At 43.1% G+C, this 139,030-nt stretch overlaps 1 protein-coding gene across 8 annotated transcripts; it reads right to left on the reverse strand.

The window, feature by feature from the left end:
* Window positions 1–40,642: 40,642 nt before the first annotated feature.
* SAP130 (Sin3A associated protein 130) lies at window positions 40,643–121,178 on the reverse strand. Of its 8 annotated transcripts, none has more exons than XM_077488402.1 (22): window positions 120,990–121,178; window positions 117,860–117,990; window positions 106,868–106,970; window positions 106,517–106,737; window positions 106,013–106,168; window positions 105,068–105,182; window positions 86,378–86,505; window positions 86,047–86,171; window positions 85,802–85,949; window positions 82,528–82,618; window positions 80,856–80,960; window positions 78,097–78,238; window positions 57,301–57,422; window positions 56,372–56,695; window positions 50,716–50,890; window positions 49,545–49,649; window positions 47,654–47,964; window positions 46,338–46,589; window positions 46,133–46,258; window positions 43,364–43,467; window positions 43,174–43,287; window positions 40,643–41,210 (listed from the first exon to the last, which is right to left on the reverse strand). In XM_077488402.1, the coding sequence occupies exons 2-22, from the start codon at window positions 117,914–117,916 to the stop codon at window positions 41,052–41,054; spliced, it is 3,183 nt and encodes a 1,060-aa protein (XP_077344528.1). In that variant the 5' UTR covers window positions 117,917–117,990; window positions 120,990–121,178; the 3' UTR covers window positions 40,643–41,051. The 8 variants fall into 8 exon arrangements, with proteins under 8 accessions (XP_077344528.1, XP_077344529.1, XP_077344530.1 ...); XM_077488403.1 differs by having other exon boundaries at window positions 82,528–82,615; window positions 106,013–106,171; XM_077488404.1 differs by having other exon boundaries at window positions 46,338–46,586; window positions 106,013–106,171.
* Between the last annotated feature and the right edge of the window lie 17,852 nt (window positions 121,179–139,030).

The raw sequence follows: 139,030 nt of genomic DNA on the forward strand, positions 1-139,030 counted from the left end.
GTCCTTTCTAAATGGACTAAAGATTAATAGATATACATTGATATGCATATATATCACCATTTTATGCAAGTGATTATTCAAAATTATGTTAAGCGTATTTTATATTATACTATCATTCCTGAACACTCAAGATATATTCGTTAGAACATATATAAACAACGAACGCATATTATAGAGATAAAAATAATAACTTAAAGAAATAAAACACCAAACACATGTGAGACACATGGTGGTTGAAGGTGCTATTACCCTAAAATCACGAGACTACTGGGAAAGGTGATCATTAAGTCTGCCTGCCAATAGGAAAGGGACACATACCCTCTGGGCAGAACTTAGTATAATTTTATGACCTTTTTGTTTAAGAAGATATTTAAGAAACTAAAAAGATGGTCAATGGAGAAAAAAAAAGCTGGAAGGGAGCTGGGGAAAAAGAGCTCAGGGGGAAGCTTAGGGACACCCCCTGAGAAGGGACACTGGAAGACTCCCAGACAACTGACACTCATACACCATGCATGAATACACATTTTTACATTCATGAAGATCCCTGCTCCTTGGAACTCGGAGGTCACACAAAGTAATTCCTCTGTAAGAGAATCTAGGCTGAAAGCCACGGCAGCCATCTCAAAATTCCTGGTAACCAACAATCCACACTAATAGCCTGTGAAATGGGTAAATATTTTTGTTTATTATATCTTCTATGTTGTTCTAAATATTGATGTTTTTGAATATTCTATTATTGAAAATCTTTCTCCCGAATCAATAACCGCCTTTTAGATTTTTTTCTTTAAATTCTATTTTTCATTATAAATTTCTTTTTGCATAGATGCCAATTTTATTGACAAACAAATGTCTAATTTATTTCACATTGTTAACCACTTACTTACCTGCAATATAGTAACGGTTGGACGTGTGAAATACAGACATTCTGTTTAATTGTCAATTATCAAAAGGTTATTGATTCTGCTGAGAAGTGATAATGGTGATAATTGTGTCCAAGGTACTACTACGCCCAGTTTGAGGGTGTTTCCATTAATTGTCAAAATGATCAAGTAATGCAATCTGTATTTTAATATTTCATGTAAATATTTGTCTTTTGTCAACCAATAAATGTAGCTATTTTGTATGATCACTCGTCTCCGTGAATACGTTTCACATGTATAGACTGTGTCATATAGATTGATTCTGTATCTTAAAAATATCTTTGTTAAAAATTACTTAGTAAATATTGTGCGGGAAAATGTCCTTAAAAAGCACAACAAGAATGTCATGAGAAGACAAAAATAGACATGTGTCTACGTAGCTAAAAGCAATAATACATTGTGGATTATATCCTGTTAAAATACGTTTAGAGTAGTCTCAGTCATATTAATCAATATTAGTATATTGTTACTTAATGTAAAGTTGCTAATATGTGTTCATATTATGTAAATGTTTGGTTATGCGACATTACATGATCAGCACATTACTTCAAGTATGGAGTGTTACATGTGAGCTTGTCAATCAAGCTCAATATGAATCTCTGAGTTAGTATTTACTTTTGTATAGCATATTGCTAAAATTAGCAGAAATGAATGTGTGCCATACAAGGTTCTAGGTTTGTGAGGTAATGACGTTCACATGTAACATATAAGCCAACTTTTCCAGATTGAACACACACAGACACACACACACACACACACTGGAGAGATGACTGACATATTCACATAGAGACTGATGAGTTGGGACAGCTGAATTCTGCCAGAAGTCTAATGCCCCGTACACACGAGCGGACTTAAGTCCGACAGACTTCCAAAGGAGTTCCGTCGGAGTTCTGCTGGAATTCCGACGGAGTTCTGACAGACTTTTCGGCCGAACGGACTTGGCCACACACAATCACACTAAACTCCGACGGATTCGAACGTGATGACGTACGACTGGACTCGAATAAGGAAGTTCATAGCCAGTAGCCAATAGCTGCCCTAGCGTCGGTTTTAGTCCGTCGGAGTAGCATACACACGAGCGGAGTTTTCGAAGGGGACCGGGTCCGGCGGAGTTCCGTCGGGAAAATTTGAAGCATGCTTCATTTCTAAAGTCCGTCAGACTTTGGCGAATCAAAAGTCCGTTGCAGCCCACACACGATCGGATAGTCTGACGGACTCGGTCCTTCGGACTTTGGATGTTGAAAAGTCCGCTCGTGTGTACGGGGCATAAGAACGTCATTTCCTGCTTCTTCTTGGAGGACACAAGACAGCATTGACAGAAGACAGCAGCTATGAAGCACACATGCTTTCATAAGCTTATTACAGCTTTATGACTATTACATTTTATATATTTTTACCCACACTGAACTGAACTATTATACTTTTTACATTGTATTTATGATGCCAATTGTGTGACAAATAAACTCACACTTTGTTTTAAGTCAGTTTGACTATCAATGCTATTCATCTGGAGATATAAGAATATTAGATATTAATAATATTCTTCACACTCCTCCTCCTTTCTCATTTAGAGTTCCTGCATCAGGTTCATTTTCTGCAAGCCACATCCAAAACTGCACAACCACCACATCTTCTTCCTCATCATCTTACTCTTCCTATGGTAATACAGTGGGAGTAGGAACTTGCGGGAGTACATATTCTTCCTCATCATCATCTTCTTCTTCTGGTAATACAGGAGGAATAGAAGTTTGTCGCTGTGAGTCCTGGGTGGAGTTGGATTTGGAGGAGGTGACAAAAGGTACTTGAGGCACCCTGACTGCATCAAGCAATGGAAGCAGATGGTTTTCATGCCACTTCTTCAAAGGCCCTTGTTCCCCTTCAGGTCCGATCTGGCAGACTGGTAGCCCGGGAAGCTGTTTACAAATAACATAAGGTTGCGGTCGCCATCGGTCAGCCAACTTATCTTTCCCTGGTACCCCCAAGTTTTTCAACACACGATCTCCTGGTTGCAAATCATGTATTCTCACTTTTAGATCAAAGTTCCTTTTTTTCCTTTACTCCCTAGCTGAGGTAGATTACATAGCTTTCTGATATGTTTGCCGCAGGTTCTTCCCTAGCATTTCAACATAACCTCTGTGAGAGGTCAAAGAAGTATTGTCAATGGAAGTGCCAAAAACTCTGTCAACAGGAAGGCGAGCTTCTCTCCCAAACATGAGGCAGTATGGAGAAAAAACAGTGGTGTCACTAACAGAACTGTTGTAAGCATGTACCACAGCAGCAATATGATTTCCCCAGTGCTGTTTCTTCCCCCGGGGGCAGAATCCCCAACATATTCAACAAAGTTTGATTAAACCTCTCAGGCTGAGGATCCCCTTGTGGGTGGTAAGGCGTGGTCCGATATTTCTTTATGCCTAGCAAGGTGCACAGCTGGTGGACTAACCGACTCTCAAAGTCTCTTCCTTGATCAGAGTGGATTCTGACAGGCAGCCCATAATGCACAAAAAACTTTTCAACAAGGACTTTAGCCACAGTGGTCGGCTTCTGATCTTTAGTGGGATAGGCCTGCACCATAGTGCGTGAAATGGTCAGTCACCACCAGGATGTTATTTTTTCCACCTGTATCAGGTTCTGGGCACAGGAAGTAAATGCAAACCAACTCTAAAGGCTCTTGGCTCTGCAAATGTCCCACAGGAGCAGCTCAAACTAGTAATGTCTTATGCTGAATACATGCTAAACAGGAATGACAATAGCTTTCTATCTCCCCTCTCATATTGGGCCAACGGAACCTATCTCTAATTAGGTGAAAAGTTCTTTCTGCTCCTTAATGCCCATGGTAATCGTGCAAAGAGGTCAGGATGGTTGAATGATGTTTCTCAGGAAGGAATAACTGCCATCTCCTCCCCATCTTCTGAAGGACCTCGCATATACAGTACTCTATCCCTTAAAGAGGAAGTAAACCCTGATGAGTTTACTTCCTCTTTCATTCCCTGCAAAGGCAAAGCATAATGGACTACTATGCATCGCATAGTAGTCCATTATGTGTCACTTACCTGACACAGGAGCCAGCGAAGTCGCCGCTGTCCCCTGTAGTCCGCCGCATCCATCTTCTTGGTGGGGTCTCGCAGCTCCGTCGCTGTCATTCGGCGAAGCCGCGATGACGTCACTCCCGCGCATGCGCACGGGAGCCGACACGCGTGGCAGCTCCGTCTCTGAGAATGCCACGCTCAGTGCGTCTGCGAGCTGCTGTCTACAGCGCATGCGCCGTAGACAGCGGTGCCTGTTTTCGGGCAAATATCTCCTAAACCATATAGGTTTAGGAGATATTTCTTGGCCTTAATCTAGGCTTACCTGTAGGTCAAAGTGGTTTGTAAGGGTTTACAACCACTTTAACTGCAATCAGTTCCATTCCCGATGTAGAACCTTCGCTCCAGTCAGAGGACTCTTCAACAGTAATCCAGGGTCCTGCTTGTTTAGGGCTTGAATAGCCAGATGACATTGAAGATCCTGATCCTGATCTCTTCTTGGACAACTGAGGAAGGCCCTTACCTCGGACTTGCGTCAGCCCACAATAGCGCCTGGTTATCCCAGAGGGGTGAACTCCAATAGATTCGGCAGCAACACCTCCCTTCATCTTCCAAGCCATGCCTTGACACAAGGCCTGCACACCCTATGCAGTCGCATAGGCCCAATCCCCCGACTCTTATTCCCTTCTATGAGGTCTGCACTATAAGGCATCTGCATCTCGATTTCCTGCCCCAGGTCAGTACTTTAAACTGAATTTGAATCCAACCAAGGCGGCCAGCCATCTGTGTAGGTAGGTTAAGGGATTATTATCCGTCTTTACTACAAACTCAGTTCCATACAAGTAATCCTTTAGTTTATCTACTACTGCCCATTTTAGAGCCAGGAACTCCAGCTTTTGAACAGGTGTAGTTTCTTTCAGACGGGGTAAGCCTACGACTCACGTATGCCATGTTCTTGATAGAGAACTCCTCCCAGACCATATCTACTGGCGTCCACATGAAGTTCATAAGGCTTGCCAGGGTCAGCATAAGCCAATACCGGGGCCTCGCTGAGACTCTTCTTTAAATGCCAAAATGCTTTTTCACACTCATTGATCTTGTACTGATTCTCCTTTCCTGCGACCACCAGACTTCTTTGCCGTGAATTCATCCTCTCCTTCTCCCATGGCTACTTGTAACAGTACATTGAGGGGCCGAGCAGTCTTGGCAAAGTTTGCCACAAACCACCGATAATAAAAGCAGAACCCCAAGAAAGATCTTAATTCAGTCACTGTCCTTGGGCTGGGCCATGTAACAGCCTCCAACTTGTTTGGGTCCGTGGCAACCCCTCCGACAGGGACAACATGACCCAAATACATAACAGAGGTTCTGTAGAACTGATACTTCTCCAGGGATAGCTTCAATCCTTCTTCATGGAGCCCTGAAAAAAAACCTTCTCTAACCAGGCTTCATGAGCTTCTAATGTCCTTCCAAACACAATGATGTCATCCAAATACAGCAACACTTCTACTAGGTTCATATCTCCCACCGTTCTTTCCATCAATCGCTGGAAGGTCACTGAAATCCCTGAGGTATTCAACTGAACTCATAAAATCCCAAAGGGCAGATGAATGCAGTTTTTTCTTGATCTTCGGGATGCATGGGGATCTGACAGTACCCACGCTTCAAGTCAAGTACACTATACCATTTCGTTCCAGTAAGACACTGGAGAGCATCCTCAATGGGAGGGGTTGTGTACTGATCAGAAATAGTGCAGCGATTTAAAGTCTGGTAGCCAATACACATGCGTAATGACTCATTCTTCTTCTGCACCACCACATTAGGGGATGCATATGGGTTTCTGGACTCCTGAATGACCCCTGACTTTTTAAATTCAGCCAACTGCTCTTGAAGGTCTTCTAGATCACTGACGGGTATTCTCTTAGCTTTTTCTCAAAAAGGCTTATCCTCTTGCAACCAAATTTTGTGCTGAGTGCTCTTGGCACATCCTACATCAAAATCAGCCTTCGAAAAAATCTTCTCCTATCTCATCAGCTGTGACTTCATTCTTTGCTGTCACCCCACCAACATGCACGCCCCTAGCGTGATTGGATGATCTGTGACATTCCGAAGCCTAATTGGCACTTTTTTTCCAAGTTCGAAACAGGTCCTTGGTGGGGACCAATCTCTGATCCAACAGCTTTAACTTGTTCATCAGTTTCTAACACAACAAAAGGACCCGGTTGGTCCCAGGTCAGCTTGACTGTGGCTTTCAAACAAGCAACTTCTCTAGGCTGCAACACTGTCTCCCTGGTCTCCAACTTCCACAGGCGCCCTACCCCCCTCTACAGGGGCACTCCTCTCTCCTGCCACACAGGATTGGAGTAACTGAGGATGGATCTTGTTAGGAATGGAACCATCTTCTCCCAATACCGATGACAACAGTCTCCTCACCAAGTCAGTGTTTGTCCCAATCAATATTGAATTCCGTCTGGCTCTTGGTATCCTGGGGCACACAACCGCCAAGGTGTCAAATACTTCCACTTTCCCAACAGCTGCTAGTCCGAAGGATATCTAAATGGGGATGTACGCCTCATATGGGCACTTGGCAGTTCCAATTCCCCAGATCTCCTGTTCTTCAGGTTTGTGTAAAGGAATGTGGCTCAGGTACTTGTCATAGAAGTCTCAATATAAGAGCGTAACGTGGGCCCCAGTGTCAAGCAAGGCCCTAGTGTAAATAATAATAATAGTAATCTTTTCGATTAATTTATCCAAGTCATCTCCAAATAAGCATTCCCCTTTAAACAGGAATCCAGTCAAATATTTTTTACATGACAGCTCAGCTGCCCAATTTTTGAGCCACGGGGACCTTCGCATGTGTACCAACAGGAGAAACAAACGTGATGCTTGTTGGACGGAATCCAAAATTGCATTAATCGTAAAGCACAGAACCTGAGGAAGGTCTGCATAGTTCTCCACTTCCTCACTGGGAAGGAGGCTAAGTACTTGCTTAACTTGTTCCTTGAGGAACTGAAACAACCCCACAATTGCGACTGTAGGTTGTAATACAGCACCAGCCATGGAAAAGGAGGCTTTCAATAAAGTTTCCAGCTTCTTAACAGTTGGATCTTTAAACACCTGAGCATTATCCAAAGGACAGGTCAGGTTTTTATTCACACAAGAAACACGGATGGGACCTCCCACTTGTTGGTGAAATTTTCCTCCAGAGGATAAAGCATTGAAAACCTTTTAGGAGGAGAAAACTGTTTATGGGGATGCTCCCAATCCTCATACGGCAATTTATCCATTAAGGGATGAATTGAAAAGGAAAAAGCAGTCTGTGGTATTTTCCTGACACCCAGGGAAGAAACAGAGGATGTAGCGGCCTCAGCAGCGGGCATTCTGAAAGTGGTACGCACCAATTCAGTGTAATATTGGACCTGCTTTTTGAGTGCCTGAGAGGAGGAGACGCTTTCCTCTTCCTCTGATTCATCCGACTGCTCTTGATCCCTATCCCATAATAGGGATCTTTCCTCATTGTCAGAGGAATCATCTGAAAGAGGAATTGCAGCAGAGGGAGGGGATCTACCCCTTTTTCTGCGATCTTTTAAGCTCGTGGTGACGGTGGAGCTTTGAAAAAAAAAAATCTTATTTATTTTTATATTATTAAATTGTGTTTTAAAAAAAATAAAAAATGTGATCACTTTTATTGCCATCACAAGGAATGTAAACATCCCTTGTGACAGTAATAGGTGGTGACAGGTACTCTTTATGGAGGGATCGGGGGTCTAAAAGACCTCCAATTCCTCCTTTGCACTTCAAAGTATCCAGATCACCAAAAATGGTGTATCTGAATACTGTATATTTTTTAAAATCCAGCACCATTGGCAGCCGAGTAAACAGGAAGTGACTTGCTTCCGTGTTTACATCCAGGAGACTGACACAAAGCCATTTTCAGCTTTGTTCCAGTCTGTCATTAACCGCCGGAAGTGGCAGATGTTCGATCGGGCCTTCCGGTGGAACAGGAGGCCCGGGAAGAGCGGCGGGAGGTGGCAGGAGGGGAGGAGTTCCGAGCGGCTTTTGTTATCCCAGGAAAGCCGATCGCCCGCTCTAAACAACGGTACAGGGATGATGCCTACAGCTGCGGGCATCATCCTGGTATAACCCCCGAAAGCCGAGTACGCACATCTGCGTACGCTCGGTGGGAAGGGGATAATATATCTGCTATGAGTATAATACTGGCTGTTTACTGATGCACAGTTTATTATATTCGTTATATTTTGTTATTTATTATGATTTATTTCGCACAATATTATTTATAACGATTATGAAATATTGATCACTGGTATTTTACTGTAATTTACTATTAGTGCCCCCTTATTTTTATACACCCCCCACAAGCTCAACGCCTGCTCACAAGCACTTTGAGGGGAGCAGCTTTTTGTTATATTTTTTATGTCTCATTTATAGTGTGGAGTTCTTTCTTCTTTTTAGGTTTGCTGTTGTGCCATGTTCTTTCCATTTGGTTATGATAGATTTGATGGTGCTCCTAGGGCTCATCAAAGATTTGGATATTTTTTTATAACCTAACCCTGATTTGTACTGCTTAACAAAATTGTCCCTTACTTGTTTGGAGAGTTCCTTGGTCTTCATGGCAGTGTTTGGTTAGTGGTGCCCCTTGCTTGGTGTTGCAGCCTCTGGGGCCTTTCAAAAAGGTGTGTATATATAATGACAGATTATGTGACACTTAGATTGCACAAAGGTGGACATCATTTCACTAATTATGTGACTTCTGAAGGTAATTGATTGCACCAGAGCTTTTTATGGGCTTCATAACAAAGGGGTGAATACATACGCACATGCCAATTATGAGTTTTTTAATTCTGAAAAATAGTTTTATGCACTGTATATATTTTTCTAATTTTACTTCACCAATTTAGACTATTGTGCTCTGATCCATTACATATAATTCAGATTAAAAAAACACTGAACTAAATAAAGGCTGTAATGTAACAAAATAGGTAAAAATCCAAGGGGCTTAATACTTTTGCAAGGCACTAATATATATATATATATATATATATATATATATATATATATATATATATATATATATATATATATATATATATAAAATCAAATACACTTCAACCAACTAACCTGCCTGCCTAATCTAGCTCAATCTATCTTCGTCCACAGTCACACACTATACACGTCTGCTGTGTAAGCAGCCTTATATAGTGTCTGGCGTGGACTTGGTGCCCCTGAGCCATGATTGGCCAAAGGCACCCAATTATGGCTCTCTGCAGAGCGGCTGTGATTGGCAAAAGCATGCAGGTCAGGTGCATGCTTTGGCCAATCATCAGGCACTAATGCACTGCGATCTCTCAGTGCATTATAGGGCTACCTGCGGAGCTCGAATTTCCCACGAATGTCCCATATTTGTTCACTGTTCGGCAAACGCCCGATGTTTGAGTCGACCTTACATTCGACTCAAACATCGAGCTCATCCCTAATAATTAGTATTTAGAATTGATATGAAGAGATGTCCCCTGAAAACCATACAGAACTAAGACTTTTTATATAAGAATTATGCAGTTCAGCACCTTTACCAAGGTGCCCACACATGAGTAGTGGAAGAAGAACCATGTGATAGGGAAGCTTTTAGCAAAACAGCACAGCTGCCATTTAAAGTTACAGCCTTTTGTCCAGGCAAACTGTTTACAGTGCCTTGAAAAAGTATTCATACCCATTAAAATTTTCCACATTTTGTTATATTACAACCAAAAACTTAAATGGATTTTATGTGATAGACCAACACAAAGTAGCACATAATTGTGAAGTAGAAGGAAAATGATAAATGGTTTTCAATTTTTTTTTACAAATAAATATGTGAAAAGTGTGGCATACATTTGTATTCAGCCCCCCTGAATCAATACTTTGAACCACCTTCCTCTGCAAGTCTTTTTGGGGATGTCTGCACATCTACAGAATGGTGGTGGAGTGAGAGAGAGGTGGAGTGCAGTGGAGCTCGGGACGTTCGTTTAACCGCCGCGTAAAGGTCAACCATTGGGAACTTTTGACCTTTTGGAGAGGAGGCTTATTCCAGTGTGGGGATGTGGGGAGCTGGTGGGACCATGACTTTTCCCCCTTTCGGGGATCCCGTGTGTTGCCACATATAAGGGTCGCCATAGAGAGAATGTCAGGAAGATCCTGTTGACGTGAGTATCTATCCATCAGGCAATTGCCCAATGTGCGGTTTACCCAAGCTCCCAGAGTTATTTGAATATATCCTTATCCATTTTTTGGTGAAAGGTATTATATCTTGTATGGCAACAAGGAAATGTAGTGAATCTATCCCTCTCTATGGGTTTTCTGGCTGTGTGTATAACAGGATCTCTCGGGAACCTTTTCTGTACTGGATTTGACCCACATGCCCCCCCCCCCCCCCCCTTGTTGGAGTTATATACATCTAAAATGGATCATATTCTCTTGTGCATTCAGTAAAAGTAGTCTGTATCCCTTTCCTGAAGAAGCCAAAAAATGGGAACAGAATGGTTTATACATTAGAATGCTGTAACTTTTTGTTTGTATCTCTTTGCAAAAGGATATATGTATAGGCTTGTGTTAGTAGACATGATTGCAGGCATTTTCTTGTCTTTTCTTCTTTTTCAATATTGTGTAAATAAAAAATCTTTTTGATATCTTAATTGACTATTATGTGATATTTATACTATTTAGGTACCTGTATCGCCAAGCTTTGCTATTTATCTAGAGAGTGACATTTTTGCCCATTCTTTGCCAAATAGCTCAAGCTTTGTCAAATTGGATGGAGAGCATCTGTGAACAGCAATTTTCAAGTCTTGCCACACATTCTCAATTGGATTTAGGTCTGGACTTTGACTGGGCCAGTCTAACATATGAATATGCTTTAATCGATACCATTTCATTGTAGCTCTGGATGTATGTTTAGGGTCATTGTCCAGCTGGAAGGTAAACCTCCACCTTTTGCAGACTCTAATGCTGCCTACACAGGATCAGAATTTTGGTGCAGAAAAAGCTATGATGGTTTTTCCGACGGTATTCCACTCAAGCTGTCTTGCATACACACGGTCACACCAAATTCCGACCGTCCAGAACACGGTGACGTACAACACGTACCACGGGACTAGAAAACGTAAGTTCAATATCCAGTGCGCCACCCTTTGGGCTCCTTCTGCTAATCACATGTTTATCTCATATTAGTAGAAGTTTGGTGAGAGGCGATTTGCGCTTTTCAGACTTGTGCTTATTCTGATCGTTTTACTGCTGTTCAGTTTGTGCTTGCGGGTTTGTATCTGGTTTTCAGTGCTTGTAGTCAGTTCGTATCTGTTTTTCAGTGCGTTCTTGTCCGATCGTTACTGATTTTCAGCTCACTCTTCACAGGCCTTGCTGTTCTTCAGTGCGTTCTGTTAGTTCATTCTGACCAGCCAACCGTTTTGAAGCAATGTTGCGGTTACATACTCGTCGTAGATTTCGTGCTGTGCGGGGGCTTGGTGTTGGGGTTCTTACTTTGACCCAAGCCCAGTCCATGAACAGGGTGGGGAGGAGTTCATGGACCAAGAATTGGTTACTCCAGCGTGACCAATTCTCTCATATGCCTTTGCTACGGGAGACCCAGGAGAATAACCCTGATGATTTCAGGAATTTTCTCCGGATGATGGACCCCATTTTTCAATGTTTGTTGGCTTTGCTCACCCCTTATATTAGCAGGCAGGACACCTGCATGCGGCAAGCCATCACTCCGGAGCAGAGGCTAGTCGCCACCTTGCAGTACTTGGTGACGGGGAGAAGTCTACTGGATCTCAAGTTCTCTCCAGGCATCTCCCCCCAGGCTCTTGGAATCATTATTCCAGAGTAGGGATGAGCCGAACACCCCCCGGTTCGGTTCGCACCAGAACTTGCGAACGACCCCCGCGTTCGGTACGAACGTTAGAACCCCATTGAAGTCTATGGGACTCGAACGTTCGAATTGGAAAGTGCTAATTTTAATGGCTAATATGCAAGATAGTGTCCTAAAAAGGGTTTGGTGACCTGCCTCCTGCCTCAGGGGACATGGGTCACTGCAAAAAAAAGTTTTAAAAACTACCGTTTTGGCGGGAGCACTGATTTTAATGACGATTAAAGTGAAAAAAAAAAAGTGAAATATTCCTTTAAATATGGTGCCTGGTGGGTGTCTGTAGTATGCCTGTGAAGTGCCACGTGTTTCTCGTGTTTAGAACAGTCCCTGCACAAAATGACATTAAGCGGAAATAACACCATTTAAAACTGCTTGCGGTTTTAATGTTATATCTGGTTCCTGCAATATGGTTGAAAATCATTCAGAAAAATGGCATGGGTAGCCCTCCCTGCCCATTACCAGCCTATTTGGGTCTTGTACGCATATTAAGGGGAACCCTGTACCCATATTAAAAAAAGGAAATGCGTGTGGCCCCCAGGCCCTATATACTCAGAACAGAAGTATACAGGCGGTGCAAACAAGACAGGGACTGTGTAGGTTTGTTGTGTTAAGTTGAATCTGTTTGTCATTTTCAACCGGTACATTTTTAAAGTGTAGCTCCAGTCAAAAAAAATATTTTTAAGCTTTTTGGAAAACATAGGGAAGGGTTATCACCCCTGTATAATTTGTTTTGTCGTCCATCTTTTTTCATCTCACTTGCTGTTGTCTCCTTCCGTTTGCAAGTAGGAGATGTTTGTAAATTGGATGTTTGAAAGTAGGGGCCTGCCCTATATGCTCTGCAGAAATGGCAGAACAAGGTGTTGGTTTTGCAACAACATTGTAAGCCCTCAAAGTGACTCTTGGTGGGCGCTGGAGCGCCCTGCTGTGAACGATTATATCAAGAATTGTAATTACATGCCATTGTTGAACAGTGGTAGAAAAATTGACCTTTGGTGGTTGTGGTGCTGGTGCCACAACACTATAAGTCCTCACAGTTACTCTGGGTGGGCACAGGAAGGGGCCCTCCTGTGAAATATTATATCAAGAATTGTAATTACATGTCCCTGTTAAACAGGGGCAGAAAAATTGGGCCTTAGGCACTGGTGCCATCACACTGCAACCTCTGCCATACACTCTAGTTTTATTGCAGGAATTAGCCCTGCTGCAAAGCATTGCATCAAAAATTGTACTTAAACGCCCCTGTTAAACAGGGGCAGAAAAATTGGGCCTTAGGCACTGGTGCCATCACACTGCAACCTCTGCCATATACTCTAGTTTTATTGCAGGAATTAGCCCTGCTGCAAAGCATTGCATCAAAAATTGTACTTAAACGCCCCTGTTAAACCGGGGCAGAAAAATTGGGCCTTAGGCACTGGTGCCATCACACTGCAACCTCTGCCATATACTCTAGTTTTATTGCAGGAATTAGCCCTGCTGCAAAGCATTGCATCAAAAATTGTACTTAAACGCCAGGGGCAGAAAAATTGGGCCTTAGGCACTGGTGCCATCACACTGCAACCTCTGCCATATACTCTAGTTTTATTGCAGGAATTAGCCCTGCTGCAAAGCATTGCATCAAAAATTGTACTTAAACGCCCCTGTTAAACAGGGGCAGAAAAATTGGGCCTTAGGCACTGGTGCCATCACACTGCAACCTCTGCCATACACTCTAGTTTTATTGCAGGAATTAGCCCTGCTGCAAAGCATTGCATCAAAAATTGTACTTAAACGCCCCTGTTAAACAGGGGCAGAAAAATTGGGCCTTAGGCACTGGTGCCATCACACTGCAACCTCTGCCATATACTCTAGTTTTATTGCAGGAATTAGCCCTGCTGCAAAGCATTGCATCAAAAATTGTACTTAAACGCCCCTGTTAAACAGGGGCAGAAAAATTGGGCTGCTGGCATCACCCAGAACCAAAAATGTTCTTCCAACATATCAGCGGAGGAGGAAGAGGATAGACAATCAACATAACAGGACAGTCACTCAGCATCAGCATAGGCAGTCTTGAAGGGATGTGGTATTTCAAAAAAAATTATTCGGTTACATCAGCTTCAGGTGCTTGGTAGCTGTGGGTGATCCAAGACTGATTCATCTTGATGAAGGTCAGTCGATCAACTGATTCAGTGGACAGGCGCACCCTGTGATCGGTAACGAAGCCACCAGCAGCACTGAAGGTGCGTTCCGAAAGAACGCTGGATGCAGGACAGGCCAGTAGCTCAATTGCATACTGTGCAAGCTCTGGCCAGTGATCCATCCTCAAGACCCAGTAAGCCAGAGGATTTTCAGTGGGAAAGGTGTCCAAGTCTGACCTTGCCCCTAGGTATTCCTGCACCATGTAAATTAGACGCTGGCGATGGGTGCTGGAACCAATCATACCTTGGGGCTGTGGACTAAAAAATTGTCTGAAAGCATCAGTCAGACGGCCACCTTCTCCACCGCTCCTTCTGACTGATGCCTCAGCAACACGTTGTCCAGGACCAGGAGTTTGTGACCTCCCAGTCTCTGGGAACGCGTTGCACAGAGCTTTCTGCAAGGTCTCCCGGAGATGTCTCATCCTCTGCTCCCTCTGCGATGGCAAGATAAGGTCGGCAACCTTACCCTTGTACCGTGGATCAAGGAGAGTGGCCAGCCAGTAATGGTCCCTCTCCTTGATCCGAAGAATACGAGGATCCTTCCGCAGGCTTTGCAGGATCAGGGAGGCCATGCAGCGTAGGTTAGCTGAGGCATTCGGTCCGGAGTCCTCTGGGTCACTAAGGACAACATGATCCGCAGCTACCTCCTCCCAGCCACGTACAAGTCCACGTGTTTCTTGGGACTGTAAATCATCCCTATAAGACTGCTGCTGCTGATGCTGAGTGCCAGCCTCCACCTCCATGCTGACACAATCATCCTCCTCCTCCTCTTCCTCCTCCTCACCCTCTTCCTGTGTGATGGGTGGCACAGCAGGAACACTGTCTGGATAAAGGGGGCCTTGAGAGGCAAGGAAGTCCTCCTCTTCCTGCCTCTGTTCTGCCTCAAGTGCCCTGTCCATTATTCCACGCAGCGTATGCTCCAAGAGGTGGACAAGAGGTATAGTGTCACTGATGCATGCACTGTCACTGCTCACCATCCTTGTGGCCTCCTCAAACGGTGACAGGACAGTGCATGCATCCCTGATCATGCCCCACTGGCGTGGTGAGAAAAAACCAAGCTCCCCTGACCCTGTCCTGGTGCCGTAGTCGCACAGGTACTCATTGATGGCCCTCTGCTGCGTGTGCAGCCGCTGCAGCATGGCCAATGTTGAGTTCCATCTGGTGGGCATGTCACATATAAGGCGGTTCTTGGGCAGGTTCAACTCCTTTTGGAGCTCAGCCAGCCGAGCACAGGCATTAAATGATCGGCGGAAATGCACACAGACTCTCCTGGCCTGTTTCAGGACATCCTGTAAGCCGGGGTACCTGCCCAAGAACCGCTGCACCACCAGGTTAAGGACGTGAGCTACACAGGGCACATGGGTCAGTTGTCCCTGTCGGAGGGCGGAGAGGAGGTTGGTGCCATTGTCGCAAACCACCATTCCTGGCTTAAGCTGGCGTGGTGTCAACCACCTCTCGGCCTGCCCCTGCAGAGCTGACAAAACATCCGCCCCAGTGTGGCTCCTGTCCCCCAAACAAACCAGCGCAAGCACGGCATGGCATCGTTTTGCCTGCGTACTTGCGTAGCCCCTGCAACGCCTACGGAGCACCGCTGGTTCTGAGGACAGAGCACTGGAAGAGGCCATGGAGGAAGAAGAAGAGGAGGGGGTGGAGGAGAGAGGTGTGTCACAACCAATAGTAGCATTTTGGAGGCGTGGTGGCGGAACAACCTCCAACACTACTGCACCTTGTCCTGCATCCTTCCCAGCAGCCAGGAGAGTGACCCAATGGGCCGTGAAAGACAGGTAACGTCCCTGTCCATGCCTGCTGGACCATGAGTCAGCGGTAATATGCACCTTACCGCTGACCGCCCTGTCCAGCGAGGCAAGGACATTGCCTTCCACATGCCGGTAGAGAGCCGGAATCGCCTTCCGTGAGAAAAAGTGGCGTTTGGGGACCTGCCACTGAGGAACCGCACATTGTACAAACTCACGGAAGGGGGCCGAGTCTACCAACTGAAAAGGCAGCAGTTGAAGTGCTAGCAATTTAGCCAAGCTAGCATTCAACCGCTGGGCATGTGGATGGCTGGGAGTAAATTTCTTCCGCCGGTCCAGCAGCTGGGGCAGGGACATTTGTCTGCTATAATCGGACGTGGATGTACCACTAGCAGAGTTCCCGGAAGCACTTGGCTGTGACACACCTAATTCTACACCTTCATTCCTCTCAGAGCAGGTTTCAGAGAGGACTGAAGGTCTAGTGGGGTTGGAGATGCCAGCTGATGAGGAGCAAGGAGAGGTCCGCTTTGTTCTTTGGGTGCATACACACGGTCACACCAAATTCCGACCGTCCAGAACACGGTGACGTACAACACGTACCACGGGACTAGAAAACGTAAGTTCAATATCCAGTGCGCCACCCTTTGGGCTCCTTCTGCTAATCACATGTTTATCTCATATTAGTAGAAGTTTGGTGAGAGGCGATTTGCGCTTTTCAGACTTGTGCTTATTCTGATCGTTTTACTGCTGTTCAGTTTGTGCTTGCGGGTTTGTATCTGGTTTTCAGTGCTTGTAGTCAGTTCGTATCTGTTTTTCAGTGCGTTCTTGTCCGATCGTTACTGATTTTCAGCTCACTCTTCACAGGCCTTGCTGTTCTTCAGTGCGTTCTGTTAGTTCATTCTGACCAGCCAACCGTTTTGAAGCAATGTTGCGGTTACATACTCGTCGTAGATTTCGTGCTGTGCGGGGGCTTGGTGTTGGGGTTCTTACTTTGACCCAAGCCCAGTCCATGAACAGGGTGGGGAGGAGTTCATGGACCAAGAATTGGTTACTCCAGCGTGACCAATTCTCTCATATGCCTTTGCTACGGGAGACCCAGGAGAATAACCCTGATGATTTCAGGAATTTTCTCCGGATGATGGACCCCATTTTTCAATGTTTGTTGGCTTTGCTCACCCCTTATATTAGCAGGCAGGACACCTGCATGCGGCAAGCCATCACTCCGGAGCAGAGGCTAGTCGCCACCTTGCAGTACTTGGTGACGGGGAGAAGTCTACTGGATCTCAAGTTCTCTCCAGGCATCTCCCCCCAGGCTCTTGGAATCATTATTCCAGAGTAGGGATGAGCCGAACACCCCCCGGTTCGGTTCGCACCAGAACTTGCGAACGACCCCCGCGTTCGGTACGAACGTTAGAACCCCATTGAAGTCTATGGGACTCGAACGTTCGAATTGGAAAGTGCTAATTTTAATGGCTAATATGCAAGATAGTGTCCTAAAAAGGGTTTGGTGACCTGCCTCCTGCCTCAGGGGACATGGGTCACTGCAAAAAAAAGTTTTAAAAACTACCGTTTTGGCGGGAGCACTGATTTTAATGACGATTAAAGTGAAAAAAAAAAAGTGAAATATTCCTTTAAATATGGTGCCTGGTGGGTGTCTGTAGTATGCCTGTGATGTCCCCCAAACAAACCAGCGCAAGCACGGCATGGCATCGTTTTGCCTGCGTACTTGCGTAGCCCCTGCAACGCCTACGGAGCACCGCTGGTTCTGAGGACAGAGCACTGGAAGAGGCCATGGAGGAAGAAGAAGAGGAGGGGGTGGAGGAGAGAGGTGTGTCACAACCAATAGTAGCATTTTGGAGGCGTGGTGGCGGAACAACCTCCAACACTACTGCACCTTGTCCTGCATCCTTCCCAGCAGCCAGGAGAGTGACCCAATGGGCCGTGAAAGACAGGTAACGTCCCTGTCCATGCCTGCTGGACCATGAGTCAGCGGTAATATGCACCTTACCGCTGACCGCCCTGTCCAGCGAGGCAAGGACATTGCCTTCCACATGCCGGTAGAGAGCCGGAATCGCCTTCCGTGAGAAAAAGTGGCGTTTGGGGACCTGCCACTGAGGAACCGCACATTGTACAAACTCACGGAAGGGGGCCGAGTCTACCAACTGAAAAGGCAGCAGTTGAAGTGCTAGCAATTTAGCCAAGCTAGCATTCAACCGCTGGGCATGTGGATGGCTGGGAGTAAATTTCTTCCGCCGGTCCAGCAGCTGGGGCAGGGACATTTGTCTGCTATAATCGGACGTGGATGTACCACTAGCAGAGTTCCCGGAAGCACTTGGCTGTGACACACCTAATTCTACACCTTCATTCCTCTCAGAGCAGGTTTCAGAGAGGACTGAAGGTCTAGTGGGGTTGGAGATGCCAGCTGATGAGGAGCAAGGAGAGGTCCGCTTTGTTCTTTGGTGTGGGTCTTTGAGGTATGCTTGCCAACGAGCTGCATGGCAGGTCAACATATGTCTGGTCAAGCATGTGGTGCCCAAGCGGCTGATGTTTTGGCCACGTGAGATACGCTTGAGACATATGTTGCAAATAGCAGCGGTGCGATCTGATGCACTCGTCTCAAAAAAGGCCCACACCAAAGAACTTTTAGAATAACGCGCAGAGGAAGCGCTCTGCGCAGGCGGAGCTCTGCGGTGTGATTCAGTCGGTGTGCTGCCCCTAAGCTGGCTCCCGGAGGGCATCCTGCCTCGTTGGACATGTGCCTCTTCCTCCTCCTCCTCCCTCCTTCCAGGCACCCACGTGGAGTCAGTGCCCTCATCATCCCCTCCCTCTTCATCGCTGTAGCAAACCTGGCAGTATGCTGCAGCTTGTGGAACATGACTGCCAGATTGCTGTCCTTCTTGAGCATCCCCTCTCTCTGTGCTCACGCTACTGCCTTCCTCTAGCTGAGTGTCATCATCAGAGCCCACCAAACACTGGGCATCCTCCTGGAGCATGTACCCAACACTGTGCTCAAAGAGTTCAGGAGACTCCTCAGGAGGACGTGGTGGGTCTAGGGAAGGAGTCACTGATGATGACATTGAGAGGAGGGACGACGATGTGTTGGCAGCGGCTTTTCTACTACCCTGAGACTGGGTGAGAGAGGATGAGGAGGATGAAGAGGGCTTGGTCATCCACTCGACCAAGTCGTTGGCATGTTGCGGTTCAACATGTCCAGCTGCAGAAAAGAAGGACAAGCATGTCCCATGGCCACGTGCTGATGACAATGCACCGCGTCCACGACCAGCACTGTTGTCTCTAGACACAGAGCCTGCTTGCCCTCTTTTATCGGCTCGCGCCTGTCTGCCTCTCCTTGCTGGCCTTCCAGACATGGTAATGGCCTGAAGGGAGTTGGGTAAAACAGTAGTTGGGTAGTTTATATTGTGCTGGAGGCACACAACACCCACTAACTCCTGCAGATGCCTTTTTTATAGAACAGCAGAGTTAAAGGGGTATATACAGATGTATACTGTGCTGTGCTGGAGGCACACACAACTTCCAATAACTCCCGCAGATGCCAATCGGGCCCAAATAGAGAACAGCTATGTAGGTGGATAATAGCGGTATGTACTGGGTACAGAGCAGGCACACAGCACGCACTATCTCCTGAGTGACACTACTGACTGCAAGCTCTATTGTTAAAGATGGACCACTAGCTATATAGGTGAGGTGAATATCACGGTGTATACTGCGGTCAGGGCACGCAGACAATAACCAGAAAACAGCAGAGTTAAAGGGGTATATACAGATGTATACTGTGCTGTGCTGGAGGCACACACAACTTCCAATAACTCCCGCAGATGCCAATCGGGCCCAAATAGAGAACAGCTATGTAGGTGGATAATAGCGGTATGTACTGGGTACAGAGCAGGCACACAGCACGCACTATCTCCTGAGTGACACTACTGACTGCAAGCTCTATTGTTAAAGATGGACCACTAGCTATATAGGTGAGGTGAATATCACGGTGTATACTGCGGTTAGGGCACGCAGACAATAACCAGAAAACAGCAGAGTTAAAGGGGTATATACAGATGTATACTGTGCTGTGCTGGAGGCACACACAACTTCCAATAACTCCAGCAAATGACAATCGGGCTCAAATAGAGAACAGCTATGTAGGTGGATAATAGCGGTATGTACTGGGTACAGAGCACGCAGACAGCACGCACTAACACTACTGACTGCAAGCTCTATTATTAAAGCTAGATCACTAGCTATATAGGTGAGGTGAATATAGTGGTGTATACTGCGGTCAGGGCACAGACAGTAACCACTACACAAGAGCAAAATAGTAAATCAGCCAAAAACGATTGGTGTGTAACTGTGTTGAAGGTACACAGAACACCCACTGCTTCAGATGCTAACAAACACTACACGAGGCCGCCTGAAAGGCAGCTTTATATAGTGTGGGGCGTGCACTGCGATTGGCCAAGCATGCGGGGTCACAGTGCATGCTTGGCCAATCGTGAGACAGCAATGCATTGCGCCATCGCAATGCATTGTGGGCCACACGAATTTTGCCGCGAACGGCCCAAACGTTCGGAATTCGGCGAACGCACGAACGACCGATGTTCGAGTCGAACATGCGTTCGACTCGAACACGAAGCTCATCCCTATTCCAGAGACATGTTCTGCTATTATTCAGGTCCTGCAGAAGGAATATATTAGGGTAAGTTTTATCCTTTAACATCACATTCTATGTATTTAATGTTTGCTAATGTTTTGTATTTATTTCATCATTCCATAATTACCCTGATTGTAATATGCTGTGAATGTCCCCCTTTGTCCTCATGCTCAAATCTTTTAATGCTCCTTTTTTGGCCTACATGCATATTTGCCTTCACTAACCTCCCCGGCATGCTATCCTGGGCCCATACACACCTAGCCTAGTCACTTAACAAGGTATCAGCTCCGTTGTAGTGCTTTACCCTAAACACCCCCTATAATGTGTACAAATGTACAAATGTTATTGTTGTCCTTAAATTTAGGCAGAGTGTCAGAGGCTTTTTTTTTGGCTCACAAACTCATTTAGAACCCCCCCCTCAAATTTTGTCAATGGGCCATCAGAGGGGGGTGAGGAATCTGATAAGTGGACCTTAGATTTTTGTCTTTAAATGCTCATTAAAATAAATGTTATACTGATGTTGGCCAAGAATTTTTGTGCCTAATCTGCTTGCAATGTTTATGTGCAAAATTACATGTTTTTTTGGTTTTGACTCCACAGTTTCCTTCAATGCCACAGGAATGGCAGACTGTGGCATCCCACTCTGACCATCATTGGGACTTTCCCAACTGCGGAGGGGCAATAGGTGGAAAGCACGTCCACATCGTCCCACCACCCCATTCAGGGTCATACTATTTTAACTATAAGGAGTTTCATAGCATTGTGTTGATGGCGGTGGGGTCAGCGACATACGAGTTTCTCTAGGTGGACGTGGGAAAGAATGGCCGGATGTCAGAGTCTTTGCCCAGACCGAGTTCTACAGATGTTTCCAGAGTGGTGGATTGGGATTGCCACCTGCGGAAGAGATCATTGAAGGACTTCTGTTTGTTTTTTTGCTGATGAAGCATTTGGTCTGGCCAATTACGTGATAGGCCTCCCAGACTTTCAACTATATCACATATCAGAATACCTTTGGGATAATGGCCAGTCGGTTCCACTTAATTCTAATGGTAATCAACCTGGCGGAGTACAAACTGAGCCACCATTTCTTATGCTGCTGCATCCTGCACAACTTTTAAAAAAAAATGCTCCAAATTATATAGCCTCGTTGGGTCGGAGGCCGGACTTCGTGAACCAACACGGACGGCCCTGGAAGCTGTCCGTCCTGGCTTGCCCACCCAAAGCGCCCGTGAAGTGCGTGAAAAATATGTGGAATATTTTACGGGTAGGGGGGCCATTGCTATGCCAGCTAATTTTTTAATATTTTCAAAAAAAATAAAAAAAATTGATATGATAAAATCTTGATTTGGATTTACTGCTTGTGTTTCTGTTATCTGTCTCCTAGGTTCTCCTAGTGCACTTGTAGTGTCAAGTGGTTTTAACATTATTTAAATAACACCCATCGTCACTATAAACACCAACTTAATACAAAAAGTGTTACTGAGCATTGAAAGAATAAGCCACACATTGTTGAGTGGAAACCCTTTTACTCTGTAAATATGTCACTATGCAGAACGGGGAGATGCTTGTTTACATTGGCATCTCCCTGTGAGACGATTGCGGGTATCTCCGTGGTGATCGAGTCCACGGGACCTGCAATCCAACTTGCGGAGGTCCTGGCCGGCGCGCGCCACCGGCGGTGTGCACACGATGGTACGGCAGCAAATTTAAAAGGGACTACCTGTACGCCCATTTGCCCAGCTGTGCCATTCTGCCGACGTACATTGGCGTGCGCCGGTCCGGAACCGGTTAATCTGCATAAGGGATGGTACTGATGAGAAGTGTCCCTTGTGCTGGTGGCTGCTCTGTTCAATGAAAACTGCCCCTCCCACCGGATACCCCTGCTGCTGTGATCTTCCAGTGCTGTAGAGGTTAATGCGAGGCACTAGATCATAGGCACTCTCTGACTGTACCTGCCCTTTCCTGCCAAAAAAAACAAAACTAAAGATTCTATCACCCACACAAACAAGGTTGATGATCCAGCCTTCCCCCACTAGGACATTATATTCTGACAGCAGCTCCTGTCACCATCAGAATATACTAATCAGCAGCTGCAGACACTGTTCAAGAAAAAATATCCAGCATACCACTTCCACAGAAGTTGATTAAACGATCAACATCTGTCAAGCAGATGCAGCCACGCTGATCAAAATTCAGACAGTTACTGTTGAACCAGACCCATTTCTGGTACAATTGTTTTGAAAATAGCAACATAACAGAGTACAAGCTGAGCAAATAAATTCCATGCAGAGGATCAAAACAGAACTGGAGAAATTTTAATCAGTGTATTGCTAGCTATAGACGTGAAGGTCAAACAAAACAAAGGTAAGGGATAAATTGAATCCCCCAATTAGCCAGATGTACTACGATATCAAAGGCTACAGGGAAGCCAGCCAGTACCATGCCCTCTAAACAGTGGCGGCTGGGAAAGTTTTTGGATGGGGGGCGCCAGACCCCGCCCATAATTTTGGCCCCTCTCACTTCTCATAAACCACGCCCCTTATATAATCCACCCAATCCGTCCCGTATTCCACTTCCTTCCACCCATAGTTTAAAAAATTCTACAGGTTGCATCTTTTACGTTATAGAGGAGGTCTAGGGCTAGAATTATTGATCTCAGTCTACCGATCGCGGTGATACCTCACATGGGGTTTGACCACCGTTTTCATATGCGGCGGCTGTGTGCAGTACTCACGTATGCGTTCGCTTATGCACGCGAGATCGTCGGGACTGGGTGCTTTAAAAAACTTTTTTTTTCTTATTATATTTATTTTTTCACAGTTTAAAAAAAAAAAATGGTGTCACTTTTATTCCTTACAACTAATGTAAACATTCCTTGTAATAGAAAAAAGCATGACAGGTCCTCTTAAATATGAGATCTGGGTCAAAAAGTCCTCAGATCTCATATTTACACTAAAATACAAAAAGGTTTATAAAAATGTCTTTGCCAGCAAATTAACTGTGAGTAACAACAAGCAACAGAGCAGACCATTACTTTGCACTTTGCTGAATAAGAATACCGCATGGCATGATGTGATCCTCCTGCAAGAAGCATTAAATTATTTGTTTCTTTTACAAATTGCTTATTGCTCTAATAATAATTCTTACACAGCACACAACAGAGAGTGGTCTAGTAAAGGCTTAGGCCGGCCCGGGTGCTTTTGTTAATTATTATTTGTAAATTAATTATTACATTTTTTCACAGAGACAGCAATTATGCCACTCACCTCACTGTCTTGCAGCTCCGCTCGGGCTGAGGAACGGAGCTGCCGACGTCTCTAAAAAAAAATACATTGTAGGCACCAGTGGCAGCCTGTCCATTAGGGGTGCCGCTCCCCTAATCTACATGCAGCGTGCCGGACGCATGAATCCCAATGTTTTTTTTAAAATAGAAGCACATGATTAGAGCCGGAGGCTCTAATTGGCTTCAAAAAGCAGAGCACAGTGTCCCAACCCCACCCAGTTGTGTGACATTAGTGAATTCGCTAATGTCTTTGTATTTCTCCTTGCGGCCAATCGTGAATCCTAACTCCTGATTGGCCGGGAGGAGAAGCGACCACCAGGACTTGGGAGGAGACACAGGGGGAGAACATGGATGGGGTAAGTGAAAGGCGAGTGATTGATGAGGGTTTGCTCAGGTTATGTGGCTGGCTGGGCCCCCCCAAGAAAACTGAGCACCGTCAATGAGTCTAAGAATTGGTAAGCTGCAATATAATAAATGCTTGCTTTTGGTTTTAATACCGCTTTAACCAGGGGAGACTTTTGAAGTAAACTCTCCAACTACTATTTGACAGTGGTTTGTTACTCAGCCTGCATTGGGCTGGGCATAGGGAAAGAAGAAAGAAATGGCTGCACATCCAGAACTCTCCATGCAGACCGGGGAAGCCTGTTGCTTCTCCAATTCACGGAGCAACAATTTAGCCCATTAAGAGCCATGGCTAACACTGGCCGCAGTGCTGATCCCACCACGGTAAACATGGACCGGGGCAACCACCTCGGTTCTTCTGTCGGCAGGGTCCTTGAAAGCCAGAGTCCCTTCCACCGGAATCGTGGTTACCTTATTTAACCTGGGTACCAGGGGGTTAACAATCAGAGACATCCATTTCTTCAGGAGACTCTCCTCAAAGGGGTAACGCACCTCCATGCGTTTTGGGACTGAAAAGGCCAGCTGCGGTTTCCCCCATTCCTTGTAAATAAACTTACCAAAATAAGTTGGGTAAGGAAACACCTTAGCCGTGCGGGCTGGCTTGTGGGACCCGAAAGGGACCGACACCTCTGTAGATGCCCCCGCCTTATCCTCAATTTTTAGGGTTTCCTGCACCGCTGTAATAAGTGCTCCTACAAGCGCCTTCTCCTGCACTGACCCGGACACGGAGTCATCCTCACTGTCCGAATAGTCCTGGTCCGCATCCTCTGATATGTCAGAACAGGGGCTGCCTGTCACAGCGGGGCCGAGTCTGAATCAGAGGTTTCCCCAGAAGACAGTGGGGGGAAGGGGCGATTTTTTACCCCCCTTGCACCCGCATGCCACTTCCACCCTGGCAACAAAAGCCTCCAGGACCGCCGACAGAGCGTCCATAGGAACCGCAGATGCAGGAGAACCAGTTGCAATAACAGGGATGATTGGGGAAGAAGCACCAGCTTCTGACGCCATGCTGACCCACACTCGCCTGTCACCACTTAGGGACCTAAGGCAAGTCACACAAAAAGTCCACCCTCCTAGCTGCACAGACTGAGGGGCCCCCGCAGGACTCCCCACCCTGACCCAGGTACTGCGCTGTTCTGCTGCTGTCCGCTCTCCCCTGTGTCATCCACGAGGTGTCTGTGTGGAAAGCACACTGTTTTAGAGGGAAACAAGCACCCAGTGCTACAGGCAAAAACTACCTGAGGCTACTAGAAAATGGCCGCCTCAGCAGAAACGTCTGAGGGCGCTAAGAAAATGGCCACCAAACAACTAGAAAATAGCTGAAAGGCAAACAACTGGCTTTGGTAACAACCAAATAGCCACGGAGCGCGCGGCGGCCTTCCCACATGTCTCACATAGCACAGACACACCACCATGGCCCAGAAACAGGGAAGAGGACGAGCGGACCCCCAACACCCAGCGCAGCCACCTGCCAGGACCCAGAGCCCCCCGGGCAGGTACGTGCCCCACACCCCCATGTGCCTAGTCAAACAGCGGCCCATAAGCATGGGGAGGAGGGAAGGAACAGGGAGAGAAGGGAGAGTGAGAGACCCGCTAGTCAACCTCCCAGGGAATGCCCAGCTGCTCCATCCTGCCGAGACAGGTGGAACCATACTTACCCCTCCTGCAGCTCACCGGCCGCCTCTGGATTAGACGGGGCATGTCGTGGCCGACCCAGCGTGTAGCTAGGGCCTGCTCATGCTTGATGACCAGGCTGGGGAGACTACAAGGATCTATATTATCCAGCCTGTCACCCAGCCCAGCTGTTGATTGTAGATCACAGGAATCAGAAATGCAGGAAAAAATAAAAAATTCCCACAACCAATGGTCCCATCGGGAGCCAGGTCCTTCTCCTACACTAGGCAGAAAAAAACTGAGCTGCTGGATGCAGTGTGAGGGGTTATAGCCAGTAGGACCGCCCCCTGGGCGGTACTGTGCAAGTGTTGCTGTTTTAAATATTTTCTGCCTAGTCCTCTCCTAAAGGGACGATATATAACCCTAAGGTCAAGAAGAGCTGCCCTGTCTGTCAATGAACGATAGAGACAAGGGCGTGATCTGTACCAGCCCAAAACCGTTACTACTATAACTGCCTGTATACTTTTGGATGTTTACATTTTTTCATTAAAACACTTTTTTGTACAGCAATCCCTCTTGATTTTTTTATATATTTCACACACACACATTTTATATATATATGAGAGAGATTTAAATGCAAGTCTGTGAATTTAATCACAAGATTATATAATATATACTGTGTGGAGATTTTATATTATATATATATATATATATATATATATATATTATATATATATATATACACACACACACACACACACACACACACGTAAACAGTATCTCACAAAAGTGAATACACCCCTCACATTTTTGTAAATATTTTATTATATCTTTTCATATGACAACACTGAAGAAATTACACCTTGCTACAATGTAAAGTAGCGAGTGTACACCTTGTATAACAGTGTACATTTGCTGTCACCTCAAAATAACTCAACAACCATTAAAGCGGAGTTCCACCTGTTCTTTAGTTTATTAAAATTCAGCAGCTACAAAAAGCATAGCTGCTGACTTTTAACCACTTCAGCCCCAGAGGATAGAGAAAATAAGCATGACAACATTTACTCACAGAAGAAATCCATAGGTGGACTTCCTAGGATTCTTCACTTTCATGATCCCTGCCACAGTATTCTGCGTATATCAGACAGATCCAACCTTCACCCACCACGGCGGGCTGCGTTTAGTAAACCTTCAGGGACCGAGTCCCTTTTTATCGGGGTTCCACTCCCTTGGACCTGTATAGCACCCCACCAGGAATACTTTACAGTAACGTGAGCATGACCAAAGCACTGAGTCCCGGGGTCGAGCCCTCCAAAGAGAGGCGTTACAAGTAAAACCTTGTTCTTCTAATACTAGGCCTGGGTACCATCCACAGTGGCACTTTGGATGGATCCGGTCTGTAGAGGCTGTTTAAATCCAGCAAGTATCCCTCCAGAGGAGCTCTTCAGTGCACATCTTCACTCGTGACCAACACCTTAGACACTGGCGAAAAAACTGAGGTGCTCCCAGTATGGGAGGGGTTATATAGGGAGTGAACTTTCTGTCTTGAGTTTGCCAGCGTCCATCACCTGAAGGTGGCCTATAATCCATGTTGTAATTACTCTGCTGCTCTGTGTCCCGTGATGCAGTGGTCATCAACCCTGTCCTCAGGGCCCACTAACAGGCCAGGTTTGCAAGGTAACTGAAATACATCACAGGTGATATAATTTGCTGCTCAGTGATTGCAGTATTCTAGTCGGCATCTCTCCAAGATAATACATAAAAACCGGCCTGTTAGTGGGCCCTGAGGACAGGCTTGATAACCACTGCCGTGATGTACGATAAAGAAAGTGAGTACACCCTAGTGTTACAAGGTCTCATGTGTGAATGGGAAGCAGGTGTGTTAAATTTAGCGGTATTGCTCTCTCTTATATTGATCACTGGAAGTTCAACAGGGCCGCTCATGGCAAAGAACTCTGAGGATATGAAAAAAAATAAAAAATAAAAGAATTGTTCTACATCATGATGGCCTAGGCCAATGATGGCGAACCTTGGCACCCCTGATGTTTTGGAACTACATTTTCCATGATGCTTAAGCACTCTGCAGTGTAGTTGAGCATCATGGGAAATGTAGAGTGCTTAAGCATCATGGGAAATGTAGTTCCAAAACATCAGGGGTGCCAAGGTTCGCCATCACTGGCCTAGGCTATAAGAAGATTGCCAAGACTCTGAAACTGAGCTGCAGCAGTGGCCAAGACCATACAGCAGTTTAACAGGCCAGGTTCCACGCAGAACAGGAAGAAGTTGAGAGCACGTGCTCAGCATCATATACAGAGGTTGTCTTTTGGGAAATAGACGTATGAGTGCTGCCAGCATTGCTGCAGAGTTTGAAGGTGGCAGGGGTCAGCCTGTCAGTGCTCAGACTATACGCCACACACTGCATCAAATTAGTCTGCATGGCTGTTGTCCCAGAAGGAAGCCTCTTCTAAAGATAATGCAAAAGAAAGCCCACAGTTTGCTGAAGACAAGCAGACTAAGGACATGGATTACTGGAACCATGGCCTGTGGTCTGATGAGACCAAGATAAATTTATTGGGTTCAGATGGTGTCAAGCGTGTGTGGTGGCAACCAGGCGAGAAGTTCAAAGTGTGTCTTGTCTACAGTCAAGCATGGTAGTAGGAGTGTCATGCTCTGGGGCTGCATGAGTGCGGCCAGCACTGGGGAGCTACAGTTCATTGAAGGAACCATGAATTCTGAATGTACTGTGAGATACTGAAGCAGAACATGATCCCCTCTCTTCGGAGACTGGGCCACAGGGCAGTATTCCAACATAACCCCAAAAACACCTCCAAGACAACCACTGCCTTGCTAAAGAAGCTGAGGGTAAAGGTGATGGACTGGCCAAGCATGTCTCCAGACCTATTGAGCATCTGTAGGGCATCCTCAAATAGAAGGTGGAGTGCCAGGTCTCTAACATCCACCAGCTCCGTGATGTCGTCATGGAGGAGTGGAAGAGAACTCCAGTGTCAACCGGTGAAGATCTGGTGAACCAAGAGAGTTAAGGCAGTGCTGGAAAATAATGGTGGCCACACAAAATATTGACACTTTGGGCCCAATTTGGACATTTTCACTTAGGGGTGTACTCACGTTTGTTGCCAGCAGTTTAAAAATTAATGGCTGTGTGTTGAGTTATGAGGGGACAGAAAATTGACACTGTTATACAAGCTGTATAGAAGTGTCATTTATTTAGTGACGTCAAATGAAAAGATATAATAAAATATTTACAAAAATGCGAGGGGTGTACTCACTCATATCTCTATATCTCCACACACAGTATATATTATATAATCTTGTGATTGTCAGACTTACATTTAAATTTGTATCTATTAAACACATAATGGTACAATCACATTGAAAAAAAATTTGCAATAAAAAAAAAAAATGCAAAACTGGCATCTCTGGGAAAGTCATTGTGATCCTGCAAACATGATGCAGTATGGAAAAAAGCGCTTTTTTTATTGCATACTAAATCATGTTTGCAGGATCACAATGCTGTATGTCACGCATTGTTCGTCTTACTTACAGAGATGTCACATTTGCATTTTTTATTGCAAAAAAGTTTTTAAATGTGATTGTTTGTACCATTATGTGTTTAATAAACTATTACCGTATTTTTCGGACTATAAGGCGCACTTAAAAGCCCTAAATTTTCTCACAAAATCGACCGTGCGCCTTATAATGCGGTGCGCCTTACATATGACCTGTTGACATCGCTGGAGTTCTTTGGTTAATGCACCCGGAATGATGGCAAGCACCGAATTAGTTTTCTTCACTTGGGCTTTGACAGTATCTGTCAGATGGGCGCGCATGGAGTCACAGATCAATAGGGATGGAGATTTGTGGAAAAAGCCACCCGGTCTCTTACCGTAAACCGACGTACCGTAAACCTCTCTCAGGTTGTTCTACTGCGTGACTGATAGCGATGAGTTTGAAATCCGCTTTGTAAGCATGTCTCTTAACAGGAGCCATTTTTGGGGCAGCGGGTATACCGTAGAAAATGAACGAATGAATGCGCACACCTCCTGACTAAGATGGCCGTAATGCCCAATCCAAGCGGTGCAGCTTCGTGGGATTACCAAAGTTTTGAGTTCAGAGTTTTGTTTCATTAAATGCGCCTTATAATCCGGTGCGCCTTATATATGGAAATATCCCATTAGCAGCCGATCATTGCTAGTGCACCTTATAATCCGGTGCGCCTTATAGTCCGGAAAATACGGTATATAATTTGTTATAATTGGTGCATACAAAGTCCATTTTTTCTGCACTTTATCTTGATTTAAAAATTGACTTCTAGGACGTGGCACTGCTCTATCACTCAGCCCAGGTTCACATGTTGCGAATTGAAGCTCCAGTTTCACTGCGAAGATAAAAATCAGTTGTTCAGAGGTTCCTCTGCGTTTTAGCTGCAGATCAGTGAGCGGGGGCGGTGCAGTGAAGAGGAGAGAATTTGTGTTCAGAACAGAATGCATCTGCGAATCAGATGCGTTCCCATAGAAAATAATGGGTTGTAATTCGCAACGCAATGCCCAGAAAACGCACATGTTTTTTGTGCAAGGCGCAGTGCAAATGCAACGCACATATGTGAACCAGATGCATTCAAATTAATGCATTTTAAAATGTCCTGCGAATTGATTGCGGTTTAATCCGCATCTAATTCGCATAGGTGCAAACGGGGGCTAAAACTCCCACAGTGCCATCCTGTAATGGAGCCTTGGTAAACTTTTTGATACATAAATCTGTGTCTAGTCTAGGTTTCTTTGAGTGGACATTTCTCAAACAGATGGCACTGGAACATTTGCAAACTGTTCTCTCTGCTTCCATTGTTTTAGTTCTGGTCAAACATCGCTTTATAAATAATGGTTAACAATGGCATGACCTTTTGACACATACAACATATGGCATGTATGATATAATAGTGCCATGTAAAAGGTTGAATTGTAAAATATTTCAACCATAGAAAAGGAATGCAAAGGAAGTAAGACGAAAGGAGCCACCCCCATGTGGAAACGGTTAAACTTTCTAAATTAAAGGCCAGTAACATAGGTGAAAAGAGGGGCTCCAAAATGACAAAGATGATCTATGGCAGAGGGAATGTCACAGAACCAAAGAAACTTCACCTTAATGAGGATAACACCCAATTTCTTGCAAACTCTTCTAGAGTAAGCCTGAAGCCGTGGTTGCCTAGTGAGATCATTAAGCCACTATAACCTGAGCCAAGTCACTTTGTATATTGCTTTTGTATACAGACCATTGTTCATGCTCATTCACTAGGACGGTTATGTAGTGCGTGCATGCATATTGTATGTACAGAGTTCTTTGTAAGTAAAGCACATTAACACACTAGAGGTTTTTTTTGCTTCCTTGCTTTTATCACAAAGTGACCCTAAAATACAAAGCAAAGATCCAGAAATTGAGTGTATTGCACCTGCTGCACAGGAGGTAGGAGAGACCTCCAGTGAAAATTTTTCTGCCATGCAGGTGTACAAACTACTCCCAGTGCAGAGACGATCATCTGCGGACAGGCAGATATTAATGAATTGTCTTCAAGAAGACAGTACATTTGAAAAAAGTACCCTTGGCAGTCCAATGTAGGAACCAGGCCACTTGTACTGTTACAAGGAGGATTGTCATAGCTTCAAGTAGGTGAAAGTCCTACAACACCTAGGTTAGCTGTGCCCAACTTTTTGATGAGCGAGGGCCACTTGAGCAACTTAGTAACCAGTCACAGGCCACAATGAGCAGATGACAGTTCTGCATCCACTCTGCATATGTAAAGCGGTCACAGACACAGCCCACTCTACGGGTCCTCATCTGATCAAATAGAAGGGGTCGGATCTACTTTCTGTTTTTTTTTTTTTTGGCAGATCGGCTAGGAAGGAGGCAGGTGTAAACGGACACAATGCTGTTTACATCTGCTGCTCCGTAGAGGTGAATGGAGGGTCCGATTGGGTCAGACAGATCATGTTAAAGGGGCCTAAGGCTACTTTTACACTGATTGACTGTGGTCCACCTGCACCTGTGGCTTTTTTGCATGTTAACTGTACTTTGCCATAGAATTTATTTCTGAAAGTGCACCAAACCCACAGGTAAGACGAGAAGTCTATGGCTCAGTGCAGGTACACTGTGCTATACCTGCAAATCAGTTACCACTGCAGAACAGATATGTCCATATATACACTATGATTTTAGTAATAAACTTGCTGTCCCAGGCAGAGTGCATTTGGTATCACTCCACCTATGACAGAAGCCGGTGCTATAAAGGAAGCATTGGCTTATGCAGCTCTGCTCCACAGCTGCTTTGCTTCCTGTACTGCTGGGTTCATTCACAACACTGGTGCTCTGGCATGGCGGGTAGACAACCCGTAATCTGGGCTTGCCAACCCACCATCCCAGGGCAGGCGGTCGCGGGCCACTGGTTGGGCATCCCTGACCTAGGTGATGTCCAACAGCAGCCAACTCCCAGTGGGATCCCCCAAGGAACCATCTGTTCTAAAGAACCAGACTGAAGCGCCTCAGATGCAGGGAGTTTGGGGAAGACTATCCCATGTACTCAAAGCAACTGATGGGTCACACTAGCAATTGCTCCATAGAGACACCCTGAATGCATCACCCATGGCTCAGGCCCATAACAAAAGATGAAGGCAGAGAAGAGGAGACCAGGCTGCTAAAAGGTTGCCTCAGAAGGAAGTGGGAGTCCAGAGGGGGGTACACCAGAAGCCAAGTCTCCAGTTGGACAAGGAGGGTCCAAGGGTGCAGGAAACTCAGAAAGACTCAAGTATATAAAATGGTTTGTGCAGTAGCACAAGATAGATAACAGGGGGCAATTGAAGGAGGAGCCACACAAAGGGTTAGACTGTTGGCTAAAAGGAGTGTTCTTAGCACCCAAATGTTGGAAAGGCAAACTACTTAAGAAACCATCTAGGTGCACAAACAACCCCACTCTTATGCAGAAGGGTTTTACATGGGGTTTGCTTACCCTTGGTTTGAAGCCCTCAGGGCTGAGTGGGAGATGGACTTTGAAGGACTACAAGTACTTACTGCTAAAATAGATGAAGGAGAAGGGTATAGGGTTCCTCCTGCTAATGTTGGTGTCTATGATGTACCAGAACACTCAGGTCTTTCTCTACCATTGCCTCCCAGAGTTGTCATAGCATGTATGATGCATGTTTGTTTTTAGTCCCCCAAATGCAAAAGACAGGGTCAAAGAGACAAGGTCCCACAATATATTACCCAACAGACAGCATGGATTCATTAAAAACCAAAATTGTAATACAAATGCGATTTCTTTTTATGAGCAAATAAGCAAAAAAACTCAAACGAAGGAATGGAGCGATTGTGGCTATGGAACACTTTGATTTTGCCAAAGCATTTGACAGTTACCCACATGTTTAAAAAAAAAAGTCAGTTTGTAAACTGGTTAGACCATAGACTAGTTATTAAGGATGCGCACGCCAAATCATCTAAGGTTACCTAATGCTCAGTGTTTTTGTTCAGTTTTTAACATTTATATAGAGCGTGGGATTAAAACTACCACTTCCGTGTTTGAAGAGGACACCTCTATGTCTCTCAAGCTATGGAGTGAAATAAAGTCCGCACAGGACATCTCAAGCTTAAAAGCCAACCCCATGCAAAATTTAATTGGGCTTCTATATGGCAAATAAGGTTTCACGTTGATAAATGTAAAGTTATGCACTTGGGGATTAGAACATACATGCATCATACATTCTATGTGAACAACTGTAGGAGTCAATGGTAAAGAAAGAGCTGGGTGTTCCGATAGATCATGGATGTTTTTGCCTTCCTCTGGATCAGCTATAGGATTGTGTAGACTGTATAACTATGAAAGTTAATCAAGGCAGATACACCACGAATGCACCATCAGAGATTCTGAACCAGAGTGCTGAGTGTTCTGCACATAGTAATAATATCAGGCTCAAGGTTAGATGCTTGTAACAAGCCATTGCAGCTAAAGCACAAGGCTCTGCAAATTTACTCAGCAACTCTATAAAATATATAAACTACCCTATAAACTACCCAAGACTAACTTCCTGTAAGTGGAACCAATCTAGTGGTATTCCTGTTAAAATGTGTGCCAATAGTGCATCTACAGTGGGAACACACCACCAATTTCCTTTCAAAAACAAAAACGTTCTGACTCGCAGGTGGGGTTTAGGATTCAAGGTGTTCCCAGTCCTAAGAAGCCTGTCTCCAATAGTGGGTGAAATGAAACTGCCTTTGCTGCTGTAGAAACTCTAAAAGACCTAACTATTAGAACAGCAGGCCGATTCTCCAGATGCAGTTTAGTATGCACTACATCAAGAAGGTTCAAAACAACCCCTGAAAATCGGAGGCAACACAAAGACTGCAATACCTCAAAAACAAAATTCCTTCAGAGCCCTAGCCTGCTAGGGCTCAGGAAGGTAAGAGATAGACTCTGCAGGGGATGTTGCAGGAAAGCACTTACACAGCCCAAGCAGCTGAGCAAAAGCAGCCTCTATGTCCTGAGTGAACACTGAAGTGCCTTAGAACATGGGCAGGGACTGCTAAGGAAAACTCAAATAAGCATATAAAAACTGGGTTCCCAGATGGAAACTCACTTTTAAAACCTCTCCCAGAACCACCCTTGACAGCAGGACTGTCTTCTTTGCCTTAGCCAAGAAATGTTGCATCCACACAGCAGATACCTCTGCTACTCACAAACCTGGGCAGCTAGTACCGATGTGGGTTGTAGGTGGCTGGAGGCGACTACGGGCAGTGGAAACAGACCAAGAGATGCAGGTGGAGCTTCAAGGTCAGGAACAGCATTTGGATGACTTTCTCCAGGTTGACTGTCAGGGGCAAACACAAAGCACATGCATTGCTCAACCAGGCAGATAAAATTAGCATGCGGTCCCATTGGTGCAACGGCGAGTTCAATACTGGTACCTTAGCCCGAACGGGCTTACCCACAAGTGAGTCTTCAGAAATAGGGTCACATCTGGAACTAACAGTACGCTTATGTGTGAAAAGGACCGCAGAGCAGCCTAGCAACATGCGTAGTCTAGCATGCTCTGGGTACAGTCTGCAAAGCTAGGCTGAGTTACAGTGCATCAGCAAAGTATTCACAGTGCTTCACTTTTTCCACATGTTATGTTACAGAATTATTCCAAAATAGATTAAATTTATTATTTTCCTAAAAATTATAAACACAATATCCCAGAATGACAACGTGAAATTCATTTGTTTGAGATCTTTGTAAATTTAAAAAAAAAAAAATTGCATGTACATAAGTATTTATAGCCTTTGCCATGACACTCAAAATTGAGCTCAGGTGCATCCCGTTTTCCACGGATTATCCTTGAGATGTTTCTACAACTTGATTGGAGGCCACCTGTGGTGAATTCAGTTGATAGGACAGGATGTGGGAAGGTACACACACACACACACACACACACACACACACACACACGTACGTCTATATAAGGCCCCACAGTTAACAGTGCATATCAACACAAACCAAGTCATGAAGTCCAATGAATTGTCTGTAGACCTCAGAGACATGATTGTATCAAGGCACAGCTCTGGGGAAGGGTACAGAAAAATACTTGCAGCACTGAAGGCCCCAATGAGAACAGTGGCCTCCATCATCCATAAATGGAAGAAGTTCGGAACCAGCAGGACTCTTCCTAGAGAGGGCCGCCCGACCAAACTGAGCTATCAGGGGAGAAGGGCCTGAGCCAGCACTCTACCAATCAGGCCTGTATGGAAGAGTGGCCAAACAGATGCCACGCCTCAGTAAAAGACTGAGTTTGCCAAAAAGGCACCTGTAGGACTCTCAAACCATGATAAATAAAACTATCTGGTCTGATGAACTAAAGCTTGAACTCTTTGGCCTGAATGGCAAGCATCTCTGGAGGAAACCAGGCACCGCTCATCACCTGGCCAATACCATCCCTACAGCATGGTGGCAGTAAAAGGCTGTGGGAAGGTTTTTCAGCAGCAGCAACTGGGAGACTAGTCATGAGGAAGGGAAAGATGAATGCAGCAATGTACAGAGACATACCTGATGAAAACATGCTTCCGTGTGCTCTGGCCCCAAGACTGGGGCAAAGGATTATCTTACAACAGGACAACACCCTAAGCACACCCCATCAAGATATCAAAGGAGTGGCTATGGGACAATTCTTTGACAATCTCTGGAGAAATCTGAAAATGGCTATGCACCTACACTCCCCATCCAACCTGACGGAGCTTGAGAGGTCCTGCAAAGAAGAAATGGGAGAAACTGGCCAAAAAAAAAAAAAAAAAATAGGTTTGCCAAGCTTGTAGCATCATACTCAAAAAGACTTGAGGCTTTAATTGGTAAGAAAGGTGCTTCAAAGTATTAAGCAAAGGCTGTGAATACTTATGTACATGGGATTGTTTAATTTTATAAAATTGCAAATATTTCAAACAAACTTCTTTCACGTTGTCATTATGGGGTATGGTTTGTAGAATTTTGAAGAAAAAAAAAAAAGAATTTAATCCATTTTAGAATAAGGCTGTAACATAACAAAATGTGCAAAAAGTGAAGAGCTGTGAATGCTTTCCAGATGCACTAAATCCAAATCAGGATAGCTGCTATATAGAGACCAGCTTAAGAAGAAGTGCAAGTGAAAAATCTCAATTAAAGTTACAGATTAAAGAATTCGCATAGAAAAAAGGCCAACAAAAATAAATAAGTAGGACTTTCAGAAATATGAAGAAAAGGTTTTTAGCCTTTCAGGATATAGGCAAAAAATAAAAAACAAACAGAGAAACTGGCCAGACGAGGGGTTATGCAAGGCCTGGCGTAGTCTTACATACCAACCTTCTGAAACCCAGGGACCCTCACTAGACCAAAAAAAAATGTATTTAACAATAGCTGCCCTCCTGTCAATGCTAGTCAGTCCTAAATACTTTCACAGACCTGGAACAAGTATGCAAACTAGGAAAATAACACACCTGAAACAGGTTTAAGCAAAGGCAGCCTAAATCGTGTTTTCATTAAAAAAATACTGTTAGGTACGAACAAAACTGACTGCCTTGCTCAATTTGAGTGCATCTCCTCCCAGCATGGCCATTGTCCCTTCTGCTGAACACTGCAGATGCGTATGAAGTTTTGGGCAAAGTGTATAATACCTACATAAGGCTTTGCTGTGTTGTCTACCCACTTGTATGCATACGATTACAGCTATCATAATAAGAACTTTGACTTACCTGTAAACTCGCTATATTGGAGTACAGTACACAGACTGTGTATACATAAACTCTGGTATAGGCTAGTACCTTCAGGTGACTGGACACTGGAAAAGTACTTAAGGGCTTGGAGTGCCGCCCCTATAACTCTATCCCACTCTAAATAACCAATGACTAAAAGGCTGGGTTACCCTGTACTGTATTGCAAGATATGGAATTTTCAGGCAAGTAAAAAAAAAAAAAAAAAAAAAAATTCCTCTTATCATAATCATACAGTACAGAACACAAGCTGAGTATTCATAGACCCAGAGACATCCCAAGCATAATAGGAAGAATGGGCAACAACTTGGCAAACAGAACTTTGACAGCTTCAGAGTGCCACCGTAAGAACCTTGAAGCTCAACGCTGCAGCTACAGAAGACTGGACATCTACCTGTTAAAACGTTGAAAGTGTATGAACAGAGGATGAGGTGGCAGCCATATAAAACTGGGCCAGGGAGGCTTTGTGCCAAAATGCCCATAAAATCTCCACCAACCTGGTGGCGTGGGCACATAAAAGAGCAGGAGTTTTGTCCTTTGGAGTGTAAGCGCTAGCAATCAGTTGTGTTATCCTTCGATTGATGGTGGACTTGGGAGCAGGATGTCCCTTGTAAGGTTCCAGGCAATGAAGGGCAATTTCCTTTGGGTTCTTTGAAATGGGACACAGACGAAAAGGAACAGGTCTTCACTGAGGTGGAAAACTGATATCACCATAGGAAGAAAGGATTGTAATGGGCATAAGATTACCTTGTCATTGTGAAGAGTGAGGAACAGATCCTTACAAGAGAGCTAGGACAGGTCATGGAAGAGTACATTCCTAAATGAGTGAAAAGGGTGGTTTCTGCAGAGAACCAATTTGAAGGAAGCATAGGGTGCTGAAAGAGGTACGAGCAGACAGACAAGGAGGGGGGAGGACAGAGGAGACACAGTCACCGGATAGCAGAGCTGTGGATGATGAAATCACAAACAGACCACAGCTCGGCAGCCCCGATTATCATGGCTAGTTTACACGGGGGGATTGGGGGGGGGGGGGGGGTATAGCCAGGCAGGATCAGCCAGGGATTTCAGGTGATACAGGGGGCCAAATGACAGCACAAGCACTCTGCTGTTATGACATGCTTTTAAAGGTCCAGGATCTGTTTCTATTTTTTGGGGGTTAAAGGCTTTAAGCAAGGTAGGAACAAAAGACTCAGAGGACTCAGCAGCCATGCCATTAAGGCTAGTTAGTGACTAAATAGCGGGATGGAATAGAGGGCCCTTCGACAGCAGGCCTGGCCTGTTGGGAAGAGGCCAGGGGTGATCTACTAGTCAGAGTATGTCTGTGTACCAGGTTCTTGTAGACTAGCTTGGTGCAATAAGAAGCACCGGCTTCTTTTCTTGCTCTATTTTGTTGAGCAGATGTAAATTTTGCACTGGAGAAAAGACACAGATTTGCCTTGTACAAAGACAAGGTGATCAAGACATACACTGCCAGTGCTAAAGAGTTCTTTATCCTGGCCACAAGCAGAAGTAGTTTGTTGTTGAATCTGGATGGCCAGGAAACCCACATCTGGGGTCCCCCAGCTCTAACATATCACGCTGAAGGTCCCATTTCACTTGATCCAGAAGGTGGCATCTGGAATTCTTTGCTTGATTGGACAAGAGCAGGGGTAAATCAAGAGGAGCATGCTCACTCCCAGCCAACAAGATGTGGTGCTGGAGTGGTATTATTTGAAATTGTGCACTTGGAACAATCTCACACTATGGGATCATGAAGCTATAATATGGAGAATCTAACCTAGAGAGGTCTTTGACCTCAATTCCTAAATGTGGGATCTGAAAGAGCATTTTCTTCTCTAAAAGTAGACCTTTACTTTGGATGTGTATCGACTCAGACCCAAGTATTCCAGGTGAATATGAGTCTGGAGAGCAGATTTCTGGATGCTGCTCACCCAACAGAGCATCCGAATTGTCCTTTAGGAGTTGGCAGACAGCTGAAAGGAAGAAGGTTGTCTAGATAACCTGTGAACTGGATGTTCTTAGAAGGGCAAGCAGAGGTGCTAGGACCATTGTAGATACCTTTGGAGCACAGGACTGGCCAAAAGGCAGTGCAAAAACTGGAAATTGTCTTGAATTACACTGTAAAGCACAGAAACTGTTAATGAGGTGGATAAATTGGAATATGCCGATAGGCATCTAGACTCTGCAGATGCCAGATGAACACCTGGCATCTTACAAGCAGCTTCATATGTCCAGGCTTTAAGCCACAAGACTGAATAGAGCCACACTTGTGCATAGAGATTAGAGCCATTCTGGAAACTGGTTTCGTTAGTTGTTCTTGAGCATCCACACAAAAGAGCAAGGCAGAGAGTAACTGTTGTAATTGCTCAGTTAAGGCACAGTGCTAGAATATAGGGCCATGTTGGTTGTTCGTTTCCCTTTTCCAGTTAGCAGCAGTTTAACAGACAAAACTTATACAAAGAGCTGGGTCTGCAAAAGTAAAGAACCTTTAAGAGCATCTCAAAGTTTCTAGTGTCTCTTCAGATTTAGCAGGTCTCCTTGTACCCAAAAGGTGCATGGTACAATGGAGAAGGATCGAGTGCAACACCACCAAGGCTTTTGCACACAGAAGTGAGGATATCCACATCTGCACGCATACTGCATAAAGCTGCAACTTCAGGTATTTGGGAGGCTGAGGATAAGACATCTTCTTCAGCCTCCTCCGACCCAGCTTTTAGACAACCTCCTTATTCACGTCTATGTGGGGCATATCAGGATCCGACCCAAGTAGAGATTGAACAAACAACCTGGCATTTTGTAGGCTCGGACTGTATTAAAGACATTAGTTGTCAGAGAAATTGTGACAACCTTTGTCAGGTAGGCAGCTTGTAGCATGTTAAAATAGAGTCCAGCTCTGATGCAGGCAAAGCATTGTCATCCTGAAGCAGAGTGTTGTCCATGACTTTGGCAGAGCATATGTTCACTTGGTTTTTACCAAAGTAAATCTCTCCGTCATCTCTCTATATCTATTTAACCTATAGTTCTACCTTAATCACAGAGTGATTTCTCCATAATGGAAAACAGAGGTTCATCATCTTAGGACAATGGGGGGAAGATGCAGACTCAGAGTGGAGTAGAGTTATAGGGAAGGCACCCAGGGGGCATGTTTTAAAAAGCCTTGCCAGTGAACAATCACCGGAAAGTATGAACCTATAACACAGGGTCTAGAAATATTCAGCATGTGTTCTATAATCTACATTTGAGCTAAAAGCATTTCCTTTTATACCACAGGCTGTTTCGCATCATGGTGACACAGCAGAGGGCCAGCAAGATGAAACTTCCTCTACCGGAGTAACTGGGCAAAAACGTGACTAAGGCCTTCCTTCCTATAGCTAGTTTGTGGTTCTAAGACACAAACATAAATAATGCTTTTCTCAGCATTAGTAGAGATATACTATGAACTTGGGGAGTGGAAATAAAGAAACCCTTGTTTAACAATGATTTATAGAACACTAGAGAAAAGTAAAACAGGAAGGCAGAAAAGTAAAGGAAAGGTAAGCGCCAAAGAGTAACAAGCAACATTATGTACATATGGAAACTGACACATATAATTAGGGCACTACAATAACACTACAACAGATTCTGCATTGGCTTGTTTGGTGCTTTAAGAAGAAACTTCTTCAAAACACGGAACACAAGTAGGAGTTACTTTTATAGTGTACATGGGATAAACAGCACTATACACAAGCATGTATCACACACACTAATCTGTTCTCATACGCAGCACCAGGTAATAAATGAATAAGAAGAAAATAGGCTTCCTCGTTACAGAGAAAGTTCTTAAGTCCCGAATAGCAACTGGCAGAGCAGTCAGTCAGGCTGGGATTGATGAGTAGCTAGGTTTATTCCCATCCAAATAAAAAAAAAAAAATAATAATAAAAAAAAATTTACTATATACATGTGAATGGCTCGCGGTCACTGGGACAACAGCGAGCAAACAGCCAACTGTACGCGGTTATCAGTAAACAGAGCAGCAGTCCCACTCATCAAATCTTGTCTTTGTGTTTCACTTTGGAGAGCCTGCGGGTTGCACCACTTTTATTCAGCAATTTTAGGACACGATCCTTGTGATCTAAAACTTTAAGCATGCAGTCCCGGGACTCTGTGATTTGATCCATGACAAGCTTACAGCGCTGCATGTTGCCCTGTGAAAAAAAAGGAAGTACAGTTATATACTACACTGTTTTGGTGTTATGGTGTAAATTAAAATTTTTATTTTAGGCAATAAAATTTTGAAATCACTTCATGACCAGAGCTAATTCAAATTAGCAACACTGCATAAGTTCAACAATTGTTTTTATCCCATAAGATATCCATATAAATGCAAGAATACAGGGCAACAGTTTTTCTGTCAGTAGTATAAATTCCTGATTTGTTTGTTACTTTCATAAGCAAACCTAAGTAATAAGAAAATAAAAATAGAAAAATGTGCAAAATGTTGAAATTTTACAACGCTTGAACAAAATAAAGTTATTCATGTGCAGCACTTGTAATTGTAAACCAAGAAAATATGCATTAAAAAAGTATTTAAAAACCAGGTACCTTATAATTGACAAAAAAAATTAAATAAAACTGCAATAACCAAAACCTATGCCACAATTTTGCCAATTTTTTACCTATTATAACACTGGGTTTGTTGAATAATCCTATTTAAATAATAATATAAAATAATAAAACAGTGGTGGCTGGTTGCAAAACAGGCTTTGTAAGGAGGGAGTTATTTTGCTTTAAAGCGGGAGTCCACCGGGACTCCGCGTTTTTTTTTTTTTTTTTAAAAGCCAGCAGCTACAAATACTGCAGCTGCTGACTTTTAAAATAGTGACACTTACCTGTCCAGTGCGCCCGCGATGTCGGCACCCGAAGCCAATCTCTAGGTCGCCTGTCGGGTCCTGCCGCCGCCATTTTGGGTATGGGAATCAGGAAATGGAGCCTTTCGGCTTCATTTCCCGGTTCCCTACTGCGCATGCGCGAATCGCGCTGCGCAATAAGGACGATCCCCGCTGCCTCTGGGATCTGTGTGTTTCCCAGCAGGCGGCGGGGCACTTGGGGGAAGGGGCGGGCACTTGGGGGAAGGGGCGTAAGTTACGCCCCTTTCCGCAGAGAGCTATCCCGGAAGTGGGTGCAGTTACCTGGATTATCCAGGTAACTGCACCCCCCTCCCCCCTGAAAGGTGCCGATTGTGGCACCGGAGGGGGGGGAGGGTTCCGATGAGCGGAAGGTCCACTTTAGGGTGGACCTCCGCTTTAAGTTAATGATTGTCCCTGTTTTTTTGTGTTCAGTTCCCAAACAACTATATAAAGTTCAATTAAACCTGGGGTTAGGCTTTTAAAGCAATTTGTCCTTATACATCTGTTGGGTTTTGTGAACTTTTTGTAACTTCGTGCTGCTCATGGGAGTGGAAATGCAAGATTTTGCTGCATTTACTAAGTGAATTAGAAGAGATCTCTGGTATACTGCTGTGCAGGAGAAACGACTATGGCTTGTCTGACATTTTATAGTAAAGTGCTGAGCTATTTCCCTTATTCCAGTGTTCTATACCATTTGGACAGGAAGTTGAAAATGGTCTAGTGTTTATTTCAGTTATTAAACAAGAAGCCCTTATATTTAACCGAATAGAAGGCTATGATTTCATAATGAGATGCTCCCAACGTCACTACAAACTGTAAATATTAAATCCCTTTTCCTTATGAAAGGTGGGCAGAAAATATGCAGTCCAAATACCAAATCTTATAAAAAAAAAAAAAAAAGTAACAAACATAGCAATAGCATATTCACTGTCCCTGCTTTCTTTCTTTATAGCAAATATGACAAGACCAGACAATTTGTTGATTCATTCTTTTACCATAAGAACCAGTAACTGCCCAATATTAATTTGCAATTAACATTGCCTGTTAAGTTAAAATTCTACAAAAACTTACCGACTACAAAACACATCTAATTTCATATTCACAGAATTGTGTGTTATGTTCTACATTGTTTTTTTTTTTAAACTAGAATAATTGGAGGAGGAATCTTCTACAAGGGGAAAAAACAAAAACCTTTACATCAAGCCAGAAACACTACTTGAAATACTGTATTAAACATACAATTAGAGATTAAATGTAATACCTGTATTAATTCATTGATCCTGTGCAAATCATCATCTGTGGCAGTCTTCTTTTTGGGGATGAGCCCCTCCTGCAGAACAGTTAACCTATCAAACACATCTTGTTCCAGTTTAATCTGGAAGGAAGAGAATGGTTGTTAAAATAAATTAAAACAAAAAACAAAAACCACACAACTAAACTGAAAGGCTCACCAGCTGTAGCAACTGTGCGGCACAGAGATGTGTTTTCCAGCCCTGCACACGACAAGCAATCCCCTTCTGGTTGGCCATTTCCTGTAATGTCAACTTTTTCTCCTCTGTAAGAAAGCATTACAAAAAGAGTTCAAATTTGGACTGTTTGCTAGCTGAAATGTTGTCACACCAATAATTGCCTCATATCAGATGCCTCCAATACTGCAGTCGCTCTAGAAGCTTCTCTAGTGGGTTCATACAAAGCCCTACATAATACGCTTTTTAGAGGAGTTAAAGATCCACATCCCCTAACTAGACCTAGGAGCACGGTGATCAGAACATGGGGCAGCAGTTGTCTCCTATGCCAAGAATGACTTGGGACATTACTCTCCAAACACTCCTTTAAGGATGAATTCCTCTCTACTGGAATTCCAATCCATTGCAGATCCTGCTCTGTGGCTGGTCATGGCATCTGCAATCTATCCCAAATTTGTGAGGGTGGCGCATTACAAACATTTGACCAAATGAAAAATATATTTGATCTACCCAACTCCTATTTCTTTCGGATTCTCCAGCTCTGGCATGCTTTCGCTACACAAATTGGGACATCGCCTTTGCTTTTGTAACAGTCTGATATGGGGTTACTCCTGTGGATGACTCCCGTAAAAAAATAATAAACATTATCGTCCATGTACAGGGCATTACAGCCGACTGTACATCATGGACTGGAAGGCTTTTATTCCTTCTGGGTTGCGGAGCTGGATACAGAAGACTGGGAGGATGTGTGGGAGACTCCCTTCTCTTACCTCATTGCTGCTAGAGACTGTCTAATCAAGTTTAAAACTATACACAAGTTTCATTATACACCATGCGATTACATAATATCTAGCCAGATTGCCCACCATCCTGTTGGCATTGCCAAACTGACCTGCCAATTAAACATGATTCGGTACTGCCCCTTACTGCAGGTCTTTTGGACCAATGTTCTCACTTTTATCACTAGCTTAACTATTGTTCCTATACCCCAGATGGTGGATGTCTGTATTTTAGGGCTGGTAGATGCTCTGGCCCCATCCAGAGCGGTTCGCACGTTGCCAAGCTTGCTTCTGTTTTACGCTCAGAAGAACGCTGTACTTAAGTGGAGAGCATCTTCTCCCCCTACTCTCAATATGTTGAGTTGAAGTTACTGGTTAATTTGATCAACCCGCTTTATAAAGAAACATACACATAAAGGGGCTGCCTAAAATTTTTAATAACAAGGTGTTGGCTGTATGGTTAGACTCTGATACCATTGTGACTGAACAGCAAGCCTGACACTAATCTACCTTAACCACTTAAAGACCGAGACTCTTTCTGAGATTTGGTGTTTACAAGTTAAAAACAGGTTTATTGCTAGAAAATTAATTAAAACCCCAAAACATATATTTCTTTTAACACCCTAGAGAATAAAATGGCGACTGTTGCAATACTTTGTCACACCGTATTTGCGCCGCCTATCTTACAAATCGCAACTTTTTTTGGAAAAAAATACATCATTTTGAAATAAAAAAAAATATGACAACAGTAAAGTTAACCTAATATTTTTTTTTAGATTGTGAAAAATTACACCAAGGAAAATTGATACCCAACATGTCTTTCTTCAAAATTGCGTCCGCTCGTGGAATGGCGACAAAACTTTTACCCTTAAAAAATTCTACATGTTGCATCTTTTGAGTTACATAGGAGGTCTAGGGCTAGAATTATTGCTCTCACTATACCGATCGAGGCAATACCTCACATGTGTGGTTTGAACACATTTCATATGCGGGCGCTACTCACGTACACATTCGCTTCTGCAAACAAGCTCTGCGGGACGAGCGCATTTAAAAAAAAAATGTTTTTCTTATTTTACTTTAATTTTTACACTGTTCTTTTAAAAATAAAAAATTGTGTTAATTTTATTCCTATTACAAGGAACGTAAAAAAAAATCCCCTGTAATAGTAAGAAAAAAAAAAAGCATGATAGGACCGCTTAAATATGAGATCTGGGGTCAAAAAGACCTCAGATTTACATTAAAATGCAATAAAGAAAAAAAATGAAATGTAATTTATTAAAAATAAAATAAAATAAAGTGTTGCTTTAAGAGTTACAGGTGGAATTGATATTTTGACATAGCTTCCAGCCTGCAATGGTATGGAGACGGGTGAGGGCCCCATCTTCACCACGATCAACTCTGCTGCGACCAAAGGCTCCGGTAAGCGGCAGAGGGCACTGGAGAACGGCGGGGGGTGGCCTTTCCCACTGCCGATAAAAGTGATCTTGCAGCAAATGCACCACTGAGAACACTTATCTGAAACCGGACACCTAGGTAGCTAGCTGCTTCCATAACGATATCCCTTTTCAAAGTGCAGATGTGGTGCTGTCCTTACAAATCATGGAGGTCATACAAAATACTAGATGAAGAATTTTTTCTTATGGTGAGTAGTCATTTTTGTATCAATTTGAGTAAAACGCAAAGATTTTGTAATCTAAGTTATATAAATTAACCTTACTTTCATGTGATGACCTCAACAAATATTCTATAAAACTCAGTTATGCCCAAATTTTGGAAATTGTTCATGTATTCATTGAGATTCTGATTAAAAACCTACTTTTGCTGCTGAGGTGTGTGTGTGTGCGCGCGCGCGCGCGCGCGCGCGCGTGTGTGTGTGTGTGTTACACATATATACACACACACCGTCACTCCAGGACCAAACAAAAGCAAATGCTGCTTGATGATATCAATAATTTTGCCTTTTTAGGTTACTGACCTTTGACCCGTACATCACTATAACGTTGGAAATGATGGTAAGCGGCTTTCCAAGGATTACGATAATGGCGCAGCAGCGTAATAGGAGGTCGAGGCCTAACAGGAACATAACGTACACCTTCCTCATCTGCAATTAAACAGATTTTACAAACACAAGCCAATTAAAACATTGAATCTAAACAGATTAGGAGAGAAAGCTTCAATACCTATATACTCCTTAGGAGGAGACTTGCGCTTCTCTGGCCTTGAGGTTAAGGGCTTTACTGTGTGACATCTTTCCTCATCTGTGCTGTTGGTCTCCATCATATCTCCCTCTTCAGTTGATATAACATGCTGCTGTTTGCGAGGTTTCTTGCGGGGAGAGGCTCCTGGAGGCAATTCCCCAGCAGACACAGAGATATTATTGGCAAGAAGAACCAGTGGGGAGGAGACGGATCCCGGGGTCAGTGGATGAACTGCTGGATAAATGAAAGAAAGAAAAAAAATAAAAATTAGATAACGGCAGCAACAGCATATTGAAATTTCCTACCCTAGTTAAAGAAATTCCAAAACAGCAAGCATAATCCCAACTGTCAATGGGATTTTATGTTGGCGTGCGACAAGTTAAGTGGAAAAACTTAAGGTGGAAGTTGTACCTATAGGTACTGTAAATCTCTCCTAAACGTGTGCCCTTCATGAGATATTTACCGTTTACCATGCTGATGATGTCATGCGCTCTGAAGGTACAGCCACCTGTGCCGTTTCTTCAGGCAAATGCGTGTCGTGACCGGAGGCTCCGGCACACATGTGCGGGAGTGACGTCACGGGGTTCGGGGCAATCACAGAGCCGGAGTCCGCGGAAGGAAGATGGGCGAAAATGGAATGCGGCCTGCAGCAGGAACGAAGCAGGCTTTGTTTGCAGGCATACCATAATGTGCTTGTATGCGATGCAGGGAAGAAAGGAGGAAGAAAAACCCACCAGGGTTTGCTTCCTCGTTAGAGCGGAATACTACTCACATCAGTTCCAGTGATGCGGCATCCTCGAGATTGCTGCCCGGCTGATAACATCTTTGGGCAACCAGCTTACGAGTCTTAATCACCGGCCGATATTGTAGGCCAGGTGGGGATGACGTCACTGCCACGTATGCATGGGAACTCAGCCAGAGACACCATTGCCGAATTTGTACAGTGAGCTGTGCATGCGCGGTGGACAGGCAGATAAGTAGTTTTAGAACGGAAGAGACAAAGCATGCCTCTTTGGCATTAAAAATCCTGCCTGTTCACCCATTTTCATAACTTAGCCTAATGTTACAATTTAAGGGGAAAAGAGGCTAAAACAATCATGAATTATACAGATAAGGTTTATTGTGTGTAATACCCTGGACTTTATATATATATATATATATATATATATATATATATATATATATATATAATGACAAGACATAAAGGAGAACATTGTCACACAATTCCTTGCAGCAGATTAAACTAGCCAAACATTGATCTAGATAAAAACTAAGCAGGCCATCATTAAATTACCTACCTGAAACTGGCCTAGTTATATCCATTGGTTCTGCCTCCTCCTTCACTTTCGCCTCAGGGACTGCTGCTCCTGAAGGTGCACTGTTCAGGAGAGGTGGAGGTGCAGATAAGGCAGGAACAGCAACAGGAGGAATATGGATGCTGCTGGGAAGGGGTCCAGGCATAGGCTGAGATGGTGGGCTGGGCACAGCAGCTGCAGGATGATGAGAAGAGGGCAGAGATGCAGCTGCACTTGGCTGATCACCACCTGTGCCTGGATCCCCAGTCACGCATGGAGCCACGGAAATGTGAGGTTCGGCTTTTGGTTTTACACTAAGAAAAGAAAGGAAAGGAAAACATTGCATGTTTAAAACATAATGGCAGTAATCTTCAGTTTTTGGTAAGATGAAGTGTTTTTACTGCTGTCTGTATCACTACATGGCAACAAAACAGTCAGTTCCTGTTTTGTTGCCATGAGAGGAAGTAATCTTATGGCTGCAGCAGGGGTTAATAACGGGCTGTCAAAGGCTCTCAAGAGAGCCCTACTATGCTGGGTCATCTCCGCCATTCATGGAAACCATACTACAGCTTCTATGAATGAAATGTGATCTATGAATGAAAGACCCATCAATCACCAACCTTTCCTCCGTTCATAGATCATTTTCACTCACTGAAGCTGTAGTACAGCTTCTACGAATGCAGCAGCTGGAAGGAAAGGGCAGGCATAATTTGGCTGATGAAAGCCTGTGACAGCCATTAGTTATTAAACCCTGATGCACCGAAAAGGGGGAAGACTTCAACTAACAAATGAGGCATTTGTAACACATCCTATTGACTGAAAGTTATGTCCCTTGTGGCAATTTTATTTTATGTCTGAACTTCAGGCTACTTTCACACAGCCAGGGGCAGCTATCAGCAAGAATCTGTAGATTCCTGCCTGTGGTTCCAAATGCTGCCTGTACACACTGTGTGACACCAGCGGCTGTCAGATTTGTACTCCGTACAAGTCAATGGCAGGCGCAGCTGCAGTTTGGATGCAACTGCTCAGTTACACGTGAATAGAGCCTCCATTCGACTTTGGACAGTGGGTTTGATTTACTAAAACTGGAGAGTTGACAATCTGGTGCAGCTCTGCAATGAAACCAATCAGCTTCCACTTTTTTGTTTTGTCAAAGCTTAAAGCGGACTTCCACCTAAAGTGGAACTTCCACTTAAACGATTCGTTCACATTTGGCACCTTTCAGAGGTGGAGCACGTACCTGTTTTTTACAGGTACTCTGTCCCCTCTTTGGGGAGACTGGACCGCAGTGAAGTAGGTCAGCAGCTTGACTCTCCTCCTCTTCCCTTCTGCTGCGGTGCTGACATTGCTGGACTCCTGGACAGGTTAAGTGACCTAAGGTTAAAAGTCAGCAGCCACAGTATGTGTAGCTGCTGACTTATAATTGTTAAAGGGGTGTTTAGCTTGTTAAGTGAACAAGCTAAAATTTAGAACCCGACTGGCTACCATCCATAGACAAATCAGATTTTGCACTTTCACCAAATCAAATCCGGTGTGTGCCCAGGGTAGATGTTTCTGCAGAGTTCTGGGCCCACACAAACTGACCGAAGATAATTGGAGACTCTGTATACGGCCATAGCACAGAGTGTTGCCACTTCCGAATGTAGCAAACCATCTGCGCCCATGTGGTGGTGTGAATGTAGCCTAATAGGTCAATGAGATGCATAAGTGTGTGTGATTAAAGGTCACACTTAACTCTTCACTGACGGCATACTCCAGTAACTCACTGGAAAGATCAGCCAGAATTAGATGATAGCCCCAGAGTCTACATCTTAACAGTCAATAATAGAAGCTCTGGCATTTCCTTCATCACAGGTTCCCTTTTAGATCCCCATGAATTGTACATCTGAATTACCCAGCAGGCCGAGGTGAAGCAGACGTGCTTCGCATTGAGCTGTCATGGCGTGGGCTTACTGCATCTCCTGGATGTGGAGGAATAAGGCTTTTTCTAACAGACAGCCTGTTAAAGAAACATACAGTAGATGAGCAATAAAGTCTATAAAAAAACATGGCAAAGTACAGAGTGCAAAGTTATCCTTACAAAGCAAAAACTATTCATCTTTCACTAATTGCATTGTGCAACACTATAGAGCCACTGGATGACCAGTAAGAATTACAATACCATGCTATAAGCAGGCAGATATTTTACCTAGAATGACAGGCAAAAGAGCATATCAAACATCAGTAAAAGGCACACCAAAATTATTTTTATTCCAAAAAACAAGCAACACTTATTCCAAAAGGGAAAGATCCATGGCTAGAGTTAGGTGTATCCTTAAAATAATAATAATTAAAAAATAGTCAAAAATTACCTTTCAAAAATATCCAGGCATGCCTGGAGACATTAATTCCCACTTAGCCAAAAACAGGGGACAGGGGGGTTGGAAAGTCACCAAGAAATACTTCTTACTCATGAGTGGGTGTCAGAGGAATCTTAAATATTGCTAAAGCACGGTTGCAGGGAAAGTAAAAAATCCTAAAATTTGTTTGCATAGATACAGATTTGACATTAAAAAGCTAAACTGCAAATCTACACTGAAAGCCCAAGCTATACACTGTATACATATAGGTTGTAATAAAATGCTCAGCAGTGTTACCAATTCCAGAACTTTAGCTGTGGCTAGGAATGGGCTTGTCAAACTGCTGCATTTCACAAAGAGCAGCACAGAGACTGGTCTATTTCCACAGTGATTTCAATGGAAAAGAATACAATGCTAAAAAAAAAAATTGAGAATTTACAGTTTTGCTGCACCCTAGATAATGATATAAAGAATTTCAATTAACTGTGAGTAAGAGGTAACTCCAGGCAGCCAAAAACTGCCACTGCAAAAAAAAAAAAAAGATTTTATAAAATGAAAATTAAGTTTGCCTGACAGCAGGGGAGGACACTAGAAAGTGAACACAAAATACTGGAATTAAATGCACATGCAAATAAAACAAGTATAAACTTATGTTATAAGACTACTTCTACATGTACCAGCACCTTAATTATCAACTGCAATGTCTTAGAGAATAGACAAACATACCCATCAGTGGCAGGCTTCTTGCGCAAGATGCTGGGCCTGGGAGAAGATCCCTGAGCAGGAGAATTGCCCATACCTGGACTCTGATTGTGGCTCTGCATGACAGCTGCATTAGCTGAGGTTGTGGTGAAAGTGCTTAGAGGATTGGCAACAATTGTTGCCCCATCTGCAAGGACAACTGAAAATAAAAATAAAATCACAAACCCTCCGCTTTGTTTCTGGAAAGGATAAGTCACATGCATATCTAAATAGATCAAGTAATATAATAGGAAATTAAAAATTAAAAAACAAAACAAATAAAAAGCATGGCCCTAGAAAAGGATATATACAGTGTCTTGAAATTTTCCACATTTTGTCATGTTACAACAAAAATATATATTTTATTGGGATTTTATGTGACAGACCAACACAAAGAGGGCCATAATTGTGAAGTGGAAGGAAAATGATAGCTTTCAAATGTTTTACAAATATCTGAAAAGTGTGGTGTGCATTAGTATTCAGCCCCTTTTACTCCGATACCCCTAACTAAAATCTAGTGGAACCATTTGCCTTCAGAAGTCACCTAATTAGTAAATGGAGTCCACCTGGGTGTAATTTAATCTCAGTATAAATACAGCTGTTCCGTGAAGCCATCAGAGGTTTGTTAGAGAACCTTAGTGAACAAACAGCATCATGAAGGCCAAGCAGGGTTAGATTATAAAAAACAAAAACAAAAATATCCCAAGCTTTGAACATCTCACGGAGCACTGTTCAATTCATCATCTGAAAATGAGGAGAGTATGGCACAACTGAAACCTACCAAGCCATGGCTGTCCACCTAAACTGACAGGCTGGGCAAGGAAACAAAATATAATACACACACACACACACAGCTATCCAGATATTTATTAGCAGCCAGCACAGGTGGTGTAGATAAACGTATACCTGAAAGCAAGTGCAGCGCTAAAAAAAAATTACTTCAAAATATAAAGGGACCCAATAACTCAAATTAAATATACATATATAGTGACATATGCAAATTAACCACTTCCCGACCGGCGCACGCCGATGTACGTCGGGAGAATGGCACGGGCAGGCACATTGGTGTACAGGTACGTCCAATTTTAAATGCCGCCCTGCTATCAGGACCCCCGTGAGTTCGGAAGCGGGTCCCGCTGATTCGATGGCCGCAGGCATACTCGTGATAGTCTCACGGGGCGGCTTAACTGGGAGATGCCATTGTAAACAGCATCTCCCAGTTCTGCCTAGCAACAAGCGACGCTGATCTCTGCTCCATGTGATTGGAGCAGAGATCAGTGCTCACTAAAAGAAAGCCCAGCCCCCCACAGTTAGTAACACGCCCCTACACTGCCACCCACTGGTTAACCCCTTCACTGCCAGTGTCATTTACACAGAAAATCACTGCATTTGTATAGCAGTGATTGCTGTATAAATAACAATGGTCCCAAAAATGTGTCAAAAATGTCCGATGTGTGTCATAATGTCGCAGTCACAAAAAAAAAAAAAAAAAAAAAAACACTTAATAAAAATGCCATAAAACTATCAGCTATTTTGTAAATGCTATAACTTTTGCGCAAACCAATCGCTTATTGCGATTTTTTTTACCAAAAATATGTAGAAGAATATGTATCGGCCTAAACTGAGGGAAATTTTTTTTTTTTAAATAGTCGCTCTTTGTTTATAGCGCAAAAAAAAAAAAAAACGCAGGGGTGATCAAATACCACCAAAAGAAAGCTCTATTTGTGGGGGGGGGGGAAGGACGTCAATTTTGTTTGGGAGCCACGTCGCACGACCGCGCAATTGTCAGTTAAAGCGACGCAGTGCTAAATCGCAAAAAGTGGTCTGGTTTTTGGCCAGCAAAATGGTCCGGGGCTGAAGTGGTTAAACAGTCCAATTTGAACCCTGAAGAGGGATGGAAAAAATTCTGAATTTTTCAGAATGACAAAAAGTCCAAATAGTGACATCCAAGGATTGTGAGTGATTATCGAAAGTATATATTTCAGTGAGTGTCCAAATGGAGAAGTGACGAGAGGAATGGGCAAAGAAAGCATTAAATCAGATAAACGGTCAAGAGGCCCATGGTAACACTGGAGGAGCTGCAGAGATCCACAGTTCAGGTGGGAGAATCTGTCCACAGGACAATTAGACAGGCATTACACAAATCTGTGCTTTAAGAAGTCCCGTTAGCAGTTTGTGAGAAGCCATGTGGGGGACACAGCAATTATGTGGAAGAAGGTGCTCTGGTGAGCCGAGACCAAAGTTGAATGCTTTGGTCTAAAAACAAAAACGCCATGTGTGGTGGAAAACTAACACTACACATCACCCTGAACACACCATCCCCACCGTGAAACATGGTGGTGGCACATGTTTGGATGCTTTTCTTCAGCAGGGACAGGGAAGCTGGTCAGAGTTGATAAGAAGATGGATGGCACCAAATACAGGGATCACACCTATGCAAAACGTATGCGTATTTCTCCGCATTGGACAGCGGTGCTGTGCGATCTGCGGCCTGTTTAGGTGTGAACTGAACCTTAGAGTCTGCAAAAGACTTGACTGCAGCAGAGGTTCACCTTCCAGCAGGACAACGACCCCAAACATACAGCCAGAGCTACAATGGAATGGCTTAGCTCAAAGCATATTCTCGTCTTAGAATGGCCCAGTTAAAGTCCAGACCTAAATCCAATTGAGAATCTGTGGCAAGCCTGGACAATTGCTGTTCAGGGATGCTTGCTATCAAATCTGACAGAACTTAAGCAATGGTCTGGCAATTAACAGAGTTCCCCAAGGAGACTCAGGTGCAAGTCATCTGGTCCTGGTCACTTATTAATGTTAAGTTTTCCAAGTCTATCTCTAATTCTGACCTATGTTAGCCATGAGGGCGCTTCCTGTGATGTGTCATGAGGATAAACAATGCAGTTTTGGTTACTAAAGCTGCCCCCCCCCCCCCCCAATTGCTTTCCTTCGTGAAGACTGAGAAGACTAAAATTCAATACATTCACCATCTCCACATCCTTTGTAACCAGCTTTGCTCCCTCACTCTTTATGGAGCCAATATGGTCTGTGCTCCTTTTTTACCATTTACTTCTGCTGTTGATGATTCCTTAGCCTTGTATTTTTTGAAGGCCTTCTCCTTTGCTTTTATACGCATTTTTACATTGGAGTCAAGCCATCCAGGATTTTTGTTCACTCTTTTAAATTTATTTCCCAATGGGATGAACTGGCTCATGCCCTTATTTAATATGGTCTTAAAGCAAACCCATCTCTCCTCTGTGTTTTGTTCCTAAAATTCGATCCCAATTTTTATCTTCTAGCAAGGTTCATAGTTTAGGAAAGTTGGCTCTTTTGAAATTCAGTGTCTTTGTATTTCCCTTAGGTTTTCTATGCGTGTTATTTGTGTTATTTATACTGAAGCTAATTGACCTGTGATTGCCGTTTCCTAAATTACCCCTTATTTCCACATCTGTGATCAGGTCTGCATTGTTTGGTAATCAGTAGGTCTAGTAACGCTTTGTTTCTAGTTGGCAAGTCTACCATATGACCTATGAAATTGTCCTGCAAGACATATCGGAACTGGCCAGCCTTAGATGAAAGCGTAGTTCCTTCTACCCAGTCTGTCTAGAAAATTAAAATCCCCCATTACGATGACACTTCCCATCCTTGCTGCTAATCCAAATTGTGATAGGATTGTAAAATTATGATAGGTCCATCTCCCCCTTCTCCCTCAGTTTGGGGGGCCTATAGCATATTCATCCCTTTGGAGCTCTACCCATAAAGGATTCCACCTCAGCTCCCTTAGTGATGTCACCTCTCACATTCACTTGTACATTATTCTTGATATACAGGCATACCCCTCCTCCTTTTTTACCCTCTACCATGCAATAAAGGGAATATCCATGAATTGTTGCCAGCCAATCATGAGAGCTGTTGAACCAAGTCACTGAATTTCCCACAAAATCAAAATCCTCCTCGTACAACACTATCGCTAGTTGTCCCATCTTGTCTGCCAGGCTCCTGGCATTGGTGAACATGCCACGTAGTTTAGACTGGTCGCATACTGTCCTCTTATTGGGTGGTCAGAGATTGCAAATAGTACTTGTTACTATATACTTGCCTTGGGTTTGTGTGTAGTCAACCTACCCTAATACTACCCTCTACTTGCAGCTGTAATTGCAGTGAAAAATGATTCTACAAAGTACTGACTCAGGGGGGCTGAATATAAATGCAGGCCACACTTTTCAGATAATTTGTTAAATAATTTTGAAAAACATTTATTTTCCTGTAACTTCACAATTACCTGCCACTTTGTGTTGGTCTATCACATAAAATCCCAATAAAAACATTGACAATTTTGGTGGCAACATGACAAAATGTGGAATATTTCAAGGGGTGTGAATACTTTCCAGGCACTGTACATTACATTATTAAAATGTCACAAAATCCCATCCCATACTTCTATTTAGGGAGACATCTAGAACAAGGGAATGACAGGCAGCATTCCATTATTGCGTCAACAGTGGCAACTATGGAAGGGGCCAGGAAAGTGATGTGTTGGAAGTGAGCAGAGCTGCCCGTTAAGAGTGAGGCTCAGGCAACATCTTCTGATCCACAAATGGAAAATGGGTACTGGACGTGACTGACATTTGTACTGAATGTTTGGGATGCGTGGTTTGGACTGGCAATTCACACTACTAATGTGCACAGTTATATTTTGTTCTTCAGAAAATGGCACATCTCAGAACAAAAAAATTGCTACATGTTCAGTTCTGTGCAAAATGACATAAAATGGCAGCAGACTATGGTATGTACACTGTACAGCATGTAGGTAAGGGGTAGGAGTGAGTCCTGTTCCTCAAAAATGTACTTTTTGGCAATCCTTCACTTTACCGCCTGTCAGCAAAATATAAACTTTATGTACAAAGCACATAAAAGGTATTTTAATTACGCAACCGAAAAGTCTCAGTTTATTATGATACCGACAAAAGTCTATCCATTCTGGCTGTGCTGAATGCTATATTCTCTAAACTGTGCTGTAACTGACACACTCCTACAGTGTGCTGTATCCCAAACTGCCCACTGTGCCGAATGTGATGTGCTCAAGATGCTCCCCTTCCATATATTGCGTGGTATAGGACATACTCCAATTTGCCTCATTATACTGTGAAGTAAGATACGCAATAGTCCAGGCTAACCCATTTTGTACACTGCAAACATGGAATAAAAGCATTTCAGTCTGAAAGTCATTACATATTCCATAGCGCCAAGTCATTAGAGTATTAGCAATGCATTAACTCACAGCTTTCCAACACAACTGTGTTTCCTATTCCAAATGTCCTAATCCTCTGAAAAGGATATGCATTTGGGTGAGGATCACTAATCATAAGATAAGATTAATATAAAATAGATCTATATATCCCTATGTATATTTATATCTATCCTATATTTTCAAATAAACGTTTTTTCTTTAAGCTAAACAACTAGTGACTGTATATATATATATATATATATATATATATATATATATATATATATATATATATATATATATATATATATATATATATATATACATACATACATACACACACACATATACACACACACACATATACACACACATACACATACATATACATACATACACACACACACACTACATTACCAGGAGGTTTTGCATCACTTGAAGCATGCTGGGAGTTGACAGAGGACGTCTGGACACCCTGAGTGGTTATTGATCCTGCAGAGTGGATTCCCTGTGAACTAATTGGAGGTTGCTGGATTCCCTGGGTACCAATAGGTGAAGCCTGAATGCCTTGCGTACTGAAGGGTGTAGGCTGCATCCCCTGTGCATTGACTGGTGCAGGTTGGATCCCCTGAATGTGACGGGCATGTGATGTATCCACATTTATTAGTTGCATTGGGTTCAGGTGTACAGTAGAAGCCACTGATTGGGCTGTAATTGCAGAGTTTGGAGCTTGTGCTGAAACTAAAAAAGGGAAACCAGTAAAGTTAGATTTTCCACCCAAATGAACTAGAAAACAATATTAAATCAGTCATAAGCAAGTCTGACTTATTTTAAAAATGTGTTTTTAAGTTAAGTTCTTGAAATCACTGACAACCAGTTAATTTTACCTATTTCTATGCAACAGAGTATCTAGTATACAATGTGGGAGCTCTGTAGCATCTAATGCATTTACTAGCTCCAGTGTGTAGTTCAAAATGGCAACTGATACAACAGAGCAAGCTGCATTACATGTCTCTTATGTTATAAATGAGTTTGTCAACTTTCAGTAAATTTACAGATGTAAAAATCCGTAATTTTTTGCATCTGTCCATGAATGTCCATTATGGACATGCAGTCTGCATGTCCATAATAGAAATTCACGGACAGATGCAAAAAATTACGGATTTTACAAACTGTTCAAAAATGTACTGACAGCTGGCAGCCCTGGTGCTTGCGTAGACAGAAAACAAGGTTTCAAGGTCACAATGATGCCAATTTACAGTGCTCTAGCATTTCAAGGTGTATTGACACTTTAAATTAATGTACAGCATTCAAAGTAAGGAATATAAATTATTTTTTACACCAACCTGGATACTGACGTATAGTGGACATGGAACTGGTTATAGGGGTGTACGTGTGAGCAGCCAGAGGATAGGCAGATTGGGGATAAGTGGGCAGAAAATACTGTAGCTGTACTGGGACAGGCTGCCTGTGAAACAAATAAAAAACAGATGAAAAATCAAACTAGACAAAAATTATTTCAGACATCAAAACAAGGTGGGTGAAGGTTAATTTTGTTTATTAACATTATAAAGTCCTAATCTGTAAGATTTTAAAATTTATTAGCCAATGGAGGGACAGAAATTCAATACGGTTGAGTTACACTGCCACCTACAGGAGGACTGGACACTAGCAAACAGAAAAGCCTGCACCCCCCCCCCCCCCAGAGTTCCTACCTTACCCATGCTTTAGTTTTGTGGTAAAGCAGTACTAAGGGCATAAACAAAAAACCACAGAAAATCTGGATCAGTGTGCTTTAATGGATTTTTTATTTTCTTGTGCATCGAATGGCACATTCAGATACTGTTGGAATAGCCACAATACAGATGAGAGGTGGGAAACCCAGCAACAAATATTAACAGGCCTCACTAGGAGGATCAGGGACCACCTACAGCCTAGGAGCCGCCTGAAAGACCAAGGCCCAAATCTGTGTGCATGAAGTGGGGCCACCTTATGGACAGAGGAACATGCCAAGACAACTAAGGGGAGACAATGGGAGGACCATATGCTGATGCTTTAGTCAAAGAAAGAAAAGGTCACTGTTAGAAGGGAGTAAGTCCACATGGAACAGAAAACCGAACCTAAGCCAGCAAGAAGCCAATTAACCAAAACCCAATCATGCATTTGGATACAGGACGAAAGGACCTGTTTTTAACCAACTGAACAAAAAACACCGGTGATAACGCCAAGTAGGAACACATCCCAAAGGGAATCTAGCAAAAGTTCAGGCAGGAAAGCCCAATTGTGATCTACACAAGACGGCCCAAGGCCTAACCATCCACCAAACTTGGCATCACCAACGTAAAACTCCAAATAAAGCAGGTTGCCTAGCCAGATAACCAACCTTGCTAAGCCATGTACACCAGAGATTGCACAGTATTAGTACAAACAGGGTCAGGAAAGTGTTACAATGCAGAACACAGGTTAGCGCACATGCCCTGCCATTTCAATTTGGATAGCTGCTTTATAGAAGACCCAAGCAGCAATGAACCTTGTCTGAAGAATAAACGAAGAAGAAATAAAGCTAAAAGGGGGCCAGTGCAAAAACTGGTTAGAAGACTGAAAAGTCATCCATCCTAGCACACCAACAATAAAAAAAAAAAAAAAAAAAAAAAAAGAAGAAGAACCCCCCCCCCCCCACACACGGTTGGGTAAAGAAAGGGTTATGCTGGGGCCTGACTTATGATTTTTTTTTGCCACTGTTCAATCTTCCAGCAGGGTGCAATATAAACCAACTACATACAATGCCTTGCGAAAGTATTCGGCCACCTTGAACTTTTCAACCTTCAAAACAAAGATATAAAAATTTTTATTTTTTTGTGAAGAATTACCAACAAGTGGGACACAATTGTGAAGTGGAACGAAATCTATTGGATTTTTGAAACTTTTTTAACGAATAAAAAAATGAAAAGTGGGGCGTGCAAAATTATTCGGCCCCCTTGCGTTAATACTTTGTAGAGCCACCTTTTGCTGTGATTACAGCTGCAAGTTGCTTGGGGTATGTCTCTATAAGTTTTGCACATCGAGAGACTGAAATTCTTGCCCATTCTTCCTTGCAAAACAGCTCGAGCTCAGTGAGGTTGGATGGAGAGCGTTTGTGAACAGCAGTTTTCAGCTCTTTCCACTGATTCTCGATTGGATTCAGGTCTGAACTTTGACTTGGCCATTCTAACACCTGGATACGTTTATTTGTGAACCATTCCTTTGTAGATTTTGCTGTATGTTTGGGATCATTGTCTTGTTGGAAGATAAATCTCCGTCCCAGTTTCAGGTCTTTTGCAGACTCCAACAGGTTTTCATCCAGAATGGTCCTGTATTTGGTTGCATCCATCTTCCCCTCAATTTTAACCATTATCCCTGTCCCTGCTGAAGAAAAGCAGGCCCAAACCATGATGCTGCCACCACCATGTTTGACAGTGGGGATGGTGTGTTGAGGGTGATGAGCTGTGTTGCTTTTACGCCAAACATATCGTTCTGCATTGTGGGCAAAAAGTTCGATTTTGGTTTCATCCGACCAGAGCACCTTCTTCCACATGTTTGATGCGTCTCCCAGGTGGCTTGTGGCAAACTTTATACGAGACTTTTTATGGATATCTTTGAGAAATGGCTTTCTTCTTGCCACTCTTCCATAAAGGCCAGATTTGTGCAGTGTACTACTGATTGTTGTCCTATGGACAGACTCTCCTACCTCAGCTGTAGTTCTCTGCAGTTCATCCAGAGTGATCATGGGCCTCTTAGCTGCATCTCTGATCAGTCTTCTCCTTGTCTGAGCGGAAAGTTTAGAGGGACGGCCAGGTCTTGGTAGATTTGCAGTGGTCCGATACTCCTTCCATTTCAAAATGATCGCTTGCACGGTGCTCCTTGGGATGTTTAAAGCTTGGGAAATCTTTTTGTATTCAAATCCGGCTTTAAACTTCTCCACAACAGTATTTCGGACCTGCCTGGTGTGTTCCGTGGTCTTCATGATGCTCTCTGCGCTTTCAACAGAACCCTGAGACCATCACAGAGCAGGTGCATTTATACAGAGACTTGATTACACACAGGTGGATTCTATTTATCACCATCAGTCACTTAGGACAACATTGGATCATTCAGAGATCCTCGCTGAACTTCTGGAGTGAGTTCGCTGCACTGAAAGTAAAGGGGCCGAATAATTTTGAACGCACCACTTTTCAGTTTTTTATTTGCTAAAAAAGTTTAAAATATCCAATAGATTTCGTTCCACTTCACAATTGTGTCCCACTTGTTGGTGATTCTTCACAAAAAATTCTAATTTTATATCTTTATGTTCGAAGCCTGAAATGTGTGTGTACACACACACACGGCGGTCTGGAAGTGGTTACACACATTAGTAGCAAATAAACAGCAATTATGCATATTTAAAATTATGAAATATATTTAAGGAGGAGCTGGAAGGGAAAGAAAATCCTGTACAAGATGTTGTATAGTTAATAAGGCTCATTATTTAGCAGTTTGGTGCAAGCTTTCATATTAAAACTCTACAATGTCCAACACAGCACACTTTATGTTTGAAGCCTGAAATGTGGCAAAAGGCTGAAAAGTTCAAGGGGGCCGAATACTTTCACAAGGCACTGCACATTCCCGTGTCCCTCAACAGAAGATTAAGACATACAGCTTAGTTTGTTTTGTGGTTTAAAGCCCCACTTGGATCTAAAACTTTTTTTTTTTTTACCATCCCTACCTCCAACCCACCCTGTTACCCACCCTACTACAAAACAATCCTGGAGTGGGGCTTTTGGTATGATCCAGAGTTCCATCCCCATTCACAAGCTTGACAGTTACAAAGTTCCGGAAACCATATAAAAATGAAGGATTAAATTTCATCCCTGGCCTGAGGTTTTCAGTTTTAAATTTTTACATGGAGATCTCATTCCTATTAAAAAGACAAGTTCACATTTAAAAATAAATGCATATCTTTTTTGCAGGAAAAAAAATAGGATTTTTATAACAGCTTACCTGTAAAAATCCTTTTCTTGGAGTACATCATGGGACACAGAGCTTTAAGCAATAACAATGTGTATATAGGCACCTTCAGGTGATGACACTGGTATAACCAATCTAGGAAGCTCACTCCCTAAATAACCCCTTCTCCCATCAGTACCTCAGCTTTTGTAACAAAGCAACATACTTAAATCCCCAGAAGAGGGGAGGGACCTCTGTGACCCATGATTTACTCAGAGAAAAAGGATTTTTATAACAGCTTACCTGTGAAATCCATTTTCTTTATAGTATATCATGGGACACAGAGCCTTAAGTAATAACTCAATTGGATGTCCCGTAGCAATGTTAATTGATAGGAGAGAGGCATAACCCACAGGGTACCCCCAGACTGGAGGGGTTGTACAGCTGCCTGCAGTACACTGCGCCTAAAGGTGATATACTCATACCTCCTTATATCCACTTGATAAAACTTGTATGCACTACAGATCTGAGCCATGGAGGCCTGGTGACACACTGCCCAAAAAGCACTAACCATTAGAGTGCGCCTAACTTGAAACAGGGGAATCTTACCACTTAAAGCGGGAGTCCGCCGGGACTCCGCGTTTTTTTTTTTTTTTTTTTTTTTTTTTAAAGTCAGCAGCTACAAATACTGCAGCTGCTGACTTTTAAAATAGTGACACTTACCTGTCCAGTGCGCCCGCGATGTCGGCACCCGAAGCCGATCTCTAGATCGACACTCGGGTGCTGCCGCCGCCATCTTGGGTATGGGAATCAGGAAATGGAGCCTTTCGGCTTCATTTCCCAGTTCTCTACTGCGCATGCGCGAGGCGCGCGGCGCAATCAGGACGGTCCCCGCTGCCTCTGGGATCTGTGTGTTTCCCAGCAGGCAGCGGGGCACTTGCGCAAAGGGGCGGGCACTTGCGGAAAGGGGCGTAATCTACGCCCCTTTCCGCAGACAGCTATCCCGAAAGTGGGTGCAGTTACCTGGATTATCCAGGTAACTGCACCCCCCTCCCCCCTGAAAGGTGCCAATCGTGGCGCCGCGGGGGGGGGGGGGGGGGGGGGGGATTCCGATGAGCGGAGGTCCATTTTAGGGTGGACCTCCACTTTAAATCATAAGTTAGAATTATAACTTGTCGGATCCACTTAGCGACAGTGGGTTTCGACGCTGCCTGTCCTTTCCTAGGACCCTCTGGCAAAATAAGACATCAGTCTTACGAATCTGAGCAGTTGTCTTTAACTAGATTTCCACTGCTATCACCACATAAAGACAATGTAGTGACCTTTCTTCTCTGGAACATCCTTTTGGAAAAAACGATGGCAGGACATTATCTTGGTTCAGGTGAAAACCTGAAACCACTTTTGGCAAAAAGCCTGGATGAGGGCGTAACACCACTCTGTCCTCATGAATAATCAAATATGTCTCTTTACAAGAAAGAGCAGCCAATTCCGAAAATCTCCTTGCTGAAGATATAGCAACCAAAAATACCAACTTCCTTGGCAAAAGGACTAAGGGAATATGTTGTATCGGTTCAATCGTTTATCATGTGTATGCAATACAAATTTACGGCCATGGACAAAAGCCCACGGGAAAGTTTGTACAAAGTCCGATCTTGTGTATGAGGCTTAACACAGACAAAACTAAGTTCAAGGTTTGACACGCAGATTAAGCCACATCATCCCTTGCACAAAACCCCAGACTAAAGAATGTGTAGCAAGCGGTCTTTGAAATAAGACCGATAAAGCTGAGAGTTGACCTTTAATAGTACGCAAGGCCAACTTCATCTCTACCCCTAATTGTATTGTAGAAAGGCAACTCTCGGATTCACACCAGTAAACACAAGCCCTCCAGACCCTATAATATATAGTTCTGGAAGCTGGCTTCCTTGCATTAATCAGGGTAGAGATAACCGACACGGACGTGGGTCAGAACGTGGGTTTCAATAGATAAGCTGTTAAATTTAGAGACCGTAAGGTAGGATAGAATATCGGTCCCTGTGAGCAGATCAGGCTGTAGTTAGAGGGATCATGGACCATCCACTGCCATCTTTACGATTTCTGCATACCATGACCTGAGCCATGCTGGTGCTAACAGAATTACCGGCTTTCTTTCCAGCTTGATCCTGAAAAGAAGTCAAGGTAGCAAATTAATAGGGGGAAAATGCATAGATCAGTGAGAACTGATCCCACAGGGTAACCAACGCATCTGTTCCGCATGCAAGTGGATCCCTTGTCCTGGACACAAAGTTGACTAAATTCATGTTGAATCTGGTTGCTAGAAGATCTACGTACGGAGTCCCCAATCTTCTGCAAACAGCCGAAACATGTCGTGGTGAAGAGACCATTCCCCTGCAAATAACTGCTGGTGACTTAAGTAGTCCGCCTGCCAATTCTCTACTCCCAGAATGAAGGCTGCTGCCAAGCACGGAACATACCTTTCTGCCCAAGTAAGAATATGGTTCACCTCTCTCTGCACTGAGAGACTCTTTGTGCCCCCTTGGTGATTGATATAGGCTACAGCTGTGGCATTGTCAGATTGGATACTGACAGGACAATCCCGTAACCTGAAAGTCCAGACCTTAAGAGCCAGATTAGATCTAGAATGGGTCTGACATCTCCATTTGGTTTTGGTACCATAAAGAGTTTTGAATAAAACCCCAAACCTTGCTCTTTTGTGGGGGATCTGTATGATCACCCCCTGATATATTAATCAGTCTAGTGCCTGAAACAGAGATGGTCTTTTCTCTGGATCTTTGGGAACATTTGACCTCAGGAAACAAGATGATGAAAAGTCCAGAAATTCCAGTTTGTATCCCAGCGTTACTGTGGAGATGACCCATCTGTCCTGAATTTCCTCTCGCCAGACTTCTGAAAACCGCAAAGTCTTTCCCTCCACCCTGGTGAGGAGGGGTGCCTCTTCACGAGGAGGCTTTCGGATTCTGCTTTGCAGGACTTCTTTTGAGCCTGGGCCTGACACTAAGGTTTTCCTCTAGAGTCTGGCGGCAGAGACCATCACCACTGCCTAAAGGCGGAAGCCCCTGGCGCAGGAGAAAGGGCCCGTTTAAATGAAGAGTGTTTATACTTTTTTGACTTTTCCACTTGAAATAGTTTTGATACATTTGTCCAAATCATCCCAAAATAGCCGCTCCCCATGAAAAGGGAACCAAGTTAGGAGGTTCTTACATGGTGCTTCGGCTGACCAATTTTTTAACCACAAGATTCTACACATATGTACTAGCATAAGCGTAAGGCGGGACGCCTGGTGAATAGAATTTTTAATGGCATCTATGGCAAAGCATAATGCTTTTGGTAGTTCGGCCAATTACCAGGCTTGTCGCGCAGGGACCTCTTTAAAGGGCCTGTCTAAACTGGTCCTTTAGGGATTGACAGACGCCTATTGCAGCGACTGCAGGCTGAGTAACAGCACCTACCAAGGAAGAAGCAGATTCTAAACAGGAATTACAACCTTTTATCTGTTGGATCCTTAAGCATTTGTGCATGGTCTACTGGACAAGTTACTTTTATTCACACTGGAAATAGCAGCGTCAACTGCTGGTACCTTACATTTTTTGGTGAATTTTTCCTCCATGGGATAAAGAACTAAAAATTTAATTGGAGGCATTAAATGCTTATCCCATTCAGCATGAATAAGCTGTTCAAGTAATGCATGCACAGGAAACACTTGCAAAGGCTGTGAAGGTTTTAAAGTGGTTGTAAACCCTTACAAACCACTTTGACCTACAGGTAAGCCTAGATTAAGGCTTACCTGTAGGCCCAAGAAATATCTCCTAAACCTATACGGTTTAGGAGATAGTTACAAAAAGACAGGCACCGCTATCTACGGCGCAGTAGACAGCGGCCCGCAGGCGCACTGAGAACGCCGCAGATCGCGGCGATATGTCGCTCGTGTCAGCTCACAAGCGCATGCGCATGAGTGACGTCATCACGGCTCTGGCGAATCACAGCACCAGAGCAGCGAGACCCGGAAGTCTGGGATACATGGCAGCGGCGAAGATTAAGGAGGAGGACCGCTTCGGGGGCTTCGTCCTCAGGTAAGTTATTCATAATGAGCTAGTATGCTATGCATACTAGCTCATTATGCCTTTGCCTTGCAGGTTGCATAAAAAAAAAAAAAAAAAAAAGCCTTTACTTCCTCTTTAAAGAGCCCAAGGAAGAAACCAATCTTTACGGAGACCCCATTAGGAGTAGCATGAAAATAGAACGAACCATCTCCGTAAGAGTGTATCAGCAACTTCTCAGATTGCGAGGCTGAAAACTGTTCATCTACCGTTGTTTCCTCCACAGACGAATCATCGTCTTTGCCTTTCCCCCTGACCGACTGAGGGTAATACCTCAGCCTGTACCCACTGTTGCCCTTGCAAAGGGTCTGAAGTGGGGGGAGGGGGATCTAGCACACTTCCTATCCGTTTGAATGGAGGATGTGATTAAATCCACAAATCTTCCTTCCAGGCCCTGCAGGGTGGAGGAAAAGGACATCTCCAGTCACGTATACCATGGCTGAACTGTGATAAGCAGCTGCACAATTTGTTTCAATAGCTCCCTCTGGCTTGCCATAATTATTATTTCAGGCAAGGATGACCGTGTGGAAAAGAGACTGGAGATCCTAGCGCCTGGGGGTGAAACCTTTGGTACCTTTTTGGTGTCTTTTTTGGTACGCCATAGTGCCAAGCACAAAAGCAGAGGCGCTATTAAATTGCGTAATTAAAACTACGTGCTGAAAATAGTCATGACAGTAAATGCAGCTATTACGCTCAGCCTAGTGCTGAGCAAAAAAAAAAAAAAAAAGTCTTCCTGTATCAGGAATGCCACTTGCCACCCTTCCGTGCCCACAGCTCTTGCGCCCCCCGTGTGCACCCTGCTTGGTCCTCATTAGCTGAGGAGAGACTGCTACAGCTATATTTTTTATTTCCTGCTTGCCTACCGTGCGGCCTCGTGGACGTTGCTTGGCGCTGTGCCTAGGCCCGCCCCTCCATAAACCCGCCCCCCTCTTTCGTTTTTGAAAATGTTCCTACACGGGAGGCTTTCGGGTCTACAGATCCAATGCGAGGGAGGAGGGCAGAGCTCCTGACACCAGCCCGCATAGGAACAACACATGGAACAAAATTTGGGACCTCCACACCCCCTACTGGGGGGGGGGGGGGAAGCAGGTATTACAAGGGGGTACACCGTTGGCATTTCCCTAAACCTTTGTCCCTTCTGGGGGTGGGGGGGGGAGCATTTTGGCAGATCTCTTTACCTGAGAGGAATCCCCCTGCACAAGCTGCTGTGGCCACACAGCGACTGACGCTGAGTTTACAGTGAAGACAACAGATTAGGGTATGTGCATAGACTCACTAATGGAGATTTAAGCCATAACAACATTTTTTCCTTTAGAGAAGAAAGCATAGGTGGATGTTCGTTCCCGAGTTTCTTCCCTTACCTTATTCCCGCCGCAGGATTTACTTAATTAACAGACACTCCAACCTTCACCCATCACGGCGGGTTGCATTTGGAAAACCTTCAAGGACCGGGTGCCTTTATATCAGGGTTCCACTCCCTTGGACCTGTAAAAAGCACCCCACCAGGAAAGCTTTAGGTAATGTAGTATGACCAAAGCCCTGGGTCCAGCCCTACAAAGAGGCGTTACAGGCAAAACCTCCTGCTTCGGATACGAGGCCCAGGTACCATCCACTTTGGCCTCCTTTTGATGGATCTGGTGTCTGGAGGCTATTTAAATCCAGCATGGATCCCTCCTGGAGCTCCTCCGAGCACATCTTTACTTGTGACAAAACACATTAGACACTGGGGAACAAAACGGAGGTACTCCTGATAGGAGGAGGGGTTATATAGGCAGTGAACTTCCTGGATTTGGTATACCAGTGTCCATCACCTGAAGGTGCCTATATACCCATTAACCACTTCACGACCAGCACACGACGATGTACATCCCTTTTTTGAAGAGGGATATCTCGTCTGTACGTTGTACGGACCTGACAGTGGTGGGGTGGCGGGGGGAGTTCACACACACACACACACACACACATTTTCAGTGGCTGCAGTCAACAGTATTGTGCGTAAATCTGACAAGTAGACTCCTGCCTGTCAGGTGCAAGCATTCTGGAGGCTATACTTCTGTCTGATTGCTTACACATACCCCCTGTAATGGCCTTCAGGCAGGCAAGCCGTCCCTCCCAATAAAAAATGAAATAAAAAAAAAAAAAAAATATGAAGCCGTTGACATGGTATTAGGCCAATTGACCGCCTTAAACGCAATAGCCAAAGTGAACCAAGCGCTGTTTCTATACCAAATCTGAAAGTATAAAACAAACACTCAATATGCAGATGCTGCTCTACGACGCACATGCTGCACAACTCTGATTAGGATCATGAATGCACACCGATTTTCAAGGTCACATATTTCTTCAGGCTGCTTCTTCTTTGTGGTGAACCATATGTCATGAATACATTGTATTGCTAACAATCTGGTAAATCAGATGAGTGAGGTGCATATCCATTCAAATCACACTTGGACATTCACATGCCTACTTTATCTTTACAGTTGGTTAGTGAGAAGTACAGGCAGGGAGCATGGCACCCTGGATATTCACTTGAAGAACTCATCTTTTACACGCCGTTTGCACTTATGGATTTTAAGATTTTTTTCACTGGCACTTTAATATTTGTATACAATTTCTTTTAGATAATTACATATTGAGCGTTTGATACTTTAGGTTTTGTATAGAAGCAGCACTTGGTTCAATTCTGTTATCGAGAAAAACAGGATTTTTAAAACAGCTTACCTGTAAAATCCTTTTCTTTGACGTACATCAGGGGACACAGAGCCATAGTAGTTACTATGTGGGTTATAGGGACAGCGATAGGTGATGGACACTGGCACGCCCTAAGGCAAGAAGTGTATTCCCTATATAACCCCTCCCACTACTGAGAGTGCCTCAGTTTTTGTAGCAAAGCAATACAAGTGTATACGAAGAAGGGAGGGACCTCAAAGAAAAGCATTTTACAGGTAAGCCATTTTAAAAATCCTGTTTTCTTACATCAGGGGACATGGAGCCATAGTAGTTGCTATGTGGGATGTCCCATAGCAATGGCAACTGAAGGGAGGGAGACCACAAAAAACAGAAGGCCAGAGGGGACTCTTATTGCAGCCTGCAGTATACTGTGCCCAAAGGCAATATCCTCATGACCTTTAATATTGGATTTGATAAAATCTGATAAACGTATGAACCGAAGATCAAGACGTAGCCTTTCAGACCTGAGCTATAGAAGCCTGATGATGCACCACCCAAGAGGCACTAATCGGCCTGGATGAGAGTGCTCTAACATAAGGAGGAAGGGAGAATTTTCTTTTTTAAGCTGAAGGTTGAACAATCACTTGACAAATCCATTAGGAAAATAGTGGATTTTGATGCTGCCTGTCCACATCTTTGGACCTTCTGGCAGTACAAACGAAAACATCTGTTTTGCGAACCTGAGTGGTCGCCTTAAAATAGACTGATCGTTCTTACTACATCAAGGAAATGTAGTGCCTTCTCTTCCCTAGATTGAGGCTTTGGGAAAAAGAAGGAAGAACGATATATCTTGGTTTAAATGAAAAAAAAAAACAAAAAAACAAAAAACAAACAAACACGTGTTATAATTTTTGGTAGGAATTCAGGATGAGGACATAAAACCACCTCATCCTTATGCATGATCAAATGTGGCTCTTTACAAGACAGGGCCGCTAGTTCCAATATTCTTCTAGCAGAAGAAATGGCAACCAAAAAAATTATCTTTCTTGTCAAAAAGAACCAAGGGAATTTCTCGTAAAGGCTGAAACAGCTGATTTAGCAAAGACGATAAGACCAATTTTAAATCCCAAGAATTTAGTGGTGCCTTGATAGGGGTATTAATCCGTGTTACACCCTGAATAAGCTATGCACCAAGAGTGGGAAGCAAGAGGTCATTGAAAAAAAAAAAAAAAAAAAAAATAAAAAAAAAATAAAACCACACAAGGCCAGCTTCATTTTCAGATCCCATATGCAGGAAATCAGGGATCCTGCCTATGACATACTTCCTGGGGTGCCAACCCCTGGATCCACACCAAACAAACATATGCCTTCCAGACTAAAAATGATTCTGGAATCCGGCTTCCTGGCATTAATCAAAGTAGACCCTACCGAAGGAGATCACCCACAATCTTTTATGAAGTGGGATTCAACAGTTAAACCTGTTAAATTTTTTTGTCCGTAAGGTAGAATGAAATAACGGACCTTGTGCTCCTGCCATCTTTATGATCTCGGTAAATCAAGATCTTCTGGGACCCACTGGGGCCACCAGAATCACCTCCTTTCGTTCCTGCTTAATCCTGCAGAGAAGGCTTGGAAGTAACTGGAGGAAATGCATAGATCAATGAAAACTAATCCAATGGGAAGACTGTTCCGCCTGCTAGCAGATCCCTTGTTCCCGACACAAAGTTGTCGACTTTGTTGCTGAATCTGGACACAAATAGGTCCATGTCTGGAATACCCTATTTCTGACATATCGCTAGGAAGATTTCGGGGTGAAGAGATCATTCTCCCGGAAACAATTTTTGGCCACTCAAGTAGTCCGCCTGCCAATTCTCTATTCCTGAAATGAAAAATTGCCAATAGGCAAGGAATGTTGTGTTCTGCCCAAGCTAGAACATTATTCATCTCTTTTTGGGCTGCACGACCTCACGTGCCCCCCCTGGTGATTGATGTAAGCCACTGCCGTGGCCTTGTCAGACTGAATCCTGACAGGACAGTCCCGTAGTCTGATCGTCCCAGATTGTAGGGCCCGACGTACTGCCTGAATCTTCCAAAAAGTTGATAGGCAAAGTCCTCTAACCTGTACCATCTCCCCAGGACAGAATCTTCTTCCAAGGCAGCTCCCCAGCCTAGAAGGCTGGCATCTGTTAACACCTTCCAGGATACAGGTAGAAAATAAGGGTGCACCGAATGGGTTTTTTGGTGCCGAAACAGATACCGAAAATGAAAAATACACTAGGCCAAAAACCAAAAAAAAATTTTTTTTTAAATATTTTTTATACAGGAGATGGTCAGACACTGGGGACATGGTACAGGAGATCAATGCAGCCTCACCAGTGCCCGTCAGATGCAGCCAGCCAGTGTCCCCCATTGCAGACAGCCTGTGAAGGGAAGAGAGGAAAGCCACCTCCACTGCCTGTTTGATCACAGTGCCGGGAACATCACAGCTTTCATTTCAATAGTTGTGTGTTACCGGCCGCGCGCCATCACACACAGTCCCTCCCCCTTGTCAGGGCACTTTGATAGACATATCACCCGTCCAATCCTGCGGGTGATCTGTCTATCAAAGAGCCCGGACAAGGGGGAGGGGCTGTGTGTGACGGCACGCGGCCGGGAACACAGCTATTGAAAGGAAAGCTGCAATGTTCCCGGCGCTGTGATCAAACAGGCAGTGAAGGTGGCTCTCCTGCACTATAGGACACCTCCATGATGGGTGGCACCAGAGGCGGAGCCTCGCCCCCACCCAGGCCATGCCCCATATTTGGCTACATTATCAGCCCTTTTTCTCTTTTGGCAAATTGCCGATATGTTTTGGTGCATCCCTAGTAGAAAAGATTTACCCTTTTGCTGGATAACAACCACCAATTTAGGCTCTTACTTACGTCGGGAGCCAAGTGTATTGGAAACAAACAAGGCCTGAATCTTCTTATTGCAGACCAACAGGATGGTGTTTTGAAGCAGTTTGAGTAAAAACTGCACGTAAGGGACGGCCTCGAAGGAGGCCACTATTTCTCCTAACAATCTCATGCAGCGCCAACTGGAAGGATTTTTCTTTGTTTTGACAAGTTGAATTAGACCTACAATGGAACTGATTCTTGTCTGGGGTAAGAATACCTTCTTCTGTATGGTATCTATACAGTAGTTGGGGCTGGTTAATCTCCTTGATGGTTTTAGGGAGGATATTCCTAGGTTGAGTATCCAACCCAGAGATTTCAGGTAGTTACAGCTGTGATCAGACTCAGGTTTAGGCCAGAGACTGAATCATCTATTAAAAGTAGATCTTCTAAATAGGCTAGGACCGTTATGCCTTGAAGCCCTTAATCTGGCTAAAGAAGGTGCCAGAATCTTTCAGAACACCCGTGGTGCTGTGGCTAAACCGAATGGCAGGGCCACAAGTGAAAATGATGATTTCATATGTCAAAAAACGCAGAAATTTCTGGTGAGCAGGAATATTTGGCACATGGAGATATGCATTTTTGATATTGATTAAAGCCAAAAAACTCCCCTCCTTGCAGGATGGACACAACTGATCGGATTATGAAAGGATCAGATGTTTAAGTGCCAATTCAGATCTTTGAGATCTAGAATGGATCTGAACTCTCTATTTGGTTCTGGCACAAACCTTTTACGGTTCCAAACTCTGTGCCCTTTTCCACTAAGGGAAGCTCTGATATCACCGACTGTAGAAATGCATCCGTCTTGATATTGTTCCTGCCAGATCTTGAGAATTGCAAGACCTTTCCCCCCCACCTGAACGAGCGGGTGCCCCTTCATGAGAAGGCTTTAGCATTCTGCTTTGTGGACTTTCTGCCCCAAGATCTCTTCTGACCCTGATGCTGCCCTTGGGTACTTTCCCTAGAACCTGACAGTTGAGGCCGTCGAGACGGCCTAGAGGCAGATGCCCCTGGCCTAGGAGAGGCAGTACAATTAAAAAGGAGAAATGTTTGAACCTCTTCTTTACTGGTAAAAGAGCTTTTCCCATTAGAGGGTAATTATCCAGATCGTCTCTAAATAGCCATACACCATGAAGGAGAAAAACTGGCTAAGAGCTTTTTACACGGTGCTTCGGCTGATCAATTTTTCAGCCACAGAACTCTGCGAGAATGCACTAGTCCAAGCATAACCCATAAGGCTTAAATGATAGAGTCTTTCACAGCATCTACTGTGAGACACAGACCCATTGTCGGGCCTGTTGATCAGGCAGAATTTCAGGTATCTCCACAAACTGTTCCTTAGTGGACTGAGATACACCAAATGCAGCAAGAACTGGCTGTACTACTGAACTTGCTAAAGACATTGTTTTTAGAAAGAAGTTCCAACTTTATATCTGCTGGATCCTTTAACATCAGTGCATTATCCACCGGGCATGTGAGACTCTTGCTCACTGAGGCGATTGCAGCATCAATTGCTGGAAACCCCCCCATCATTTTCTTCATAGAAATCCTCTTCCATAGATGAAGTGTGGAGAATTTCTTGGGAGGATAATATTGTTTATGCGGATGTTCCTATTCAGAATACATAAGCTTTTTTAGCCATGCATGAATAGGAAAAAACATCCCCAGATGGGGGAGGTTCTAATGAACCCAATTAGAGGTAGGTTCCTCAAGAGCCTGTGCTGCAGGCAGCAAAAAAGGTTGAGTAAGGGAGTACACAAGCAACCTGTCTTGTGATGCTACTCCTTCCATATTAGGACCCTCAGAAAGATAAATAATTATCTTCCAAATACTTGGGAAGATCTACCTGATCCCCAGCCTCCTGCACCTCAATAAGAGGGTCCTGAGGACTAGATGGCAATCTACTATGTTTAACCCCACTATGGAGAAACATAGCATTAATCTTTCCAAATTACAAAATGGTAGAAGAAAAAACCTCTTATGATATATACATGGACTGAAGTGTTTTATTCAACAGTTTCCCCTGACAGCTCAATCTAACTAGCGCAATCCCTCTCAGAGGATGACATTCTTTTGGAAATGGATTCAGTTTACAGTGAAAACCATTGACCGCTTTAGAGAAGTTCCTGGTCCCATTACCATTCATAGCCTGAAGCATAAAAGCAGAGGCACTACCAGCAAAAGAAAAGTACATGGCTAGGCTATAGTTCAGCACCATTAGCTGCTAATAATCCTAGTAAGGATAATGTGTCAAAAGGGAAAAAGCCTGTGTCACTAACCTGAACAAGCCATCCTCCTGCTCTGTCCCACAGCCAGTGGCCACGGTCTGTCTTTTTTTTTAAAGAAACTAGTTTGGCATCCTAACGCCTGAAGGGCATAAAAACTATTTTTGGGGCACAGGAAGAGAAGCAGACCCCCCCCTTCTTACCGGAGGATCTGTTGTGGCCGGAGAGAAAATATGAAAGCTACTGTGCCGTTTCCAGCGTCAGGTCAGTGAGTGCTCACTACAGCCCCCAGTAGTGACACGTAGGCATGACAACATTATACACAAGAGGAGAAATTCCTGAGAAAATTTCCCTTTTTCCTCGCAGCAGGGTCCAAGATAAAAACCCAATCTTCACCCTTCACGGTGGGCTCCCTGAAGGTTTCTTAAAAGCTCTCGAACAGGGGAACCTCAGGTTACCCACAATCCTGGACCTGCGACAGCACCCTGCTAGTAAAAACTTTATGGCCTTACTAACAAAAAAGTACTGGATCCCAGGGTCCAGCTCTCTAAATAGAAGGGTTCGCAAGCAAAACCTTGTTTCTTTGGACACAAGGCCCGGGTACCATCCATTTAGCCCATTAAAAGACATCAGAACGGTTCCGGTCAGCATGGCTAGCCCGAGCAAGGAAGCTTCCAGTGGAGCTCAGCACAGCACATCTTTACTCGTGACCAACACCTTAGACACTGGCGAAAACAAAAAACCGAGGACTCCCAGTAGTGGGAGGGGTTATATAGGGAGTACACTTCTTGCCTTAGGGCGTGCCAGTGTCCATCACCTATCAGTGGCCCTATAACCCAGATAGTAACTACTATGGCTCCGTGTCCCTTAATGCAAGAAAAGGGGGTTTTACATAATCTTTAGGCCTGGAATTACTTTAAGCATGTGTGCAAAAATGAGAATGAAATTAGAAGCAAAATCTGGAAAATACTTCTAGAAGGTTAAAATAAGCAGATGAAGCTTTTTCCAACAGGCTCCACAAAGTGAACAAATGGAGTCCAATTGTTATGCCCCATACACACGATCTGACTTTGAAAACAAAATAGGGGTGTGGAATTTAATCGTTGCATCACGATTCGAGGGTCCCCAATTCAACATCGATGCATGCGACCCGAAAAATCGATGTTGGGTGACGTCATCCCGACTGGTCCCGCCCCTCCCGGAAGAGTGCTCCGAGAGTTTTTGTCAAAATGCATTTTGATAATACATGCAATGATCATCCATTAAGTGGCCACTGATGTATGTGTTTTTTTTTTTTTTTTAAATATATGCAGCTTTATAACTCGTTTTTAAGTATATATATATATATATATATATATATATATATATATATATATATATATATATATATATATATATATATATATATATATATATATATATATATATATATATATATAAACTGGATACACCGCTCATGTGACTGCTCAGTCTGGCCAGCCCCTCTCCTCTCAAGTCTCTCCTGACATTAGCCCCGCCCACCTCTTCTAATCTGATAGCTACAGTCGGTGGGCGGGGCTGAGAACCCCCACTGACCTGACGAGAGACGGGAGCTGGAGAGACGAGAGAGGCGGGCGAGAGCAGAGAGCAGTCACATGAAGGGTCTATACAGTGTGTATATATATATATATATATATATATATATATATATATATATATATATATATATATATATATATATATATATATATATAGAGGTCGACCGATATATCGGCCGATATTTGCCGTTTTTTAAATAATCGGCATCGGCCGATTTGAGCTGATAAAAAGCCGATTTAGAACTACAGCGGGACTTTTCTATTACAGAAGTCATTTCAGTCAGTGTAAGTTGCCTGAGTCGTCATAGCAACCCTTTCCTCCTCTCTGGGCAGGCTGCCAAGAAAAGAACTAAATGATACAATGTTTACACTTGAATGAAATCATCTCCATGTGTAGAAGTTCTCAGTTTAACCATTTAAAGACTAAATCTTTTCTGACACTTGTTGCTTACAAGTAAAAATCTTGTATTTTCTGCCAGAAAATCACTTAGACCCCCCAAAAATGATATATATTTTTTTAGCAGAGATCCTAGGGAATAAAATAGCGGTTGTTGCAATATTTTATGTCACACAACATTTGCACAGAGGTCTTTCAAATGCATTTTTTTAGGAAAAAAATACACTATTTAAAAAATAAAAATAAAATAAAAACAGTAAAGTTAGCCCATTTTTTTTTTTCGTACAAAAGTTTTGACTACCTGTTTTTATTTAATATATAGTTTTTTTTTTTTTTTTTTATCTAAATCATACATACAAGTAAACTGATTGGGGGTTTTGTTTTGTTTAATAAATGTTTAAATGTAAGAAATTTTCTGTATCACTTATGAAGGCCGCTTTCACACTGGAGCGGGCAGGCGTTGATGGTAAAACGCAAGTTTTAGCGGCTCTTTACCATCATTTTAGCGGTGCTATTTGGCTAGTGGGGCACATATAACCCAGCTAGCGGCCAAGGAAGAGGTTAAATGCGCCCATGAAGCACTGCTGCCAAATCGCATTGCATGCGCTTCGGCAGTGGTGCCCATTCATATCAATGGGCAGGAGTGGTGGAGGAGCGGTATACACCACTCCAAACGTGCTGCTTGCAGGACTTTTTTTTTAAGATCCTGCCAGCGCATTGCCTCAGTGTGAAAGCACTCTGTCTTTCACACAGACTGCAGGGGAGCCGTTTTACAGGCGCTATTTTTAGCCCAAAAGCGCCTGAAAAACGCCCCAGTGGGAAAGGTGTGTTAGATCAAGGGGGATTAAAAAATAAAATAAAAAATATATAAATAAAATAAAATCGGCCTAACACATCGGCCCAAAAAAAAAAATCGGCATCATATATCGGCCGCCATGATTTCTAAATATCGGCATCGGCCAGAGAAAAACCCATATCGGTCGACCTCTATATACACACACACACACACACACACACACTAAGAAATGAGGTATGAAAAGCTGCATATATTTAAAAAGGCACATACAGCGGTGGACATTTAATGGCTTATAAATTGCATTTATCACCAGTCTCACCACACTTTAGCAGCAGTATGAAGAGTACGAGTATGTTTGTACTCTACATAGACTGGCTCCTACATGTGCCCTGTGATGACATTTACCCGGCCCCCCCTCGTTTGCACATTCCACTGAGTCAACTCCTAGAGTGCTGGAAGGTACAAACGAGGGGGGGCAGGTAAATGTAATCACAGACAGTACAGGGCTGTTTGTCAGTTGTGGATTTGGATTCTAATCCCTCCTCAACTCCCAGCAGCCGGGTGTGTGTGAATTCCTGTACCCTGTAGTGCACTTAGTAAATCGGAGTTCCACCCGTTTTTTAGTTTATTAAAAGTCAGCAGCTACAAAAAGTGTAGCTGCTGACTTTTAATAATCAGACATTCACCTGTCCCAAGGTGCATCGATGTGGGCGCACAGAGCATCGCTCCTCTCCTCAGCGCCATCATATCTACTGTGGGCAGCGACACCCGCCTGTGACAGCTTACGGATTTACAGCCGGGCGCGCACTACCATTGGCCAGCCAATGGTCCCAGAAGATCGCTGGCAGTGAGGGGCCGCCTAGTAATTTTTGGGTTTATTAAAAGTCAGCCGCTACAAAAAGTGTATCTTCTGACTTTTAATAAAAAAAAAAAAAAAAAAAAAAAAAAGACACTCAACTGTCCCACAATCCAGCGATGTGGCCACACGAACCCTCCATTCTCTCCCCCGTCTGTCCACAGCACTGGCAATACCACTGTGGGCATCCAGGTGTGACATCTTGCAGCTTCACAGCCAGGTACTGATGTCTTACTGCGCTGTCCTGCACAGCCGGGCAATCTTCTGGGACCTGTGATGTGTCCCAGAAGATTGCAGAGAGGAAGGTGGCCCAAGCGGAAGTGGGAGCGTGTCAGTATTCGTGATGCATCGCGGAATCGAAACGTTGACCAGATTATCCTAATCAAATCGTGAGACCAGTGAAGATGCGCACCCCTACAACAAAAGCGTGGATTTTTGTTTGAAGGATGTTGACTCCTTAGGAGTCCTAGATGTGGGGAAAAAAAAGAAGAAAAAAAAAAAAAAAAAAAAAAAAAAACACACACACTTCCCATGGCATTAACGTTAACTACTTCAATACTGGGCCTATTCAGGTACTTCTCTCCTTCATGTAAAAATCATATTTTTTTTTGCTAGAAAATTACTCAGAACCCTGAAACATTATATATTTTTTTTAGCAGACACCCTAGGGAATAAAATGGCGGTCATTCCAACATTTTATCTCACACAGCATTTGGAAAAAAAACTGTTTAACGAATTTAAAACAAACAAAAACCAGTAGTTAGCGAGCAAATAGATGCCCAACATGTCACGCTTTAAAATTGCGCACAATCATGGAATGGCGCCAAACTACATTACTAAAAAATCTCCAAAGGCGAAACTAACATTTTTTACAGGTTAGCAGTTTAGATTTGCAGAGGAGGTCTAGTGCTAGAATTGTTGCACATGCTCTACGCACGCAGCGATACCTCCCATGTATGGTTTAATCGCCGTTTACATATGTTCCTGTCCCCGTGTGCGAGGTACCGGGGACAGGGGCGTTTAAAAAAAAAAAAAAATTCACTTTTTTTGATCACTTTTATTCCTATTACAAGGAAACATCTGTTGTGCTAGGAATCTATGCGACAGGTCCTCTTTATGGAGAGCTGTGGGGTCTCTGCTCCAGGCTGGAAAACATGAGATCGGGAAAAAATAAAAATAAAAAATTCACCGATGTCATGCTGACAGCCGCAATGGCAGCTCCGTTTATTTCCGGGTACCCAGGCGTGACCATTCTTTCTCCAGGGCCCCAATGGCATGGGAGAGCCCGTCGAAGCACCAGATGGATGGGAAAGGGGGTGGGGAGTGCCCTCCCGTCGCCTATAACAACGATCAAGCGGCAGAACTGCCACTATGATCATTCTTACCGTGCACAGAATCGGTGGCTGCAAAGAATGATATCTGAATGACATCTCTAGCTGCAGCCATCATTCAGATATCCCTCCTAAAAGTCAAGGTCGTCATTTTACTATGGCCGTGTATAGAAGTGGTTAAAAAAAGATGGCAGCTGCAAGAAGGTAGCTTTTCTTTCAACCAACATGCCATCAGGAAAGCTGATCATTCAGTACCATCAATTTCAATCAGTTTTACCTGTTTTCACTTCTGGCCTCCATTGTCATGGGATTGGGTGAAGCTCTGTGACCAGGTACAGGTATCAGGTTACCTCTCTCGGCTCCATATTCTGACTGTATTCGAGGTGAAGTATGTGTGATCTGCTGTGGGACAACTTTAGCTGAAACACACAATATTTCAGACACATGATCACAAAAATAAAAAGTAAAAGAATACAAGATCAATGTGTCAAGACTTTATACCCAATATAGATTACTGTCTTTTTTTACATTAGAATCTCATACAATCTTGACAGCTTTGTGTTGGTCATTCAGGTGCTTAGACACATCTTTGATATTACACAGCATAGAAAGACCTATTCAGTGCTAAAATGTGTTTGTTCCCATATTAAGATTACTATATAAAAGAGCGTGCATAGCAAGTTTTAGCAAGGAAACATGCAAAGCTTCCTGCCAGCTTCAAGCAGCCTTGCTTAACCACTTCAGCCCCTGGAAGAATTGGCCCCTTAAAGACCAGAGCACTTTTTAACGATTTGGCACTGTGCTGCTTAAAGTGGTAAGTGCGTGGTCATGAAATGCTGTACCCAAACAAAATTTGTGTCCTTTTTTTCCCCCCACAAATAGAGCTTTCTTCTGATGGTATTTGATTGCTTCTGATTTTTTTTCTTTTTTGCGATATAAAAAACGGAAAGACAGGATTTCTAAGGGTGGACATTTTTGATTTCACTCCCTACTGCCTTCACAGTTTCAGAGAAGTGCCAAGATAGCACAAAACCTCCCAAACAACCCCATGGAAAAAAGACACCCCAAGCTATTTGCCGAGAGGCATGCTGAGCTTTTTTATTTTATTTAGCAGATCTCGTCTACTTTCCAAAAAAAGGGGCCATGGGGGGGGGGGGGGGGGGGTGGGTGGGTTTAAACTGTCCTGGCATTTTACGCACATTAGAAGCTTATGTCACACATCACCCACTCTAACCACTTTAAGACAAAGCCCTTCTAACACTTTGTTTACATGAAAAACTTTTTTTGCTAGAAAATTACTTTGAACCCCCAAACATTATATATATATATATATATATATATATATATATATATATATATATATATATATATACATATACATACATACATACATACATACATACATATATTATTTTTATTTTTTTTTAAAGCAAAGGCCCCAAAGATTAAAAATGGTGGGTGTTGCTATTTTTTTTGCGAAGTGTTTATCCAAATGCAATATTTTTGGAAAAAAAACTTTAATTTTAATGCACTAAAACACACTATATTGCCCAAATGTTTGACAACATAAAAAAAGATGATCTTATGCCAAGTACATGAATACCAAACATGACATGCTTTAAAATTGCGCACAAAAGTGCAGCGGTGACAAACTACATTCATTTTTTTAAAGCCTAAAATGCTAAAATGACTGCCCTCAATCTGACGTTTGCAGCGATACCTTACATGCATGGTGAAATTGCTGTTTACATACGGCACAAGACCAACGCTCGCATCTGACCACACCAAGATCAGTGTGATAAAATACTTTCCCAATAGCGCCATTTATATCCGGCTCGTAGCTCCTTGTTTCTTAGGCCATAGAGATGACTGGAGCCCTTCTGGTCAACGATCAGTTCTATGATCAGCTGGCGGAACCACCGGCTGCATTCTTGGGTTCCCTGGTGGGACAGGAGAGCCTCAGAAAACTATGGAAGATGGTGTGGGGGATGTGGGGAGGGGGCGTTCCCTTCAACTGCTTGCAAAAACAGTCTAAAAGGCCAATTAGCCACTAGGATTGCTTTTATATGAAAGCCGACTGCTGGCTAAAAAAAAAAAGAACGAAACCAAGGTGACAGCTAAACCTGCAGGAATCATTCTGGTATAACCACTCAAAGTCCAACAACATACCAGTATGTTGCCGGTCCTTGTTGGACATATATTGTAATGTTCTTTTTTTCATGCAGCCTGTGGGTCGAATGAAAACAAGACTGATCGCCGAGTATGCCCACCACTAGAATACTGCCCTTCAGCCACCCATTTCTAATGATGGGAATACATGCACCATTGTTTTTTTTTTTTTTTTTTAACCGTAGTTGTGAAATCACCTCCGACAGCGCTGGAGTCACAGCTTTACGTATCGTGGGAGTAACGCTGTTGCTATTAGGATAAATAAACCTGTGCTGCAGCCGAATGGTGTACCTGCCAAGCAAATAATGGTCAACAATAAAACAAAGTAACATTATGGTATAACAGTAAGACATACCATACCTGCAAAGCAAATACAACAGTAAAAATAAAACACAACAGCGAGCGTCACACCTAAATCTGTGTTTTCTGCAGACAATAATTCTTCTTCTGGGGTGTTCTTTGGGCAGGGGTACCAGGGAGGACATAAGTAGTGTGAATATCTCATAAACAAGCACCATTTAGGAGATAGTGTACATGCAGGTAGAGACATCACTGGTGCATGCGCTCTGAAGGAAAGCACTGCCATGAACAGTGGTATCGTCACGGCTCCGGCCAGTCGGAGCCGATGTCCGCCAAAAAAAAAAAAAAAAAAAAAAAAAAAAAAAAAAAGCCCACAACAACCGCTTTAAAAATAGTTAAATAAAAAAATAGTATGGGCAACACAGGTTTACAAGCACTGTTCAACCACAATCGAGTTTCACAACTCACTGCATAAATAAATGTCCAATAAGTGCTCACTAGAAATGCATTATTCAAGCAATTCCAGCCTAACTAAATATTTTTCTGCCTCAGACAATGGTCACTTACCCACAGGAATGTTGGATGCAGTCACAGCTGTAGCATGGGAAGAGTGAGTTGGCATTGTCATAGTAACAATGGTGCTGGTGGGAACTTGTGTGTGAGGTGCAGAGCCTGCATTCAGTTAAGGGAAAAAGAGAGTATTAAGCTAACAAATACCAGATACCATACAAGTAAAAACATCCTCTCTAATGAAGAAAGATGTGCTTTTAAGATTTGATTGAAAATAATTTAAGGAAACAAATCTGATGGGGACCTGTAATATGACTAATGTGTGTAGCATACTCCCTAGTCTAACAAAATGTCTTAAATGCGGAACTTTACCCATAACAACAACTCGATAAATAATGTTCTTTAGCAAGGAACATACATTCCACATTAATAATTATGCTATCAAAATTATGGTGTGCTGTAAATTGATTTCAGCATTGCCCCCATTTTGTCTTGCTGGAGGCTGCCATTTTACTGAAGCCCAGAGCCCCTGAACAGCAGGGAGTATCACAAGGCTGTCAAAGTCTGGGGCCCTTTCTTTGCATATTGGACCAGTGATACACCCTTTGCACTTTTAGGTGCTCACTTTTTATATTACATGGTGTTTGTTTTGTGCACAGCAGGCCTCCAAAAATGTAAATAATATGTTGAGGCCTTGCAGGCCTATAAACATCTGTGATAGAGGCAAAACCCAGAGTTAAGACATACCTGTAACTCCATTTACACCAGTCTCTCAAGACAGTACATGAAATATAGGCTACTCCAACAGGAACAGAAAACATCAAACACACTTTAAACATTAAGTCCTTCTGCTGAACCGGTCAGTTTTTAACCGGAACCAAAAAAACCTTGCATGAACAAAACATATCCAAAACAGAAAAACACATAATCCTGCTGTCCTGGGTGAAACAGTCATTAAGGCACCAGCTGACCCTTCCCTTTCGACCAAAAGCAAAACTTAGTACCAGAGCCTTTGGTGCCTGAAAATGATGCCACCCTGCCTAGTATTAAAGCCTGCCACCATCCGGGCAAACAGGAACACAGCCAGGCTACATGCCCAATGCAGGAGCTGCACAAGCCCCCACCACACAGAGCATGCAACAAAGACACCCAGATTGAGATCTTGTACTGTTTGCATTGGTCAACAAGCAAGTGTGTTGCTTCCAAACAAAGCCTTTCACAGGCACAGAAGGAGAACAAAGCCAAGTCCTTACAGTATTGGAGGGGTCTCTTCCAGTTCCTCCCAGAGGACCCAGGTAGGGAAAAAAGCGTTTGGCAGAAAGACTTCATTTTAAAATGTCTTTGGTGATGCATTTAATGTTCCTGTTGGATAAGCCTATATCTCATATGCTGTCCTGGAAGACAACTTGTGAGAGTTTGTTTTTCTTAAACCTAGTCAGATTTCACTCATGGGTGAACTTTCATAGGTTTAAATACAGCAATGTTTAATTTTTAATAGACTGCCTATATAACTGTTGGGACAATGAATGAAACCACCAAGTCTATCTAGCCAGCACACATCTTGAGAATTATAGCAGATAATTCCCTATAGTACTTTCTCAACTAATCTTTGCATGGAATTCTCAACATTGGAGCAAAGAAAATTAATCGGAAAAAAATAAAAAAAAGTTCAACAGCCAAACCATTTTACCATATATGTTCCAAATGAAGCGATTATAAATATTTGTACCTGATGTTGTCACAGAGGGCATGGTGTTCGTTGCCAAAATTGGAGCCACTGTCGCTGCAGCTACTGGATTCCCAGGGCCAAAAAGAGTCTTCTATCAAAGAGAAAGTAAATAAGCCTTTTGTTACAAATTAATCCTCCTAGCTAAATAAATACTAAGGCCACATGTACACTGCTGCTGGTAAATGGATACATAGAAGCAGTTGGGCATTTTCAGCTGCCCTTGAACTCTCTATGTTAGTTCATTAGTACATGTAACAGGGTCGTTTATAGTACTTTCTAGGCAGTGCAGTTTAGAAGCATTTTCTGGAACGGGAAAAAAAAAAAAAAAAAAAATTATATATTATACACACGCATGTTCAGAGGCATTTCAAAACGCCAAATGCCTGTAACAGCTAGCAAAATTTGTGTAAACGTGTTAATTTGCATTTAGCTGTGTTCTGCTTACAGGTCTTTTTTTTTTTTTTTTTTTAAACACTTCTAAACACAAACACGGCAAAACGCCACTAAATGCAGCATATAAACGGGGCAAAACTAACATTTTAAGCATCGGTTACCATCTGTCAAGTTCAAATCATTCAGAAAGAGGTTCTAAAAACGTCCCTTATACATGAAGCCTAAGTTTAAATATACCCAATAAGCTTCTCATTTAAAAAAAAAAAAAAAATTATATCAGGTCTGCAAATTACTGAAGTTACTTAAACATTGTGAAGAGAATTCATGCAAGAGCAGGAGCCCGTAATAACTAATTTTTCTGATCTCATTGGTCCAGAAAGTTATTTGTTTTTGTTTCTTGGATTTTGCATGGTCTCCATGATGCCAACTTGCCAGACCAAGGAAATTCAAATGAAGCATATTGTAAAGGAAATTATAAATGTTGTATTACATTCTGTATGCTTCGCTTATGTATTGCACTTACTGTGCACACAACATTGTTTCGATTACATGTTTACATTCTTTGGAGCCCCGATTAGGAAATTAGTCTGCCTATGTTACACCCCACGTTACCATGAAAGAATATTTTTATCATTTTAAAAATTATTATTATTAATAGATACCTGCGTAAGCATGTGTGAAAAACAAAAAACTAACAAATGCTTAAGCAGATATTATCTACAGTGAAATCTGAATGTTAAAATCCTTAGTGCACATGCCAGGACAAAAGGAAATCATCTTCATTATGACAAAGATGTTCCAAAGCACTGAATATGGGAGAAGGGCAACATGCCCCAAACAACTAACCCAGAATAGGTTAGAGCCTTCCACAACAGCCTGCAAAACACGCCATGAAAATATAGCATCCTCTGCAGCTCTACCATCCACATGGTAAAACTTGATAAAAGCATGAACCAAAGCCCAGGTAGCAGCTTTACAACTTGAGCTACTGAAGCTTGATGGAGAGTAGCCGAGGAGGTAGACACTTCTAGTTGAATGAAGCATCACGCAAAATGGTGAAACGTTTCCTTTTAGACCATTAGCTTGAGAAAGAAGCTGACAGATCCATCAAGACATAGTAGATTTTGAAGCTGTGTGACTTTTCCTTGGGCCATCAGGCAACACTAGTGAATAAACTAGCTGCAAGGTGCAAATGCCCCGTCACCCAGCATCCGAGTCTTAAGACAGAAGGACTGCAATACGTCATGACTAAGGCGCAACAAAGAGACCACCTTAGGCAAAAAGGACATTGGAAACCATAAAACCACTTTGTCAGTGCAGCACCAGGAAAGATTGCTTACAGAAAAGCCGACAACTTCAGAAACCAATTGCTCACTCAGAAGTAAGTTGTTCAGGTACCCTAGAACAAGGAAACCCTGTGTACTCAAGAGCCCCAGAAGCAGAGCCAGGACCTTGGTGAACATACTGCAGGAGGTGGACATCCTTAAATACCAAGACCTCATCCACCGGCCAATTCAGGGTCTTGCTGTGATAAGAGACGGCAAAATCCACCAAAAGGTATACTCCATTTCCATGTAAGCTCTCCATGAGAGTATTGTTGAGCAAACTTTTTTGTAACTAACATCTTTTCAGTATGAGCCCAGCCTGTGTATGTATATATATATATATATATATATATATATATATATATATATATATATATATATAAATAAAAAAAATCCTTTATTTCACTAGAGAAAAGTTAAATGGAAGGGGTTTAGGAACTTGCCATTCCTGCCGCAGATCCCCCACCCCCCAAGGTCCCGTGCCAATATTACAGGGCTTCCCTGCATGTCCAATTCAGAGTCTGGAACCATTCCTCTAAGCACTGAAAAGCCATAGGAATTAAATCCAGAATATCCAGTCTCCTTACTCCAGATGGAAAAGTTGCAGATACTGCACAGACATTGCCATTACTTAAGACACTAGAGCAAAAAAAAACAACAAAAAAAAAAAAAACCCCGCCAACACACGCACACAAACTGAAGCCTTGTCTCAGGGCACAAAGGGTATGGCTAGAAGAAGACAATCTTTTGTGTCAGTGTCCATTTATCTGAAGGTGGTAACAAACCCATCTTAACGACAAAGAAGATTCTGTGTGTCCCGGGATGTACGATAAAGAAAAAGCTGATGCAGAGATATAATAGCTGAATTGAAATACAAATCTTTATATATGATGTGAGCGTGCTACCACCATAGAAGTCTTTTAAAGATACTTTGAATGAGCAAAGGGACAGCCTCTCTTCAAAGCTCACCGCCGACCCACTTATACTCACTTTTACTGCACTTTGACAGCACTCCATTGGACATGTAAAAGACTTAGTGCTTACAGATATGGGGGAGTTTGAGATCTCCACCTATGATACAGTGCTTGGGCCCAAGAAGCCAAACACCAGACCCAATCAGTATCACTTCAGGAGAATGTGACCTCATACACTCTGTGTAAGCTCGGACACCATCTGACGATATAACTAGTTATCATAAGTTATGGGCTCATAAAGGACAGGAGGGAGTTATGGCAATTCTAGCATCCCAAGCATGGCTCGATTCTAACAAGTGATGCAGATTTCACACTTGCATCATAAATCCCTGTTCAACTTAAAAATTCTTATGTTCTTCGTTATTGAGATGTGATGTCTTGATTGATATTATCCAGGGAATATCTAGTTACAGAATTACTTAACTTCAGCATACAGCTTCAGCTACCTATTCCGTACCTCCAGGTGGCCTTAATGGACTGCATTTTTGTTCATTCATATTAAAATTACCCAAATGTTCAAGACCTCAATGTCGTTCCTGTGTGTGTGATGTATGAACACCACAAATATGTGTTTTACATTACCTGAGCCATTGCATGCAGCTGCTGCTTCTGAGCTCCCAACGCTGGATGGGTAGGCAGTGTAATGCGAGTTCCAGTGTCCCGAGCCTGGGCAGATCTTTGGATGCTGATGGTTGCAGGAGGTGGATGCTGCTGGATTGACAGAGTGGGTCTGAAAAATAAATACATTAAAACGTTGTGTGTTATATTTTCTGTCATCTGGTTTAAATTTTTATTTTATTTTTTTAACCAAAGTCCTGTGCACTCACCGCAGTACTGGCTCTGCAGCATGGGCTGGAGTAGTGGTAATTACTGGCGACTGTGCACGAGTAGCAGACACTGTTGCTACTACAGCCGGTGTCACTGAAGTAGCTGTAGTTACTGGAGGACGAGACTGCAACAACAAGCAAAAGTAGGGTTAATGTTTTTCATGACGATTAAAAACCACGTTTCGAAAACAAGTATTTACAACCATTAAATGCGGAAAATAGCCATTTCAAATGGTTTCACAATCAAATAAAAAAAAAAAAAAAAAACAAAAACAAACATTCAGCTGAATTTCCTGTGCCAAATTGGTATATACATTAGCATATAACTGACCTGAATAGGTGGATGGATGATGTGCTGAGCTGCAGACTGGGCGGCAGCAGCAGAAGGCATCTGAGCAGATGCTGGTCTTAGGACAGTGGTGACCTTGGAACTAGACATTACAGCAGCAGCTGCAGCCCCTAGTAGTAAAGTAAATTAAGAATGGCAAGATAAGGGTCAGACACATGTTAAGTTTTCACAGATAATGAGAATAATGCGTTTTAAAAAATTTTGAAAAACGTTACATTAATTGAAAACTTTTTCAAGGTATGCACCTTGTGATTGTACACAACGCTCCTTGCAATTTTTTCCTTCTTCATGACATCCCTGGAAGTTCTCAAGTGGGATGGCATTCAGAGCCTGCGTATTGGCTCTTTGGACATAAGCCACAGTACCAAAATGGTGTCCTAACATCTAAAGAGCCACTACGCAGACTCTTAACACCATTCCAGGGATTCTATGAAGGTGGAAAAAAATAAAAATCGCTAAGAGTGTTGTGTACAATCACACGGTACATACCTTGAAAGAGACAATGTTTAATTGTAAAATTCTTACAAAAAAAAAAAAAAAAAAAGTAAAACATTTTTATAATCTCATTACTTTACACACACACACACACACACACACACACACACACACACACTTTCTAGACCCCACAAGTACAGAAAAAGACCTGTTTATTATCTGGAAATGCTGACAACACATTTTTGTGGACCAAGTGATGCCAGCCCTGCCCAGTTTTCTCTTGCCAAACTACTCTCCCATCTCCACAACATAAAAAGGCTAATCATTCAGTAATACCAAGTTTAAGGCTGGGAGGGCCAATAACTCTCCTTGAAGCAACACAGGAAGTGAATACTGGAAACCGGGCAGCTCTGAATTTCTGACAAGGTCAAGAGGTATTTTTGGCACTTATTGAACAGATAAAACAAAACAATTGTATATTAGGAAGACCATAAAAGGGATTTTTGTACTCACCGTAAAATCCTTTTCTCTGAAGTTCGATGACACAGCTCCTTTAATTCTTGACCTTAGGTTATCACGCCACCTTCAGGAGAGGACTAGGCAGAACATGCAACATGTAAAAAACAGCAAGACTGCAAAGCACCACCCAGGGTGCGGTCCCTCTGGCTAGAACCCCTCACCCTGCCTCCTGCAGCTCAGTTCGTGAAAAAGCAGTAAACACATAAATAGGAGGGGTGGGTGCTGTGTCAGTCAATGTACTTCAGAGAAAACGATTTTATGGTGGTGAGTACAAAAATCCAATTTTCTCTTTCGTTCATTGATGGACACAGCTCCTTTAATTCTTGACCTCAGGGACGTCCCCAAGCAGTGTCAAAAAACGAGGGGTGGAAACAGCAAAACATAACTTCACCCACAACAAAAGGAACACCTCAACCAAGGAGTTGCCATCTTAAAATGGCCACCAACAAAATCTGCAGCCAACTTATGCAAAGATGCGTTCACAGCAAACTTGTAACCAAATGTGTAAATTGCAAGCTTACACAGCCACCTGTAAAACCTTGCGGCCAACGCAAGCATGAGAAGATGCGCTTGCGTCAACTTTGTGAAAGTGTGAACGGACGACCAAGTCGCCACCTTACACACCTGGAAGACAGATGCTTGATGCTGAAAAGCCCTGGGAGGTTACATTTGCCCTCGTGGAATGAGCCTTTCACAGGAAAAAGGGGGCACCCGCCCTGTTAAGGCATAGGCCTGAACCATGATCTGTCTGATCCACTGAGAAATGGTGGACGACGAGACCGCCAGACCTTTTTTTGGACCAGCCATCGAGACAGAGTCTGACTTGGAAGGAAAGAGGGCTGCGGACATAGCACCACCTTTGTGGATGACCAGGCAGGGATACTTGAATGATAAGGCCGCCAACTCAGAAACCATCCTGGCAGATGCAATACCCACTAGAAAGACTACTTTCTGAGAAAGTTGACAAGGGAATCTCCCCATTTTCAAAACGGCGGTTTCTGAAGCGCTGATAGCACCAGATTCAGATCCCATGGAGGTAGTGGTGGTCGATCCAGAGGGACTACGTGTTGAACCCCTTGCACAACCAAGGAGTGAGTCTCCAAGGGACGTTGGGGGGGGGTAAAAGGACAGTCAAGGCTGATAGCTGTGCCTTAATGGTGCTTAAGGCAAGTTTCTGAGCCACTCCTCGCTGCAAAAACAGCAGGATCCTGGAAACAGAGTATGTGTGCAGACGCCATCTCCTCACACATGGAGATGTAAGCCTTCAACGTACAATGGTAAATCTTTTGAGGTAAAGACTTCCGTGCCCTCAGCATAGTGGAAATTAGCGAATCCAACAGACCTTGGTTCCTTAGTACCTGGTTTTCAACAGCCATGCTGTTAAAACCAGCGACAGTAAAGCAGGATGACGTATCAGACCTTGTGATAGGTCTTCTCGCATCGGCAGCCGCCAAGGAAAATCCACCACCAGTCGTACTAGGTCGGCGTACCAAGGACATCGAGGCCTATCTGGGGCAATCAGAATCACCAGAATTTCCTCGGCCTCCACTCTGCACAGCAGACGTGGTAGTAGTCTGAGTGGGGGGCATAAATCAGCCCCCATGGAGCCACCAACGCATCTGATGCATCCGCCCATGGGTCTCTTGAATTGGACACGAACCTCTGCACCTTCCGATTGAGCAGAGAGGCCAAGAAGTCCACATCTGGTGTGTCCCACCTTAGGCAAAGGAGCCAGAAAACATCTGGATGCAACAACCATTCCCCTGGGTCTGACGACTTGTAGTCTGCCTGCCAGTTTTCTACACACAGAATGTATATGGCCGGCATGTGACGCTCTGCCCACTGGAGGATGCGAGTGACCCCCCCCCACCCCGTGCTGCGGCCAGGCTCCTCGTTCCTCTTGCTGGTTGAGCTATGCCACCGCCATGGTATTGTCTGACTGGATCCTGAACAGACACCCCTGTAGACTCCTGGACCATGTGGAGAGGCACCGTCTGATCGCCCGTAGCTCGAGCACATTGATCAGCAGTTGGGATTATTCCCGTGACCAGATACCCTGGGCTGACTGTACGCTAAAAAAACTCCACCCCCAACCGGTCAGTCTGGTGTATGTTGTGATCATCGTCTAATGGAGAGAAAAGAACAAACAATCTACTGGACCGAAGGCCCGGAGACCTAAGCCACCAGAGGGAATCCCTGACTAACTGGCTCACCCGAATTTGACAATCCACGGATAATGGAGATTTGTAACATTTTCAGAAAATCTCCTTTGCAAGACTTGAGTGTGAAATTGAGTGTACGGTACCGCTCCAAAAGTGGTTACCATGAGGCCCAGAACTTGCATGCAGAAGAGCAGCAACGACCACCTGCTGCTCACCAACAACTTAACCACAGCTTGAAGAGTCTGCAGCTTGTCTGAAGGGAAAAAAGCTCTTGCTTCTGAGGAGTCCAACAGTAAGCCCAGGTACTCCAGGCGTTGAGTCGGCACTAACACCTTCTATTAACACAAACTTCTTTAGGTTCAGCACCCAAACAAACTCCCAGAGAGTCAGCATGGTGATCGCTACATCCTCCCTTAATTCTGAGGCAGAAGCTGCTCTCAGAAGAAGGTAGTCTCGGTAACTACCGATTGCAATCCCACGTTGCCTTAATAGCGCCAGAATTGGAGCCAAGACTCGGGGTGCTGACGCCAGGCCAAAAAGGGAGAGCCACAAAATGGTAGTGCTCCTCCCCGACTACACATTGCAGAAACTTCTGATGCCTGAGGCATATGGGTACATGTTAAACATGTCCAGGATATCCAGGGATGCCAGGAAGTCCCCCTGATGGAGTGCAGCGGCCACGGAGGGAACTGAACCTTTGCACTTTCACAAAGCTGTTGAGGGCCTTCAAGTCCAGGATAACCCTTAATTTTTGGGGACTACAGACAGATTGGCGTAGAATCCCTGAAACCTTTCCAGCGTCAGTACAGGTACTATCACCCAACGCAGCAGTTCCAATACTGCCCCGAACAGGGCTTCCTGACAAGCCGGATGTAGAGGTAGGTTGGAGTGAAAAAAAACTGTTTGGTGGACAAGAAACAAACTATCGTGTATCCCGATGAAACCAGGTCGCAGACCCATTGGTCGGACAGTAGGGAGGTACACCGAGCTGCAAACTCCCGAAGATGACCCCCCCCCCACCCCCACCCGAGAGTTGGGCGGGGGCAAACCTTCATACGGTAACACGGTAACATTTTTTGCTCGCAGACTTGTTTGGCTTGGGAAACCATGGACACCTCTGTCCTTCAGCAGGTGCCTTGTTGGACTGGGAACGCTTACCTGTCGACCCGGGTGGGGGAAAAAGACGTTTGAGCGGAAAAAGAGGGCCCTTACCTACGGCGTGGCTCCTTACCCTTCCTGACCTGTGGATTTAATAATGTCATCCAGCGAAGCTCCAAATAGCCTCACCTTGGCAGGGCAAATCCGCCATTTTTTTTTTTTTTTAGATGCCTGGTCCGCAGACCAGCATTTCAGCCAAATCAGGTGCCGTAGCACCACTGCTGATACTGATGCTAGAGAGCAGGGGGACCGTATCCAGGGCCGCATCACAGACATACTTAAGACCGGCGGAGACTGTTGCTTCTCCAATTCATGGTGCAACAACTTTACCCATTCAGTAAGCGTCTGTAACGTTGACCCCCACCACCGTAAACATGGACCAGGCCACTGCCTCAGCCGTCCTGTGGGCGGGGTCCTTGTAGGCAAGAGTCCCTTCTACCGGGCTCTCAAAGGGGTAACGCACCACCGTTCTTCTTGGGACTCAAAATGCTCATTGCGGACTTCTCCATTTCTTGTAGAAGAACTTATCAAAATAAGTCAAATGCGGAAAGACCTTAGACATGCAGGCCGGTTTGCGGGACCCAAAAGGGACCGCCAGCTCAGCAGAAATTCCTGCTGCATCCTGTTTCTTCAGGGGATCTCACACTGCAGTGATAATTGCTCCAACTATCGCTTTTTCCTGTGCTAACCCAGACACAGTCATTCTCACTGTCCGAATGGTCATGATCCCCATCCTCCGACACGTCAGGACCGGTGCCGCCAGTCTCCGTGGGGCCCAGAGTCTGAATCGGAGCTCTCCCCAGAAGATTGGTGGGGGGGGGGGGGGCAGAGGGCGTATACCCCATTTACGCCCGCACACACCGCTTCCCGCCTGGCAACAAAGGTCTCCAGGACCGCTGACCATAGGCGCTGCATTTTTAGCAGGTGAGCCGGTTGCAATAGCAGGGATGTCTCGGGAACAAGTGCCAGCTTCTGACGCCATGCTGACCCTCACTTGCCTGCCACAACTTAGGAACTTAAGGCAGAGTACACAAAATCCCACCCTTCTAGCTGCTCACAGACTGAGGGGCCCCCCTGCAGGACTCACCACCCTGAGTGCTGCGGTGTGCTTGCTGCTGACGCTCTGCCCTGTGTCTGTCACAAAGTGCCCAGAGTGAAAATTGCTCTGTTCTGAGGTACACAGACCCAGCACTAGAGGGTCTATAGACACGCAACATGTTGAGCCATCAACTTTGATATCACCGTGTTGCTGCCTTTCAACCACAGCCTTGGACTATTCTCAGATGTAAATTTTGTACATCAGCATCCTTAGTTCAATTGACAATTTTTGGTTGAATTTGGTAGCGGTAGCACTGTATTATACTTCTATTAAATTGTGGTAACCTTTTTTTGTAGAATATTTGTAATAATTTTATGTCTTTCATTTATTTAAAAAAAAAAAAAAAATGAAAAAATATTTTTTTGATACTCTTGTCAAATTGTGCCTAAAAAGTTCAAAGTTCCCTCAATTTTCAGTTTTTTTTCTAATATCTAGGATGTGGCACGTTTACTTATTTGTATAAACATTAACACTATGTGTGGATACAATAACACCAAACTTTCTAGGAAAAACCTGACAGCACATACACTGCATAGGACTACAGCAAAATGGCCACGGACTCAGCAAAATGGCCACACCCAGCAAAAGAGGAGGAGAGCGAGACCCCCTAGTCGACCTCCCAGGAAATGCCCAGCTGCTCCATCCTGCCGAGGCAGGGAGAGTCGTACTTAACCCTACTGTCAGGATTGATGGATGCATTCCACCACAGACCCATCACCCAAGCAGCACGTTGTGGCTGTTGGTCACCGCACACTGACACGGACAGCTGTAGCCTGGTCATATGTGTGCCCCGGAGCATATAGCTCACCTGCTGACCCAGCGCGTAGCTATGGACCTGCTCACACTCGATGGCCAGGCTGGGGAGACTACAAAGATCTAGATTATCCAGCCTGTCACCCAGCCCATCTGTTGATTGTAGATCACAGGATCAAAATTGCAGGGAAAAAAATGAAAAAAATTCCCAGGACCAATGGTCCCCTCAGGGAGCCAGGTCCTTCTACACTAGGCAGAAAAAAAAAAAAAACTGGAGCAGCAGGAAGCAGGGTGAGGGAGGGGTTATAGCCACAGCGACCACCTCCCGGGCGGTGCTGTGCAGTCTTGCTGTTTTTATATGCATTACATGTTCTGCCTAGTCCTCTCCTGAAGGTGGCGTGGTAACCTAAGGTCAAGAATTCAAGGAGCTGTGTCCATCAATGGACAGCAAAAACCCAGATTAGACTTACCGGTAATGGTATTTCCAGGAACCTTCCAGGACAGCGTCTATATTCCCACCCTATTCCGTTTTTCACTGGTCGACTTTGTTTACCTGGTGGTGGTGTTTTTTATATGAGGTGGAGGAAAGGGAGGGGCCTTTTTAAATTGTATCCGATTTGTAGCTGTGTCCATCAATGAACGAAAACAAAAACCCAGATTAGACTTACCGGTAACGGTATTTCCAGGAACCTTCCAGGACAGCTACTAGAGAGGTGATTTGCTCCTCCCTCTACAGCAAACACAAATCAGATACAATTTAAAAATGCCCCTCCCTTTCCTCCACCTCATAAAAAACACCACCACCAGGTAAACAAGGTTGACCAGTGAAAAACAGAATAGGGTGGGAATATAGACGCTGTCCTGGAAGGTTCCTGGAAATACAGTTACCGGTAAGTCTAATGGGGTCCCCCCCCCCTCACCTTCCAGGACATCTACTTGAGAGGATAAGCAAGATTCTATAACTTAAGTAGGGACCACAGCCTGAAACGCTTTTCTACCAAAAGGAAAAGGACCTGGCTGGAAAGCATCTGTACTCTAACGTTTGACAAATTCATGACAGGAGGACCAGATGGCAGTTTTAGAAATGTATTCCCATGAAGTGGCCATGGATCTTGTTGAATGGGCCCCAATTCTAGGAGGGGTGCGATCTGATGCTTTATATGCCTCACAAATGGCTCCCCTAATCCACCTAGCAATAGAACTTTTAGATGCTTTGGACCCCTTCTTGGGACCACTGAACAGCACCAACAGTTGGGAGAAACTCTAAAAACGACTGGACTTTTCTAGATAAAGCAGAAGACATCTCTTCACGTCTTAAAGACTAAACCTTTCCTCCTCCGCATTCTTGAAGGAGGTGCAGAAACTAGGAAGGACTACCAACTGGGACCTATGAAAGTTGGAAGAAATTTTGGGTAAATAGAAACAATTGGGCTTAATCCCTAACCCGTCCTCTAGAATCCTCAGGAAGGGGTCTTTACAGTAAAGACTCTAGATCAGAAATCCTTCTCCCTGACGTAATAAGGAAAAGGAAGGAAATCGTCAAAGAAATACATTTCAGGGAAGCCTCATGCAAAGGCTCATATGGAGCCTTTGTTAGTGCATTTAACACCAACAACAGATCCCAGGGAGGAATATGTTTGATGACATTGGGAGCATGTCTAGATCTGGCTAAAAGGATCCTTAGTCTTCTTTCTGTAAACAAAGATAGGGCAGCAATCTGAACCCTAAGGGTACTGACAGAGTCCCTTTTCCACTCCACTCTGCAAAAAATCCAGTAAAAGGGGAGTGGAAAGAATCTAAACCAGTTTTCCTTTGCCAGAAAATAAAAGTTTTTCAAACTTCCCCATAGAGTCTTCTCGTGACCAACTTATGGCTGTCCAGGATAGTTTGAATAACCCTCTCTGAACACCCACTTAACCGTAGAATTCGCCGCTCAGCCTCCAAGCCGTCAAATGGAAGGTCTGAGGGCTTGGATGCCACACTGGTCCCTGATGGAGCAGATCTTTCAAAACTGGTAGGGGCCAGGGAGGATCCACAGAGGAAAACCAAGTCCTCCAGGGCCACCAGGGAGCAATCAAAACAACATCTACAGAATCCTGAATAATTTACCGAACTACTAGAGGTAAAAGGGGAAAAGGAGGGAACGCAAGCCAGAGTGAAACCCCACGGGAAGGACAGAGTATCCGTCCAAGGACTCCGTCTCTCTCTCCAGAGAGAACGCCAGCAGTTTTCTGTTGAGACTGGAGGCCAAAAAGATCCACTGTGGGAAGACCCCATTTTAGCACCATCTCCCGGAACGTGTCTTGATGTAGCTCCCAACCACTGGAACTGATGCTCAGCCTGCTCAAATTAGTCCACCAGCACATTCTCTGATCCCCGATGTAGACTGCTGAAGTCACATTGATCTCCGCCGAGGACAGAATCTGCTGTGTTAACGAGAGAAGAGACTTTGAGCAAGTTGCCCTCTTGCTTGTTTAGGTACGCCACAGTTGTGGCATTGTTCTGAAAAAGTTAATAGGTCTTTTGAATAGACCCTCTCCTCCTGAGCCACAAGAGCTTTCCCCCACAGCAAGAAATTCTGACATTCGAGGAGCGGCCTGCCTCCACTGGTAACCAGGCCCCATGGGCCTGCCAGTCCTGTGAGTGAGCACCGCAACCCCACAGACTGGCGTCTATGGTCATTTTTAATCAGGGAATGCTGTGTCCAATCCTTCCCTCCCCGCAGACGTTTTCGTTGCTCCCACCAGGCAAGATCGAGAAAATACTCTCCTGGCAGCTGCACCAGCTGGCCTATAGAGTTCTTCCTGCGATCCCAATGAGTAAAAGAAACGCCTGAAGGTGTCTGGAGTGTAATTGGGCCCAAGGGACCCCTGGTATGGCAGCAGTAATCAATCCCAGCAACTGCATGATCCGCCAAAGGGAGGTCTGAGGGATTAACTTGAAAGCCTGCACAGAGAGAAGAATTTTTTAAAATCTTCTCAGGAAGAAAAAAATCTTTTGGACAACAGAGTCTTAGATAACCCAGGAAAAAAATGCTCTGGGAGGGTACCAGACAAGACTTTTGTTGGTTGACTTTCCATGGAAAGAAAGAAAGAAAGAAAGAAAGAAAGAAAGAAAGAAAGAAAGAAAGAAAGAAAGAAAGAAAGAAAGAAAGAAAGAAAGAAAGAAAGAAAGAAAGAAAGAAAGAAAGAAAGAAAGAAAGAAAGAAAGAAAGAAAGAAAGAAAGAAAGAAAGAAAGAAAGAAAGAAAGAAAGAAAGAAAGAAAGAAAGAAAGAAAGAAAGAAAGAAAGAAAGAAAGAAAGAAAGAAAGAAAAAGGAGCCCCCGCTTTTGCTTGTTAAAAAGACCATTTTTTCTTCAAAATTAAAATTAGCCTTGAAAAGGCCTCTTATTCTGGGGTTTACCCCTTTGAGAAGAAGGAAACCATTTACTCTTCTCAGAGAAACGAGCTAGAACCTCCTCTAAGGAGAAACCAAATAAGAGCTTGCCTTCTAATGGGATGGTGCAGAGTTTATTTTTGGAGGCAAGATCATCTTCCCAAGATTTAAGCTTAGCTGAATTAATGAGAGCAGAAGCCCTGGTTGCAGATTTCACTGAATCTGCTGCTGCATCAGCCAAAAAGGCAACTGACTTGCCAATGAGTGGGAGAGACTCCCTCATCTCTTCTTTGGGAGTGTCGAATGAAAGATCATCCAGATGCTGAACCCATACATATAAATTACTAGCCACACAGGTGGATGCTACCACCGGACCTAAAGAAAAAGCTGAAGCATCCCAGGCCTTACATAGCAAGGAGTCGGCTTTTCTATCCAATTGATCCTTAAGGAACCCAGAATCTTCAAAAGAAAGATCTAACCTCTTGGACACCTGTGACATAGGGGCATCAAATTCAGGCTGAAAAGGAAACCTTTTGTGTCCTCTGGAGTGGAACATTTTTTCAGGTTCTCTCCACTCAGAAAGAATCATGTCCCTAAGTGCTTGCTGCATTGGAAAGGCTCTCGATTCCTGCCCCTGTAAACCCCTATATATTTTATTCTGTACAGATTGGGCCTGCTGTGGCACCTACCTTGGGGGCAGTATGGGACCTGGATGCTGCCGCTGGTACAATAGAAGCAGACACGCCAGCCTCAGACCTGTCCTCAAGCGCCATGTAGCAAGCGGGTCGGGCCTTTTAAATTGTATCCGATTTGTGTTTCCTGTAGAGGGCAGAGCCAATCATCTCTCAAATAGCTGTCCTGGAAGGTGAGGGGGAAGGTGGGGGGATGTTTTCTGTAATGGCATACTCATTTACATTTAGGTGGCCATTTAACCACTTCAGCCCCGGAAGAATTTACCCCCTTCCTGACCAGAGCACTTTTTGCACTTCGGCACTGTCGCTTTAACTGACAATAGCACGGTCGTGCGACATGCCTCCCAAACAAAATTCACATTCTTTTTTCCCCCCACAAATATAGCTCTCTCTGTGGTATTTGATCACCTCTGTGGTTTTTATTTTTTGTGCTATAAAACAAAACAAAAAAAAAAAGTGACAAATTTTGAAAAAAAAAAAAAAAAAACCCACACGCTTTATTTTTTGCTACCCCCCCCCCCAAAAAACACTTTTTCCCTTCAATTTAGGCCGTATACGTATTTTCCTACATATTTTTGGAGAATAAAAAAAAAATCTGCAATAAGCGTTTGATTTGTTTGCAAAAAAGTTATAGCATTTACAAAATAGGGGATAGTTTTTTTTATGCATTATAACAAAAAAAAAAAAAGAATTTTTTACTAATAAATGGTGTCGATCAGCAATTTTTATCATGACTGCGACATTATGACAGCCACATCTGACACATTTTTGGGACCAGTCATTTATAAAGCAATCAGTGCTATATAAAATGCACCGATTCCTGTGTAAATGACACTGGCAGTGAGGGGGTTAGTGTATGGGTTAAGTGTGCCTTATGGAGTGTTAATAACTGTGGGGGGGGGGGCGTGGCTAAGTGTGACACGTCACTGATCTCTGCTTCTGATCACAGGGAGCAGAGATCAGAATGGGGAGATGCTTGTTTACATTAGAATCTCCCCGTTCTTCCTCCCCGTGAGGCGAGGCGGTCGGCAAGCGGGTTACGTTGTGGCAAGAGGAATGTGCAGACCATAAGCAGACGTTTAAATATTACCGTATATACTCGAGTATAAGCCGAGATTTTCAGCCTCTTTTTTGAGGCTGAAAGTGCCCCCCTCGGCTTATACTCGAGTCATCGCTGTCTGCCCGCTCGATCAGCGTGTCGAGCAGACAGACAGCGGCCATTCTGATTCAAAAGCCGCGCCTCCGGCTCCCCCTTCGCCTGTGATAGGCGGAACACTGAATTTCCCAGCAGCCTGTGTTCCGCCTATCACGGACTTCGTATCATCCTCGTACTACGGACGAGGATGATACGACGTCTGTGATAGGCGGAACACAGGCTGCTGGGAAATTCAGTGTTCCGCCTATCACAGGCGAAGGCGGCGGCGCAGCTTTTGAATTTTACAATGGCCGCCGACGAACGAAGAGGGCACGGGACGGAGGCAAGGCACAGGACGGCACGGCACGGGACGGGACGGGACGGGACCGGAGGCAAGGCATGGCGGCGAGGCACGGCGGCGAGGCACGGCGGCGAGGCACGGAGGCAAGGAGGCTCGGCACGGGACGGAGGCTCGGGACAAAGGCTCAGGACACAGGTAGGCTGGACACACACACACACACACACACACACACACACACACACACACACACACACACACGGATACACACACACACAGGGATGGATGGATGGATGGAGACACACACACACAGGGATGGATGGACGGACACACAGGGATGGACGGACACACAGGGATGGACGGACACACAGGGATGGACGGACACACAGGGATGGACGGACACACACACAGGGATGGACAGGCATGTCTTACCCTCGGCTTATACACGAGTCAATAAGTTTGCCAGTTTTTTTGGGGGTAAATTGGGGGCCTCGGCTTATATTCGGGTCGGCCTATACTCGAGTATATACGGTAATAAAAAATAAAATAAATTAGGAAAGGAAAAAAAAAAAGGAGGAAGGGAGATCACTACAAGTTAGTACTGCAGATGTAATCTTTTCAGACCATGCTAAACAAAACAAGCAACTGAGGAGGGTGCAGATCACCTGGGAGTAAAGATGGTCAAAAAGTTAGTGTTTTTTTTTTTCAGCCACTGCATATTTGGAACGGGTCAGAGACTTAAACGCAAAATTGTGCTTTTTTGGTTCAATATACTTCAATGGAGAAGCTGCAGAAAAGAATGAAATGCATTTTTGCAGCAATTTGTTTTTTAATTTGCCCAAAAAAAAAGCAAAAACCGAAAATTGCAGTAAAATCACGTGCGCAAAAATCAAAAACGCACAGCAAAAACAGATCAAAAGCAAAAACCGCATAGGTGTGTACCGAGCCTTATGCTGGCCTCACGGATCAATTTTCAGATGAAAAATCTTTGTACATTCGCTGAATGAAAGAATTTTGTTTGAAATTTTCACTTCATTTCTGAACAAAAAACACATACACTGTCTGAAAATTCCTTTGACCGAGAAGTTTTCTATTTCCAAATATTTCCTGTCACTGTGGTTGAAAATGAACGTCAATTTGACCCACTTTTTTTTTTTTTTTTTTTTTTTTTTTTTTTTTTTTAAGGTTATTAACCGATTAATCGAAAATGAAAATAATCGTTAGTTGCAGCCCTAGTAGTAACCATTCCTTCTCAGTGCAGTGGCTAAATAGAAAATTGATTAGAGAGCACCATTATTTAGACAATTAACCCCAAGAGTGACAGAACACTTTACATGATTGCAGCTTTACCAATGCCAGGCTCCTGGCAGACAATATCGGTGAACTAGAGCAAGAGGATTTGGATTTTGTGGTAATTTCAGAGACCTGGTTCAACAGCTCTCATGAATGGCTGTTAACCATTCAAAAGTATACCCTTTATCGCAGGGAAAGAGAGAATAAAAAGTGGGAGGGGTATGCCTATATCTCAAGAATAATGTATAAGTGAATGTGAGAGATGACATCACTAAGGGAGTTGGGGAGGAGGTGGAATCCTTACAGGTAGAGCTCCAAAAGGGATCAAACTAAGGGGAAAATAAATACTGGGAGTATGCTATAGGCCCCCTAACCTGAGGGAGGAGGGGGGGAGACAGATCTAGCACAAGTTGGATTAGCAGCAAGGATGGGAAGTGTTATAATGGAGGATTTTATTTATTCAGACATAGAATTGGTGGAGGAAACTAGGCATTCCTCTAAGGCTCGCCAGGTCCTAAATGTCTTGCAGAACAATTTCATGGTTCAGATGATAGACGCACCACCTAAAAATAAAGCGTTACTGGGTCTGATTACCAACAATGCAGAACTGATCATGGATGTGGAAATATAGGGCAATTTAGGAAACAGCGATCACAGGTCAATTGGCTTCAGTATAAAAAAATAAATAAATAAATAAAAATCACACCAATAGGAAACATAAGGGGAATACAAAGAAACTGAATTTTAAAAAGAGCCAACTTCCAACTACGAACCTTGCTAGAAGGCATGAATTGGATAAAATCTTAGGAAAAAAGAACACGGGAAGATCGGTTTGCTTTAAGAGCATATTAAATAAAAGGGCATTTAGTCAATGCATCCCATTGGGTAATAAATTTGAAAGAGCGAACAAAAGTCCTAAATAGCTTGACTCAAATGTAAAAATGCATACGAAAGCAAAGGAGAAGGCCTTCTAAAAATACTAGGTTGAGGGATCACCAGCATTCAGACTTTATAAAGAATACAACAGAAAATGTAAGGGTGCAATTAGGGTGGTCAAGAGAGAAAACAAGTGACACATAGCGGAGGAGAGCAAAAAACATTCCAATAAATTCTTTAAAGTATATAAACAGTAAAAAAAAAAAAAAAAAAAAAAAAAAATTATAATATATATATATATATATATATATATATATATATATATATATATATATATATATATATATATATATATATATATATATATATATATATAAAAAGGGGGAGGGAGGACATCTGGTTATAAAGGATGGGGAGATGATGAAGGTAATCATAAGGGAATTGGGGGGCTTCAGTAACCAAAACTGCAGTGTTTATCCTTATGACAAACATCACAGGAAGCACCTCCATGGTTAACAGAGGACAGAATTAAAATTAGATTTGGGAAACTTAAGATTAATAAATCACCGGCTTGCATCCGAGGGTACTTATGGAACTTAGTCAAGCAATTGCCAGATCATTGGGGGAATCTAGTATGGAAAAGGACCGGGGGGGGGTCATAGTAGATGATGGGCTCAGCAATGGCATGCAATACCAAGCTGCTGCTAACAAAGCAAACAGAATATTGCCATACATTAAAAAGGTGATTAACTCCAGAGATAAAACGATAATTCTCACACTCTACAAGACTCTGGTTCAGCCGCAGCTAGGGTATGTAGTCCAAAAGGCGGGAAACAAAGCTAACAAAGGGTCTGGTAGATATTAGTTAGTTATGAGGAAAGGTTGCGAGCACTGAACTTAGTCTCTCTGGAGAAGAGACGATTAAGAGGGGATATGATGTATGACGTAGCTCCGGTCCTCCAAGGGCACAGAGTTGAGGCCATCTTGCCCTCACTCGAATTTCTGCCCATCGCTCCAGGGCATGGGGTTGTTTCCCCTTATATATCGACGGCTAGCCGCTGCTATAATATATATATATATATATATATGCGCAACGAATGGGATTTTTGGTACCGATAACGAAAAGAAATCTTACTTGATCCCGAAAACCGATAACGAAATTTACTATTTTTAAAAAATATAGTTATACAGGAGCTGGTCAGAGAGTGCAGGCATGCTACAGGAGCTGGTCAGAGAGTGCAGGCATGCTACAGGAGATCAATGCAGCCTCACTGTGCCCAGCAGCCTACCAGTGTCTCACCAGTGCATATAAACATACAAAAACGCACGCACATATACACACATGCATGTCTTTTTTAAACTTGGCAGCTGCAGCTCTGTACATTAATCTCCATGCTGGGTACTGCACTCTAGGGGGAGGCAAAGAGCACAGCACACACTGCTAGATGCCTCCCCTTTGCTTTCACTTTCACAGTAAACAGCGTGCCCAGCTCCTGCACAGCCGATTTACACATCGGCTGAGGAGACATATGCAGCCACCCCTGTGGAAAGGGGGACTTTGGAGCGAAATCCCACAGACTGACTGCAGCATGGGTGAGGAGGGAGGGGAGGAGGAGAGCTAAAGACAGAATGTCACCCCTGTGATGAGCGGCACGGGGGTGGGGCCAAGCCCAGCAGGCCCCGCCCCATTTTCGGCAAAAATTCTTTTGGCGCAATATATATATATATATATATATATATATATATATATATATATATATATATATATATATATATATATAATCTATCCTTGCGAAAGTATTCGGCCCCCTTGAACTTTTCAACCTTTTGCCACATTTCAGGCTTCAAACTGTTGCCTTATGAGTTTATGTGAAATCTTCATTAATGTCTGTAAAATATTGTAATTAGAAATAGATCTCATTTGGCTTTCATCTATGAAAGCCAGGTAAAATGCCTCCCCCCAGGGGCTTGGTAAGAGCAGACAATGCGGGGCCGAGACTTGTATACACCATATGGAGAGCCACTCCCATTGTTCTACACCTACTCACTTCAAAGGACCCCATGCTGGGGTATGCAATGAAGGGAGGCAACCATAATCAATTGCTAAGTTCCTGGGGAAATCCAATTAAATCTTCTTCCTAGTCACAAGGATTTGCATGAAAGGGGGCCGACTTATGTAGTGAGCCCTCCAATCATGATCCAAGCTAAGGCAGCCAATGGGGAATCAGCATGAAGGCATTTACCCAAAGCCAAGGGGAGGGAACAGTCTCTTTCTTGGGAACCAGTGGTCAAGAGAGCAACACTGTAAGGATGGGTAATTATGGTTAAGGTGTTGCTTGTAACTAAATATGCTTGTGACTAAATATACTGTCTTAGAGAATATACTTTGTATTCCTGCATGTAAATATTATAGTTCAACCTAGTATTTTCTTCCTTGATGTAAGACCATAGATAGAGATTTGTGTGTTAGCTAGACTTTCAACTACTTTTAATAAATGGTGTTATGTTAAACCTTTCTTTCCCTTGTCAATAGAATTCTCTTTTAAACCCATATCATATCTTCTGATTAATAAGTCAAAAATATAGATTTTAAAGGTTAACAAAACAAAGATATACAATTTTAATTTTTTGTGAAGAATCACCAACAAGTGGGACACAATTGTGAAGTGGAACAAAATCTATTGGATATTTTAAACTTTTTTAGCAAATAAAAAACTGAAAAGTGCAAAATTATTCGGCCCCTTTACTTTCAGTGCAGCAAACTCACTCCAGAAGTTCAGCGAGGATCTCTGAATGATCCAATGTTGTCCTAACTGACTGATGGTGATAAATAGAATCCACCTGTGTGTAATCAAGTCTCTGTATAAATGCACCTGCTCTGTGATAGTCTCAGGGTTCTATTGAAAGCGCAGAGAGCATCATGAAGACCAAGGAACACACCAGGCAGGTCTGTAATACTGTTGTGGAGAAGTTTAAAGCCGGATTTGGATACAAAAAGATTTCCCAAGCTTTAAACATCCCAAGGAGCACTGTGCAAGCGATCATTTTGAAATGGAAGGAGTATCAGACCACTCCAAATCTACCAAGACCTGGCCGTCCCTCTAAACTTTCAGCTCAGACAAGGAGAAGACTGATCAGAGATGCAGCCAAGAGGCCCATGATCACTCTGGATGAACTGCAGAGAACTACAGCTGAGGTGGGAGAGTCTGTCCAAAGGACAACAATCAGTCGTACACTGCACAAATCTGGCCTTTATGGAAGAGTGGCAAGAAGAAAGCCATTTCTCAAAGATATCCATAAAAAGTCTCGTCTAAAGTTTGCCACAAGCCACCTGGGAGACACACCAAAAATGTGGAAGAAGGTGCTCTGGTCAGATGAAACCAAAATTGAACTTTTTGCCCACAATGCAGAACGATATGTTTGGCGTAAAAGCAACACAGCTCATCACCCTCAACACACCATCCCCACTGTCAAACATGGTGGTGGCAGCATCATGGTTTGGGCCTGCTTTTCTTCAGCAGGGACAGGGAAGATGGTTAAAATTGAGGGGAAGATGGATGCAACCAAATACAGGACCATTCTGGATGAAAACCTGTTGGAGTCTGCAAAAGACCTGAAACTGGGACGGAGATTTATCTTCCAACAAGACAATGATCCCAAACATACAGCAAAATCTACAAAGGAATGGTTCACAAATAAACGTATCCAGGTGTTAGAATGGCCAAGTCAAACTCCAGACCTGAATCCAATCGAGAATCTGTGGAAAGAGCTGAAAACTGCTGTTCACAAACGCTCTCCATCCAACCTCACTGAGCTCGAGCTGTTTTGCAAGGAAGAATGGGCAAGAATTTCAGTCTCTCGATGTGCAAAACTGATAGAGAGAGAGACATACCCCAAGCGACTTGCAGCTGTAATCGCAGCAAAAGGTGGCTCTACAAAGTATTAACGCAAGGGGGCCGAATAATTTTGCACGCCCCACTTTTCATTTTTTTTATTCGTTAAAAAAAGTTTCAAAAATCCAATAGATTTCGTTCCACTTCACAATTGTGTCCCACTTGTTGGTGATTCTTCACAAAAAATAAAAATTTTATATCTTTATGTTTGAAGCCTGAAATGTGGCAAAAGGTTAAAAAGTTCAAGGGGGCCGAATACTTTCACAAGGCAGTGTGTGTGTGTGTATATAATATAAATATATATACATACACTAATATATATATATATATATATACACATACACACACACACACACAGGGCGGTCTGGAAGTGGTTACACACATTAGTAGCGAATAAACAGTAAGTATGCATATTTAAAATGATGAATTATATTTAAGGAGGAGCTGGAAGGGAAAGAAAATCCTGTACAAGATGTTGTATAGTTAACAAGGCTCATTATTTAGCAGTTTGGTGCAAGCTTTCATATTAAAACTCTACAATGTTCAACACAGTATCGCTGCTAATTGCTGAATTAACGGCCAAAAAAGATGCCTTTACAGTTCACCGTTACCAACAACCCAGTTTCTTGAACGTTAACGGATGTGGATAAAAGTGAAAACTTCAGTCTGTCATCATCATCCCGATTTCCTGTTTAGTATGCCTGACCTGAGTCAAGCAGGCAGCAAGTGTAGTCTAATAATGCCATTGCCTGTTCTGTATAAGCGAACAGGATGACGGATATGGAGCCTAAACTTCAACTTCTATAAAGAAATAATCATATAAATTAGAATTCCAAGTGCTTAAAGTTATTTAGATTATATCTATAATAAATTTAAGCACATGGAAATCAAACCCATTTGTTTTAGGAAGGGCATCCTTTATTCCAAGTGAAATACTGGGACAGGACACACACACACACACACACACACGGTAAGAGATAATACCTCTGGGGAGATGAGAAGCTCCAATATGCAGAGGTGGCCCTGGAGCGCTGCTGCGGATGATGGACATCTGGACATTGGTGGCAGCCATGATATGATGCAAACTATTAGGGTGTCCCTAAAGAAAGAACATAGGTCAAATATGAAGAATAACCAACCTCTGAGCATTGGAATATAGCTGTGGTGATGGGATGGATCAGTGTAAGGGTCACCATACACATTACAATCTGACTGTACAATCTCCTTATAGTTAACCTTGGATCTACCCAATCAATGTGTATAATCAGGCAAGCCCTTGCACTACATACTAGTTGGCATTACCAAAGGAGATTGTACTGTTTTTGAGGAGCTTAATGCAGAGCTGCTGAATTCCATGCAGAACCAGCTATTCAGTGTCTCTACATCTTAGATCCAGCCCCTCATCTCTACTGGACACTTGCCGTATTTCAAATGGGCAGCAAGTTATGTTTTCATATAAAGGGTTTTTAATACAGGAACCTTTAGGTCATGAAGTTATACAAACCCAGAAGTCATGAAACCAAGTTCCATCCAGTGAAGAATCATGGCCGTGAAGTCCTGTTAAATTCATCAGTTAGCAAAGGTCTCTATACCCTAATAGCATCAGTATTGCTCAGTTTTGTCTAGTTTGTTTACTTTCTTATACAAGCAATTTGAGACAGCAAAATAACTGTATATTTAATAATACAGCTGTTTATTTCTTTATACTCAAACACAAAAGATTAACAATTGTGCTTAGCCTCAAGGTGGCTAAGAAAACACTGCTGAAGATAAAAATCAATAAGAATAAAATCAGCTAGTATCCCTAGGATAGCGTTTTCCGTATTTTTGATGACCACTAACAACCCTTTACCATGTCAGGAGTCAGACTCAGAATCCACAAATAAAGCATCAAGAAAACTATTTTTCTATTTAGTGTGTGGCACTGACCTGCTGTCCACTGATGGTGGCAACAGGAATAGCAGAAGCCTGAGGAAGACCACTCTCCATGGTGACTGTCACTGGCCCAGAGACTTTAGGTACAGCAGACAGGGCAGAGGGTGGTGCTGGTGCAATGGGGCGACTGGGTATAGTGGGCTTCAGAGGCTGCTGTGGGAAGACATTAAAAGTCTACTTATGCCTTAACAAAATATTCATATAATTGCCTTCAACAAGGATTTGAAAGACAAAACTAAAAGATTACGAAAAAAAAAAAAAAAATCTAGGAACGCACTTGTCTTGGAGCAATAGATGATAAAAATCTTAAAACGCGAAGAGACATTCCAAAATTATGGAATCTGATATTAAAAATAACATAAAAATGATACAAGAATTCTCTAAGGTGCAAGAATAAAATATCCAGCAAGAGAACGCTGATTTTTTTTTACAATACATCATTAGTAATTATTTGGATGACTAAATTTATGGGCCAGTTAAATAATTAAAAGCGCATACCTTCAGAATTCCCTCAGAGAAGGAAAGTGGAACAGCAGGAAGATGAGTGGACTGAGCAGTCATGGTGAGAGGGCTCGCTGTGTGGTGGGGAACCATCTGCAACTGGGGATAAGGTCTGACAACTACAGCTTCCTGCTTGTCATCTCGAGAAGGAAGAACTGAATTAGCATTAAGGGGATCACGGGACAGGCTTTCCATATCTCGGGATGTTTCCTCACCTCCTGGATTAAAAATATGGCAGTTACAGGATTTTAGATTAAGATGACATTTACAGAAGGACATTTCCTGTGTAGGAAAAGCATTTGAAGGTTTGCATGGAACAGAAGATGAAAATATATTGATAGACATTACCTGATCCAGGGATATTCTGCCCCACAGTGCCTCCACTACTAGCCATCTGTGGTGAGGGAATAGGGCCCCCTTGCCGGGGAAACTGTTGTGAACTCATGTCCTCCTGATAAAAAAAAAAAAAAAAAAAAAAAAACCACCATAGATACATTAAAATAACCCAATAATTGTGCACAAGTTGCAAGTTTACTATAGCTTCCATATACAATTGCAGTAAAACAGAGAAGCATCACCTAAATAAGGTTTGTACAAAAATGGCACGATTATTCACTCAACTAAACTATGTTTCATGCACTACCAACTGGTAACGTGTGGAATGATCATGGCTTTCTAGAACAGAGTTGGACAGCATCGACCTACTACTTTGGAGTTTTCAAGTATTGTAGTTTAAAGAGGTTATGCAACTTTCCCCAAAAATTAAGATACCCACTTCAATCCAAATTCATGCAAACAAGAGGGAGTCCTGGCCAGGCTGACGAACACTAAAATTCAGAGAGGCTGGCAATCGCCAGACAAAGCAGACAGCATCAGTTTCCTTAAACACTAATATTGCTGACAAAGTATACGATTCTAAAGCTTCTCTCTATAGCATCCTTCCGTCACTAAGCTTCAGTCTTACTATTGAATCATGAAAACAATCAGTTGAGCCCGTAAAGTGTAAAATCACAGGGGTTTCTGGGGGGGGGGGGCACAGATGTAGTGTGTACAGTAAAGCTGCACGATTAATCGTCAAAAATAGTTATCGCTTTATTTTCCCCGTTGAGATCTTGACAAAAAAAGTGTTTCATTCTTGCTATGCAAAGAACTCTCCCTGCCCTTCTGAAGCAACAGCCCTCAACAAAAAAAAAACAAAAAAAAACTGGGCAGTCTGCCAAGAATCACAACATTCTTTAGCAACAGTGTAACAATTTGTCAATGGAACAGATGTGTGTAATGCCTGGTACACACGATCCAATTATCGGACGAATGATCGTCTTTTTACATCCTAATCTCAGGTTGAATCTGAGAAGTTTACTAAAGTGACAAAAATAAATAAAAAATAAATAAAATCGGAATTGATGTCATGAGTTGTAATGCATTTTCGAATGAAAGCTATACTGATTAAATGAAAATCATATGGAAAAAATTTGATAGAATAATAAAATAGTACTAACTATCCTGATCGGCTCTCGAAAGCTCTGTACTAACGATCCGATTATCGTACGATTTTCAGATCGTGTGCGCAGGGCTTATGTGAGGAAAGTTTAACCACTTAAACCTTTTTCTGACATTTGTTGGTTTCAAGTTAAAATTGTTTTTTTTTTGCTAGAAAATTATGTAGAACCACACACACAAAAAAAAAAAAAAAAAAAAAAAAAAAAAAAAAATTTATATTTATATATATATATATATATATATATATATATATATATATATATATATATATATATATATATATATATATATATATATATATATATATATATATATATATATATATATATATATATATGCATGCATGCATGCATGTATATGAAACTAAAATGGTGGTTGTTGCAATTCTTTATGTCACACTGTATTTGCGCAGAGGTCTTTCAAATGAAATTTTTTTTTAATTACTTTAAATAAATAATAAGAATAAAAAAAAACAGTAAAGTTAGCCCAATTTTTTTTTTTGTATAATGTGAAAATTTTACGTCGTGAGAATCGTGATCTTTTTATGCCAAGCAAAAAAAAAAAATAATAATTGCGATTCTCATTTTGGCCAGAATCGTGCAGCTCTAGTATGCAGCCAGCTCAAAATTTGACAGGTTCTAATACTTGCCAGCTGTGTGCTGCTCAAAGCAGTCTCTGAAAGCATATGACCCCAATACAAGAGTACTGCTCAGAACGGCGTACAGTCAGATTTTGACAGGCTTTATACTACACCTGTGCCTCCCATACACCCAAAATTATCAAATTGGTCCCCCCCCCCCCTTCAACCAAATGGACTGAATACCCAGATAGTGCATGAGGACTTAAAGGCTAACTGTCTTTCTAGGAAAAAAAATGATCAAATGAATTGAGTCAGGGTGGGATATAAAATCAATGATTTTTTTTCTTTTTAAAGTCTACTTTAAAATCAGATTTTTTTTTGATTCGATTATCAAATTTTTGTAATAAAAAGCCTTTGGAGTAAAAAAAAATCTAAATATAGTTTTCTATTTAAAATATATTAATAATTTCATTGATTTAGCATAAAATGGAGCTTAGTTATGGAACAAAGCTGTACATTCTGCAATATTTACATTTTAGGTAAACTCTTCAATGAATCCAAGCTCTGCAAGCTGAGCTAGTATGCACTGCATTGATGCATTCACACAATTTCACAGTAACCATGAGATAAAACAAAGTTCAGGAATATTCCTTTATCCCATTGTTTTGCAAATCTAAGTACACCTCAAACTGTATGATTGAATCAGTTCAGATTTCGCTGTTTTTCTAAACTGACAGCTTATTCTAAATAGAAAACACCTTCATTTTGCTTGCATATATTAAAAATTCTAACTACCAGCAAAAATGAGTCCTTACATTTAAAGAGCACCTGTCATTTCAGTTCCATCATGGCAGCGCCTGTTAGTGGACATCCCTCACCTTGCCGTCCCATTAAAGTGAATATGACTGTCAGTGAGTCAGAGGAGGAGCTGCTGTTAGACAGCGATGACAGTGGCTCTTTAAAAATGATTTAAATCAAGCCTTTTTATTAGCAATTTAAAATCAACTTGATTTAAATCAAATCCATCCTGACTGGAGTAGAGGTTTAGTTTGCTTCTTGAGAAGCTAAAAAAAAGTTAAAGTTTTTTTGACAAACTTGAAACTGAACAGAAACTAAAACTGAAAAGAATTCCTTATTAGCTCCACTAGCAGGGGTAAGCAAACTACAGTCCACATCTAGCCCGCTACAAGATTTTGCAAACCCTGATGCCGTTCTTATGTGAAGAGGGGATTCTGGGGAAAAAAGGGGGAGGGACTTCAGAGGTGAAGTTATTGCTTGGAGCTTGTTCATTCGTTCTATTAAATGTTAATCATGTATTTATAAAACAAAATATGTTTTTAGACAACAAATATTTATAAAAATAAATGTGACCCTCACACTGCAGAGACTGGAGACCCCTGAGTTAGCGCTGACAGCGTTTTCATTTAAGCTGACAAAACTAATCAGAAAAGAAGAAGGTGGTGTTCTACAAACTACAAAAACATCTTGCATCCGTTACACAATTATAACTAATGGAAGCAGAAGAAGAATGCCACATTGAAGTTCAAAGAAACAGCACAAATATAATATAATTAGGGCTGCAACTAATGATTATTTTCATAAATCGATTAGTTGGCCTTTTATTGTTTTGATTAAATGTGTTAATAACCTTTAAAAAAAATAAAAAATAAAAATAAAAGTGGGTCAAATTGGCGTTCATTTTCAACCACAATGACAGGAAAATTTGAAAATAGAAAACTTCTTAGTCAAAGGAATTTTCAGACAGTGGATGTGGTTTATGTTCAGAAATTACATTCTATTTAAAAAGAGAATGTAAAAAACAAGTGAAAATTTCAAACAAAATTCTTTCATTCAGTGAATGTACAAAGATTTTTTTTCGTCTGAATCTTCTCATCTGAAAATCGATCCGTGATGCCAGCATAAAGCTCGGTACACACCTATAGTTTGCTTTTGATCTGTTTCTGCCGCGCGCTTTGATTTTTGCGCATGTGATTTTACTTCAATTGGCATTTTTTTGGGGCAGATTAAAAAACACAAATTGCTGCAAAAATGCATTACATTCTTTTCTGCAGCTTCTCCATTGAAGTATGTTGAACCAATAAAGCACCATTTTGCGTTAAAAGTCCCTGACCCTTTCAGATGTGAACGTGTCCCATAGGAAACCATGCAAATGAACTGTAGTGCATTTCTGCAAAAAGCACCAACACACACACAGATGTGAACCAGGTCTAAGGTTGGATTCACACCTATGCATTTTTAATGCTTTTTGCAGATTTGCACTACAGAACTTGTTCCATAGGAACCAATGTTAAATGGACTGTAGTGCAAATCTGCAAAATGCAAAAAGCACTAAAACTGTATAGGTGTGAATCCAATCTAAGACGTTTAGTAACATAATGGGATTAAAAAAAAAAAAAAAAAAAAAAAAAAAAAAAAAAAAGCAGATAACCACTATTGTAAGGGGTTAATTTTTTTACTGCAGAACACAAAGTAATATTTACAGTAACGATTATTTGCTCTTTGTACTATAAAGGGCTCATTTTAGTTTTTTAACCCCATTATGTTACTGGCCGATTGTGAAATTGATTACTATTTTCATAATCAATCGATTAGTTGTCGATCAATTAGTTGTTTCAGCCCTAAATATAATATTATACGCCTTGAGCTACTAGCCAGGCCCCAAGGGTTACTCGCCACCTAACTCCGACCCTGCCCCTAAACACGCCCTCATAAATTCTCATGAAATGACACTTAAAATGTTTTACTCAGAATTAAAGTTATAAAAAATATTAACAACTTTGTCCATGCCCAAAAATGCAGCCTACTTGTGCTCAACGTCACATACAGCCCCACCCTTTGACCTTTGATTGACAGATCGCCAGTCCCAGGACCAAGAGGAGGGGCTATACGTGAAAGCGAGCAACACAGCAATGTGAAATTAAAGCCGTCATCGCTCTGTTCCCTGTGCTTCGATCATCCAGGCGGCTGTCCGATCTTTCCCGCTGCAATCGCTGGAAGGAGGACTCCTATTCAATCCTGGCTGCCGGCGGTGCTGAACTGCTGCTATGATTGTTCTTACAGTGCACAAAATTGCCGGCTGTAAAATATGATATCTGAATGATGCCAGCAGCTGCAGGTATCATTCAGATATCCCCACTCAAAGTCAAAGACGTCATATGACGTCCTTGGTCTGGAAGTGGAAAAAAATAAAAGCATTTATAATTAATTTTTATATCTATACAAAGATATGTTTTGCCCTTCATTTCTATTTAAAACTGAATGGGTTGTTTTGCAAGGCATTGCATAGTAGCCCATTATGTGTCACTTACCTGACACAGGAGCCAGCGATGTTACTGCTGTCTCCTCTACCACGAAGCATCCATCTTCCTTCCAGGTATCGTGGCTCCGGCGCTGTGATTGGCTGGAGCCACGATGACGTCACTCCTTCGCATGCGTGTGGGAGTCGCCACTAACGGCATGATCGCTGTTAACAGCGGCACGCTTAGTGCACCGCTGTCCACGGCGCATGCGCTGTAGACAGAGGTGCCTGTCTTTTGCAAATATCTCCCAAACCATGTAGATTTAGGAGATATTTCTTGCACCTACAGGTAAGCCTTATCTGTAGGTAAATGTGTGGTCTGTAAGGGTTTACAAACACTTTAAGATTTTACTAAATCCCCAACAGTAAAATCAGTCTATATATGCTTGTTATACTCACTGTGGAACTTAAATGGTTAATCCTCTGCATTGTGTAAAAAGGCTATTTTATCCTGTATGCACAGATCCTCCCCTCCTGCACTGTCTGAGGAAGACCAGCTAACACAGGCAGAGTAGCCGACCTGAACATAATCAGTCGTGTCTTATGCTACCGTAGAGCAGGGCTCGACAAATCCCAGGCGCCAGGTCGCCATTGCGACCAGAAAATGTTCCCTGGTGCCTGGGTTTTTATCACCGACAGGTGCCTCTGTTGCTCTGTGTCTGGTGCCTCCCATTGCCACCTGCTAGTGAAATCCAGTGCCACCTGCCAGTTCCAAGCAGTGCAATCCAGTGCCACCTGCCAGTTAGTGCTGCCTGCCAATGCTGCCCATCAGTGACACCTGCCAGTGCTGCCCATCAGTTCCAACCTCAATGCCGCCCCATCAGTGCCCATTAGTGCAGCCCCTCAAAGCACATCAGCGAAGGAGGAAAAAAAAAACATATTTGCAAAATCTTATAACTAAACAAAAGTTTTTTTTTTTTTTAATTTTTAAATATTGTCTTTTTCTCTTGGGCATCGGACAATAAGAATTGCTCATGCCTGATGCCAAGACATGCCGTTCTGGGCGCTGGGCAGAGGATTTAAATAACTGGCTCCTAACTTTTACAGATGGCTCCTAGATTCTAAGCAAATTTGTCAAGCCCTGTGCTAGAGAGACTAGTTACTTGTTCTCAGATAGCCAGGTCACATATTGACATCACACACGTGGGTGTGTGTATAAAGGCTGAAGTGGAAATCTCCTCCTTCCCTGAGTGCCCGGCACTGGAGAAACTCTGCAGTTTATCATGTAACTGTGGTATACAGATCAGCCAAAAAAGTTATATAGTAGCAGTATTTTAAGATAAAAATACGATTTTTTTTTTTTATTATTTTTTTTTTTACGATGTGCGGATGAACCATTTTCATATTACTGGGTTTAGTAACATTAACTAAATGCAGACATTGCTTTGTGAGCATGGCAGCATAATATTTATACTCTGTTGTTTTCGGTTAGTGTACAGATGCTGCAGCATATAGCTTTGTACCAACCCAAAGTGAAGGCACTGCAGTCTTTCACCAAGATGGCTTTAGAACAAAATGAATGGAATAATCAGAAACTGAACCACAGTTTACAGTAAAAACTGAGTTAATAAGATCTTTTATATTAAATTCTTTATTCTTCAACGTGCAATTACATCCATCAATATCCCCAGAATTTGTGTCAGGAAAAACTGTTTGCTAAAATTGTAACTAAAATTATGAATTCTCTTACAACAGCAGAATGGTCTGTTCGTGATAAAACTCATTAGGGTACATGCAATCAATACTGCAGAAACAACATACAAAGATCAGCCATAACATTACGGCCACTGACAGGTGAAGAAAATAACTGATTATATCATGTCAATTTAAAGTGACTGGAATATATTATGCAGCAAGTGAACATGATGTCCCTGATTGAGATGTGTTGAGAACATTCCGGAAAAATAAGTACGATCCATGGAAGCCTTAACTCACAACTTACTAAAAACTTAAAGGATCCGCTGCTGTCAGCTTGGTGCCAGATACCACAGCATACCTTTAGAGGTTTAGAGTCCAACTAATGGGTTATAGCAGGTGGTCATAACATTATGGCTGATCTCTGTGTGTGTGATAGAGATATAGGATATTTTTTTTTTTTTTTTTTTATTATACACACACACGCATAGACACACTTTCTACAAGCAGATCTGTGTTCAGACACTTTACCAATAGATTTAGTACAGCTTTCATTTTATTTTATTTTTTTGCTGCACAAAACAGTCCCAACGCATAGACCAGGCAGTTTGGCTTATGTCTTACTGGTTTAATTTATAGTGGTGTGCCGTGAACAAAAAAAAATAAAAACACATTTCAATAAAGTTGAAAAAAACAAAAAGGTAAATAGTGTGATGCATCATTTACAACCCATCAGCATTGTTCCCTTCACAACATACACCAGCGGCCGCAGCATAATGAGCCCTTAACTTGCTGCACTGATTATATGATACAATTTCCTGTGTGAAATGACAGACAATAACAGACATGGAAAGGAAAAAATGCACATACAATAGAGCTGCACGATTCTGGCCAAAATGAGAATAACAATTTTTTTGCTTAGAATAAAAAAATAAATAAATAAAAATCTTTATTCTCTCATGATTCTCGTGGCATAAAATCTTTCACATTATACAAAAAAAAAAAAAAAAAAAAAAAGACAAAAGTTGGGCTAACTTTACTGGTCAGCTTTTTTTTTTTCTCTTCATTTAAGTATAATTTTTCCTAAAAAATTGTATTTGAACGACTGCTGCTTAAATACAGTGTGACATGAAATATTGCAACAACCACCATTTTATTCTCTAGATTCCCTACTAAAAAAAAATAAAATAAAAAAATTATCTGGAGCGATGGGCAGAAATTCGAGTGAGGGCAAGATGGCCCCCACTCAACTCCGTGCCCTTGGAGGACCAGAGCTATGTCATACATCATATCCCCTCTTAATCGACTCTTCTCCAGAGAGACCAAGTTCAGTGCTCGCAACCTTTCCTCATAACTAATATCTACCAGACCCTTTGTTAGCTTTGTTTCCCGTCTTTGGACTGGTGCCCAGAACTGGACAACATGCTCTAGCTGAGGCCGAACCAGAGTCTTGTAGAGTGGGAGAATTATCATTTTATCTCTAGAGTTAATCACCTTTTTAATGTATGACAATATTCTGTTTGCTTTGTTAGCAGCAGCTTGGCATTGCATGCCATTGCTGAGCCCATCATCTACTATGACCCCCAGGTCCTTTTCCATACTAGATTCCCCCAGAGGTTCTCTCCCCCCCCCAATACTAAGAAGAAAGTTTATATAGATATAGTTTGGGGGCTCCAAGTAATTTTCTAACAAAATAAAAATGATTTTAACTTGAAACCAGCAAATGTCAGAAAAAGGTGTTTAAGTGGTTAAACTTGCCTCATTTACACACTTAAGTGTATTCCTTTGATCTAAAGGACAAATCCTTACAATGTTTATACTCAAGTACCACTGCTAAAGAATGTTGTGATTCTTGGCAGACTGCCCGTTTTTAATTTTTCCCTTTCTTTTGACGGCTGTCAAATTCAGCAGAAATTGGGGAATACTGTGTGAAGATCACCAGGGGGAAAAAATAAAATAAAAAATAAGAATATTGTGATTTTCTTTAACGATTAATTGTGCAGCTCTAACATACAACGTTCCAAAGGAAATGCAAAACTGCAATCAAAAGATTGCAGTATTACATTCTGGTTCTTAGGTCTCATGCACACTGGGCAAGTAGAGAGCTGCTACAGATGGGCTCAGTGAGAGCTTAAGTGAGGACTCAAGCAAGTATAAGGCTGGGTTCACACTGCAGCGGTTTATGAGATCGGATGTGATTCACACTGCAGTGCAAATCACATCCGATCTCTGTGTGATGCGAGTTCAGCCATACAGATAGTATGGCTGAATTTGCATCGCATCCGGCCCAAACTCGCACAGGACCCTTTTTTTGGTCCGCAGCAGAATCGGATCGCATGGGTGTTCACACCATGCGATCCAATTCCTGTCCGAGTTTGCAGATCGCACTGCGATATGCGAACTGATCTGGGGGTGTCATTAACGTTTCACTGACACTCCCAGCAGTTCGCATAAGGCAGTGTGAACTGCCACCAGGAGGCATGCGATGCGGGAACCAGCAGCGGATTCGTAGCGTTCCCGCATCGCAGCAGTGCGAACCCAGCCTTAAGGAGTGAGGAGGGGATATTACTATCTAAACATTATTGCCTTAGCCTAGGAGGATCACATTGGTTCAATTTGTCAAATTGCATGCCAAATCGGCATCAATGGCACCGACTTTGCAGCTATGCACCGATTACCAAAAGTAGTTCCTGCACTACTTTTGGCGACTTCAGGGTGAAGATTTGCACAGACATGTGGGAATGAACATGCACAGATGTCTGTCAAATCACCCCTTAAGTCGGACTGCATAGCCGGGATGAAATTGTGCAAGTCCAGCTGAACTCGCACAATTTTCAACCTGCAGCAATGTGAACCTAGGCTTGCTGTAAAAATGTTTAGGCTTTAGAAACCCGTTAAATCCCCTGTTGGCCGCTGTCATCTTCCAGGTGCCAGATTTTTAGCCTCTTGATTGGAATTTACAACACAGCTGGGGTGTGCTGGGAACACATGTGGAGCTGTGCACGTGCAGCTCAGTGTGCATTCAATGGAAGACTGCAGGCAGGCTTTTTTTTTTTTTTTAAAACAAAACACAAAAAATAGATGAGCCAGCGCATGGAAGGAAGAGGGCAGCTTGCCACAAGGTCAACATACCTTTCTAGAATAATTAGTGTTACTAAACCCAGAACCCACAGAAATGCAATTATAGCAAGTATAAACTAGGGTTGTCCTGATATCACAAGACCGAGTAAAAGTACCGATACTTTCTCTCTCCCCCCCCCCCCCCCCAGTACTCTGATGCTCTTCTCGAGTCCCCTGTTGGCCCCTCCCTCCTGCTGAGTGCCCACAAAGCAAAAAAGCTTACTATGCTCTGTGTCTCACACACATTGCCTTGGCTCAGACCCGTCTATCCTCTAATTGGCTCCCTGGCTGTGATTGACAGCAGCGGGAGACAATGGCTACTGCCGCTGTCTCAGCCAACGAGGAAGGGAAATCCCTGGAGAGCTGGGGCTCGCAAGCACATCGCGGGGGGGAGAGTGCTGCACAAAATAGTTTTTTTACCTTCCTGCACAGAATGCATAAAAGGTAGAAAAACCTTGAGCCTTTACAACCACTTTAAGCTTCTCATAATTCTACACTGCTACAGACGCTGCACTTCATTCACTTAAAAGTGGTTGTAAAGGCTGAATTTTTTTTTTTACCATCATACATAGAATGCATGAAGGTAAAAAAAAAAAAAAAAAAAAAAAAAAAAAACACTTGTGTGTGCTGCTCCCCCCACCTTATACTCAACTGAGTGACCCTCTCAATACAGCAATGTGCACAGGAGCCTCAGCTGTCCAGGGTCTCTCCTTATTGGCTTAGACCATGGGTCTTCAAACTACGGCCCTCCAGTTGTTCAGGAACTACAATTCCCATCATGCCTTGTCATGTCTGTGAATGTCAGAGTTTTACAATGCCTCATGGGATGTGTAGTTTCACAACAGCTGGAGGGCTGTAGTTTGAGAATCCCTGGCTTAGACACAGCAGTGGGAACCACTGGCTCCCACTGCTGTCAATCACACCCAGTGAGCCAAAGAGGAGAGAGTAGGGGGAAGAGCAAAGCTATGGCTCTGTGCGTCTTATGGACACATAGAGCAGGACTTAGGTGCAAGCAAGCACCAGTGCCACCATAGCAGGCAGCCTGCTATTGGGGGCACTGGTCAAAGAGTAGGCGCTAGGAGCACTAGAGGGGGGGGGGGGACCCAAAAATAGGATTAGGGCTGCTCTGTGCAAAACCCTTACACAGGGCAGATAAGTAGAACATGTTTGTTAAACAAAAACAAACCTTTAGAATCAGTTTAAGGGGCCAGGTCTCACCACATGCAGTGCCTTTTTTCTGCATCAAAACCGCATGGAAAGTAGGTTATATAGGTTCCAATGACATAGTTCACATCAGTGCATTCCAGTGCTTTGCAGCTGCAGGAAAAAAAGAAAAGAAAAGTACAACATGCTGCTTTTTTCCTGCACAGAACTCTACTGCGGAAACGCATCCAGTTTTTGTGGTGTGAATGGGCACCAAGTGTTTGTTAATGCAAAAGAGGCATCGCATGTCTCCTCTGCAACAAAAAGCTGCCTGCTTGCAGTTTTTGTATAAGGCATTGTAAAACTTTAGACACAGCAACCATTCAGAACTCTGACTTAGGTTTGGCTCACACCGCCACCACACTAAAACACAGCGGCTGGTGTGAGCTGTAAGCAGGCACTGTATGTTCAGTGCATCAAACAGTTTACTACTTTTTTCTTTCAACTTTATTGAAACGTCATGTTGACAATGTACTTCATCCTTAAGCAATGCAGCACACTGCAAGGTGGTACAGTGCGTTTGAAACATGCCGCACGGGGAAAAAAATAAAATAAAAAATTTGTTGCATGTTGTACTTTTCTTCATCATGGTGATATCATTTAACTAAAGCGAGCCATACATGGATTGAAATTGGGCTGCTTTAGCAGGGACTGGCCAAATTTCAAGTCATGTATGGACAGGGAGTTGGTATAGAAGTTAATCTACCAGTTGACTGCTGTACAACCACCATCTGATTTTTTTCCCCGCTGGATCAACTGTGGGCTATAGCCTGCGAGTCAGTTTTTGCTTTTCAACCTGCTGATTGAAGATAAGAAGTTGTAAAGTCTCAGGGGTTTTCACCTTATGCATTAAAGCGGGGTTCCACCCTAAAGTGGAACTTCCGCTCATCGGAACCCTTCCCCCCCCCCAATGTCACAGTTGGCATCTTTCAGGGGGGTGCAGATACCTGTCCAAAACAGGTATTTGCACCCACTTCCGGGCATAGACTCCCATGGGAGTCTATGCCTCTTCCTGTCACAATGTGCTGTCTGCTGGGGCACACACGGGTCCCAGAAACAGCGCTGACCATTCCTATTGCGCTGTGCGACTCACGCATGTGCAGTAGGGAACCGGGAAGTTAAGCTGCAATGCTTCACTTCCTGATTCCCTCACCTAGAATGGCGGCAGCAGCAGCCGAGAGATCGATCGGCCTCGGCTACCGACATCGCTGGATCCTGGGACAGGCGAGTGTCCATTTTTAAAAGTCAGCAGCTGAAGTATTTGTATTTTTTTACAGTGAAATCCCTCTTTAAGGTGAAAAACATTCTGTGCTGCAGCTGCCCCCCCAGAACCCCCCCCCCCCTTTTCTCACCTAAACCTGATTGTTCCAGCAATGAGCACGAGCCCAGCAGCTCCAGCTGCTGTCTCTGGTCCTTATTGAATACATTGATAAGCAGCAGGAGCCAGTGACTCCTGCTGCTGTCAATCAAATCCAGAGACATGGAGCCGAGAGGTGCCAAGTCCTGCTGTCTGTGTCAATGGACACAGCTGCAGGACACAGGAGCGCACCCGCACATGTGAGCCCCCATGAAAAGTGGCTCTGCGTGGGGGCACTCACCAAATGGGAGGAGACAGAAGCGCCGCTGGGGGACCCTAGAAAAGGAGGATCAGGGCAGCTCCGTGCAAAAACCTTGCACAGAGCAAGTATAACATGTTTGTTATAAAAAAATCTTTACAATCACTTTAACCACTTGCCGACCGCACTATAACTGAATGACAGGTGCAGTGCAGACAAATATTTCTGGGAGGACGTCAAATGATAGTGCCCACAGCGACGGGGAGGACACTGATCACAGATTGTGATAAAGAGCCAGTGGCTCTTTACCATGTGATCAAATGGGTCCAATTGGCATTCCTTTCCTCAAGCTGATAGCATGAGGAAGGGAGACGAAAGACGACAAATGGTTATAAAAGGGACATGTACACTGTTAATTCAGGGCAAAGATTATCAGTATAGTCCTAACTGTGCCCAGCAATGGTGCCCACCAGTACCCATAAGCGAAGGAGAAAAATTAATGGTTTTCAACATTTTACACAATTTTAGCAAACAATAAAAAAGTTTTTTTTTGGTGGGGGGGGGGGGGGGGGGGGTGTTTTCAAAGTTCAGTGTTTTTCCATTTGTTTAGCAAAAAATTAAAATACCCAGTGGTGACTAAATACCACCAAAAGAAAGATCTATTTATGTGGAAAAAAATGACAAAGATGTCATATGGGTACAGTGTTGTATGACTGTGCGCTTGTCATTCTAAAGCCCAATACACACTATCATATTTTCAGCAGAGTTTTTCCATCAGATTTACCAAAACCATATAATATGAGGTCAAACCTTAGGAGTTTCAATGTGTATGCAATCAGGTGGGTCCTTGCAATACATGGTTATGGTAAATCTGAAGGGAAAAAAAAAAAAACACACAGCAGAAAATCTGATGTGTACGGGACTAAAGTGTGAGAGCGCTGAAAGCCAAAAATTAGCATGAAAGGAAAGGGGGTGAAAGTACCAAGCAGACAAGTGGTAAAAAACACCCCCCACACACTGCATCCAGTCTACAGGTTTCTTAAATAGGACAGAACGCAAACTGCCTGGTGCATGTAATATGAAAGACTTGCCCAGCACATCCGATGCAAATGTGGTCTGCAGTCAAAGTGCAAGACAGAATGTGATTGGTCAGTATGGGCTACTTTGTACAAAATCAACACACATAGGAGTGGGGTGCAGTAACCTATAGCAACCAATCAGAACGTGTCACCTATGTGACCTAGCAGAAGCGATGTGATTGGATGATCTGGGGGGAGACCTGACAGGATGGAAGGCTGCTTATACACACACATAGTCTACATACCGCACCCGTTGTGTGATAGGAAGTGTCTGTGCCGGTGGGCCAGCGCTCCGGTGTTCTCAGTACGCAGCCAGACACACCGCTCGCTGGGACTTGTAGTCCCTTAGAAGCTGCAGTGTGGAGCCCCAGGACTCGGTGCCGAGGCAGGCTGGGACTTGTAGCCCCCTCAGCAGGGCTGCGGCAGCGCCGTAGGGGGGATGTCCGCTGCCAGTTAGGCGCAGCAATAGAACACCTACATGCAAGGCGTCCCTTTCCTCTTCAGCTCACTAAGCACCGACCCCCACTGTCAGCGTCCCCAGATACGGTTCGGTCCTCTCTCAGACACTACTTCGGTTTCCGGTTCCGGTCTCCGTCTTTCTCTTCCCTCAGTCTGACTGTACCGCGCTCCGCCACCGGTCACGTGACGACCGACGGCCCGCCCACCTACCAAACAAGGGAAGCGGTAAGGGGCGGAGCCTGCGGGATGAGCAGAGTTCTCTCCTCCCACAAGCTGGAAAGGAAATAGACCGGAGCGGGGAGAGGAGTGTGCAGTGTGTGGATTACCGCAGTGGTGTCGGGAGAGGAGAGTACAGGGCTGTATGGCGGCCATACTCCATCATAGGGGTGGGGGGCAGATCTCTGGAGATGTCCCTGACCATAGAAGAAAGTAATATGTCACATGGGACCTTCCAGATCATCAGGAGCCCAGACACAGGGCAAGACGTGGAGTGGATCCCTGGGCATTACTTCCTCAAAGGACTGCATCTCCACTTATACATTTCATAGGGTCTGTGCCCCCCCCCTCCTTCCTGTCATTTCCGAACGCTTTCTATTTTATTAAACGAAGATATTTTCTAGATTTGCCCCTTGAAGTAGACTGGAATAATTAGTACATAGCAATCGATTTACTAAAGGCATATAGGTTGTTTGTGTACAAGAGAATTAGTGAATCCTCACTTTGTAAAGAATACCCAATCATATGCAAGGAAGGAAAAAAAAAACAGTATTTTGCTGCCAGGTGATTGGTTAATAGAAATCAGCAAAGCTTCACCTCGTTTACTGAGGCTAGTGTCTTGCCGAGAAAGTCCCCCCCCCCCCCGACGAATAAGGACCCCCCCTGTACTGCGCAGGCGCAGCACTTGCACAGTACGTAGCACAACTGAGTCTCTGAAAATAGCCGAAGCTGAACACAGTCAGTCAGCTGTACACAGCGCCTGCGCACTTCATTCTAACCTATACTATTCTAACTTATACCTGTATACGGAACCACATCTATAAGTCCTTAATTATCTATTTAGAAGTCCTTGACCATTCATTATAAATTTAATTTTGTCCTCATTTATGGGATGCATATCTATCATGTGCATACATCTGCGATGTCGGACATACTGTCATGGGCACTATTTTGCCACATTACTTAATTAATCTATGTATTACTGTTATGTATAACTACATGTGGATATTATATATTATGTCATATATTATGTTTTTATTGTATCGATATGTATATATATCATAAATTGGACTTATTTATAATGAGTAGTTCTTTTGAACATTCAACTAAATAAATTGATATGGTCCAATGATATATCTCTGTCTTTTACTATCCAAGTGCTTCATTTAAAGTCCCAAACTTCCCTTTTTTTATGTTCATTCTAACCTATGTCCAGGTTCGAGCCCTACCATCCAAGTGGACATAGAGTTAGAATAAAAATATGGCGAGCGCAACGAGGCCGTGCCCGAAGCGTGGCGCTGTATTACAGGCGCTGGGTGCAGTTGACTCACTGTGTTCAACTGTTTTCGGAGACTTCGTTGTGCTTAGTACTGCGCAAGCGCTGCGTCTACACAGTACAGGGGGGTCCTTATCCGCCAGGGGGAATTTTCTCGGCAGAACGCCGGCCATACATCGTTCAAATCCAGCTGAGATTCGGACCGTTGCAGGGATCTCAATCTGGTGGCCATTGCGACAAGCTGTCGGGGAACTACAAGTTCCATCATGCCTCTGCCTGAGGGAGTCATGCTTGTAACTGTCAGCCTTGCAATGCCTCATGGGACTTATAGTTTTGCAATAGCTGGAGGGCCACCAGTTAGAGACCCCGGCTTTAGTGGGAAGGCTGAATGTACCACGTTGATTGATCAACTTGGGTACATCCAGCATGCTGGATTCTCTTCTGTTTATCTCTTGCGGCTGCTATACAGTGCCTAGAAAAATATTCACACCCCTTGACGTTTTCCACATTTTGTCATGTTACAACCAAAAACGTAAATGTATTTTATTGGGATTTTATGTGATAGACCAACACAAAGTGGCACATAATTATGAATTGAATGGAAAGTGATAAATGGTTTTCAATTTGTTTTTGTTTTTTTTTTACAAAAAAATTATTGAAAACTGCAGTGTGCATTTGTATTCCGCTTCCTTTACTCGGATACCCCTAACTAAAATCTAGTGGAACCAATTGCCTTCAGAAGTCACCCAATTTGTAAAGAAACGTTTTGGCCACCGCCGTGGGAAAACGCAGTCAGGGTAGGCTAGTGTACATGTAGCCTTAGGGAAAATCCTCTTGTAAAGTCAATAACCTTCTTGCCCTTAGACAGAATCATGGGGGTTGATTTACTAACCACTTAAGCCCCGGACCATTTGGCTGTCCAAAGACCAGAGCATTTTTTCTTTGCAATTCGGCACTGCGTCAGTTTAACTGACAATTGCGCGGTCGTGTGACGTGCTCCCAAACAAAATTGGTGTCCTTTTTTTCCAACAAATAGAGCTTTCTTTTGGGGGTATTTGATCGCCTCTGCGGTTTTTATTTTTTTTAAAATAGCAACAATTCTGAAAAAAACACATTATTTTTTACTTTTTGCTATAATATATATCCCCAAAAATATATAAAATAAATATTTTTTTCCTCAATTTAGGCAGATGCGTATTCTTCTACATATTTTTGGTAAAAAAATCGCAATAAGCATTTATTGATTGGTTTGCGCAAAAGTTATAGCCTTTAGAAGATAGGGGATAGTTTCATGGCTTCATGAAACTTTCATAGTTATTATGAAACTTCATAGTTTAATAATATTTTTTCTTATTAGTAATGGTGGTGATCAGTGATTTTTTTTTTTTTTATTGTGACTGTGACATTATGGCAGACAGATCGGACACTTTTGGCACAATTTTGGGACCATTCACATTTATACAGTGATCAGTGCAATTAAAAATGCATTGGTTACTGTGTAAAAGTAACTCGCAGTGAACCACTAGGTGGCGCTGTGGGGGTTAAGTGTGTCCTAGGGAGTAACTCTAACTGTGGGGGGGAGCTGTGTGTGACACAACACTGGTCACCTCTCCCAATTACAGGGAGCGGTGATCAGTGTCATTAGGCAGAACAGGGAAATGCTTGTTTACATCAGCATTTCCCTGTTCTTCCTCTCCGTGAGGCGATCCCCGTGGACTTGATGTCCGCGACCCCGCAATCATGCTCACAAAGCTCCTGGTGGGCCTGTACACGCCCACAACCCGCCTCTTAAAGGGCAACATACAGGTACGTGATTCTGCCTGTACGTGCCCTTCTGCCGCAGTATATCTGCATGAGGTGTTCGGGAAGCTGTTAAGGTGACACTAAACTCTGGTTTAAAAAAAAAAAATACAGTTGCGCTCAAAAAGTTAACATAGCCTGGCAGAATTTTTGATTTCTTGTCCATTTTTCAGAGAATATGAATGATAACACAAAAACATTTCTCATTCGCTTTAATGCCAAAAGGCTGACTGAAAAGGTCAACTCAACAGACGTCTAGCAGGAAGAAAGAAGAAATGCATGGAGGACACAGCTCTCCGCTGCCTGACCGGCTGACTGCCCCACAGCTCGTCACCGTCACCCGCTGCCTGACCCACCACCAAGATAGGAAAAGTGCCGGTCAGACAGTGGGAGAGTGGAGGGTCACAGTGGCTACTATTGATGGGCACAGTGGCTGCTATTGATGGGCACAGTGGCTGCATTTGGTGGCACAGTGATGCTGCAATTGATGTTTTTTTTTTCAGTATTTTTCAGTTTGTTTTTGCCCCCCCCCCCAAAAAACTGTGAGCACCAGCACCCACTGATCCCTGCCCTCAAGGAGCCTACAATCTAAGGTAGTGGATTTGTATGGAATATCTTTGGAGAATAAGTATATTGTTTAGTGTCACAATAACCACTTGCCGACTGCCCCACGCAGATACAATACTGCTGCAAGGCGTCCACTCTACGCTGGTTCACATATCTGATACATGATGAGCGCTTCTGGGTAGGGGGCACCCCGGCTGTGCTGTTATTTGTTACTGCGCAAACTGATTAGCGTATCCAGGAGAAAGATTGGTTGCCAAGACCCACTGTTCGGCTCCGTCATTCAGGGAAGGGAACACAGAGCTCCGAATACAGTGACAGGCAACATCGCTGTTTTTTATTCTCTGCAAAGCAGAGACAATACAAGGTCGCTTAGTAAAAGCAGCACACGTTACACATAGGCACACATTTAAATCCTAGATGTTAACCCCTTCCCAGCCAGTGAAATTAGTACAGTGACAATGTATAATATTAACACTGATCACTGTATTAGCCACTTGCCAACCGCAATATATATACATGCAGTGCAGTTTGCATGTGGTTTACCGGTAATTTTTTCTTCAGCTGGCGACTGGCGACTCGTGAAAATGGTCCAAGAGGCTCATTTTAGCTGCTGGATCACTTTCAGAAGCGGTATATATATATATATATATATACACACATATATATATATATATATATATATATATATTTTTTTTTTTTTTAAACAAAAGATCTAAATGTATTTTTATTTTTTTGATCTTTTGCTTTTAGTTAAAGGTAAAGGAGAGATTAGAGCACCACTGTCCCTAAGTTGCACACGCATATGTAAATGGTGTTCGCACCACACATGTTAAGGTATCGCCACAAACATTAGAACAAGAGCAATCATTCTAGCACTATACCTTCTCTGTAACTAAACAGGTAACCTGTAAAAAAAAAAAATTAATGCATGGTCTATGGAGATTTTTAAATACCATTGTATGTTGCCATTTCACAAGCTTGCAGAATTTTAAAGCGTGACATGTTAGGTATCTATTTACTCAGTGTTATAGTACAAAGAAAAACTGCGCTGACCCACAGAAATAAAAAAATAAATAATACATTAATAAAAATAACTAAATAGGCTGCAGTAATGTGGGATAAACACAGTACAAATAATAACACAAAAAAACTGCATTACCGGAGAAAAACAAAAAGAAATAAATTGAATAAATCAATGAATGTGAAATACAGGCGTAATAATATTAATAAATGTCCAATATGGAATGGAGGGGAGAATCCTAAACAATCCAATGGAGATCTCAATAAATTATTTACGCTGAAATAAACAACAGCTAAGTTCATAGAGAGAGGGAATGATGGTCCTGGACAGGGTTGATGACCACTGCTCTATTGGATTGAGATCTGATTGCTGAGCTCAAGGGTCCATGTCTATTTGGAGGAGTCTGTGGTGTATGTTTATTCCCCATGTGTATGTGTGTGGCTGAGTTTATGAATGCCATCTAATTTCTATCATTTGGTAAGCGGCTTTTATATATGGGTGGTGGCACTTACTATAGATGTGGAGCACAGCAGTGATTGAATAAAGATTTTGGCATATTAAGTATCAATACGGTATCACGCTATGGTCCTCTTTTTTATTTATATGGTCCTTTTTGTCGCAAAACATACGGATTGCTGAGTCCAGGGGTCCATGTTTATCTGGAGGAAGCGGCTTTATATTAGTGGTGGCACCCACTATAGATGTGGAGCACAGCGGTGATTGAATGAAGATTCCGGCACATTAAGAGACTGTATATTTTCCTTTACCATCATTCCCACTCTCTATGAACTGAGCTAACTAGTTTAGCTGTTGTTTATTTCAGCGTAAATAATTTATTGAGATCTCCATTGGATTGTTTAGGATTCTCCCCTCCATTCCATATTGGACATTTATTAATATTATTACGTCTGTATTTCACATTCATTCATTTATTCAATTTATTTATTTATTTTTGTTTTTCTCCAGTGGCGCAGTTTTTTTGTGTTATTATTTACCCAGTGTAACATAATTTTTCATCTTTTACAAAAAAATTGGGGTATATTTTTGTGCAGTATGCTGCTGGAGGTGCTACCAACAGAGCTAGCAGAGTGAAATGGGGATCCTTATGTGCTCAGCATGACCAAATGGGCTCCTCCCAGCATCACGCTGGCACAGCAAAAAAAGGGTAAAATCTCTCCTGCCGGAGCAACCATAGCCACCCATGACAGTTAGACACATATCCCCATGTGCTGGTCATGATTGAAATACCACTTATGGCAGCAACAGGATGCCCAGAGAGGGCGCTGTGTGTATGGCAGGGAGAGGCGTGGTGCCGGTGTGCAGTGGTCTGGCCTGCCCGATCCCCCACATCAACCAAAGTAGGATGGGAGGGAGGGCCCCCAATGTGCCTTGCAGTTCCCGAGTAATGAACTCAGACCAGCCCACCAGAGAGGGATCAAGGTCAGACAAATATGACCATATATAAAAAGTCGCTACGTGCGATACGGGTATTACATCAGTGTAAGCATGGGTCTTGATAAAAACTGCATGATGGAAAGTTCGTCTTGAACTGCATAGGAAGGGAATATAAGATCGATTAATTTTCTTTTTGACCACTTTTTTCCTTTTCTCTGGGGATCATTGTGTGCGTATGGCTCCTTCCTCAGCTCCTAGGATGAACATTTCAAGCAGTCACCAGTTTTCATGTTCACATGGTCTAGACTTAATTGACATGTAAGTACTTAGTTGGATGAGTTCATTTCTCCCCAACTTTACATATATAGTCTCCCTTGCGTTTGGGTGTAACGTTGGACCATATCGTTTTATTTATGCTTTTACAGACATTGGTGCACTCGCTCCTGATGATGTGGTAGGAAACCAGAAAATGTGCGTCGGGCCAATTTTGATGGACCATTTTCTTTTTTAGATGGTTTTATTTCATCCACTCCCGAGCTACCCCACCATGCTGCTTTTCAAGCAATTCTTTACTATGGACAATTGTCCTGTCATCTCCAAGTTGATATGATTGTTTTTAAGAATATCTGGTCAATAATATGTGATTGTTATGCTTATTATGTATGTACTCATATTGCCATGTCATGTTTTTTAATAAATAAAACATGTCTTGTTAGATTGACAAAGCAGAATAGATCTTCACCTGAATTAGATTTTGTTACATTTTTTATTGGATATGTTTTATAGCAGAAAGTAAGAAATATTGTTTGTTTTTTTCAAAATTTTCACTTTTATTTTGTTTATATTGCAAAAAATAACAAACCCAGTGGTGATCAAATACCAACAAAAAAAAACTCTATTTGTGTGTGAAATTTAAAAAAAATGTCATTTGCGCACAGTGGTGCACAACCGCACAATTGTCAGTTAACCACTTCAGCCCCGGACCAATTGTCAACCTAAGGACCAGAGGTCTTTTTACAATTTCGCAATGCACTGCTTTAACTGGTAATTGCGCGGTCATGCAATGTTGTACCCTAACAGAATTTGCGTCCTTTTCTTCTCACAAATAGAGCTTTCTTTTGATGGTATTTGATTGCCTCTGCGATATTTATTTTTTATGATATAAAAGGAAAAAGACTGAAAATTAAAAAAAATAAGATATTTTCTACTTTTTGTTATAAGAAAAATCGAATGAACTACATTTTAGTCATACATTTAGGCCAAAATGTATTCAGCCACATGTCTTTAGTAAAAAAAATATGTCAATAAGCATATATTTATTGGTTTGCGCAAAAGTTATAGCGTCTACAAACTAGAGTACATTTTCTGGAATTTACACAGCTTTTAATTTATGACTGCCTATCTCATTTCTTGAGGTGCTAAAATGGCAGGGCAGTACAACCCCCCCCCCCAAATTACCCCATTTTGGAAAGTAGTCACCCCAAGGAAATTGCTGAGGGGCATGTTGAGCCCATTGAATATTTTTTTATTATTTTTTTTTGTCCCAAGTGATTGAATAATAACACAAAAAAAAAAAAAAGTTGGCACTAAATGATATATTGCTCACACATGCCATAGTTATATGTGAAATTGCACCCCAAAATATATTCTGCTGCTTCTCCTGAGTACGGGGATACCACATATGTGGGACTTTTTGGGAGTCTAGCTGCGTACGGGACCCTGAAAACCAATCACTGCCTCCAGGATTTCTAAGGGTGCAAATTTTTGATTTCACTCCTCACTACCTATCACAGTTTCGAAGGCCATAAAATGCCAAAATAGCACAAAACCCCCCCAAATTACCCCATTTTGGAAAGTAGACACCCCAAGCTATTTACTGAGAGGCATGTTGAGTCCATGAAATATTTTATATTTTGCCACAAGTTGCAGGAATATTACAATTTTTTTTTTTTTGCACAAAGTTGTCACTAAATGATATATTGCTCACACATGCTATGGGCATAAGTGAAATTACACGGGACCCCGAAAACCAAGCACCGCCTTCAGGATTTAAATATAAAACACTACCAAAAAAAACTGTTAGCGATCGCAGGGATCAGGCCTGACTCTGCGAACGCTGCAGTTATGTGTTTAGTGTTTTGTAAGTGACAGTGATCAATCGATACTGCACTTGGGTGGGCTGGGCGGAGGGGCAAAACGCAGGTGCTAGCAGGTATCTGGGCTGATCCCGCTAACAATTTGTTTTTTTGGAACCCTAAACTGCTGGGGACGCTAGTATAGATCTGATCAGATCAGATATTGATCTGTTCAGATTCTATACCACTACGGGAGGTTTATGCTTTGCGCGTGGGTGTTAGCGGTACTAGCACTAACCTAGCGCTGCCTGGGGCGACGCAGACCCTGACCCTAAAACCTAATTGATATCACCCGCCGGGTGATCAGGGGGTTAAACCTTTATTGGGTAATAAATGGTGGGTGCCCTGATGCTATAAAAAGCAAACTAACTAACCAGGGTCACCCGTAACACTTATACGGTGATCACTGGTGAAAGGGTTAACTAGGGGCAATAAGGGGGTTAAAATCCTTATTAGGTAGTATATGGGGGTCCCTGACGCTATATAAAAGCCTGACGGGGAACCTAAATAACTAACTGGTTAACCAGCGTCACCAGTGGCACTTATACGGTGATCGCTGGTGAAAGGGTTAACTCTAGGGGCAATCAGGGGGTTAAAATCTTTATTAGGTAGTATATGGGGGTACCTAACGCTATAAAAACCTGGCGGTGAACACAAAAAATAACTAGCTACCTAGCGGCACCAGTGACACTAATGCAGCGATCAGAAAAACTATTGCTTAGTGACATTGGCAAAAGGGGGTGAAAGGGTTAACTAGGGGCAATCAGGGGGTTAAAACCTTTATTGGGTAGTATATGGGGGTACCTAGCGCTATAAAAACCTGGCGGTGAACCTAAAAAAATAACTAGCTACCTAGCGGCACCAGTGACACTAATGCAGCGATCAGAAAAACTATTGCTTAGTGACATTGGCAAAAGGGGGTGAAAGGGTTAACTAGGGGCAATCAGGGGGTTAAAACCTTTATTGGGTAGTATATGGGGGTACCTAGCGCTATAAAAACCTGGCGGTGAACCTAAAAAAATAACTAGCTACCTAGTGGCACCAGTGACACTAATGCAGCGATCAGAAAAACGATCGCTTAGTGACACTGGCAAAAGGGGGTGAAAGGGTTAACGCTAGGGGCAATCAGGGGGTTAAACCTTTATTGGGGGGGTAGGGGGCTACCCTGGACCTAACACTAACTGCCCTGACAGTTTTTACTGTCACAACTGACACTAAATGCAGTGATCAGTAAATAAATGATCACTGCAATCAGTGACACTGTGACGGGGGGCGATCGGGGGGGGGGGGGGATTTGTGTGCCTATGTGTACCTACATGTCAGTGTAGTGTTGGTGCACTTACTATTGTGTTCTCCTCGCAGTCCAGTCAAAAAGACCGCCCCGCGGAGAATGACATCACTTCCTCCCTGCCTGTGTTTACACTACACAGGCGGGGGAAGCTTCTCATTCACCAGAAGCGATCGAGAGGGGATGGCCAGAAACCAACGGCCATCCCCTCATCCCGGATCGCTCCTGAAGCGAAACGGACCACCGCAGCCAGCGGGAGGGGGTTCGATCGGACCCCCCACCCGCTGGAAGGCAAGCACATACATGTACGTGCTTGTGCCTGTCGGTGCCAGTCTGCCGACGTACATTGCCATGCGGCGGTCCTTAAGTGGTTAAACTACAGTATCTCACAAAAGTGAGTACACCCCTCACATTTTTGTAAATATTTTGTTATATCTTTCCATGTGACAACTCAGAGAAAATAACACTTTGATACAATGTAAAGTAGTGTGCAGCTTGTATAACAGTGTAAATTTGCTGTCCCCTCAAAATAACTCAACACCCAGCCATGTCTAAACCGCTGGCAATAAAAGTGAGTACACGCCTAAGGGAAAATGTCCAAATGGGGCCCAATTACCATTTTCCCTCCCTGGTGTTATGTGACTCATTCGTGTTACAAGGTCTCAGGTGTGAATGGGGAACAGGTGTGTTAAATTTGGTGTTATAGCTCTCACGTTCTCATACTGGTCACTGGAAGTTCAGCATGGCACCTCATGGCAAAGAACTCTCTGGGGATCTGAAAAAAAGAATTGGGAAATAGACATATGAGTACTGCCAGCATTTCTGCAGAGGTTGAAGGGGTTGGGGGTCAGCCTGTCAGTGCTCAGACCATATGCCGCACAGTGCATCAAATTGGTCTGTATGGCTGTCTTCCCAGAAGGAAGCCTCTTATAAAAATGATGTACAAGAAAGCACGTAAACAGTTTGCTGAAGACAAGCAGACTAAGGACATGGATTACTAGACCCTTGTCCTGTGGTCTTATGAGACCAAGATAAATGTATTTAAATTAAGATGGTTTCAAGCGTGTGTGGCATCAACCAGGTGAGGAGTACAAAGACAAATGTGTCTTGCCTACAGTCAAGCATAGTGGTGGGAGTGTCATGGTCTGGGGCTGCATTAGTGCTGTCTGCACTGGGGAGCTACAGTTCCTTGAGGGAACCATGAATGGCAACATGTACTGTGACATACTGAAGCAGAGCACAATCCCCTCCCTTCAGAACTGGGCTGCATGGCAGTATTCCAACATGATAATGACCCCCAAACACATCTCCAAGATGACCAATGTCTTGCTAAAGAAGCTGAGGGTAAATCTAAACCTAAACCATATTGAGCATCTGTGGGGCATCCTCAAATGGAAAGTGGAGGAGCGCAAGGTCTGTAACATCCACCATCTCCGTTATGTCATCATGGAGGAGTGGCAGAGGACTCCAGTGGCAATCTGTGAAGCTCTGGTAAACTCCATGCCCAAGAGGGTTAAGGCAGTGCTGGAAAATAAGGGCGGCCACATTTTGGGCCCAATTTGCACATTGGGGCTGTACTTACTTTTGTTGCCAGCAGTTTAAACATTAATGGGTGTGTGTTGAGTTATTTTGAGGGGACAGCAAATTTACACTGGTATACAAGCTGTACACTCACTACTTTACATTGTAGCAAAGTGTAATTTCTTCAGCGTTGACACATGAAAAGCTATAATAAAATATTTACAAAAAAATGAAGGGTGTACTCACTTTTGTGAGATACGGTATCACATTGGCGAATAGCAATACATGTTCTGGTCATAAAGGGGGTAAAATCTTCTGGTGGAGAACAAGTGGTTAAAGCTGATATTAAAAAAAAATTGGTTTTTATGCATTCTAACCCTCCACCCCTGACCCCCCCCTCCCCCCCACCTTTTGAAAAAGGAGATTTCAATTTTTTCAATTTTTTTTTCTTCGCGTCCTGGACCCTACCTCTATTTTCACCTAGGTAAGAACGATGTTTCACTCTCCTCCTGCAGCATCCTAGAATTCAGACATCACACATACCAGGTAGCATTACTTTCCATTCATGCAAACAGAGTTGGCACCAGATCTGACACATGCACAGACAGAAATCTGGCACCATGTCTGTTTACACATTGTTCTATGAATGGTGAAAATCCTGGAATAGGGAATATCAGTATAATAGGATGCAATACTATCCTCCATTAATAAAACAATATGTAAATACACACAGCACCAGATCTCTGTGTACAAGTGAGCAATGGAACTGTGTCACACTGTGTGACATAAATGGGCAACGCTGGATCCGCTGAGCTGCTAAGTATGTTATTACAGCAAAAAAGAGCTGGTAAAAGGTAAGGCATGGTGGAGTTCTTCTTTCAAGTATAACTCCATTCAGTTTTTTGTTTCATTTTTAAGTCCCCCTGTAAAAAAAAAAAAAAAGTGTTGCCAATCTTTACTTGCCCTCTTCATACTCCAGGCAAGTCCCTGACTTCCTTCCTGGTTCAGTATTGATGGTCCTCCTGGAGGCAGAAGAACACTGCCCAGATCCAGTGACACAACCTGACATTTACATGTCATCCCACGGGCTGGGGTCACAGTGCTCCTGGACTGAACGGAGCTCACGTGTCACCGGATCTGCTAAAGGACTTGAAGAAAAGAGGTTTGTATTGGTGATTAAAAAAATAATAATAATATTTTATATATATATATATATATATATATATATATATATATATGCTTTAAAGCAACACTGTCACAAAACTAAAACTAGAAAAAAAGGGTTCCCTTTAAAAGCCCCTTATAGATGAAAGTCCACTTTAAAGAGGACGTAAAGGCAGTTGAAAAAATAAAATAAAAAAAGGAACCTGCAAGGCAAAGGCATAATGAACTAGTATGCATAGCATACTAGCTCATTATGAATAACTTACCTGAGAACGAAGCCCCCGAAGTGGTCCTCCATCTTCATGTCCGCCGCTGCCATTGTTACCGGAGTGACTTCCGGGTCTCGCTGCTCCGGCGCTGTGATTCGCCGGAGCAGCGATGACGTAACTCCCGCGCATGTGCACGGGAGCCCACACTCGCGGCATATTGCCACGATCTGCGGCCTGCCCAGTGCACCTGCGCGCCTGCGTGGCTGTCTTTTTGTAAATATCTCCTAAACCGTATAGGTTTAGGAGATATTTCTTGGACCTACAGGTAAGCCTTAATCTAGGCTTACCTGTAGGTCAAAGTGGTTTGTAAGGGTTTACAACCACTTTAAGCTCTTCGTGCCTAAGTGTGAAACAACTATATATGCCTTAGCACATTTTGTAACTTTGACATGAGTTAGTAAAACTGTACATATCATCACAATTACTTTGTGTATCCAGGTGGATTATACCTTGTTTTGTTTTCAAGACAAACTGGGCTTTTGTTTGGTACTAAATGGTAATGGATATCTCCTGATTTTTTTTTTGTTTTATTATGAAAGAAAAAGTGGCCCAAAATAGTAAAAAAATATAATTTATTTAAAATGTAGCTGTATATTTCTTGTTACTACCATTACCTACCACCAAAGAACAACCAAAGTAAATTCTCCTGCTCCTGACGATCGCAGCAATACCACATATGTGTATGTTAGCTGTTGTTTGTACCTGTAGTACAGCCCAGAAACAATAGTGTGCATTTTATTTAATTTTTGCCCTATCTAAAACACACTGATATTGACACTGACACTAGTACTAATAAAAAAGAAAATTTTAATTAAAAACCTGCCCAAAATATACTGACCTTGATCGTTACTTGACCCAAACACAAAACCCTGGCACTGACCTAGATCAAACCTTGATCTAGGTATTTTTCCTTTATTTAAAAAAATATATATTATTATTATTCATGTGGCACTCTGGTGTTTAGGTAGGGTTGCTAACAAATGTTGTTTGCCAGGTAGTAATTGTCCTCGCTAATTGTTAGAAGATCCACTGATTCCTCTCTAATTCTGGAATTGCTGCACCTTTTCTCTTCTGTCACTATGTGGCACTGTAGCTGGTGACATTAGATTGACAAGGGCATACCAAGGTCAGATTATAAATGGATGGGATGTCTCAGCCAATTGGCAGGGGTTTCTTTAGTCCCTTGGCCTGCTGGGAGAGCCTATTTATTTGTGTGAAGTCAGGTGATCGGAGTTCTGTGCCACCTGGACGGCTGTCAAGGTGCAGATGTGTTATGTTGCCCCGGGTTGCTAGGCCGAAAGCCAGAGGCCTATGCCGGGCTGCCTGAGGCCTATCCAGGAGCAGTAGAAGCAGCGTGGGGTTGGAAAAGCAGGATTGGAGTCCAACCGAGTTGCAAAGGTTCAGCCGGACTGGGAACCAGTTGTGGTTGGAGGTAAAGGGGAAGCAGTCACCTTATTACTGGAGACTACTGTGAGAAAGCTCGAGCAAGCATCAGAGCAGTCTTCACATCAGCCAGGGACCATGAAGAAGTTGGAAATCTTCAGAAAGTGCCAAGCCAGGGACCCAGCCGGTTAGTGGGGGTGACGCTTGAGGAGTATACAGCGGGTTGGCTGTAGAAAAGCTCCGGAGATCGGGTGACGACTGGGATCTGGAAGTCTAGTGAGAGACTGGGATCTCAGTGAGTGAAGACCTACAGTGGGATACTGTCAGAAACCATGAAATCAGACCGAGACAGAAGTACAGTTAAATCCCACTTGTTTAATAATAAAAGTAAAAATAACGAATGTATTTAAAACATAGCCAAAGTTACATAACCGGAACGGATAGTCAGCCAAGACAGAAGTCAGGGATCAATGTAGTGGAACAGCAAACAGGATCTGGAGCCAGTAGGGATGTCAGCAAAGCAAATCTTTAAACAGGAACGCAGGAGATTGTCTCTTGTGATGTTGACTAATGCGAAGGCAGAGATCCACTGGGCTGAACAGCTTAAATAGGCAAGACTGACGAGCAGGATATCAGGAAAAGCTGAGTAACTGTGGAGAGATAGGAGCTGGCAATTAACCGACAGCTGAGCGGCCAGCTCTGAGAAGGAAGGGCTGAACCCAGCCCTGACAGATACTGAGAGATAAGAGAAGAACTATTCTGTGTTACCAAGAGTTATGTTGACTACCTTTAGTGACTGTTACAAGTTCAGTTGCCATAGGAAACATGGCAACCGGCTGGAGGCCTTTCCCTGTAAAGTGGTCTACCTATAGTGTCTCGGAGTCTGATCAAACAGATGCTACCACAGCGATCAGGTGACCTGGGTCAAGGTCGTTAGCATGGGACCTGGGGCACTCTGTGTTGGGAGTGAGCTGTGTGGTGCATTCCCACCACAAAGACAAATACGCATACAGTATATGTAGGCCCATGGCATAAAGCCCAGTCCACTAAGGCCGCATATATGTTATGTTGGTGGGAAGGAGTTAAAGTGATCAACCCAAAACAATTTTTTTTATATTGCAGCCTATCAATTGTTAGTGTGGTGGTTGCTACATTATTTTTATTTTTTTCCAGACTCTCTTCCTTTATTTTCACCTTTTAGTCTGGCCACTAAGGGTTTGTTTTGCTAATAGATTTCCATGGCAGCATATGTTTGGATACCCCCAGCCCTCGCTTCTACCCCATAGGACCCCCCTCCCATAAATTTTCAGGCTGAGCCAGAGGCCACATTTCTTTTTTGTCCTCCTCATTTACAAGACCATTTTGTATGAAGATTTGCTACCTTCTGGAAGTATCAGCGGCTGGGTCTCTTACAGGACAGCCGTGCGGATGTCAGGAGCATCCTGTGGTGTCTTCCAGGATCTGTCCGGTGGATATGAGTCCCCAGCTATCAGTGCAGGTTTATATGGCACACGTGCGCAGAGGATCGATACCTGCAGAAAACGGGAGACCAGCCATTGATGGGTGTTTACACAGGTCGGATGCCCAGCTATCAGCAGATGACCAATAAGTGTGCCCAGCATGGTTTTTGCAATCACTCTTCCTGCCTCTAGGATCCAGGTCGCATGAGTTTCCTTACCTCTATGGAAGAGGTGCAAGATGCGTAAGTATGTTTGGCTTGAGGCCAGCAGAAGGAACCAGATGTCATGCGGGATGCTAGGGAGTAACTCCAATCATGTTAAAAAATAAATAGCCAAAATGAAACATATGGAGATGTCTATGAGGTGATGTGCATTGTAGCATTTTTATAAAAGTTTGGTGCACTTGCTTTCTGTCCTGAACAGATATCTGTTTGTTTTAGCAAGGTTTTTCTTTCTGTGTTGGAGGCTCTGTCTAATGCAGTGTTTCTCAAACTTTTTTGTCATGCGGTGCACCAAAAAGATCTAAAAATGTTCATGGCATACTTGCAAAGATTTAACAATTTTTGTGGTGAAGAACCTATTTATTTTTAAATACCGGTATATATTTAATTTTAAATTTAATGTGAATGTGCCTGCTTTTGAGAGCAAATCAGATTGAAGCGATTGTAATCTTCTTTGTACTTTTGCTTGCTTCCTTGCTTTTCATTTAACAGTTTTGCCGTGTACACACAGTCAGAATTTGCAACAACAAATGTTCGATGTCAGCCCTCTGTTGGAAATTCTGGCCGTGTGTAGGCTCCATTGGACATTTATTGTTGGAATTTCCGACAAACAAAATTTGAGAGCTGGTTCTCAAATTTTCCATTGTCCGTTATCATAAAGTGAGAGCGTTTGTAGACAATTCCGACGCACAAAATTCCACGCATGCTCTGAATCAAGTGCAAGATGGAAGCGCTCGGTCTGGTAAAACTAGCGTTCGTAATGGAGATTCTTCTTTAGAGTGCTAGAATAATGAAGTTGTTTTGCTGCTGATATTCACACAGAGTTCTGACAAACTGATTTCTTTATTATTTCTTGTGATCTCATGAATAATCTTTATTATTTTTTTTGCCAGATCTCCAGAATAATGTTTATATATATTTTTTTAATAGTGATCCTTTTATAGTGATTTTTTTTTTAAATCAAGATATATTAGATTTATTTATTTATTTATTTTAGTGATCTCCATAATATTTATTTTTCGTTTGGTGACCCTTGTTAACTTGACATTGTATTTTTTAAATGTACCTGCCTACTCACAAACAAACTGCCCTTTTTGAACTAAAACACATAGCCAATTATTTGTGATTAAAAAAATAGACATTTATTAGGGATCATAACAAAATAAAGAGGACGGCAACGCTGGATAAACTGGTGAAATTGGCAAAGCCTTTGTACCCCAGGGCACACATCAATTATTTGACAGGTAAAATTGGTAGCCTGAGGAGTCCATTTAATAGGGAGCACAATCTGGTCCAGGACTCAGAGATCAGGAACAGCAGGTGACATATATGTCCCCAGGCTGTGGTCATACAACAGCCTGCGTCTTTTGTGAGACCTACCCGAACCCAGGCCATCACACTCTTGTCTTCCTTCCATACTTGCTTCCATGCTTGCTTCCAGGCTGTGGCTCTGGTATTGGAGTTGTGGCAGGAGGTGGAGGAGGAGGATGGTCCAACTCACACAGGTGGGTTTTGCTTGTGAGTTCGCCCCTCAACACCTTATTTAGGGCCAGATACATCACTTCCTCACAAATGAGGCATTGGCCCACCTCCATTTCCAGCATTTTGCTGGCAGCCATGAAGGCATAGGCCTCTTGAATATTGGGGGTGATTCTGAGGGCCGTAGTAGCCTCCCGAATCAAAGAAAGCACTCCCCTTCCTGGTCCTTTTTGTTGGAAGGTGGAGAGGAGGAACCTGCGATTCGGTCAGGCTACTGGGCGTGGCCACCTCCTGGCTGTCACTTTTCCCCGCCACCTCCTGGCTGCCACTTTCCACAGCCTCCTCCTGGCTGAGGCTTTCCTGTGTATGAAAATGGGACATAGTTTTAGTATATTATTTATCAATCACACAATTTCGAGAAATATGTTAAACAATACTATACCTGACTCAAGCTGGGCTCCTCCACTTCTTCCTGGGTGGAAGGCCCAGGTTGGATGTTGGAAGCCTCAGCTGGGGTGTAAGGAAGCGTGGAAGGAAGAGTGGAAGGAAGGGTTGAGAGTGATTGTCTGATTACAGTTTGGTCTGACAAAAATCGCAGTCTGTCGTAGTACCACAGCCTGGGGACATAAATGTCATCTGCTGCTGCCCCTGATCTCTGGGAATCCTGGACCTTCTTGCGCTCCCTATTATATGTGCTCCTCAGGCCACCAATTTTGCAAAAATAGTTGTTGTTTGCCGTGGGGATCGGCAGCTTCACAAATTCCATCAGTTGATCCAGCGCTGCCTGCCTCTTTATTCTATTAGTATAAAAGGGGGGTGTTTTGTCTGCCACAGACAGGGCAGCTCTCTGTACATATGAATGAAT

This window comes from Lithobates pipiens, unplaced genomic scaffold, assembly GCF_037356315.1.
Source record: "Lithobates pipiens isolate NorthernLeopardFrog02 unplaced genomic scaffold, aLitPip1_a1.2 Scaffold_18, whole genome shotgun sequence".
Classification (NCBI taxonomy): domain Eukaryota; kingdom Metazoa; phylum Chordata; class Amphibia; order Anura; family Ranidae; genus Lithobates; species Lithobates pipiens.

Excerpts from the sequence above, each read along its gene's own strand:
- SAP130 (XM_077488401.1), bottom strand. The coding sequence starts at position 117,916 with ATGCAGAAAAAAGGCACTGCATGTGGTGAGACCTGGCCCCTTAAACTG. Across the intron at positions 47,965-49,544 it reads GCTTCACCTCGGCCTGCTGG|TGTAAAACCAAAAGCCGAAC; the intron begins GTAATTCAGATG and ends TTCTTTTCTTAG. Across the intron at positions 41,211-43,173 it reads GGATCAATGAATTAATACAG|GGCAACATGCAGCGCTGTAA; the intron begins GTATTACATTTA and ends TTTTTTTCACAG.